Source organism: Zingiber officinale, chromosome 1A (genome assembly GCF_018446385.1).
Source record: "Zingiber officinale cultivar Zhangliang chromosome 1A, Zo_v1.1, whole genome shotgun sequence".
In the NCBI taxonomy this organism is placed as follows: Eukaryota; Viridiplantae; Streptophyta; class Magnoliopsida; order Zingiberales; family Zingiberaceae; genus Zingiber; species Zingiber officinale.
The window spans coordinates 111,083,391-111,227,569 of record NC_055987.1 but is presented as its reverse complement, the minus strand read 5'-3'; the positions used below and the strand labels follow the sequence as shown (position 1 = coordinate 111,227,569).

Genomic DNA, 144,179 nt, shown 5'->3' with positions numbered 1-144,179 from the left:
GTCACCAGACCGATCAGATAACTAGTGACTTGGTTTTTGCCCAAACCAAGTCCCAAGCCTTCCAAACCAACATTCGGTCAACCTCGACCTGTTGGTACTTCATTCCTAGCATCTGGTCACTCCCTTGAATTCCCCACAAGTGTCCGGTCAATCCCTTTGACCTACTTGGACTTTCTCAACACCGGATGTCCGATCATCCCCGATCCATCTGGATTTTCCTCTAGCTTCACTCACCCGGACTTTCACCGCTTCACTCACGGGATTTCCCACGCCTAACATCCCGTTAGGACTTTCTCCGTCAGCTTCACAACCCAGGACTTTCCAACTACCTAACATCCAGTTAGGACTTTCCCACTGCCCGGCTTCACTCACGGGACTTTCCACACCGCCTAACATCCCGTTAGGATTTTCCCACGCCTGCTTCACTCACGGGACTTCCGCCACCTAGCTTCACTCACTAGGATTTTCACCGGCTTCACTCACCAGATTTCCTTCCGGCTTCACTCACGGGACTTCTCCCTTGCTGGCTTCACTCACCAGGACTTTTCCCCGTGCCAAACTCCCTGTTTGGACTTTCCCCGTGCCAAGTCTCCATACTTGGACTTTCCGCGTGCCAAGCTACTTGCTTGGACTTTTCCCCGTGCCAAGTCTCCGTACTTGGACTTTTCCAGTGCCAAGTCTCCATACTTGGACTTTTCGCGTGCCAAGCTCCCTGCTTGGACTTTTCCCGAATCAGGTCAACCAGGTCAACCTTGACCTAAGGTTGCACCTACAATCTCCCAAACACCTATTCTTGTCAAACATCAAGAATACAACTCTCTTCTCGTCAAACATCGTCAAACATCAAAACATAACTCGAGTCAAGTCAACTCGAGTCTGGTCAACCAAGTCAACTTTGACCTAAGGTTGCACCAACAATCTCCCCCTTTTTGATGTTTGACAAAACCCATAAACAAGTTAGGTTAACCCGATAACCTAACTTAGGTTTTCCAAAACATTCTCCCATTCTCCCCCTTGGGACATCTCTCCCCCTTCTTGACACACATCAAAAAGAGGGAATCAAGGTCAAGAGTTTCTTCCCAATAAAAGTCCCATACCTTTCATTGAAACCCTTAATTTTCCCCTTGATACTAAACTCAACACTCAACTTAGTGACAATTCTATATCACTAATCCTCAAAAGTCTTAAGAAGTAAAAACTCCCCCTATTAGGTAAAACTCCCCCTAAAGGCCAACTCCCCCTTTACCATTGCACCAACAATGTCTTGGAGAGTTTCAAACCTTTAGAAACTCGAAACTCAACTCCCACAGCTGAAATTTCAGACCACAGTCGAAATTCAGCAAATCCAGCACGCCTGATCGGTCACCGGACCGATCAGAACCCCTCTGGATCGGTCCCCAGACCGATCCAGCCTTCCCTGGATCGGTCCAGTGACCGATCCAGCCTTGGACAGACTCGAGTTCTGATTTCCTTCTCCCGAAATTCAGAAACTCACAACAAATTTCAGAAAATTCTAAAAATTATAAAATTTTGAGGATATATTCCTCATAACATATACTATCAAGGAAAAATAGTTTTCTATGAAAATAACTTTCATTTTCAAATCTTGATATAAAGTTCGAAGAGTTTTGAAATAGCTCAAAGTTTCAAAAACTTTGTATCACTTTGTTCAATGATGAATACTATCACTAGAAAAGCTTCATCAAGGTTTTTAAAATCAATTTCAAAATGATTTTAAACCTTTTAATTTAGGACCATAATCTTAGGGCTAAATGTACATGACTTGTACATAAGCTTTCCCTATGATCCCCCAATTTTGAATTAGGTTCATCTAGGTACAAGAACTATGCACCTTGATCATAACTCATCATCCTAATATCTCACACACATCTAAGGTGTATCAAACACATTCAAGTCAATTTTGATGTGAGATATGGGTTTAGGTCAACTTAGGCTAAGTTCTCATGCATTTTCTAAACACCAATTTGATCTCAATATCAAAATGTGCTTTTATCCTTAAATCAATTTCATTGATTATTAATGCAAGAGATGATGACATGGCATGAAATAATATCATAAATGAAAACATGTGCCAATGTCATGATGTCATGGCATAAAGTATGAAACTTAACTAAAGCATGACATATAAAGAACCTAAGCTTTATCATGACATATCAAATGATAAAATTAAACATGATGTCATGACATGTGAGGGCAAACAATCATGGCAAGATTTAGCATGAATAAGACATACCTAGATTACCTATCTAAGTATCCTTAGCCTTAGCTAAAACTTAAGCTTTAACCCTTGATTGCCCTAATATGCCAAAATCCTAATTTTGACACTTCTTGAACTCTAGATTCATCCATGCTACTTAAAGATCAAATTTATCCTCAAATCTTGGCATGTTTCATTTTTCCTCAAGAGTTCTCTAGATTTTTCCAAATTGTGCCAATTGAAATTAAAAATGAAATTTCCAATCTTTAGGCACATTTAACTCTTCAAAGGAGTAAATGATAATTCCATTTCATTTTTCAAAAGTTCTCAAAACCTTGAAAATGCTCCTTGAGTGTCAATTTCCTCAAAGTTGGGTTAACTACCCTTCTAATTGGAGTTGACACTCTCTAACCCATCTATGGGGTAGAGAAGATGTTCCTAGGAACCCAATACCTATTAGAGCTCATTGGGTTCACTAAATATTCACTAGGGATAACTTCCCTAGCAACCCTCCTAATGACCCTCTTAGGCTTTAAAGCCTTGGTCATTTGGGACTCATCAAGATCAACTCTAGGGGTGACTCCCCTTGTGACCTTGGTGATGGTCTTCCTAGCCCTAGATTTTGTTCCATAATCGAATGGAACATTATGATAAGTGGGCTTGACCACTTGGGACTTACGTTTGTGACTCAAACATTTCTTGTCCTTGGACATTGGTTTTTGACCCTTAAACCCTAGAGATGACTTCTCCAAGTTCTTAAGAGCCTTTTCCAAAGTATCAAGTCTTGACCTCAAGACTTGATTCTCCTTCTCTAATACCTCAAGTTTTAATTTGTCATTGTTCTTTGAGGCATTCCTAGGCATGTGTCTAGTTGATTTGGGATTCCTACCTAGGTTTTCCTTAGCCTTAGATGAGTTAATTCTAGGGTTGGCTTTCCTAGTGTTATCCTTATCTAGGCTCACATGTTTGGCACCTAAGCACATATATTGATTCCTAAGATTATCATGCTTATCATTCTTGACAATTGCAATAAAACTACTAGCATGAGTCTTATTATTATTGCAAGAATGTGCCTTAAATGTTACCTTAGGGTTTGCCTTAGCTCCCCCTATCGACGTGCTCGGTCTCTTGTCCTTGTGAGATTGCCTCCCCCTCGGACATTGACTCCGATAATGTCCCCTTCGCTTGCATTGAAAGCACACCACGTGCTCTTTGCCTTTGCGTATCGGGACTCCGGCTTTCTTGACCTTTGGTGCTGGTGGAGTCTTTCTAACCCTCTTTGGACACTTACTCTTGTAGTGCCCAAACTTCCTACACTCAAAACACATTATGTGTAATTTACTTGAAATCACAGTGTTTGAGTTACCTAGGGTTGTGGATGTAGATGAGCTTTCTTCTTCATCCCTTCCGGAGGTAGATGCCTCTTCTTGCTCCGATCTTGAACAAGAGCTCTCCTCCTCTTCTTCCTTGGATGTTGAGTAGCCCTCAACTCCCAATTCGCTTCCTCCATGATGTGTGCTACTTGGCTCACTAGGCTCCTCTTCATGGAATTTTGCCAAATTGTTCCACAATTCCTTGGCGTTGTTGTACCTATCTATCTTGCACAAAACATTATTAGGTAAAGCAAATTCAATAATTTTTGTTACCTCGTCATTGATTTTGGATTGTCGGATTTGCTCTTTCGTCCACTCCTTCTTCTTGATAGGTTTTCCTTCCTCATCCATCGGAGGGGAAAACCCTTCTTGTACACAAAACCAATTTAACATATTAGTCCTAAGAAAATACATCATCCTTACCTTCCAATATGTGAAGTTGTCGTGAGACTCGTAGAAGGGTTGAATCGTGACATCTTCTCCATAGAGATCCATCTCTAGCCCGTGCTCCCCCGGGTGTTGATCCGTCGAAGAGCGGTCTCGCTCTGATACCACTTGTTGGGATCGTTCGTACTCGGCTAGAGAGGGGGGGTGTGAATAGCCGCCCCAAATTCTTGCGTTCTTCCTACAGTTAGGGTTAGTCGCAGCGGAAATACAAGGAAGAAACTAAGGAGAAGAAAAAACAAACCGATGTAACGAGGTTCGGAGATGAACTCCTACTCCTCGGCGTGTCCGTAAGGTGGACGAAGCCTACCAATCCGTCGGTGGATGAGTCCCCGGAGAACCGGCTAAATATGAGCTCCTTATGGGTGGAGAAACCTCGCCACAACTACTTCTTGCAACAGCAAGATAAGGAGTACAAATACAAGAGAAGCAAGAAGTAAATACACAGCAAATGTAAACAACCCTTGCCTTCTTGTCAATGTTGAAGAAGCAACAGCTTCTCACGGCAACTCAGTCGGAGTCCCAGCCGAAGGAAGAAGCTCACGCGAAGCTTCAAGTAGAGCTCAACAAAGCTCAAGCACCAGAACAGCAGCTCAGTAGCAGGAAGAAGCTGCAGCACGGAAGATGCCCTCGTCTCCTTTATACCGCGAAGAAAACAGTGAAGAAACTGGCCGTTGCGTTGCAGCGGCTAGAATCTGATCGCGTGGACCGATCAGGCCCTAACGATCGGTCCCCGCATCGATCGGTACGTAACATTACATGCGTTCTCGTCGATGCGTGGACCGATCAGCACACCGGATCGGTCCACGATCGATCCCAACTCTTAACTGAAGCTCTTCCTTCCGCGACATCGTCTCCTAATCGGTCGCCACGACCGATCAGGGAAGCTCCTGATCGGTCCACAGACTGATCAGGCGTCTTTCTCGCGGCTACTGATCACCTTCTGATCGGTCTGCAGACCGATCAGATACCGATCAGTAGCACACTGATCGGTCACCAGATCGATCAGATAACTAGTGACTTGGTTTTTGCCCAAACCAAATCCCAAGCCTTCCAAACCAACATTCGGTCAACCTCGACCTGTTGGTACTTCATTCCTAGCATCTGGTCACTCCCTTGATCTGCTAGAATTCCCCGCCAAGTGTCCGGTCAATCCCTTTAACCTACTTGGACTTTCCTCAACACCAGATGTCCGATCATCCCTGATCCATCTGGATTTTCCCTTACCTGGCTTCACTCACCAGGATTTCCACACTGCCTAACATCCCAGTTAGGACTTTCTCACTGCCTGGCTTCACTCACCAGGACTTTCCAACTGCCTAACATCCCAGTTAGGACTTTCCCACTGCCTGGCTTCACTCACCAGGACTTTCCACACTGCCTAACATCCCAGTTAGGACTTTCCCACTGCCTGGCTTCACTCACCAGGACTTCCACTTTCACCTAGCTTCACTCACTAGGATTTTCACCTGGCTTCACTCACCAGGATTTCCCGACTGCCTGGCTTCACTCACCAGGACTTCTCCGACTGCCTGGCTTCACTCACCAGGACTTTTCCCCGTGCCAAACTCCCTGTTTGGACTTTCCCCGTTCCAAGTCTCCATACTTGGACTTTCCGCGTGCCAAGCTACCTGCTTGGACTTTTCCCCGTGCCAAGTCTCCGCACTTGGACTTTTCCAGTGCCAAGTCTCCATACTTGGACTTTTCGCATGCCAAGCTCCCTGCTTGGACTTTTCCCGAATCAGGTCAACCAGGTCAACCTTGACCTAAGGTTGCACCTACAATCTCCCAAACACCTATTCTTGTCAAACATCAAGAATACAACTCTCTTCTCGTCAAACATCGTCAAACATCAAAACATAACTCGAGTCAAGTCAACTCGAGTCTGGTCAACCAAGTCAACTTTGACCTAAGGTTGATAGGGATCCGAACCTCGGAACGAAACCACTATCCATAATTTGGTAAGCTCCCCGGGCTAAGGTCCCCGGTTCATCACTCGATCCATACATAAATTTGGTAAGCTCCTCGGGCATAGATCCATGGTTCATAACTTAACACATACATAATTTGGTAAGCTCCCCAGGCTTAGGTCCCCGGTTCATAACTCGACCTATACATAAATTTGGTAAGCTCCTCGGCCGTAGATATCCGGTTCATAATTTAACCCATACATAACATAGATTGACCACAGTCAAATCATATTCCTCAAAAATGTTAATATATATATATATATATATATATATATATATATATATATATATATATATATATATATATATATAATATTTTCATAAATTCCTAGTATACATGGTCATTAAAAACATAGCTACTCATAATCCAATAATCAATGTGTTTAGAGTTTATAAAAAAAATGTGCAAGTCATGAATGAGTTTTTCGTGGACCGGTTAATGTCAAAGTAGAAAATTAAATAAGCTAATGACTAATAGTAAAGACTCTGATTTAAAGTATTAATATAAGAATATTGAGAGGTGAGATTAAAGCAGTAAAATAATATATTTATAAATTGAAGTTTGAGGTTTACTGTACAAGGACAAGAATTTCGTATTATACATGGATAAGAGCAAAACCAAAATTTGAGAATGTAGAACAATGAGTAAGTAAAATTAACTTGTCATGAATCACCCCGAGCAAACTTCAAGAAACTTACACGACGTAAACAAAATTAGTTCAATTTTAATTAACAGATATATGCCAGACCATTAAGAATTTTATTTCAAATAAAATTAATTTGATGGTAACGAGAATTGCTATTGATTGGATTCTGAAATCTTCCGTTGCTAGATTACGAGGGGAGACATATGTAAGATAATATAGACATTTGCAAAGATAAACACATTTAACTAGAATTTAAAATTATAGGTGGTAGTGAGAGAATAAAGTAACATGGAGCCTAATTGAAAGAGATCTACGATGGGATCACTTCTTACGGTGTTCCTTGTAGCTCGTTGAACCATGAAACTAATTTCACATCACTTGGATGAAAAAGTATAAAATGTGCATAAAAATTAAATGGACATACAATTTGGTTAAAGTAAAAAAAAATTAAAAAAATAAAGAAGAATTGAATGTGCTCTAACTAAGGCATAAAATAACAAGGAAAAATAATACATAAACATGATACAATAGAGATTCGACATACTACATAATCTATTTAGTGCATTAAAAAAAATGATCAATAGCGGAGAAGAAGCAAAGCCTAACTTTTCTTTTCAACCTAGTGCTCGAATACCCTAACCTATATCTCCATCGAGCAATCAATCAATCTAGAACTATCTCCTTTGCACAACCTATTTTAATAGATTAATTATTGAACTAAGGTGGTGAGAACGTACTCTTTTTTTTTTCTTTTGCGACTAAACTCCACGACACCCGGCAGCTCTTCTCTCCCAACGACGGCTATCTCACCCTCTTCCTCTCTCAGGGTTCTTTTTTTTTATAATTGTTACCTATAACTTGGTCCAACCACTAAACCATTTATTTCCAAATCAAATAATTCATTACCATACTTATTAAATATATTTATGACTCAAAATGCTCATCATGAATTAAATCTACCTTTTATTTATCTCATGAATCAAATAATCTATTACCATATTTATTAAATTTATTTATGGTTCAAAATGTTTATTCACAAATTAAATATTTTATCATCATATGTATACTAATTCTAAACCGTGCACTTCCTTAGCCATGTCATGTATATAATTAAATTGATTGCACTTGCATATATTAATTAAATTCTATTCATGAAATTAATTTGTCATTATATAGGTGTATTCAATTTAAATTAATTTTTTTTATTTACTACCCTACCTTAACTGAATTATTAATCCCTTCCTTATCTATGTCATTAATTATTTTAACTTATAAATAGTGAATGAATTTCAGGTGCTATAGGGAGGGTCATAAGTGGGTTTTGGTCAAAACCCACTGATGGACGTAGACACCTCTGATTGGACTCATTTCAGTTTGAGTTGGATCCTGGAATTGCAAGGAGTCCATCGGTGGTAGCAAGTCCTAAGTTACAGCTCTGTATGCGTGGTAACAATTATTGAAAAAATAAAAAAAATAACCTATGTTGGGCCTGATATAAGACCATATCAGGCCCAATATAGGTCTAATATGATAGCATATCAGACCCAACGTGGGCCTGATATGAGAGCATATCAGGCCCAACGTGGGCCTGATATAAGAGTATATCAGGCTCAACGTGGGCCTGATAGGTTTCATTTAAGAAAACATGATTCAATCTCCCCCTTCTATAAACTCAAAACGTGCTACCATATGGTTTAAGTCTACAGCATTTCACTTACAAAATTGAAAACATGATTCACCATAATGTTAATTTATACAAACAGTAAATCCTTACAAGAATAGTCTATTACAAATTTTCATTTTCTACAGTATAAAGTTTTTGTCAGACATGATTTTATGTCCAAGTCTAAATCTATAAGCTCTCATATCAGCTTGTTTAAAGTCTACAGATCTCTAAAACATCAAACTCTTTGCATAGTGCATCATAAAAAAAGCACAATCCAACCTACAAAACAGAAGTAATATTATAATTGTGAGAGTCTATTATGAGGCAAAGATGATGAAACATACACAAAAACTTACGATTTGCTTTGTGTGGGGCCATTAACTTGAATGGCTTTAAACTCTCTTCCAGAGAAAGGTGCTAATCCTTTATGCCATATGTGATAGTATGACCAGTTTAACTCCTTAGAAAACACCACCTACATATAAAAGACAATAGTAATTAATATATAACCAACGCTTATTGGATATAAGAAATGTGATACTTACAGTTTGATAAAAAACAGTAGTGTAATTTACTGTGATGCTAAGAGAGTTATAATGAATTACACGACCTTCCTCCAGGTCCATGACCAATAGATGTCAATGATCATTTTCATTATTTAGAGGACAGAAAATACATCTAATGGGCTTGTCCTCATCAATTTTTGCAGTTTGTTTCAATGCTTCGACGTGCATCATTCCAAACAATTCCTATGCAAACAATATAGCTAATGAATTGACTGCAACCAATATATAGTAAAAACAATTTAAAATGAGATAAGAGACATACTCGAAATCCAACCCCACAAAGTATGGATGGGTGGTACGGTGAGGTAGAGTTTTTGGCTCAATTAACAAGAATATTCCAATAAACATTAATGCAATCCCCATTGGTGTATTGCGTCCAATCAAAAATTATCATAAAAGATTGCATATCTAAAGAGAAAGTATCATTCGACCATATTGGATGCATCGTCACCCTACACACAAAGATACAAACATTATACATTTAATAAATTAAATGTATAATAAATATTATTAAACTCCAATAATAATCATTTAGGCTACCAACTACCTTACCTTAACTGACTGAGCTTCAATAATGCATCGGTTATCACACCATCTTTACTCTTCTTAAAAAATGTCTTAGCTTGCTGAGATAATTAAAATACTACTGTCATTAAGGATTAAAAAATAACGACTTACCTACTCTCGCCCGTACCTTCAATATTTTGGTCTTGACGTTGTTAAGTTCATCACATTTTATTTCTATATGTGATGAACTTATATCTTCGATCTTTGATAGTGCAGGAGCATCTGGTTGGACATCCTGAACAATCTGTTTGCCTTTTATTTTTGTACCATCTGATTTAAAACTTCTATGAGTGTCACGCCCCAGAGGAGTCCCTGTCCGAGAAAATTTCGACAGCATCTCCCCTGTACGGTGGACAATCTGAAACTTTTCTACATCTCACAAATACCTCAGCCACAGGCGGCTGGAATAATAACAACAAAATAAAACATCGCCACGCAGTTATATATAATCAAACAAAGTAGTAATACTCTGACTCAAAAACCACCCTACTCAACTACACTCGTAAAGCTCAAAACCGACGAACTCACCTCTTCTACCGTCCAGGCAGGCACGTAGTAAAAAAACACATCGAATAAAAATCCATCATCATCACAAAAATCCATACAACAACCAAGTATCCAAACAAACCAAGTCCACACATAATCAATAAATGCAAAACAAAACTAAACGATATATAAACCATCGAGGTCTGCAGAGATCTAGCACTACGTGCTGTGGGGACTAGCGACTGGAACTCCCTCCTGACAGCATCAACCTGAAAATAACGACAATGGAGGCGGGGTGAGTCCAACACTCAGCAGGTACAATTGATATGCAAAGTAAAGAAATAACACCTAGCACTAATCATGCGTACAGTCTCCTGATAAAAATAAAGGTAAATGCAACCGAAGAAGACAGGAGAGAATCTGTACTAACCAGGACCCAGTATAAGGACAAACAGTCCGAAAGGTATAGAAGACCTGTATGCATGTCAAACATAGGTATCCAAACAATATGCAGCATAGAAATGCAACAATCACAAACAATAAATGCATCATGCATATGATGCCAATGTCATGGTCACCCCTGACGCCAGTCAGCCAACTCACAACAAAAGTGGGACCAAGTGGGTAGGGCTGTGACAACCGTGCACTCAGCAACACTACTCCTGATGAGTGATCGAGTGGACGGGATGCTGTCGGAGTACATACATACTCCTACCCCAAATCATAAATGGGGGAGCGCAATGCTCTCATCTCCCGGTACACTATGACGGGGAGGAATCTCTAACGTGCTACACGCTGCGTCACACTACCCCTGAGCGGATCAACGGAGCACCGGAAGAGTCAAACTGACGTGCTACCACGCTGTGTCACGCTACCCCTGAGCGTCACAACGGAGCACCGAATAGTGATGAAAACTGGCAAAGTGCTCGACAATAATGGAGCAATCTATCGCACAGCATGCGATCATGCAAATGGTGCATGTCACTAAGCATGGTAATATACTAAACCAACCTCTGGGCATATAACAATGGCACCATAGTGAATAGATCAAATCAAGACATACTGATCAAAAAGGTATCAAACCTAGGTCCTGAACATGTGAAACATGGTTATATCACTACCCATGAGCATGATAGATCGGGTACAAGATCAATACGAGATGCAAACAAACAATCAATCAAACAGGTAACATGTATTGGGCAGTGATTAACCGAAACAAATAGGAAATACAATTAATGCAACATATTATTTTCATTACTAAGCATATCAAAGACAATAAGTCAAAAGTACCCGCCTCCGAAAATAGAAAGGTCCAATCAGATTCCGAGATACTCGTCTCGCGTCAAAATCCTGTGTCACCAATATACGTACATTTATTTAGCTAGAACTCAAATGCATAGCTAAATAAATTCTTAAGGCTAAATTAGGATAAAACCCTAATCAATCCACAATAATAACCCTAATTCACAATATGTATCACTATCTAGAAATCGAATCACACCATGATCTACAACTAAGATCAATTTCTCTACTCCTTACCTCAATTCAAACCTCTGCTCTTGATCCACCGCCAACTAGAGTTGCTGTCGAAAATTGTTTGCCGGAACTATTGCTGCCACAGATCTGTTGCCGACACTGCAAAGAACTACTACTGTCTATGTGTCAGCATCCCAGTCAAAATCTAATACCAAATATGCCTTACCTGCAACAGAACCAAATTCTTCCTCTCTGCCGGAGATTTAACAGAAGGAGGAACCTAGGGCACGGAAGGAGAAAACTAAGGCTTGGATTCTCTACACTTGGTCGCAGATCAGCCCGTGTAGGGCAGTGTGGCACAAAGGGAATAGTGGCACAGAGAGCCCATGTAGGCAGATTGGTCGACGATCGGAGGAAAAACAAAAAGGAGTGGTTGGCTGCCGGCGCTAGGGCACTCTTCGGAGGGGTAGCCGGCGACGGTGCTAGGGCACGAACGTCGGCTGTAGTGGCGCCGTCGCTCGGCGAAATGGAGGAGCAAGGGTGGCGCCGTCGGGTGGAGAAGGCTCAACCGAGAAGATGGCTAGAGCACAGACGAGAAGAGAAGAAGATCGGCTCGGCGTTGCTCTCTCGTCTGCCGGCATCGGCTGTGGTGATCGGTGGCGCTGAAAAGGGGCAAACCGTGGCTAAGGCGCTGCAAGAAGGAGAAGAAACGAGAATCAGGCGAAGAGGAAGGCTCGGGTGCAAGCTAGGGCAAAGGAAATCGGCGCAGGGATGCTTTGGGTTGGAGAAACCGCCGGGGCGGCAGAGGTTAGGCCAGATCGGATGCGAGGGGAAGAAGGCGCGAGGAACGGCGTCGGCTTAAAACGCAGTGAGGAGAAAAAGAAAAAGGAAAGAAATAAAATAAATAAATAAACATTTCCTCACTTAAATAGAGTAGCCTAAACAGGCTTTTCCGGGCCCCGTTTTTATCCCCGTTAACTCGTCCGTTCGAGCTCCGAAAAATTCCCAAAAAATTTCTAAAAATTCTGGAAAATTACCTCCTTAATATTCGCCTATTTTCCGGTATTTTACAATGAGTTCTCTTTCTTTTGGGGCCTACACAAAAATCAGTTGGAAGTATAGGCAGATTAGGAGCTATGCCTTCTGATGCTCATGGCTCCCCTGATACCTTGCTTTGTATGACTTGTTGGAGCTCTTTAATTTTATTTTCGGCATTGACTATGATTTTGTCCTTGACATTTAAAATTCTGTTATCCACGTCAGAATTGATAGTAGCAGCACTCGTATCTCGTTCCTTACGCAGTTTACTTATTTCTAGATCTTTTTCTTTAAGGATAGAATCCATCTCAACAATTATAATATCCTTTGCTATTAAGAGACTATCCTTTTCATCTATGACCGTTGTCAAGTTTTTATTAGCTTCCTCCAAACTTGTAGTAGCTTTATGTAATTGTTGCTTTAAACTTTCAATTTGTTCTCCTTTTTCCTTGCACTGACTACAATCTACTGTATCTACACACTGCAGTATACCTTCTTCAGTTGGCAGAGCTCAGTTTGGTAGTAAATCCAACTCAGACTCTGCCGGAATTAAATCTACTAAAATTTATCTGCACTTACACAGTCTATCAACTTTTTGACTGTGTCAACATGATAGTTAGGCCAACTCCACCGTAGTATCCTAGGCAATTTATCAGGATGGTCTGGATCAATAATGTTGATGTGCTCACACACCTATACCTACAATATGATTAGAAAAATAAATCATATTCATTACAAATATCGTGATATATGTGTAATCAAACTTACAACCAAAATATTTAGAAATCCCTTGAGCAAGGGGGCCTTCGGCGTTAAATCTGCAACCTGTGGTTTTGGTCTCAATGTAAGCTCCAAGCCAATGGAGTCTAATTGAGGAGCCATGAAACTGTATACTGCATTGCACCAGTTAAACCTAGCTAAGTTGTCAAAATTATCTACACAGTCAATTAGGGAGAGCATGGGTATTTTAAGAACACTACTACTACCACAAAACAGAACCGTTGTAAAAAAATACAGGATATACAGCTGACAATACAGCTTGTCATTTGATCTCGACTTCATAATCAGTTTCTCCAAATGTTTGGTAGAACAAGCCGAATCTTGGAAAAACGTCATGTACAAAGCGCTTGAGGCCTCATTTAAATCGCGATGAACTATCTCTCCATTGTCGGGTAGGCCAAGAATTAGTGTCACATTTGCCTTTGTAAATTTCAGTTTCTTGCCATGGAAGATATTGTTTTGTTCCTCCTGATCCCAGTTATCAAACATATTCTGGACCTGAGTTCTTACAAAAGAACCATTAGGGAGGTCGAGGATCCAAGAAAAAGGTGTGCCTCGAATCTTCTGTTCTTATTCTATAGTCGGTTTAACAGAAGAAATAAATTTTCTAAAGTGACAAATGGTACTTTTCCAGTTCATTCTTTTAGTTCTTCCTCCGTTGATGTAACTTGGATAACTTGGTCGGTCAGCACTCGCACTTGTCAATGCCCCTTTTGAAGTCATTGCAAACCTAGCTACCGTATAACCACACACAGGAAAACTACTCTTAGATTTCGTAATAACGACTATACTGTTATTCTAAGATGCCCATAAAATTAACACAAACCCTAGGCGGAACTGTTATAGAAACAACCACTAAATGAGCAACGGAGCTACGTACGAACCTGATTCTAGCACGCCGGTGATGGTAGAGTCACGCCTCGAAGGGAGCTACGTAGAATGCCTTCGAGAAGAAGATGACGGCCGAAGCAGGAGAGTGTGCGCTTTTCTTTGATTGAAACGTGGGCCTGATATCCCAGATTATTTGTATGATTAATTATTATTAATTTATAATATTAGTCTTTAATATCAGGCCCACGTTGGGCCTGATATGGTATCATATTAGGCCCAACACAGGCAGAATTTTTTGGCGATAGATTAGTACTCATATCTTATCTGAATTTAGGAGAACCAACAACCACCATTTTATTTTTAAGACAAATACTTATTAGAGAATAAGGCCCACGTTGGGCCTGAAGGATCGAAAAGAATTTAGATATTTCCACAATGGCATGATATTATCCACTTTAGGCCTAGACCCTCATGGCTTTGCTCTTGGGCTCTCCCCAAAAGGCCTCAAGCCAATGGAGATATCTTTTCTCTTATAAACCCATGATCTTTCCCATGTGTTTCCAATATGGGACTATGTTTGCAACCTTGCAACCCCAACAATCCCCCCCCTCAAACAAAGGACCATAGGCTTCCCACGTCCGATCCTCGACCCACCAGGTCTTCCTGCCCCTCAGTCCACTCGACCTACTAGGACTTCCTTGTCTAGTTGCAACTAGGACTTCCTGCCTGGTGTCTGGTCCTCTTGATCCGAACATAGGAGCCCCCACTTTCTTTGTTCGAGGTCAATATTATATCCACATGGCTCATTCAGACCATGGCTCTTGTGCACAGTTGGCGGTTAAACCTTCTGGCAGTCCGGGCTCTGATACCAATTGAAGGATCGAAAAGAATTTAGATATCTCCACAATGGCATGATATTGTCCACTTTGGGCCTAGACCCTCATGGCTTTGCTCTTGGGCTCTCCCCAAAAGGCCTCAAGCCAATGGAGATATCTTTTCTTTTATAAACCCATGATCTTTCCCATGTGTTTCCAATATGGGACTATGTTTGCAACCTTGCAACCCCAATAGGGCCTGATATGGTCTCATATCAGGCCCAACATAGGCTATTTTTTTTTATTTTTTCAATACTTGCTACCACGCATACAGAGCTGTAACTCAGGATTTGCTACCACTAATGGAGTCTTTGCAATTCTAGGATCCAACTCGAACTGAAATGGGTCCAATTAGAGGTGTCTAGGTCCATCAGTGGGTTTTGACCAAAATTCACTGATGACCCTCCCCTACTTGGATTTACCTGAAACCACGTTCCCTGGGAAAGTCTGAGTTGGGAGGAGCTATATATGGTATCAAACCTTATTTATACCCCCTGGCTAAGAAGTTCTTGCTCCGTGTTATTTGGCACGCAACGGTGCACCTCTTTTCTTTTTCAATGAATGAGAACTGCTGTCCAATTATATTTTTCAAGGATCACTACAATCCCTTTGTCCGAGTTTTAACTCATTTATATATCAAAACATATTTACATGACTTTGAAATTACAAACCCCTTCCTGTTGAATTGAAATGTAGAGATATAATAAACCTATTATGTTTCTGAATATTCACAACTGATATGGTTAACATTACGGTGAATCATGTTTTCAATTTTGCAAGTGAAATGTTGTAGACTTAAACCATATGGTAGCATGTTTTGAGTTTATAGAAGGGGGAGATTGAATTGTGTTTTCTGAAACGAAACCTATCAGGCCCACGTTGGGCCTGATATGCTCTCATATCAGGCCCAACGTGGGCCTGATAGGTTTCGTTTCAGAAAACATGATTCAATCTCCCCCTTCTATAAACTCAAAACGTGCTACCATATGGTTTAAGTGTACAACATTTCACTTACAAAATTGAAAACATGATTCACCGTAATGTTAACCATATCAGTTGTGAATATTCAGAAATATAATAGGTTTATTATATTCATAAATATTCAGAGCATATCAGGCCCAACAGAGGCTAATTTTTTTCAATACTTGCGACCACGTATACAGAGCTGTAACTCAGGATTTGCTACCATCGATGGTGTCCTTGCAATTCTAGGATCCAACTCGAACTGAAATGGGTTCAATCAGAGGTGTCTAGGTCCATCAGTGGGTTTAAACCAAAACTCACTGATGGCCCTCCCCTACTTGGATTTACCTGGAACCACGTTCCCTCGGAAGGTCTGAGTTGGGAGGAGCTATATATGGTGTCAAACCTTATTTATACCCCCTGGCTAAGAAGTTCTTGCTCCGTGTCATTTGGCACGCAACGGTGCACCTCTTTTCTTTTTCAATGAACGAGAATTGCTGTCCAATTATATTTTTCAAGGAACACTACAATCCCTTTGTCCAAGTTTTAAGCCATTTATATATCAAAACATATTTACATGACTTTGAAATTACAAATCCCTTCCTGTTGAATTGAAATGCAGAGATATAATAAACCTATTATGTTTCTGAATATTCACAACTGATATGGTTAACATTGTGGTGAATCATGTTTTCAATTTTGTAAGTGAAATGTTGTATACTTAAACCATATGGTAGCACATTTTGAGTTTATAGAAGGGGGAGATTGAATCATATTTTCTGAGACGAAACCTATCAAGCCCACGTTGGGCCTGATATGCTCTCATATCAGGCCCAACAGAGGCTGTTTTTTTCCAATACTTGCTACCATGCATACAGAGCTGTAACTCAAGATTTGTTACCACCGATGGAGTCCTTGCAATGGTCCAATCAGAGGTGTCTAGGTCCATTAGTGGGTTTTGATCAAAACCCACTAATGACCCTCCCCTACTTGGATTTACCTAGTGTAACGACCCAATTTTCCTCATTATGAGTTCTAAAAGTTCTTAAAAATATTTAGAAATACTTTAGAAAAATACTAGAGATTTTTAGAGTATTTTTATGTAATTTTTGGAGGTCGTTTGGTATTTTTACTAAACGAAGGAAATTTCGACAAAAAAATGTCCAAGCCGAGAATTGAACCCACGACCTTTGACTCGGTCAAAACCCGGCTGACCAGGTGTGCAAACAGATTTTTCTGTTTAGAAAAGGTAGCGAATTTATTTAAGATATTTAACAGAATATTGGATTATAAAGGGGATAAGTTGATCTTGGATTTGTCTGTTTAGAAAAGGTAGCGAATTTATTTATGATAGTTAATAGAATATTATAAAAGGGATAAGTTGATGTTGGATTTGTCTGTTTAGAAAAGGTAGCGAATTTATTTAAGATAGTTAACAGAATATTGGAATATAAAAGGGATAAGTTGATGTTGGATTTGTCTGTTTAGAAAAGGTAGCGAATTTATTTAAGATAGTTAACAGAATATTGGATTATAAAAAGGGATAAGTTGATGTTGAATTTGTCTGTTTAGAAAAGATAGCGAATTTATTTAAGGAGTTAACAGAAATATTAAGTTATAAAAAGGGATAAGTTGATGCTCTGTTTTCCGGTGACTTAAATCATTCTCTCCTTCTCTTCTGCGTACGATGGCAGAGCTCGGGCAGAAAATGAAAGGGAGTTAGGGCATCATCTCCGGCGGCCGACCAAGGTCCTAGAAGCCCTTTTTGTTCGGTTGTGAGTCCAAGAAGCAAGGTAAGTGCTTCTCACCTGCAGTAGGAGTAGTTTTGGACCTTTGTTCTTCTTGAATTCGAAGCATGAGAAGCGCTTATAGTGCAGATTTTTAATTAAGTCTATAGTGCAGATTTTAATTAAGCTTATAATACAGATTTTAATTAAGCCTATAGTGCAGATTTTAATTAAGCTTATAGTGCAGATTTTTAATTAAGTTTATAGTGCAGTTTTTTATTTAAGCTTATAGTATAGATTTTAATTAAAGCATGTAGTGTAGATTTTTATGTAAGCTTATAGTGCAGATTTTAATTAAGCCTATAGTGCAGATTTTAATTAAGCTTATAGTGCAGATTTTAATTAAGCTTATAGTACAGATTTTAATTAATCTTATAGTGTAGATTTTTATGTAAGCTTATAGTGCATATTTTAATTAAGCTTGTTGTGCAGATTTCTTAAAGCTTAAAATGCAGATTTCTTTAGAGCAGATTTCTTTAGAGCTTGTAGTGCAGATTTCTTAAGAGCTTATGGTGTAGATTTCTTTAAAGTTTATAGTGCAGATTTTTGGTCGAACTTGTAGTGCAGATTTTTGGTGGAATTTATAGTGCAGATTTTTTATGGAACTTGTAGTGCAGATTTTTTGTGGAACTTATAGTGCAGTTTTTAAAGAAAAAGATTATAGTGCAGTTTGGTTAAGTATTATAGTGCAGAATTTATGTTTGTATAGTATGCAGAAATAGTGTAGCATAGAATGCAGAATCTTGATTAGTACAGTATGCAGAATTTTGATTAAGCATAGTATGCAGATTTGTGGTTTAAGCATTTCAAAGTTAGAATTTGCTTAAACATTTCATTTCAATTTTTAAAGAAGCATTCTTTTATTAGAGGTATTAACAAGTATAAGAAAGATAAAGAAAAGAAAGAAAAAGGCCAAAGCCTTAAGTAGATCCCAAAGTCAAGACTTTAGGGATTTTGGCACACAAGATGCTCGTTAAAATGCCAAGGCATTTAAAGAAGAAGTAATTAAGATAAATCAGCTTATGAATCAGTATTTTACTTTTATCAGTGGCACTATGTTGGACTCTTAATTGTCCTTGGGTTGGGCTCCCATAGTCGTCCCTAGGTTTAGATAACCTAGTAAACCCTACTAGATTCGGGACCAGCTATCTCGGGTCTAGTTAGGGATGCGTGCATAGCAAGTACAGTTGCCGGGTCCATCAGTAGTTTGATTATTATTTTTATCTATTATGAAAATAGTTTTCAAAACTTCACAAATCAGTTTTAGATTTGTTTTATTTACATGCATATTCGAGTTTTGTGAGTTAGATAGCGCTTACTAAGCAATTTTGCTTATAGTTGCATTTCATTTTACTGCAGATAAAGGAAAGGAAAAGTTATAGCAAAGGAATGCGACAAGGAGGTGTGGATGGATGTGTGATGCCTGGACTATAGAAGCCTTGGGATTTAGCATAAGAATTTATTAACAAAGAGTTGAGTAGAATGTATTAGATGAGTCATTTAGTCTTCCGCTGCTAGTTAATTGTAAGTTTTGAGTTCTCTGAGAGTTTTAGGACTTACTATCAACATGTGAACAATGATAGTTAAGTAAAGTTAGTAGTCCAGTAGCGCTCCGCCCTCACAGTCCAGTAGTGAGGAGGGTGGGGTGTTACACCTGGAACCACGTTCTCTGTGAAGGTCTGAGTTGGGAGGAGCTATATATGGTGTCAAACCTTATTTATACTCCCTGGATAAGAAGTTCTTGCTCCATGCCATTTGGCACAGAACATGTGAAGATTGGAGTTAATAGGATAACAAATAATTTTTTAGTTTTCAGAAGATAGATATGATGTGCAATATAATGATTTATATAAATTATATAAATTATATCTCTTTTAACTGATAAGCACCGGCATGACAATTTGGATATTGTTATTTTTAGTTCACTAATCACTATGCAATAGTATTATTATTCTTGTGACAATTTAATATACCCTTCTCATATCATACATACAACTGTATTAATCCACATAGACTACATACACAAATATAAAACTACAAATACGGCTGTAAATAGTATCTTTCCATTGCCTACCAACTTTTTGGCTTACAACACTATGACGATTTAATCCAATGTTCTACAAAACTTATCCCTTAAAATTGATACAATTACATCAATTCTAATTTTTTTCATATCTCGTTGCTTGAAGTCCATCTTCATGTCGTACAGAAGACATCGAATGTATTGCATCACAAAAAAGCCACAGTCAAGGCTGTAAATAACATCACCATTTTAATGTTCAATATTTTAAATCAATTTTTTCTGTTCAGACTATTTGCTCAACTTACCTGGCTTCTTGTTGTGGGCATTCTATTGTACGAGACATCCATTGATCGAAGGGATGATGCCTTTCAAATTTTGGATAAATAGCAGCAAGATGATCACAACTAAAGAGTTTTAAATTTGATACCTGTAAGATTGAGGAGGAAATTTAACTTTGACATTAACTAGCATTTAGACTATAAAACAAACATACACATGAATATTGGATGTTCACCGCTGCATCAAATTCATAGTTGTATTTTCTTCCACTTGCTAGAGAATTGTAATGATTGAACGCCAATGAATAGGTGTCGACCGGCAACAAGTGGAAGTGTACATTATCACTACACAATGGTATAAAAATATACCTAACCTCTTCATCATCTGTATCTGTCTTTATCACTTGTTGGAAAGCAACCTTGCTTGAGAATTTTATTAATGACTATAAATAAGCAAATTCATACATATTTAACCATAATAAATTGTATTCAAATATTAACTATTCTCAAATAAATTCCTTACTATGAAGAAGGTTGAACAATAAATAGACTTGTTGTATATCCTACCAGATAAGGATGCCCCCTAAATAGAATCTTACAATACATGTCAATTACCTCCCCATTTGTCAACATCTCTCCATTCACACCAGAAAAGAGGGAATACACATTTAAAGCAAAGGGTGGCTCCTCTCAAACGAATTCTTTTGTAAACCTACAAAGTATAGCAATGATTATAATTCATAGAATTTAAATAGAGAATCATATAATCATCTAAATTAGAAAAGCATATAATTATCTTGGCTTATAAATTAATTAAATCAACTATGTAATTCACATACTTTAGTTTCTCCAACACTTTTAACAAGTATGCCACATCTTGATCTTGTTTTTTTTTCTTCAAAGTCTTAAATTGCTTCTTCACAAACTATGCCCATCAACATAAAAGAATTTTAAATAGTGAATTAAATCAAACTAATAACTATAAATTTTGCAAATATCTACTTACATCAATGGCTTGTTTCCTCATTTAGTTATGTGAGGCAATCCTATCTGCATCATTCTCTGCCTCTTCTTCAGATTTATCTTCCTTCAATTCTACAATCTCTCTTTCTTCTTCCATATCATCCGCATTAATTTTTCCTTTTCCCCTTTTCCAGGACATCATGTTCCTTTAAACTTTTTTCCCCTCTCCTTGTCTTGAAACGTTCTCCGTAGGCTCACATATTTGTATATTTCTCTGCTGCCTCTTAGATAAAATTTGGAGCCACAGTGGACTATCAATTGGAGTATCCCTGTAATCATAGCGACTTCTGTCACGCCCTCTCCTACTTCTAGTTGCAAAAGCTACTGGTTCACATTGAGGATCGTCTACAGACTCACTATATTGAGATTGTATACCTTTATTTTCTAATATTTTAAGTAAGTCTTTCACCCTATAATTCAAATGCATGTTCTCCATTGTTAGCTCCTTAATTTTGTTTGCTTGAATAATGCAATTACAACATCCCTTATTACTTTGTCTTCCTTCTTCCTTTACTTCAAACTATGTCATTGCACGTGTAATGTCATCAACGCCAACAAGGTTCTCAACCAATTGATTCTCATATTGGGTAGGGATTAGGTCAATCAGAACCTGTCAAAATATTAAAACACATGTTTAAAAAATTCCTTTTAACCAAACTTAAGCCACAGTAAAAAAATATACCTCTTCAGATAAGACTCGATCCAACAAATCCCTCACCTTACTAATATGTGAAGGAATATTCCTCCACTTATTTATTCTTGCTCCTTCTATTTTGTATGATTTTTGGATTGGAACATGCTCCAAAAACCATGCCTGATTCACCATCACAAGTGTTAACTATTCATACATGTCCACACATTATTGTTAAATTTACCATCATTTTTAAACTTACTGCCAAAAGACCAGCAAAGCCCTTTAGGTAAGGGGGATTGGTGTTAGGATGTGTTGTCTGAGTTGAAGAAAATATATCCTCAATCTTAGGTAATTATGGAGACATAAATTCATGAATAGCTTCAACTCAGTTGAATCTAGCAAGATTCTCAAAATCATCTACTATATCTATGAGACATAACGGGACCTTATATGTACTAGAAGAAAATAAGACACAACAAACAAATATATACAAAATATAGAATTTGCAAAATAATACAATATCATCTTCTCCTTCAACATGATTGCCATAAAATTTAAGCAACTCCTCAATTCTTGATCTAGTAACTTCTTTTTTGTTTGAAAACTATGTTAAAAAGAGGTCGCCGCATGCTTTATTTGAATTGATCGAAATTGAAGCTCCTCGATCTGCAATATCAAGCAGCAATGAAACGTCTCTTCTTGTGAAGGCAACCGGAACGCCTGCCCAAGTTAAATGATTAGTTGACATCTACAAACATATACATAAGTATTGGCCACACGGTGGGCCTGATACGATATCGTATCAAGCCCACGTTAGGCCTGATACGATATCGTATCAGGCCCACGTTAGGCCTGATACGATATCATTTCAGGCATAAAGTTTGCAATAAGAATCCACTATCAGCCACATTAGCTGACTAAAATATTCACCTTTGTAAAATATTTGATTTTAAAATACAACTACTTTGTAAGAAAATTACATTGTACCTGAGAATATGAAGGTTTGAGTACTTGAATCCCAATTTATAAATATATTAGCCAAGATACCACAAATATGCTGCATATCTTGTATGTCCAAAAACACGCTAAAGGGTGACTATTTGATCACTGCTATGTGTCGATCATGTAAAATCATAGATCCATGATGCATTCCTTTCTTTGTGGATGCTTAAAAAAAACTTTTAAAGTGACCTAAAACACTGTTCCAATGCAGTTTCTGTCCAACATCCACTGAACCCTAAATTTTAAAATTTTAAAATTTTTTAAATCATACTCTTTGAGCTTTTCAAAATCACAGAGTTTTAGATTTACATAGTTTCGAAAGGTAATACCTTTACAAATAATTGAAGTGGAGAGGACGATCCACTTGATCCCCTTCTTTGCGCCATTATGAAAGAATATTATTGACGGAAACCCTAAAAATCTACACCTGAGCCTCACAAACGTTGCTTCGGAAGGTCTAAATGTTAGATGCCACGTGATTAAGGTACGAAGACATTACGTAGGGTTTCACTAGGGGACGATTTCGCCACAATATTGGAGCTGCAATCGGAGACTTACAAAGACCACCAAGGAGACGGAGGGAGAAAAATGATCGCAGCATTATTTTTAAATATAACTAATTCAAATTGTAGTTCGGATGTCTGGAAAATCACAACGAAGAAGGGGAGGTTGGTGGGAGTGTTAAAATTGGAATTCCACATGAATTGACTGTGCCCTTTGGTATAATCCAAACTACGGTATACCTTTTGGTAAATACAATATCCAAATTATGCCTTTTGGTAAATTGTCGAAGTTCAAAATGCGTCCAAATTAATAATTTGTTTAAAAAAATCAAAGTATTTGGTAAGATAACGTAATTTTTTAATTTTAAAGTAAATTATTTTTGAACGATTTAAACGATAAAATTAATTAATTAATTTCATTAATTTATCAAAACGCTCTATAAAATTGCCTGATGGATTGAAATTATCTTTATTAAATTCTTTTTTTCTCTCTTTTCATTCAAACAACAGATGCCAATTAAATTAAATAAGCATTTGTTCCCCCAAAAGGATACAAACATTTGTTTAATTTGTAGATAAATGTATTTCAAAATTTTGAAAACTATAAATTGTTCGATTTTATTCTATCAATTAAATTATTTGTTGAAATATCGAATTAAATTGGTAGATCAAACTATATATCACAAAATAATTTGAAGAAATGATATCAATGATTCTAGTTCATGTAAACTAAAATTGATGTTTGTCGGAAAACTTACCGTAATTGGATCCTAACTTCGCCTTACTTAGCTTGACAAAGTCAAACTTAAGCATCGACACAACCCAATATAAAGACGCTTCAAAGACATGTTACCCTACTTTGTCATAGTTCGTATGAAACCGTCCATTTACAATAAAACTAAGGTGAAAGAGACCTTTACAGTATTTTGTTTTTTGGTTTTTTGCTTCGATGAATCAAATTTTGATCAAAAATAGTTCTTTAGTTGTAGTAATACAGTTCTATTTAATTTTCTTAGCAATGGTTTTAAATTTCAATAGCTTGCAGATAACAATCTATATCTACATTAAGATACAGTCCACAACCGACATCAAGTTAAGCTTTATACATAATAAATGAAATTAAAAAAAAACCATCAACTAAAATTGTTAGTCGAGCTGCTCATTAAGCAGCGAATGCCGCACAACTTGAATCAGGCGCCATGAATCATATGGTTCGTGCATCCGACGGCTGATGACTAATGGCATCGAGGTTCTTCACACAAATTCATATGAAAGAACATAATTTAACCATCGGAAGTAACTTTACTTAAATACGTGGCAAAAAGTGATTTGTTCATCTCTAATATCCTTGTCAATTCATTCCTTAAATTAATACAGAATAGAAAAATTACGAATGACTACTAACTATGAGTATAGGTGGCCAAAATATGAGAGAGACATATTTAGACACGCTAAGTTTCGACGTTAAGACCTCATGTGACAACACCCTATATCTTAACCATTGTACCATTTTAAGATGATAACTTTAATTAACTAGGTAAATTACGGATGACTACTAACTATGAATATAGGTGGCCAAAATATGAGAGAGACATATTTAGACACGCTAAATTTCGACGTTAAGATCTCATGTAATAATACCGTATATCTTAATCATTGTATCATTCTAAGAGGACAACTTTAATTAACATGGTGCCATAGGTATGGGCGGAATTAGGATATTATTTCAATATAGGCAAATTATGACTACGGTTGATTGACACGTTGCGGAGGGTGTTTTCCTTTGTCCATTTTCAATGACGGACCTGACAGTATCGTAGTTGTGCTGCGGTTGAAGCTCTCCGCTCCACAAGTCACAACGAGGTCACAAATTAAATATTTATAATCGAAATTTAACCATTAAATTCAAATTCGAAAGTAGATTTGAAAAGAATGAAGAGGTATTATGAGATAAGAAAAAAAAAATTAGGGAATTAAAATTATCATTGATTGAGCTTTCTTACTTGCTGCATCGGGTAGAGGAAGTAGACGCTTAGCTGAATGTGGAACACAAACTGCGAAGGGCACAGCCAGGACGAGGTGTGTGCATATATGAAGTTTAATTACGATTTTATTTTATTTTTATCTTAGCTATGTATTAAATTTTTTTTTTTTTCTGGGCCAGCCTGTGGCTCCGCCCCTAACCATAGGTGCCTTCACTTGGTACGAAAGACTTCTCAATTTTTGACCGAACTCAATAGATAAATTTTCAAAACATCCAAATAACATATCATAATTTCAAAATTATTAAATTATATACTCATTTCACTCTCACCTTCAAATTAATTTGACTGAAAAAATAAATAAATTGAATCTATTTTATTTTATTTAAAAAATTCGATTGATGAACATAGAGATCTCAGAATGATATGAAATCAATTCCTATATGTCTGTCTAGTTCAAACATCAATTTGACCCAATATATTGAGAACAGTAATTTTTTTGAATATAAATTAGTTTTTCGGATATATTCATATTAAAAAAATCACCGCTCTCAATATATTACATCAAATTAATATTTGATAGTATTTTTACAATTAGAAGAATTAGATGAATACATAAAAATTTATTTCATATCATTTCAATGTCTCTAGGTCTATTAGCTGATTTCGGCCAAAATCGGCTGATGGACCTAGAGACCTTGAAATGACATAAAACCAGTTTCCATGTGTTTGTCTAATTCTCCTGATTGTAAAAATACTATCAAATAATAATTTGACACAATATATTGAGAGTAATGATTTTTTTGAAACTATGGCCAAATGAACCTAAATAAAACCAATGTAGATTCATTCGGTCAAAATCGGCTGATGGATCTTAAGAGCTCGGAATGAAGTGAAATTATATTCTATGAGTTCTTTTAGTTCTTATGATTATATCAATTCTCTCAAACATCAATTTGACCAAATATATTAAGAGCAGTGATTTTTTAATATGAATTAATTTTTTAAATACATTCACATTTAAAAAATCATTGCTCTTAACATATTGGGTCAAATTGATGTTTGATAGCATTTTTACAATCAGGAGAACTAGACAAACACATACGAACTTGTTTCATGTCATTTCGAGATTTCTAAGTCCATCAGTCAATGTCGGTCAAAATCGACGGATAGACATAGAGACCTCGAAATGACATGAAACTAGTTCTTATGTATTCGTCTAGTTCTCCAGATTGTAAAAATACTATCAAATATCAATTTGACCGAATATATTGAAAGTAGTAATTTTTTAAACATGAATTAGTTTTTCAAATATATTCATATTTAAAAAATCAATGCTCTCAATATATTGAGTCAAATTAATATTTGATAGTATTTTTACAATCAGGAGAATTAGACGAACACATATGAACTGATTTCATATCATTTTGAGGTCTCTAGCTCTATTAGTCGGTTTTAACCGAAACTGGCTGATGAATTTTTTTAAACACATAGAAAGAAATCAATTGAAAATTTTTCCAAACGAATTGATTTGAGGATAAGGGTAAAATGGAAAGTGGGTACATGATTTGGTAATTTTTATGATATGTAATTTAGATATTTTAAAAACTTATCTACTAGTTGGTAAAAAGTTGAAGACTTTTTATCAAAATTTTGCTCCTTCTAATATGGATAAAGAAATAAATTGACTAATGACACGTTAGACATAATATTTTATTTTTATTAATGGTCCACGTATTATGATGGCTCATATTCTTCGAATTTACAAAATATTTTATTTTTATTAATGGTCCACGTATTATGATGGCTCATATTCTTTGAATTTATTGTAATTTAATAGCATGATTAAATAGTCACAATTATGATTAGTGACTACATTCATATTTATTAATGAAGGGATAATTCTCTTCATATTCATGCAAATAAATTTAAAAGAAATGAAAAAATTATTCTCACTTCATATAATATGAGAATAAACTTATTACATTAAGAGACAATTGAATGTATACATTGATGGAATGTGTAAATAAAAGGTCACAAAATAGTCTTCCCTCTATCTTATATATAGACCTTTGCTCCATTAAAGAGACTATGAAAGTAGAGAGGTCAAGAAGGAGAAACACAAATGTTTGAGAGATTCTAGTTTCTTCGTACTTGAAGGTCATCATGAGCCAAGGTATGTTTTACTTTTAAGTATCATATTGAGAAAATCATCTAGTTCAAAACATTGGGCATTAAGGAATATGCAATAACTTAATTTACATATGCATATTTATATTCATGAAGATATATGTTAGATTGTTAGGCTTACATGTGGTATCATAGCACAAGTTAAGAACTTATGATTTTTCATTAAAGAACATTTTTCTCTCTTGATCTATTCTGTGTTAGAAATATTTTATGTTTTCTTCCGCTGTAATTTACATGTATAAATATGAACATGTAATTATGAAGGTTTTTGACATGTATGATAACTTTATTTAAGAAAACTTATATGATTGCACATGTTGAGTAATTATGTAAAAAGAATTTTGAAACTAAAAGTTATGTATATTTTGATATCTCAACTTTCTAATGGGCATAATGCATTAAGTATGTTACATTTATTGTGCTTAATTAGATCTTTGTATACTTTCTAATATATTCATTCATTAGAAATAAATGATTATGATCATCACATGTTTGTTTAATATGTGAATCATGAATGTTTGTTTCCTTTCAGTTTGATTATGTTTAGATCTCATTGCACATGATTATTATGTTTACTCATATTTTACGTTTGATGGATCATAAAGTTAAAATGAAAGAAATATAAACTTTTAAATGATTATTGTCATTATTATTGAATTTAATGTCTATATTATGCATAATTTATTAGTAAGCAAAGTGACTAAATTAAAAAGTTTTAGATATTAATTAAATAATGTTAAATTATTCATGAGTATGTGATGCTATAAGATGATATGATGAAAATTCTTAACTCTTATCATGAATAATTTAAAGTTCAATGATTATAAAATAATTAAGAATCATCCAAAAGTTGATTACTTTATTTTATGATCATGGATATAATTATGGTTAATTTATATGGTTTATTAGATATGTTTAGTATATCCAAAGATAATAAACATGTTTTATTAGAGCATACATAATTACCTATTATATGAAATTTTATTTAAGAATCGATTATGTGTGTGTATTGTAGTATCACCAAAGGAGAACTTCAATATGCATTTAAAGTTCATATGAATGCTATCTAAATTTTGTATTATGATTTATGAATCAAAGCATTGAGGTATGAGCATTCTATATAATTTTGCAGCATCAACAACTGTTATTCCTCATTCGCAAGCCTCATTTATTACGAAGTTTAATGAGCTTAATTTTTTTGAATAGAGTGAACAAATCTAGTTCCATTTGATTTTGATTTGACACTTCTTATAGATAAGCTTGCTGCACTTACCAATACTAGCAGTACTGAACAAGTATCTTTTCATAAAGTTTGGAAAAGATTAAATAGACTTAGCTTGATGTTTATGCGAATGACTGTAGCAGACATCATTAAGCCAATAATCTCTAAAATTGATGATGCTAAGAAATTTATGAAGTTTGTAGAAAATTTATCTTAATTTGAGTCTGCTGATAAGTCACTTTGTGGGACATTAATGAGTATGCTGACCACCACGAAGTTTGATGACTTTCATACCATGCATGATCATATCACTCAGATGATGAATATTACAACAAGACTGAATTCCATGGGAATGAAATTGAGTGAGAGCTTTCTTGTGCAGTTTATTATAAACTCCTTACCTCCTGAGTATGGTCAATTCCAAATCAATTATAATACTATAAAGGATAAATGGAATGTGACAAAATTGCAAAGTACGCTTATTCAAGAGGAAGACTTAAGAAACAAGAAGTTCACTCAATTAATTTCATGAGTCATCTTAATACCAGAAAGAAGTTGGGAAAGGAAATTATAAAGGACAATAATGGTCACTTAAAGTTAAATATGTCATATGTTCAAAACCAAAAGAAGGGACAAAAGAATGATAAATGTCATTTTTGTCATAAGCCTGGATACTTTCAGAAAGATTGCCAAAAGCGAAAGGCTTGGTTGGAAAAGAAAGGTAAGCCTAGTGCATTTGTATGTTTTGAATTAAATTTGGCAACAGTTCCTTAAAACACATATGGTGGATTGATTCTGGTTGTACTACTCATGTTTCAAATATGATGCAGGGATTCCTTACAACCCAAACCATAAAGCCAAATGAAAAGTTTGTCTTTATGGGAAATCGAGTTAAAGCACTAGTTAAATCTATTAGAACTTATCGTTTGATTTTAGACACTAGATATTATTTTGATATTTTCAAAATCTTTATGTTCCTTCTGTTAGTAGAAATTTAATTTCTTTATCAAAACTTGATACAGTTGGATACTCATTTAAGTTTGAAAATAAATATTTCAGTTTATTTAAGAATAATCACTCTATTGGTTCCGATATTCTTTATGATGACTTATATAAATTAAAGCTTAATAATTTGTTTGATATGCCTCTATTGACCTTGCATCATAATGTTGGAACAAAACGTGGTCTAGTGGATGAAAACTCAGTTTACTTATGCCATAAACGTTTGGGTCATTTACCTAAAGAACAGTTATAAAGATTAGTAAAGAATGAAATCCTTCATGATTTGGATTTTACTGATCTTGATATCTGTATTAATTGTATTAAGGGGAAACATACAAAACATACAATTAAGAAAATAACTACAAGAAGCACATAACTTTTAGAAATTATACACACCAATATATGTAGACCTTTGATGTTCCATCTTTTGGTGGAGAGAAATATTTCATAACCTTTATCGATGATTAATCATGTTATGATTATCTATTTGTTGCATGAAAAATCTCAATTAGTCAATATTTAGAGGTATTTATTGATGAGGTTGAGAAACAATTAGACAAAAAGATGAAGATTACGAGATGTGATAGGGGTGGTGAATATTCTGGTAAGTATGATAACTCAAGGCAGTGCCCTGGTTCCTTTGCTAAATATTTAGAACAACATGACATTTGTTCTCAATACACAATGTTTGGGATACCACAACTAAATGGTGTTGCAGAAAGGCATAATCGTACTTTAGTGGATATGATTAGGAGTATGTTAAGTTATTCTCCTTTACCCTAATCATTGTGGATGTATGCTTTGGAACCCTCTATATATTTGTTAAATAGGGTTCCTAGGAAGGCAATTCCAAAAACTCTTTTGAACTGTGGACTGGAAGGAAACCTAGTTTAAGGCACCTACATATTGTTGGATCATGAGCACGTGATTTTGGGGAGGGGGGGTGAATCATCTGATTTTGAAATCATTCTTTTCTTTTAAAATACTGAATTTGCAGCAGAAATAAAGCTAAGGAGAAAGAAGGGAGAAAGAAAAAGACAAGCGCTAATACAAATAATTTTTTACTTGGTTCGGAGCCTTTGACGATTTATACTCCAAGGTCCGCACTCGTTGAGTGATTTCATTAGGCAATTCACTAATAATTTGAATATTACAAAATTAAAGTATAAGAACTATAAGGAAAAGTTACCAAAAATAAAGAAAATAAGCAGAACTTGATTGCTAGTTATTGGAGGAGTGTTACAGCGTCGTAGGAGCTTTTTCAGAGCAGCGCACAAGAACAAAAGTCAGAGTACTTGATGTTTTTAAACTGCTAGTCGAAGGCTCCTTTTATAACCCCATCTGCACGCCTAGATCCCCTCCTAGGCACCTGGACTGTGTTGATGTGGCGTGCTCTTGTTGAAACTCTATCCTTGAAGTTTATCCGCCTCTGGGCGCCCGGACCTCCTCCGGGCACCTAGACCACTAACATAGGTCAACCACTCCTCACACTCTAACTCAACTTCTGGATGAACTTTGTTGGTCCGAGCCCCTGGACATGCTTCGGGTGCCTGGATATGCTTCGGATGCCTGGATTGTTCAGGTGCCTGCCTATTCTCCCTCAACGGTATTGACCCGGGCGCCCGAACAAGGTCCGGGCGCTTGGACCTCCTCTTTTCAGCTATTTTGCAGCTTTAATTCCCTACAAAATATGTTAGTCCAAGCAACACAATATATAAAGTATGAGTTTTGACCGCCTTCATACTGTCTGATTCTGACTTTGAGTTTCGCTGAAACTCTTGGTTGGACTGACGCCTACTGTTCCCTCAACCGAAAACACGTCCTCACTGGATCTCTCTTCCAGTTGCTTACATCCACTTACCAATCACAGACTTCCTCCTTGATGTCAGGTCTCATGACCCACCAGGACTTCCTACCAGATCTCAACCAATCTAGATTTCAGCCAGTTGTCAACCCAATTGGACTTCCTTATGATAGATCTCAACTAATCTAGACTTCATGTCATCTATCAACTTAGTTGGGATTTAGCCTGGTGTTTCAGTCCTCTAGACCCATCAAGTCCTGCACACTTGGTGAAATGTTAAACAAACAACGCATCTAACTTTAACCTATTTGTTTTACATTGAAACATGATTATTAGTACAATCTGCACCAACAATCTCTCTTTTTTGAAGTAATGACAACTTGGGTTAAAGTTAGAAAAAAATAAAAGTAAATAAGCATTAACATATAATGTTAAATTAAATTTAAATTTGAGTAAAATGAGTTAATTCATCTAACCTCCTCTTTAGGATACATTAAAAAATAATGCAACACATTAAAATCAAGTAAATGCAATCATGGATATTTCAAAAATAGATCGCATCAATCAAGTAGTTATTCTGTTAACTAATTTGAAGCTAGTTTTTGAAGAACTGTTAAAAAAAATTCCAATTTGAATTGTCCATAAAAGTTGGCAACTTGATAATTTTGAAAATATTAAAACAATGTAACAAAAGTTGCAGATTAGATAAAGTTTTAGTTTTTGATAAAATTTTTGAATAACTTAAATAAAGTTTTAGTAAGATAAATAGATTTTGCAAATCAAATTTTTCAAACAAGTTTTTAAATAATAATTTTTTAAATTATAGTTTGAAAAAAAAAAATTTAAGTGTGGCTTCAAAGTAATGTTTTAAAACAAAATTTTTTTTTTTTAAAGCAAACACTTTTTAAATAGAAAGTGCTATCGTTTTGAAAGAAATTTTACAAGCAGATATTTTGCAAATAAGATAGTTAATATAAGTGTGCCAAACAAAATTTTCAAGTAATATTTTCAAATAAATTTTCAAGTAAATAAATTGTCAAGCTAGGTTTTGAAGCAATCAAATATACTTTTCATGTCATATGACCCCAATGTTATATTTTCATGTATGAACTTAACTCAATTATGTCAATTCCCTTGATTTGAGACTGAAGTCCATCTTCAAACCATTTTAGCACATTTCATGACCTATCTAGACTCTTAAATAATATCCACTTAAGATCCATTAGCCATGAGTCCCAAATTGACTCTTTGAGCTCCCTCTAGAGCTCTTAACCTTAGTCACCTCCCTAGGTGACTCATCTATTGTGGCTAAACCACAACGATACCCCTTAGAAGATTTCCTTATCTTCTTAACCTTGGACACATCATCCTTGCCATAATTATATGTAACTCTAGTATATTTCTTCTCATTGGCCTTGGATGACTCTCCTTTGCCGTTATTAATTGTCACCCTAGCATATGATCTCTTTTTGGCCTTGGAAAAACTAGATCGGTATCATAAACCTGATCTATCATTGTTGGGTCTTTGATTATCCAACACTATACCTAATCGTTTAGATCAAACATTGAATCTCTCTAAGGTTTTCTCTAAATTATCAAGTTTTGTCTTCAAAGCTTGATTCTCCTTTTCTAGACTCCTAGTCCTAGAATTGGCTTATCCACCATGGACATTTCTAGACCTACCCACCTTCTTAGGGATATGTCTCCCCTTCTTGAGATTTTTACCTAGGTTCTCCATTACCTTCTTCTCCTTAGGTAATAAGAATCTAACTTGTTTAGGTTTATCATGCATAGGTTCTGATGCGGTGATAAGGAGGGGCCCCGCCCCGCGAAGGATAGCGACCATGGTGGAGGTCAAAGTCAAGGCGGTCAATGCGCAGATAGCATCGGCCAATCGAGCGAGCATGCCTCGAGGGGAGAAGGTCCCGGTCGGATCTCGCCTTCGCCCAATAGAGTATTAGACGCTAGACGGAGGAGGAGAAGATGTGCAGAAGTCGGGCCGAGCAGCTACCCTGCTCGGCCAGGCAGCAAGACTCGACATTGGCAGAGCGAAACTTCGGTCGGGCGGACGTGACACAAGCACAGGGGAGTTACGGCCGAATGGACAAGACATAGGAACAACAGAGTTACAGCTGAGTGGATGTGACACAAACACAGGGGAGTTGCGACCGAGCGAACGAGACACAGGAATAGCGGAGTTACAGCCGAGCGGGCACATGTGCAGGAGTAGCGAAGTGCCGACCAAGCGGATGGGAGTATACTCCCTTTGATATCCATCGACATCTTTTTGGGAGTTAGTGTCATTCACACCGAGCATGGACAACTAGAAGATCGTACGACGGAAGCTTCCACTGTCACTTCAGAGATATGCCCAGCCTGTTACGATACTATGTCAGAGACACTTTACTAACAGGTCTTTTTAGGGGAAACTTGGGGAAGTGTGCCCGCCTTGGGGAGCGTGCACGCACGCTATAGGAGCTTTATATAAAGGGGGGTCCAAACATCGGCGGAGGTCAGAGCAGAGTCAACAGGTGGTCAGCGGGAGCGCCACATCCCCAACTTTCCATTTCATCGACTTTCGGACAGGATCATATTCGGTGTCGTCTGTGGAAACTTAACCTGCATCCGAGTTGAGAAGATGGAGGACGCTGGATGACTCACCACCGTGACGCTCACCAAAGAGGAGCTCGACATGCTTGTGCAAGCCCGAGCGGCGAAGATGTTCGAGTAGCAGCAACAACAGGCACTAGCCGATCAACGATCAGCTAGTACAACAACCGACGACGTCGACATCATGAGGGCGAGAGGGATTGGAAGACCAACCGGAACCAATTTCCATATGGGGCAGAATAGAGGTCCGACTGGCACGCAGGAAGCGCCGCCCGCGCCCATCTCATTTCATCGCGCCTTGTTCCAGACCCCCTCAAAAATAGCTCAAGCGAACCAGGAAAGGGGGTCATCTTTGGACGACACTCCTGTTCAGGATACTTGAAAAGGAAAGGCGCCTAGAAGTCACGCATCGCCCGAGCGGATCAATCTGCAGTTCTCTCATGTGATCTTGTGTGACCCTCTACCCAGGCACTATACCCCACTGGCGATCGGGGAATACAATGGAACGATCGATCTAGATGATCATCTAGATAAGTTTGATAACGTAGCCATCCTACACCAGTACACAGATAGGGTGAAGTGTCGAGTCTTTCTCACTACTCTCTTTGACTCGGCGCAGTGTTGGTTTCGAAGACTACCGGATAGCTCAATACGTAGTTTCAAGGACTTCCGAGCTGCATTCCAGCACCATTTCGCCAGCAGCCGACGCTATCAGAAGACGAGTGTCAGACTCTTTTCCCTAAAGAGGGGCCCAAGGAAGCGCTCCGAGCGTACATCCGGCGTTTCAATTAAGTAGCCATGGATATCCCCTCGGTTTCATCCGAGATGATGATGAATGTCTTCACTCAAGGGCTGGTTGAAGGAGAGTTCTTCAAATCGCTTATCCGAAAGCCGCCTAGGAACTTCGACCACCTGCTCAGGAAGGCCAATGAATATATAAATGTGGAAGAAGCCCAGGCAGCAAGGAAGAAGGAAATGTCGATCGAGCCTGCGCTGGCGCCCGAGCGACGACCGTCTAGCAACCACCAACCGCCTAAAGGGCCAAGAGCGGAGGGAGTGCGACCACACCAGGAGGCTAGGACACATGTTGTGAAGCATGTGGCCTCCAATCGGCAGAAAACAACAAGAAGCAAGGTATGGATGCCAATGTTCTGCTCTTTTCACCAGTCAGCAATGCACAACACGCGCAATTACTATGATTTGACACCGATCGATAGCCGACCAGCATCGAGAGGATATTGTCGTCGATCTCTAACTCCCGATCGGCGACATAGATAATGATCTGTCGGGCGATGAGAGGATGAAAGAAGAACGCCCGAACGACACAATCGGCACCGGCAGAGGGATAACATTGATCCTGCCCGAGTCTCGGCTGAGCGAAACAGACTCTCCGCTCAGGAAGAAGAAAACAGAAGCAACACCGCCCGAGGATAAATAAGTATGATTGTTGGTGGGTTGGCCGACGATGACTCTAATAGAGCCAGGAAGTCGTACGCTCGGTGATTGGAAATCCACGTAAAAGATGCAGCAGGAAGAAGGCAGAGGGGTCCGAAATCAGCTTCTGCCCCAGCGATTTGGAGGGAGTGGAGATCCCTCATGACGACGCGTTGATCATCCGGAAGGTAATTGCTAATTATACTATTCACTAAACTTTTGTGGATACAGGTAATTCGGTGAATATCATCTTCAAGAAGGCGTTCGATCAATTACAAATTGATCGAAATTAGTTGCTGCCCATATCAACCCCTCTCTACGATTTCATGGGCAATGAGGTACTACCGCTCGGACAAGCCTGACTGGTCATCTCGCTCGGGGAAGAGCCACTGAGGAGAACAAGGACCACAAGCTTCATTGTGGTGGACGTACCATCGGCCTACAACGTCATCTTGGGCCGACCAACCCTCAACAAATTTCGTGTGGTGGTGTCTACCTACTGCCAAAAGATCAAGTTCCTGGTGGACAACCGGGTAGGAGAAGTCAACGGTGATCAGCTGGCAGCTCGGCGATGTTAGTTTAGATGATCAAGTCCGAAGCGAGAAGCGCTCGGAAGAATCCGTGCTTGGAGGTGAATGCTATCACTGAAAATCTTCCTACATTGGTGTACGAAGAAAAGAAGGAGGTTCAGATCCACCCTAGCTGAACAGAAGCAACCACCTTTATAGCCGCTGACCTAGGGGTGGAGGTAGAGTTGGTCGTCTGCCTTAGACAAAATCATGATGTATTCGCCTGGTCAACACACGAGCTTCCCGGTATCTCTTCGAGTGTGACTCAGCATGAGCTTTATGTCCGACCAGACGCTCGGTCAATGAAGCAGAGAAAGAAGGACTTCAGCGCGGAGCACAATTTGATCATCCGAGCAAAGATAGAGAAGTTGTTGGAGGTCGGCCATATTAGGAAAGTTCAATTCCCGAGCTGGCTAGCCAATATCATGTTAGTCTCCAAACCGGGCAATAAATAGTGGGTCTGCATTGACTTCCATGATTTGAACAAGGCATGCCCAAAAGACTTCTATCCATTACCCAGTATAGACCAGATGATGGACTCAACGGTGGGTTGCGAGCTGATCTACATGCTCGATGCATACCAAGGGTATCACCAAGTGCCGCTCACCCGAGAGGACCAGGAGAAGGTCAGCTTCATCACGATCGACGGAACATACTACTACAATGTCATGCTGTTCAGACTCAAGAATGTCGGAGCCACTTACCAGAGGCTGATGAACAAGGTGTTCTGATGGCAGATCGGTCGTAGTATGGAGGTTTATGTCGACGACATATTAATAAAATCCCTCCGAGCTACTGACCTGTGCATAGATATCACGGAGACCTGCCGAACATTTAGGGCTTATGGAATAAAGCTGAACTCGAACAAATGTATGTTTGGCACGAAGAGTGGCTGCTTCCTGGGTTACATCGTCACTGAGCGAAGCATTGAAGTAAATCCAAGCACAGTCAAAGTGTTACAAGACATGTCGCCGCCTTGGAACTTGAAGAAAGCTCAATGACTGACCGGTCGAATCATGGTGCTGTCTAGATTCATATCCAAGTTGTCCAACCGGCGACCGAAGCCTGCCATTCTTCAAGGTGCTTCACCGAGTCACAAAATTCCAGTGGGATGTCGAGTGCGATCGGGCATTAGAAGAGCTTAAGGAATATCTTAACTCCTTGCCTGTATTAGCCAAGCCAATTATCAGTGAGTCGCTCTGGATCTATTTAGCTTCCAACTAGTATGCGGTTGGGTCGGCTCTAGTTAGGCAAAACGACTAAGAACAACAGCCTGTATACTTTTTAATCCATATATTGAAGGATGCAGAGTCTCGCTACACCGGTCTGAAAAAATTAGCTTATGCTTTAATTCTCACCGCTCAGAGGCTTCGTCCATATTTCCTCGCACACTCAATCATCATGCTGACTAACAACTCCTTGGGACGGGTTCTTCTCAACCCCAAGGCATCAGGAAGACTGATCAAATGGATGACCAAACTGAGCGAATTCTATTGGGGTAATTTTCCTAGGTCAAGTTTGACCAATTTGACTAAGCTTGAGTTGAGTCAAGCTTGAGTTGAGTCAAGCTTGAGTCAGGATTTGAGTTTTGATGTTTGACAATATATGGAGATTGCTAGGGTAATCGTCTGTTTGACAATATATGGAGATTGCTAGGGCAATCATCTGTTTGACACTATATAGAGACTGCTAGGGCAGTCGTCCGATTGTGGAGATGGTCAAAGGGTTGACCAGGTTGAGGAGAAGACAAGTCAAGTAGGTCAGGGATGACAGGAAACTTGACTGGGTAAGTCCTAACTGGAGGTTAGGCAGTGGAGAAGTCCTAACTGGAGTTTAGGCAATGGGAAAGTCTTAACTGAAGTTTAGGCAATGGGAAAGTCCTAACTGGAGTTTAGGCAATGGGAAAGTCCTAACTGGAGGTTAGGCAAGAGAAAAGTCAAGTAGGTCAAGGTTGACAGGAGACTTGACTGGGAAAGTCCTAATTGGATATTAGGCAAAGGTAAGTCCAACGGGAAGGTTGGCAAGAGTGAAAAATCTAAGTAAGTCAGTATTGACTAGACTGGGTGGTGAAAGTCCTGATAAGTGAGATCAAGCACTTGGAAAGTCCAAGTGTGATCTTGGCAAAGTGAAAGTCCTGGTGAGGAGCCAGACAATTGAAAAGTCCAAGTGTGATCTTGGCAGAGTGAAAGTCCTGGTAAGGAGCCAGGCAATTGGAAAGTCCAAGTGTGATCTTGGCAAAGTGAAAGTCCTGGTTAGGAGCCAGGCAATTGGAAAGTCCAAGTGTGATCTTGGCAAAGTGAAAGTCCTGGCGAGGAGCCAGGCAATTAGAAAGTCCAAGTGTGATCTTGGTAAAGTGAAAGTCCTGGTTAAGAGCTAGGCAATTGGAAAGTCCAAGTGTGATCTTGGCAAAGTGAAAGTCCTGGTTAGGAGCCAGGCAATTGGAAAGTCCAAGTGTGATCTTGGCAAAGTGAAAGTCCTAGTGAGGAGCCAGGCAATTGGAAAGTCCAAGTGTGATCTTGGCAAAGCAAGTCCTAAGGTGACTTGGCTAAGAGAACCCGACAACTAGGATGAGGCCGATGGAAGCTCCAGAAGGCAAGGCGTGAAGGATGAGAAGATATCCGAGGGACGCAAGGCTGATGGAGGAGGCTAGAAGGCTAGTTCGAGGTTGGTTTGGAGTAGCCAAATGTTAGGCGCGCAAACCCAACAGGTCACGGTTGACCGAGAGTTAGGTTTGGGGAGCTGGACTTGAGTTTGAGCCAAGTCCAGGGTGTTCAATCAATCAGGCGATCGATTGAACATGTTCCAATCGATCAGCCGATCGATTGGAGTGTGATGCGATTATTGTGATGACCCAATCGATCGGCCGATCGATTGGGGTCAGGAAATCGCGAGCACAGAAGCTCTCCCAATCGATCGGGCGATCGATTGGGAGCTTCCAATCGATCGAGCGATCAATTGGGAGCTTCCAATCGATCGGTCGATCGATTGGGGAGGAGAAGCTCTCGCGCGTACGCGAGAGCATAGAATGGTTCTGAATCGATCGGTCGATCGATTCAGATGATCCCAATCGATCGGTCGATCGATTAGGAAGTGACCGTTGGGCAAGAAACGAGCGATGGACAGCTGGGATGAAGTGGTGCTGACGTGGCAATCGATTGGGGATGGACTGGATCGATTGGGAGCACTGTTTAAAGCCTTGGCGGAGCATTTTCTCCGCAGTTCTTTGCGAGCTTCATTTGCGACTTTTCTGCGATTCTTCACGCGAGCTTTCAGATCTTCACTGCCAGTTCTTGAAGGCACTTGGAGGTGTTTCTCCAAGGTTCAAGAGGCAACAACGAGCAACAAGTAAGCAAGAAGAAGTGTATTTCACTTGTATTTCTGTATTCTCTTCTTGTAGTGGTGTTGTGTTATTGTGTGAGTTTGTACGAGGCTTCTCCGCCTCTGGCTGCGATCGAAAAGGAGGTTTGCATAGTGGAGATTGTGTCATGTGTGTGGATCCTTGGATTAGTCACCTCTTCTTGAGGTGGATATCAAGTAAACCGTAGGTGTTAGTGTTGTGAGTATTGTGTTTTGTTTTGTCTTTGTATTCCGCTGCACATTATCAAGACGAAGCAAACGACACAAGGAGCGCGACGAAATGCTATTCACCCCCCCCCCTCTAGCGGACATCAAGGTCCCTACAATTGGTATCAGAGCGAGGTTGCTCTTCTATGGACTAACCGCCAAGAGAGCAAGAAGCTAGAGGAAGAAGATGGACTTGGGAGGTCCACTTGGATGGGACATCCGGATTCCACCTCCGTACGACAAAGAAGAATTCAAATTTTAGAGGAATCGGTTGGAGACTTGGTTCCAAATGGATTGGAACCAATGGGTTGTCTTGGAGGGCCCATTTGAAGCTCCAACAAACAAGAAGGGTAAACGCCTCCGACCTCGACATTGGACCGAGGAACAAAAGGAGCTAGCGGAGGCGGATAAGGAGGTAATGAAAATATTACTTAATTTATTACCTTCTAACATTATATTGAGTGTAGGTGAATACACTAGTTCAAGTGATCTTTGGAAAAAGATCATTGTCTATCATGAGAACCCCACACAATTCCAAGGAGTTGAGGAGCCCAAGGAGAAGGGCTCATTGGTCCAAGAAGAGAAGGACCAATCCGATGTTGACACAAGGTCAACATTCGAGAAGGAGAAGGAAGAAGATGAGAGATCCTCTACATCGTCAAGAGAGGAAGAGGTGGTAGCATCCACGACCTCGAGAGTTGAAGAGGTGGAAGCACCCACACCTCCAAGTAGAGAAGAAGAATTAGAAGATGATGCTACCTCCACAACTCAAGCTACATCAAATGGAGAATCAAGCATCAACCCTATAAGCAAAGGTATAAAGAATTCAATAATGAATAATAAAAATCATATCATTTGCTTTGAATGTAGGGAACATGGATACTATAAGAGCAAGTGTCCAAAATTGACCAAGAAAAAGGGCCAAGTGGCAATCAAGGCTAAGGAGAAGCCTAAAGTGGTTGGTCCCACGGAACACAAGAGTAAGGAGCATATTATATGCTTTTCATGCAATCAAAAAGGACATTACCGAAGTCAATGTCCTAACGGGAAGAAGCCAACCAAGGTTAAAGGAGGAAGCACAAGTCTAGGGAGAGCTTTGAAGAGCAAACCCAAGGTAACCTTTAAGAGTGCAATTCCTCCTAGTCATGATAAAATGCATGCTAGAAATAACTCTCATTTTTTTAATGCTAATTGTCATGACAATATGAAGCATGATAGAATTAATGCAAAATATATACCTCCTCATGCTAGATCTATCATGCCTAAGGTTAGGAAGGTAGATAACTACCTAGGCAACAATTCTAAGGATTTTAGATATAAACCTAAGGCTAGCAATGTTTATGGGAATCAACAAAAATCCAAATCTATGGATGTAGTAAGGGAAAACCAAGTTTTAAGGTCAAGACTTGATAACTTAGAGAGAACCCTAGCAAGAATGGAAAACTTGCTTAAGGGGCAAAATGAGCATCACCAAGGGAGAGCTAGACAAGAGTCATCCAATGGCTATAGAGGTTTGGGATACAAACCTAAAGCCAAGAAGGATGTAACTTCCTTTCATAGAGTTCTATATAGCTATGGAACCAAACCTAGGACTAGTGGTCAAGCTAAAAGTACAAGGGAAGTTGTCCCTAACAGTACTTTTGCAAAGACCAATGTGACTAAGACTTCTAAGAAGTCTAATAATGTCACAAAGAATGTCACAAGGGAGGTCATCCCTAGAGTTGACCTAGTAAAGGTGACTAAGGCTCTAAAAAGGCCAAACAAAGTCATAAATAAGTTTACAAGGGGAGTTAACCCTAAAAGTGACCTAGTGGAAGTGACCAAGGCTTCTAAGAAGCCTAGAAAGGTCCTTAGGAAGGTATCTAGGGAAGTCATTCCTAGTGAGTACCTAGAGTATCCAAGGAGCACCAATAGGTTTTAGATTCCTAGGAGCATATTCTCTACACCCTAGATGGGTTTAGAGAGTGTCAACTTCAAATTGGAAGGGTAGTTAACCCAACCTTGTTAAAGTTGACACTTGAGAGCATTTTCAAGGTTATTGTTAACCTTTTGAAAATGAAAAGAAATGTAGGGTTACTCTTTGAAAGAGTAATATATGTGCCAAAATTTGAGAAGTTGAATTTAATCTAAATTGGCACACTTAAGAGAAGTATAAGAAAAATCAAGTTAGAATTTTGATACTTTCTTAAGGAATTAAGAGAAAACCCATATTTTAATCAAATGTTATTAAGCCTTGAAGAGCAAAAATGTGTCAAAGTTTGAAAAGTTGCACTAATTTAAATTAACACACTTGAGAGAAGTAAAAGTAAAGCCAAATTTGGAATTCGGCATTTTCTTATGGAATTAAGGGAAATGAAAACCTTAATCCAAATTGTTACTCTTGGAAAGAGTAACATGTGCCAAGTCTTGAGGAATTGGACTTAAATTTAAATTGGTACAAATGTAAAAAGAAATACCAAGTTGGAAATTTGGTAGTCTATTGATGGGTTAAGGGAAAATTTAAATCTTAATAGAATTAATTACTCCTTGGAAGAGTAAGTTGTGCCAAACTTTGAGGAATCACACTTAATGTAAGTTGGTACACTTGGAAAAGGGATACGAAATGGCTAGTTAAGATCTTAGTATGCTCTTAAGGAACTAAGAGCAAAACTAAATCTTAAGTCTCAACGTGTAATCCTTAAGAGGAGTAATTTGTGTCAAACAAAAATTTGAGAATTAAATTCTTAATCTCAATTGGCACAAACAAAAAGGGTAGAAGAAATGTCAAGTTGGGGTTTGACACTTTCTTGATAGAAATAGGCAATCTAGGTTAATTTTAAGGTTTAGCTAAGAATTAAGGATACTTAGATAGATTATCTAGGTATATTTTGTTTATGCTAAAATATCATGATTGATTGTTCATCATATGTCATGACATCATATTTATTTTTGCATTCATGATTATTATGAAAAATACCAAAAATACCATGTCATGTCATACATACATCATATAGCTATTGGAAATTTTCTTTTGAAAATTCTTTCTTTTTGATGTATGTCATAACATATCATGCATTAAGTTAATTTCCTTGTAATTAAGGACAAATGTCAACAATTGTGGGCTTATGCCAAGTGACATACATGGTGGATGATCATGATTCTCACAATGCCTAGATAGATATGCATGATCCCTTTATTTAGGGCAAAACCAAATATACATCTCACAAAGAATCATAAGGTGACTTGTATGTGTTTTAGTACACATTAGATACAAGTGAGATGTTAGGATGGTGAACAAAACTCAAGATGTTGATTTAGTGCATCTTGTTGAGTTTTAGGTTCATCAAAACACATAGTTATGTGTCTTCCAATCATTGGGAAAGCTAATGTACAAGTCATGTGCATTGAGCCCAAAGAACATGGTTGAATATTGGTTTTGAAAATCATTCTAAAATGCTTTTGGAAAACCTTGATGAAAACTATCTTTTGATAGTAATCATCATTGGAAAGTTAATCATAAACTAGAAAAAAACATTGAAATTTTCAATAGTTCTCAAGTTTGTGTCAATCTTTGAAAATAAGAATTATTTTCATATAAAACTATTTTTCCTTGATAAAGTATACCCTAAATATTGTCTATATGAATTTTCATGATTTTTAGAATTTTGTAGAATTATTGAGGAGTTTCTGAATTTCGTTGAAATTGAATTTCAGGAAATCAGAAACCCAATCAATCAGCCGATCGATTGGGATGGGTTCAATCGATCAGCCGATTGATTGGGATGGGTTCAATCGATTAGCCGATCAATTGGGAAGTCATTTCCCGCGTACAGAAGGGTATTGAATTGATCAGCCGATCGATTGACCCAGGCTGGATCGATTAGTGGATCGATTCAGAGGGTATTTTTGTGAACAGTAGCTTACAGAATCGATCAATGGATCGATTGGAGTGATTTCAATCGATTGAGTCCCAACTTCAATCGATTGGGAAGTTTGATTTTGGCCTGAAAAGCCTGATTTCAGCATTTCAAGTCACTTCGAGTGCCAATAACCATTCCAAACCCGTTAGAATACATTTGTAGACATTTAGGGGGAGTTTTCATGATGAAAACAAGTATGGATTGGTTAAAAGAAACCAAAGTGAAGTTTATGATAAGGTTTAGTTTCAATTTTGAATTTTGGAATCTTAAAACTTCAAGTTTTGATTTTTCAAGGGTCATTAACCATTCCTAACCCTTTGGCATATACTTGTATCCATTTAGGAGGAGTTTTCATGTTGAAAGCAAGTATTGATTGGTCGTTCGACCAATGGGGCACCGAGGAAATGAAGGCACCCACAGTATCTTGCCCGTTCGACCAATGGGGCATGGATATCATTAGGTCATTCCCCATGGCGACCGGTCAACGGAAATTCCTGTTCATCGTGGTGGACTACTTCTCGAAGTGGGTGGAAGCTGAGCTGCTTGCAAGAATAACCAAGCATATGGTCATTAAGTTTGTTTGACAGAACATCATATGTCAGTTCGACATCCCACGCCAGCTCGTATCAGATAATGGGAGATAGTTCACCGATCAGAGGTTCAGAGAATGGTGTGAGGGCTATGACATCTAACAGGCCTTCACTTCTGTGGCCTACCCCCAGGGTAATGGATAAGCCGAAGTCGCCAATCAAGAGATCCTTAAAATTCTACGTGCTTGGCTCGACCACGTCGGAGGCAGCTAGGTCGACGAGCTCCCCAATATGTTGTGGGCCCTTCACACAACCCCGAAGGAGGCGACCGGTGTAACCCCCTTCCACTTGGTATATGGTAACGAAGCAATCGTCCCCTTGGAGGTCAGAGTAGAATTCGATCGGATACAATACTATGATGAGGGAAACACCGAGCGGAGGCTCATGGACCTCTACTTGGTGGATGAAACGCCGGTGAAAGTAGTTGTTCGGCTAATAGCATACCAGCAAAGGATGAAGAAGAACTACAACTGGAGGGTGATTCCGAGGTCCTTCCAGGTCGGCGATCTTATATGGAAGAAAGTGAAGCTGGTCGACGATGTCACCAAACTCGAAACTCCATGGGCAGGACAATTCAAGATCGTACAAAAACTCCATTCAGGTGCCTGCTACTTGGAGGATAAGGGGGGAAGGAAACTCGAGAGGTCGTGGAGCGCGAATCATCTCTAACCCTACAAGGTCAGATGAGAGGCGCGTGAGTGAATACATATATTTTGTATGTTTCCTGAACGCAGGGCCAAAAATAAATAAAAGCGAAGAATGCCACTCTTGAGATGCATCTTCCCCAATGGTCGAGCGGCGACCTTAAACCCTTGTCGTCATCAACGGTCGAGTTGTGACCTTAAACCCTTGTAGTCATCAACGGTCGAACGATGACCTTAAACTCTGGTCTACATCAAGGGTCAAAGCGGCGACCTTAAACCCTAGTCTTCACCTAGTCTACATCAACGGTCGAGCGACGACCTTAAACCCTTGTCGTCATCAACGATCAAGCGGCGACCTTAAACCCTTGTCATCATGAGCCATCAAGCGGTGACCTTAAACCCTTGTTGTCATCAATGGTCAAGTGGCGACGTTAAACCCTTATCGTCATCAATGGTCGAGCAGTGACCTTAAACCCTAGTCTGCATTAACGGTCGAGCAGCGACCTTAAACCCTAGTCTTCATCAACGGTCTAGTGGCGACCTTAAACCCTAGTCTTCACCAATGGTCGAGCGATGATCTTAAAACCTAGTCTTCACCAACAGTCGAGCGACGACCTTAAACCCTAGTCTTCACCAAGTTTTCATCAACGGTCGAGCGGTGACCTTAAACCCTAGTCTTTGCAGGGTCTACATCAACGGTCGAGCGGTGACCTTAAACCCTTGTCTTCGCCAACGATCGAGTGACGACCTTAAACTCTCGTCTCGACAAGTGGTCAAGCAACGATCTTATAACTCAAGAATGGTGAATGGCTAACCATGAAATACAATGACCATACAAGATTATTCTTCAAAATACTTCCGTCACCCATCGAGAGGTCGCAGAATCATAATGAGTAACTCTAAAAACAAAACGGATTAATCGGCTGGATAGACTAGTCATTGCTGATCGGAGGAGTCATGAGGCCATGAGTTTATGCAAAGTTCGAGAGATAAGTTGAAAAAACAAATAATAGAAGGAGATAAAGCTTAGCCGAACGGGCCAGCATTCATTGAAACTTCAAAATTTTACAAAAGAGGAACTCTCAACCTCACTCAAGGTAATCTAAGGCATCATCGGATAGCGATTTGGTCAGCTTGTCCCGACTAATGACCTTACTTGTCAGAGTGACAAGGAGGTAACCGCCTTCCCTAAGCTGGTTGAGCATCCCGTCAATTGCAAGATCAAACAGGCGAAGAGCTTGATCGACGACCTTGTCATTGAAAGCATTCGAGTAGATGTAGTTCCTCTTCATAACCTTAAATCGACTAGGCTCGGTGTCTTGATAAGTTTTCAAGGCCGCTAGGGAGGCCTCCAGCTCGCCCTTCGCAGTGGCCAGCTCATTATTTTTTACGGAGAGTTGGCCTCAAAGGTCAATTTCTTCGGCTGACCGGCTCTTCCGTTCGGCTAACTAGGAAGTCTTCGACTTCTTTGAGTTTCTTAGCGAGGGCTTAGACCTCTTTATTCTTCAAGTCCAGGTCTTCAATGGCCCAGAGTTTTCTCGCATTGACGATTTGATCTTGGCTTCAAAAGTGGTGACATGCTTATTAAGTCGAGCCAGCAGAGTGGCATGCTTTGTGCTCTTTCCCCGTTCGACCTCGAGCAACGCGGTGCTCTTCGCCAGATCGGCCTTCAGCTTCGCCATCTCAACATTTGTCTACTCTTTTTTTTTTGATGAAAGGTAAATTATATATCATCAAAGAAAAGTGTACAATCTACATGTCCTAGAATATCTAGTCAGATCTGACGAAGTGTCAGATCCGGGTGGCTATATGAGGTGTGGCCTCGAAGAAGCCCCTGTACATGCAATGTACTCTCACTGTACTATCCTCTCAAAATACATCCTGTCACATGTGCGCTCACTATACCATCCACCAAAATACAATCAACGTCTGGCACTCCAATGCACTAAGCTCTGTAGATACCAAGAAGGCGCCAAGATCGTAGTGCTCATCCTCCATATATCTGCCCTCATCAGCCTCAGCACTATGCAATCTCAATCATACGAGGCCCACAAGTCTCTGCATCAAGGGTGTGTCTGGATCGTAGTGCTCATCCTCCATGTATCTGCCCTCATCAGCCTCAGTACTATGCAAAGGTGGCCCAGCACTGGTCGCATCCTGTATCTCAATCATACAAGGCCCACAACTGCACCTCATCCACTGTCCTGCTCCCATCCGTAGCAAACACCCGTAAATGCATCCGTCTGCTATAGTGTGCAGTCCATCTCCTGTAATGACTCTGCAAAGCCCCACAAGGTCACCATACCAAGGATGTCATCCTGCAAAGTGTCGTCGCCCCACTTTTAGCAAGTGGTCAGCTATCAACGGATTTGTCGTGTCTTTACCGCAAGCCATTTGCTGCGGACTAGATAGATCCTTATGGTGGATCTATGTACCCTCTTGGATTTTTTGGCAAAGCCCCAGTCATCAACGAATTTGGTGTTGTCCTTACCGTGAGCCGTTTGCTGCGGACTATATAGGTCTTTATGGTGGACATATTCACCCTCTTGGGCTTTTTGGCAAAGCCCCAGCCATCAACAGATTTGGTGTTGTCCTTACCGCGAGCCATTTGCTGCAGACTAGATAGATCCTTATGGTGGATCTATGTACCCTCTTGGGCTTTTTGGCAAAGCCCCAGCCATCAACGGATTTGGTGTTGTCTTTATCGCGAGCCATTTGCTGCGGACTAGATATATCGTTATGGTGGATCTATTCACCAACCTCACCAAAGCCCCACCCTCGCAATAACCAAAATACACCCTTACCACCCTCACTCTCATTTTCCCCTCTCTGTACAGCTCCCTACATGCCCAAGATGATATCGCTCACACACATACATTATTGGCCTCATCTCACACTCTCACTCTGTGAGGCCCTCACTGACTGCATCTCCCTCTGTGAAGTGGAGAACATCACGTGCTGGAGAATGGAACATCAAGGTGAACTCCAAGTGGTGAAGGGGAAGAGCTTAAGACATCAAGTGGACTCCATGTGATCAATCTTCGAGTGGCATCCATCATGTGGTGGAGAATGGAACTTAGAACCATGTGGTCAATCTTGAAGAGAGGAGCTCAGAACCATGTGTCATTCTTCTGTGGAGGTTCAACCTTCATGTGGTGGAGAATGAAACATCAAGTGGCTCCAAATGGTGGAGAGGAGGAGCTTGCAACCGTCCAATGGTGGAGAGGAGGAGCTTTCAACCGTGAAGCTCAGAATTGCTTGGAATTGGATTTCTTTTCCTCTTTTTTTTTCCTCTCTCTCTCTTTTTTTCCCTTTTTTTTTCCTCACAAAAGGAAACAAGAAGCAGTACAATACTAGCAAGATAGTATAAAATCAAAACAACAAAGAAAACAAAAAAACCAAAAAATAAATAACACCAAAATGTCCTTCACTCCACCTGCTGGCGCTGCTCCCCTAAGACCTCCCTCCAAGTGTGGTAGACATCAAGGTGGCTGATGGAGCACAATATACGAGTGAATATCCAAGGAGCGGTAGATATGGGTTTGGATTCTTCTGAAAACATCCTCCCTAACAAACGACTCCCCCTCAAATCGCAACCGGTTGCGGGCCTGCCAAACATAATGTATCATCGCAGCCATAGCAGCGTGGCGCGCTCGCATCAGTATCCCCGTCCCCTGGTAGCGCCGCACGAACACCCGCAACATCCTCCGATGCGTAGTCATCTCATGTGTCATGTGTAGCCAATCCCTGATACGGTCCCATATCCATCGTATCTGTGGGCATCCGAAAAATATATGATCCTGCATCTCCTCCTCCGAGCCATAGAATAAGCAGATCCTGTCAGCCTTGATAGGTAGAGGATTGGTCGCTCGACGCCTTCAGCTTCTTGACTTCCTCCTCCAAAAATGCAAGCCTCTGGCTCATGACCAAGATCTCTACCCAATACTGTGAATAACCAGGAAAATGTAAGCGCCGGGCGGAGATAAATTACGAAGAACAAACACAACACTTACCCCCAGTCGACATCTGGGTATGGTTATTCGCGAGCACCCCCGGAGGCATCATCGTTGCACGGGCTCGGACATTAGCCCAGATCTGTGCAAGCGTCCCCTGGATAATTAATTGGTGCTTGAGGGCTCAGGATTCAGCGCTAGCCGACTCGCGCCATTCTTTAGTTGGTATATGAAGAACCGTCGTTATATGGCGTTGGCTGCTCAGGGCTGATTGGGCCGATGTCGCTCGTTCGGACGGCCGAGATGAGGACGCCGGACGGATGCTCAATTTCTTAATCTTCGATGGTGGGGGCATGAAGGTCATTGGCAGTGCGCAGATAGTCCCTTGCAGTAGACTGGATAATGATGGCGTTCGATCAGATGATATGGGGGCCTCATTCTCTTGAACTAGTGTGGGGCTCGACGTTTCAACTCATTTGGTGGACCACATCACCGAGGATGCGGAGCATGATGAAGGCTCCGCCCTCGTGCCTCTTACGCCTGATCAGCGGCTCTCCTGAGGAGGCCGAGGCCGACGCCCCCCTAACTTGAACGACCAGATGCCATTCGGAGGGAGGTTGCAATCCACCAACCGCTCCCCCACTAGGCGTCTGGTTTGCTGTCCCTCTACTCACCAGGACTAGAGCCGCTTCGCTCTCGTCTTGGGGGTCTTCTTGAGAGTCGACCGACTGTAGACCATGGCTCTCTAACTCCTCCACAACCATCGTATTGATCGTGGCATCCGCAAGTTTAGCCTTGCCGACCAGACACGCATGTAGCATGACTTTGGCTGCAAAAGAGGAAGAAAAATCAGTTAGAATCAAAGGAAGGAGTGAAGAAGTTGCATACCTAGGCTGGATGGAAGCCGGGTGCGGATCGGACTCAGACCAAAAATGTAGAGGACACCCTCTAACAGCAACTTGTGGATGTCATACTTCTGATCGACCAACATTGAAGCTGAGTTGAGGTAGTCCGATCGGCTCTTGTACTGCTTCAAGGGAGGCTAGCTCGCCACTTCGAGCTGCCAATGGGTCGGGAAGTTTAGTCACTCGGGAAGGCGTACAAAAAAAAAAGTATTCCCTCTAATGCTTGTTGGAGGTCGACATTTTGTTAAAGAAAACTAAACCCACTCGAGCTTGGAAAAGAAAAGTCCCCAGCTTGGACAATTTTGGATAATAAAAATAGTGAAAAATCTAAGGAGTGAGAGGAATGTCGTGCAGGCGGAACAGAACAACTACCCCGCACAGCAGTCGAAAGGAGTTCAATACTAATTATAAAGGGAGATACAAAAGTATTTAAAAACGGCAGGAAATAAGGGATGAATAGGAAATCCAGACCGACGGTCAATTGATCCCTAAAGAAGGTAAGACAACTGGGTGGCAGAGAGTTTAGCCGATCAAAAGGAGAAGGAAGAACAACTTTATACCCAGAAGGAAACTCAAAAGCGGCTATCAAACTCTCAACGTCGCCAGCGTCAAACCTAGACTCAGTAGATGTGTACCAAAGCCCAGGGACACCGACAGGCGGCTATGAGGAATTTGTCATCGCAGAGAAACAAAGGCAGCGAAAAAACACTAAAAAACTCGAAGACAGGGGAGTGTAGAGGAAGAGGGAGCTTACTGGAAAAAGGTCGTCGGAGGAGCGGGAAAGGAGGAACATCGCTGGAGCACAGACTGAGTTATCGCCGAAGAGCTCGAAGATGAAGATGCGGAGGAGGAGGAGGCGACGCACATGGGCTTATAAGCCTCGGGGCCGGCTGACCAGAGCTATCCGATCTAGGTCGCGGAAACCCAGGCAGAGATTGGGCCATTGAATTTGAAGCGTCAAACATCACATCGCCAGTGGATATCTGCCTGTCACGTCAAGCGTGCGGCGTCAGCGGACGGGACATGTGTCGCCTCGCCACAGGTCGACATTTAATGAAGGCAATTAAGGAGGCATGGGATCACACTCAGCCATTATGAGCCAGGATTTGCATGGTCTCCCAGAAATATGGCTGACGTAAGCCCCAATCGTACTCACCCAAAGAAGCCCAAGATTTCCAAATATGGATGTTCATTATGTCGATCAGCTTAAGGGAGCAGATCTATGGCCGAACGACAATCTTCAATAGGCTGACCGGCGAAGAGCGGTCACATAGCCGACCATTGAGCCACGTTAGTCCATCAGAAACCAAGGAGTGTCGAAGCCGATCGGGTGGAAAACTTCACAGACAATTTGGTCCAATTAGTTAGACTTGCAGCCTCCTTCGACTAGACTTGAGGGGGAGGCATGTGATGCAGTGATAAGGAGGGGCCCTACCCCGCGGAGGATAGCGGGCACGGTGGAGGTCAAAGTCAAGGCGTTCAACGCGCAGATAACATTGATCGGTCAGGCGAGCATGCCCCGACCGGGGGGAGAAGGTCCCGGTCCAATCCCGCCTTGGACACGGGGAGGTGTCAAATGGCCGATGCTCAATGGAGTATTGGACCCTGGACGAAGGAGGAGAAGATGTGTAGAAGCCGGGCCGAGCGACTACCCCGCTCGGCCAGGCAGCAGGACTCGACATTAGTAGAGCGGAACTTTGGCCGAGCGAACGTGACACAAGCACAAGAGAGTTACAGTCGAGTAGACGAGACACAGGAACAACGGAGTTATGGCCAAGTGGATGTGACACAAACCTAGGGGAGTTACGGCTTAGCAGACGAGACACAGGAACAGCGGAGTTACGACCGAGCGAACACACGTACAGGAGTAGTGAAGTGCAGGTCAAGCGGACGAGATATAGGAGTAGCGAAATTTTGACCGAGTGGCCAACCCGCTCGGCCTAGCAGTATACTCCCTATGATATCCATCGACATATTTTTAGGAGTTAGTGCCACTGACACTGGGTATGAACAACCAGAAGATCGTATGGTGGAAGCTTCCACTGTCACTTTAGAGATATGCCCGACCTGTTAAGGTATTGTGTAAGGGACACTTTACTGGCAGGTCTTTTCAGGGAAAACTTGGGGAAGCATGCCCACCTTAGGGAGCATGCATGCGCGCTACAGGAGTTTTATATAAAGGGGGGTTCAAGCATCGGTGAAGGTCAGAGCAGAGTCTACAGGCGGTCAGCGGGAGCACCACATCCCCAACTTTCCATCTCATCGACTTTCGGACTGGATCAGGTACCTTAGGGTTAAGTCCAAAATTTACCTTACGTCTATCATGATACTTAAAGCCAAAATTATGTATGGGCATACAATGATTAACAAAATCATTTATCCTACCATACATGGGAAAACAATAATTTGAATTACATTTCAAATTAGAGTATACCTCCCTTACCCTTGAAGCTCCCCCTCGACTTGAACTTCTCTTCTTCTCTCATTTCTTCAAATGCGTTAACTTTTTGATCTCCCTCTTCTTAGGGCATTTGGTGTGGTAGTGCCCTTTCTCCCAACATGTAAAGCATACAATGTGTTTTCTATTCTTCTTGGCTTCTTCATTCCTAGAACTCACATTAGTATCTAAATCAACTTCAATGAGTTTATGATTTACCTTTTTCTTACCATTTGGACATCTACTCTTGTAGTGTCCCTTCTCATTGCACCCGAAGCAAATAATGTGGTCCTTTGACTTCACTTCGGTAGAGGTGCTAGCTAAGTTGACTACTTCCAAGACTTCTTGTTCATCCATCTTGGCTTCTTCTTCAACCTTTGATGACATTTCCTCATCCACACTTGTGATGTTATTTCCTCATCCTTCTCCTCCTCGGATGTTGAACATGAGTAAACTTTTGGTTGCTCCACCTCCACTTGAGCCATTATGCCCCTTTCTTCGGACTTTTCTTCTTCTTGTATAGGCTTAGATTCTTTGCCTAGAACCATATTTACATTGCTCCACAACTCATGAGTATTCTCATACTCACCTACACTTTTTATTACATCATTCAGCAAAATATCACTTATTATTGATATTACCTTTGAATTTACCTTTGAGCGTGAGGTTTGCTCCTCCATCCAATAGCGTGGTCAAAGTCTCTTCCCTTTCTTATCTCATGGAATTTCAAATGGCTCCTCAACTACCATCATGGCGTTCCAATCCATCTCGAAAAAGTTCTTCATTTTCACCATCCAAAAGGTGATATCCTATAGACTTCCTCCTTCATACTTCGGCGGAACCATCAAGTTGGCTATCCTTAAAAGTTGCTCTTCTCGGCAGTTAGTCCGGTGAAGTATGATCTCACTTTGATACCACTTGCTGAGGATCTTAGGCCGACTAGAAGAGAGGTTGAATAGCTCGTTATCCCAAATTGCTTTCCTATATATTCGTTAGCACAGTATAATACAAACAATACAAATACGAATATGAAAGCTAGACTACAAAGACAAGAACAAGAAAGCAAACCAATACACATCAATTTATGTGATTTAGAGATAACTTGCTTCTACTTCATGGTTGCCCATAAGGTAGATGATCTCTCTCTATCGGTGGATTAGCCCCTGGTAAACTTTGGCTTCAAGTCTCCTTGTGAATAGAGAAACCTCACCACAACTTTAACCAATAATACTTGGAATACAAAAAGAACTTGAGAACTCAATGACTACTAAGTAGAGTTAACCACCACTAATTTCGTCAAACAAGGCTAGCCACCCCAAGCTCCATTATATAGAGCTTGGGAAAATCAGTAAGCTCAACTAACTAGTGCTGGCCAATGACCCTCTGCAGAACCCACGATTCTGCTAACGACTCTTTACCAGTCGACTGGTGTCATCACCAGTCAACTGATCCCTTCAACCGTCGAGCATAGAAGCATTCTGTGCCCTATCTCAGTCACTAGTCCAGATGTCAGTTGACTGGTAAAACTCTAAACCTAGGGTTTCCCTTCCCAAATGCATTTCTCTCACACTCAGACTCTCACGACTTACTTGACGCTTCTTTGTAGTCTTGATCTCTTACCTTCAAGCCACTTTCCTTTGGCTCTCATCCCTTGAATGCATTCAAGTCCATGATTGGTCTCAATATCATCCTTCGCATATCCCTCGAAGTGCGCTTCCTTCAGCTTGTTCTTGCTGCCTTATTCACGGTCCCTCAAATGTTCTATCATTCACCAGAGCCAAAGCCATCAAGTTAAGTTATATATATATCCTGCAAACCTGCACAACTCAAATACACATATCAAATGCAAGGGTAAACCTGACTTAAGTCCTTTGCCCAAACATTAAAACTCATGGTCACACCGGACCCTCGAGATTGCATCCAACACTCGGGATTTGTGGATCCATGGTATTCTCCGATAGTAGGCGATCGATAATGACGAGGTAGAGGATCTTCTAGGATATCAGTGCTAAAAGGTGAAACAGTTAAGTTTCCCTATCGTTGTCGCCTTCAACTGAGCGACGTTGCGCGGAGGAGTATTCCCATCCGATGACTCTACTGATTGGGTGCCCCGAGCTGCCAGACTGGACATATTCCCAAGCCACCATTCAGCCTTGATGTCGGTCAAGATAAGTGGGGTTGCTCCACTTGCGTGGGAGATTCACTCGCTCCTAAGGCACTGTTGCTTGTGGTTGTTGCATTTGATTTACTTGTTGTTGTTGTACCTGATTTACTTGATGTTGCCCTAAGACATCTTTCACAACATCCTCTACAATTTTTGCTAGCTCCGCTTGCGTCAGAGTAACATGTCCGGTGTCCTCCATGAGTATCTCAGTTCAGGTATAGAATTCCCACAGATGACGCTAATTTGATCCTGCTATGAGATCCTCAAGGTTGACTCATCGGTGAATTGACAAGGGAGTAGACTACTATAGCGACTACCCTTGGAGATGCATAGATGGTAGAGTTTTGAAGGAAGAAAACATAAAAAGTATATGGACTTCCTCCCTTTTTCTATTACTATCATTTTATACATTTCCTCCCGGACCTTTCACCTTCTTTTCATTTAATGATATTGTATTTATCACAAGAGACCTTCATTTTGTCTTCCTCCGAGCTTTTAATGAAGCTATTAATGAAACCATGACAAAATGAGAAAGACTATCATTTTGTTTCTTCCAACTATTCTTCTTTTCACGCATTTAAGGCCAAATTATGAGGTTTTAATATAGGCGGCGCTAAGCATTTAATGTAGGTGACGTCGGTCTATTTTCCTTGGCCAAGTAAGTTTTTAAATTTTTTATATGCCCGAGCGATGGCTCAACTACCCGGCACACTAAAACAAAATAAGAGATCAATCAGATACACTCGTCCGATCAACTCATTGTACTCGGTCGGGAAACTTTCCTTCATGTTGACTTTGACTGTGATTGTCATTTTACCCTGTTATACGCCCTTCTTTATACTATATGACACCCTCTGCGAACCATTGCATCACAATGTGACACCTTCTACGGACCACCACATCCGTACTTATAAAAAAAATTCAAATATATCTATATAAAATTTTCAACATTCATTCAATAATCAATTTTTTTTACTGATATAAAAATGTTTAAATAAAAAATCAATTTTAATTAATTTTATATCTTATTAATATTTATACAATTATTTTATATATCATATGTAATCTTTTAATAAAATAAATAACACAAATCATTTAAAATATAATTAATACAGTTACTTTATCATTAAAATATATTTGGTAAATTAGTGAGCTCAAGTTTCCGTATGCAAGTTTCAAATCACACATTTAATTTCATTTTTACTCCTACGAATCGCTACAATATAATAAATGATTCACATAGTGTTCATCAATATTATAATATTACGACTAAATTGTTATAATATAGTAATTGATTAGAAAAATATCTAAATCATATTTTAAAAAACTTTATTTTTAATATGACGTATGAAAATAATATTTAAAAGTTTTACAATCATGAGGACGATACAAACTTATAGAAACTTGTTTTATAAAATTTTGATATCTCTAGGTTCATATCTAAACCTTCTAATTTTTTTTCTTTTTTTTTTAAATTTTTTTAAATTCTAGGACGAATCCAGGATTCGTCCCAGATTTAGAGATGAATCCATATATTCGTCCCAAAATTTTGGGACGAATCGTGTATTCATCCCCAAATCTGGGGTGAATCCTGGATTCATCCCCAAATCTGAGACCAATCCTAGATTCGCCCCAAAATTAAAAAAAAAATTAAAAAAGAAAAAAATCAGAAGGCTTAGATATGAACCTAGAGACATCAGAATTTCATGAAACAAGTTTCTATAACTTTGTATCGTTCTCATGATCGTAAATATGTCATCATCCATAATTTTGAAGTAATATTTTGAGTGTAGCGATTTTTTAAGTCAAATTAGGTCAAATTTGAATTAAAAATTCCCAACATTCAATATATTAGGTCAAAATTACTTATAAGGACATTATTATGATTAGGAGAACGATATGAACATATAGTGTTGGTGCGAGAAGCATCCGATGATTGAACTCAGGTTTTGATAATGTCAAAGGGATTCAAAGTTAAGTTTAATTGTTATCTAATGTGTATGATTGGGTGTTTCAGGAAAGTCCTAACTGTGGTTAGGCAAGGGGAAAACCCTAGGGGGTGGTAACCCTATGTCATAGGGGGTGGTAACCCTATGCAGAAAGTCTTGACGGGTCGGAGCTTCGGGCAAAAATCCTATGGGGTGGTAATCCTAGGTTAAAATCCTGGTGTCGCGAACCGGGTAGAAGTCTGGATGGGTCGAGGACCGGACATCCAACATGAAGAACGGAAGCATCGGACACCGAGCAAAAGTCCAGTCGATCTGGAGGATCGCACTGGCAACAGGTAAATCTCCTTAGAGGAGTAGGTGAGGACGCGTTCCTCGTAGAGGGAACAGTAGGCGTCGGGTCGACCTAGAGTTTCCGGTAGGAAATCCAAAGTCAGACTCGGACAGTCCGGAGACTGTCAAATATTCATTCATCATATTTATTATGTGCTAACTTTGTGCTGCAGGGTATTTTTGGGACTAATGTATCTTGCAGGGACCAAAGTGCATTTTACACCTCGGATGAACAGTACCCGAGGTGCCTCCATGGAGCTTGGAGCCGCCTCAGGTACAAGGCTGAAGTTGGCTGCGAAGTGAATTTGGAGGCGCCTTCATGGAGACTGAAGGCGTCTTGGACTGCTTCATGGAGGCGCCTTGGACTAGTGATGAAGGCGCCTTGAGTCAGGTAAGAGGCAGCGACCAGAAGATTATCACAGCGTTAATGACGGGATAAAATCTTATGGTTTGAGGCGCCTTAAACACCCTTTACAAGGATGTCTCGAGGCAACAGTAAAGTATTCATCTTCCAAGCAACCTTTAAGCACCGAGCTGCTAACGAGACGTTCCGGACAAGCTACGACAAGCTCCCGACAACCCGGCACTCCGATCTCCTTAATTTTTGTTGTCGATATTACTTAAAATTCTGTTGTACTTAATTCATATCTGTACTTTACGATTTGATAGTGAATTGCCCAAAGTAATCGCTCAACGAGCGAGGGCCTTAGAGTAGGAGTCGCCCAAGGCTCCGAACCAAGTAAAAACACTTAGGTCTTTTCTGTGCATGTTCTAATTCCGCTGCGATTTCTCTATTGTTTTACAAATCCGAAACGAGTGAAAGCCACGAGCGTTATTCACCCCCCCTCTAGCGTTTCTCGATCCAACAATTGGTATCAGAGCGGGGTTGCTCTGAATTGGTACAACTACCGTTCGAGCTTTTTTTTTGTCGCTTTCTCATTCTTATAGGGTAAAAATAAAACCTTACGCCTTTCACTTTTTCCCTCCAAAATTAATTTCGAAAAATTCATTGTCATCTTTTCACCATTGGTCCATATTAGCAAAATATCGCGGTTTCAAAATTTGAAATAATATTATATATATATATATATATATATATATATATATATATATAATATTTTATTATTATTATTTTTCCAAAATTAGTTACTTGTTATCTTTATCCCTCTCTCGCACTACTAATCCAGGATCAAGTCTTGGGACCAGTTGTTTTTCTCTCTTTTTTTTGTGTAGGATTTTCAAATGGCCCTCCAAGAAGGCTTTAGCACAGTCTGCCCGCCACTCTTCTCCGGCGAGGACTTTGCCTATTGGAAGAACCGGATGGAATACCACCTCAAGACGTAAGTCGAGATGTGGATCATTATCCAGACCGGTCTCGAGCTTCCACGCGACGACACCGGAGAACTCGTCTCATGCATCAACTGGGATGCTAGCATAAAGAAGAAGGTGGAAGCTGATGCCAAAGCAACCTGCATGCTACAATGCGGCCTTTCAAAAGAAGAACTCAACAGAGTTGGATCATTCTCAAGTGCAAAAGAGTTGTGGAACAAACTAATCGAGTTGCACGAGGGCACCTCCGATGCTAAAGTAAGTAAGCGCGACTTAATTTTCAATAAATTATACAATATTAAAATGCAGGAAGGTGAGATGGCCAGCTAGCTCCATGCACACATCCAGGACCTACTTAACGAGCTTCATGCGATCGACTAAAAGGTGGAGAACAGGGACGTCATAAGGTATGCCTTAAATGCCTTTCCAAGGAATATCTTATGGGCATCCATGGTAGATGCTTACAAGGTTTCCAAGGATCTTTCTTCTATTAAATTAGACGAAATGTTTTCTGAATTCAAGTTGCATGAGCAGATTAATGCACGCCCGATCGAAAAGGGTATAGCTTTTGTTGTAGGTACTAGCAGAACGCGCAAACCGACATCAAGGTGCAAAACCAAACCAGAGTCCAAAGATGAATCAGACACAGAGGACAAAGACGAAGTTACTTCCGAACTGATAAAGTTCGTACATAAGATATGCAAGTCGAAAAAGGTGACTCAAACCAACACAAAGGACAAGACTAGAGTCACATGCTACGGCTGTAACCAGAAGGGGCACTATAAGCCAGACTGTCCAAATCGAAAGCAACGAAGGAAGAAGGTGTTGCAGACAACTTGGTCCGAGTCATCAGATGAATCCGGGTGCGACGAAGAAGAACCGACAAGCTTCCTCGCGTTGCTAGTATAAGTAAACCTTGACGAAACTGAGAGTGAGTTAGACACCGAGTCCGAGTGAAGCCACGGATACACATCCGTTTCCAAAGGACCGAACCTCACTGTAAGTGCCCTACTCGTCGAAACTGATTTAGATGAATTGCAAGAATTAGTATCTTGTTAAAAAATTAGGCAAAATCCAACATCCGGGTCAAGTCGCTCCAAAAGGAGGTAACAACCCTTAAGGAAGCAACTGACTCAAGTTCTTTAACTAAGCAAGTTCAAATTGGAAGTTCAACTCAAGTCCAATAACTTGAGGAAGAAAATTTTAATTTGAAAACTCAAATTAAAGAACTCAAGGACACGTTGGAACGGTTCACCATGGGTTCCAAGAATCTAGATCTGATTCTTGGAAACAGCGAGCCGTTTACAACAAGTCCGGACTTGGATTCAAAACCAAAAGTAAGTATAAATCATATCTATCTCTAGTAAATAGAAATAATAGAAACATAATTCAAGCATGGGTCCCTAAGTCAAATTTGGTTAATCAAGTTGGACCTGGTCACTATTGGGTCCCCAAGGATCAAATCCATTCCTTGATAGACCATATCAAGGCTATGATCCAGGGGGAGCTAATAGAAAAACTATCTCAATAATTAGATAAAATTGATTGATGCTTGTTTATTTATTTTCCTTGCAATATATATGCTTAGACTAGGATAGCTTAAGAATCTAGGCGTAATTTACACTTGCTAGTTAAATCTAGGAGTTTCAAAAAGAAAATTAAATATATATTTCTTTGAGCGATTCTGTCTAGGAAGGGGTGGATGATCCCATACCCAAGAAGGCCTAGAGCTTCGCCCTGATCTGGGAATCAATCATGGAAAGACATATTTAATTGACTAATTGGAAAATCTAAGTTTAACTCATATGTAAATTAATCCTTAGAAATAACCTAAATTAAAGATAACCATCTCACAAAATTACTTAAGAATACCTGATTGATAATTTAGAATCGGGTGAGATGGATCTAAGTTCAAATGGTTCAAAATTTAAGCAAATTTAATTAAAATCAACTAAACCCAATCAACCTTTATCTTAAAAATTATTTTAAAAATCATTTGAAAAATAATTTTTAAAAAACTATTTGAAAAATCTTTTAAAAATCATTTGAAAAATATTTTAAAAATCATTTGAAAAATCTTTTAAAAGATCTTTAAAAAATCACTTGAAAAATCTTTTAAAAATCATTTGAAAAATCTTTTAAAAATCAGTTGCAAAATCTTTTAAAACATAATTTCAAAACTATTTGATTTTTTTTTAAAAAAAAATCATTTGAAAAATCTTTTAAAAATTAGTTGAAAAATCTTTTAAAATTTAATTTCAAAACTATTTGAAAAATCTTTTAAAAATTCTTTAAAAATAAAAAAATATTTTTAAAATCATTTTAAAAATTATTTAAAAAATTATTTGAAAAATTATTTGAAAAATCTTTTGAAAATTATTTTAAAAACTTATTTTAAAATCTTTTGAAAAATTATTTCAAAAACTTATTTTAAAATCCTTTGAAAATTATTTCTAAAACTTTTTGAAAAATTAGTTCAAAAACTTATTTAAAAAATTTCACTTAAATCTTTCAAAATACTTTGAAAAATCATTTGAAAAATCTTTTAAAAGCATACTTTGGAAATTATTTAAAAATTTAAAAATTACTTCTCAAACTTAAATTTTAAAATCTTTCAAAAAATTATGGTTCCAAACTTATGACAAATTTTTTAACTTAGCTAAATATTTACAAGAAAATTTATTTTAAAAGAGCTAAGTGTTTATGTCTATACTCATTTTACTCTCTTATTTGTTTTGATATATGACAAGGGGGAGAGTATAGGGAAATTCAAAAGAAATTAAAGAAAATTTAAAATAAAAAGAAATTATTTTAAGGGGGAGTTTTAATTTGCTTATGTTTTATTTATGCTTGTGTTAATTTATGCTTATCTTTATTGCATTTTTTTCTTAACTTTGAATTTCGGTTGTCATAATCAAAAAGAGGGAGATTGTTGGTGCGGAAAGCATCTGACGATCGAACTCAAGTTTTGATAATGACAAAATGATTCAAAGTTAAGTTTAATTGTTATCTAATGTGTATGATTGAGTGTTTCAGGAAAAGTCCTAGCTGTGGTTAGGCATGGGGAAAATCCTAGGGGGTGGTAACCCTATGCGGAAAGTCTTGGCGGGTCGGAGCTTCGGGCAAAAATCCTAGGGGGTGGTAACCCTAGGTTAAAATCCGGATGTCGCGAACCGGGTAAAAGTCTGGATGGGTAGAGGACCGGACATCCAGCATGAAGACCGGAAGCATCGGACACCGAGCAAAAGTCCAGTCGATATGGAGGATCGCACTGGCAACAGGTAAATCTCCTTAGAGGAGTAGGTGAGTACGCGTTCCCTGTAGAGGGAACAGTAGGCGTCGGGTCGACCTAGGATTTCCGGTAGGAAATCCAAAGTCAGACTCGGACAGTCCGGAGACTGAATATTCATTCATCATATTTATTATGTGCTAACTTTGTGCTGCAGGGTATTTTTGGGACTAACGTATCTTGCAAGGACCAAAGTACATTTTACACCTCGGATGAACAGTACCCGAGGTGCCTCCATGGAGCTTGGAGCCGCCTCAGGTACAAGGTTGAAGCTGGCTGCGAAGTGAAGTTGGAGGCGCCTTCATGGAGACTGAAGGCACCTTGGATTGCTTTATGGAGGCGCCTTGGACTAGTGATGAAGGCACCTTGAGTCGGATAAGAGGCAGCGACCAGAAGATTATCACAGCGTTAATGACGGGATAAAATCTTATGGTTTGAGGCGCCTTGAACACCCTTTATAAGGATGTCTCGAGGCAGCAGTAAAGTATTCATCTTCCAAGCAACCTTTAATCACCGAGCTGCTAACGAGACGTTCCGGACAAGCTACGACAAGCTCCCGACAACTCGGCACTCCGATCTTCTTAATTTTTATTGTCGGTATTACTTAAAATTTTGTTGTACTTAATTCATATCTGTACTTTACGATTTGATAGTGAATTGCCCAAAGTAATCGCTCAACGAGCAAGACCCTTGGAGTAGGAGTCGCCCATGACTCTGAACCAAGTAAAAACACTTGGGTCTTTTCTGTGCATGTTCTAATTTCACTGCGATTTCTCTATTGTTTTACGAATCCGAAACGAGTGAAAACCATGAGCGCTATTCACCCCCTCTAGCGCTTCTCGATCCAACATATAGAAACTTTTTAATAAAATTCCAATGTCTCTAGGTCAATATTTAAGCCTTTCGATTTTTTTTTAATTTTTAATTCTGGTATGAATCCTGGATTCGTCCTAGATTTAGGGACGAATCCAGGATTCATCCCAGATTCGGGGGATTAATCCATATATTCGTTTCAAAATTTTGGGACGAATCCGGGATTCATCCCAGAATTAAAAATTTAAAAAAAATGGAAAAAAATCGGAAGGATGAGATATGGACCTAGAGACATCGCAATTTCATGAAACAAGTTTCTATAAATTTGTATCATTCTCTTGATTGTAAATATTTCATCATCCATAATTTTGAAGTAATATTTCGAGTGTGGCAATTTTTAACTCGAATTAGGTCAAATTTAGATTAAAAATTCCTAACATCCAATGTATTTGGTCAAAATTATTTATGAGGATATTATTATGATTAGGAGAACGATTACTACAATATAATAACGGATTTAGATACTATTCATCAATATTATAATATTATGACTAAATTGTTATAATATAGTAATTGATTAAAAAAAAATTAAATATATTTAAAAAAACTCTATTTTTAATATGACGTATGAAAATAATATTTAAAGTTAAGAATATAATCAAGAGAATTAGACGAGCGCATTACATATGATTACATGTCATTTCAAACTTTTTAAGTCTGTCAGTTAATTTCAATCGATTTTAGCCCTTAAATATCAGTTTGACATATTATATCGAGAATGATAATTTTTTTAAGTAATTTTTTATCAAGAGTTAAATTCTAGCAACAAATGTCACTTTAACATTTGATTGGTGTAATGTTACACGGCCGTAAAATTATTCTTAATCGTTTGATAAATTGGTACACTATAGCAATTGATAGATAAATTTATCCATCCATTAGGAACAGAAATAAAATAAAAATAAATGAGTATTGGATACCTAATTCCGTGAGTATTCTTGAAAATCAACGATATGATTTAGTAATGTGCCTAAATATATTGATAATCTCTTCACGTCCGTAGCGCCGGTTCACTTGGGTTAAACCGAACCGTCTTTTGTTTCAGTAACTCTGAATTCGTCCGCATGAAACCTGGAGCAGCGTCCAAACCCTAACCACTTCTCGTCAGCACTTCGCTTTTCAATTTATCTAGCTTCCTATGAATCGTTCTCCCTCCAACTAGCGGCGGCGAACGGCAACTCCGGTCGGCGTCAGGGAATAGTCTCTTTTTCGCGTGGATCTCCATCGCCAGTGTGCTCTCATGTTGATGCTCTTTCAGCTTATGACCGCTGTTTGTCTATGATCTTCATGTGCCACTCGTCGAGGAGCACAGATGCAGGCAGCTGTGAGACGACTCGCCCTCTCTTCTTCCCAAGCCTCCTCTTTCTCTTCCTCGAAAAGGGGTATTGAAGTAGTCCTCTTCTTTCACCTGATTATCGGTAGCTTTGCTTTGGCAATTTTAAGGCACTCATTCCGTACTAGCAACCTGAACATTAAGAACAAGATATCTAATCCTTATATCGGAAATTTTAAGTTTTTGAAGAAACAATGTGTAGTTCGTATCTCATTTAATCGACAAATCTTCTCTGTTTCTTACCTATTATCTTGGTATTGGTTCCCAATGTCTGTATCAATGCTCTGTTATACTTAGAATTCTATGTTTCTGTTGCATGAAAAAGGAAGATAATTTAGATTTTCAGGTTGAGTATGCAAGTAGGAATATTCTTTTAATCCAAAGCATTTCTGCAATTTTATTTTACTTTCACATATAAAACAATGAAGCTTGTTGACTACTACTTCAATCTCTAAATAACTATAAATGCAGGCTGCTTCAAATTCCTTCTGTTGCAGCTTCTTCATTATTAATCTATTTGTGAGCAAAAAGGAGTATATTTCATGAAAACATAACGATTTTGTCTTCATGTTCACATGTAATTCCTTTCTTGTTTGCTGGTGAAAATGATTGTTTTTCTCAAATAATTGCAGTTTCCATCGGCTCATCTAGTGCATTAAACCAGACAAGTCCCACTAGTCAGGAAAAATCATCTGCTGCATCAGTTCCTTCTATTTCCTGTAAATCACAAAGAGGAAGGAGGATATCTAAAGAAGAAAGGCGTGCTCTAGTGGAGTCTTTCGTTGGAAAGTAAGATAACCATTCAAATGAAGTCTTATAATGTTCATTCTATCTCCACGTCCAATTTCATTCAGTTCTGGATTCTCTTTTATTCTTTTATAAATCAAAGTTGCGTAGAACCATTGGTTTGTGATTGTTTTCTAAGAATCACCTAAATCTAAGTCTGATGGAACTAGATCATATTGTTTTCAATTAAACAATATAGAGATAAGACTGGATAGGCTAAACATAGACATATATCACGGGCTTGATTGTAGCACCACTCACTTGTGTGACACATAAACAACTTATCCCCACAAAGTTTCAAGTGAGCCTAACTTACTAGAGACTTACATGAGGGAAACTAAAAGTGATTGAGAGAGCTTGAGAGGGTAGCATGTAAAGAGGGCTCAAAAATACTATTCTTGGGCATGATTATACATAAAGGGAAAAGATATTCATAAGTATCTTCCTCCCCAACAAGCGGGTGTACATTATGTGGAAATTCCTATAATATATCTAGATATTTTCATGAAAGGAAGATTCTAGTGAAATATCTAAAATCATCTTAAGGAAGAAGGTAGAAGATAGATCATGGGCTAACAGGGTGGGCTAAAGAGTGGATTAAGAACCTATCTTAAGCTTGAAAATTGGTGAACCATGACATTTCCCCCCACCTAAGCTCACTACTTTCTCTACGCATTCTCTTCTTTATAGTGCTTGATATGCTTGGTGAATAATCACAAGGCGTCCTCTCATTCCTAACTCACCTTATTATATGATGGATTCTAGTTTGGAACCCCTCTTATTTGAATGACCTTTCTGCAACAATGTAGTCCACATCTTTATTGAAGGACATGGCAGTGGCTCTTCTTAGGCCCTCTTGGTTTTTGTGATAAGGTTTGAGAATGCTCACATAGAAGATGAGATGAATTTTGAGCTTTAGTGGAAGATGGGCTTGGTAAGATACCTAACACCACAGATTTGATGTTGTAATGGGTAAGGGACCTTCACATTTTCTCATTAGCCCTCTTGGCCACTTTCTTCAAGGACTTGAGGATTGGAGTTTCACAAATATCATGTCGTGTTGCTCGAACTCTACATATTGCCTCTTTGTATTTACTTTTTTTTGGTGGCTATGTCTAGATAAAACCTTAAAATATCTCTTTGGCTAGCATATGAGTTGTTGCGCTCTTCCCTTTATAAGAAGAGGTGACGATATTTGGTGCCATAGGCTGTTGCATGATCATTGTCTCAAATGAATTTTTACTTGTCGCCTCAATTCACTGTAGGTTATAGGAGAATTGAATCACATCTAGCAACTTCACCCAATCTCGCTGATGAATGCTCTCATAATGCCTCAAGTAAAGTTAAAAGTAGCCCATTAATGCACTCAATTTGCCTGTCACTTTGAAGATGAAAGCTTGTAAAGAAATTTAAATCCATCCCCAATAACTTAAAAAGGTCGATCCAAAATTTGTAGTCACTATCACTTACTATTTTTTGCAGATGTCCTTAAAGATTCACCACAATCTGATGAGATAGGTATGGAAGTGACATACTTCCTGAGCCAATCAATATTACCATGATGCCTCTATACCCTTCGGACTTAGATAAGGCCATAATGAAATCCGTTGAGATTCTTCTTTTTAAATAAGACTAGGGAGCTAAATGGAGTGTCGGATGGGCTAATGCAACCTAAGTTGTCTTTCAGTTATTTACACAATTCAACTAACTTAGGAGGTGCCATGTGATAAGGTGCCACAACAGATGGCTTAGTATTTGGCTCTAGGTTGATCAGATGATCTACCTCACGCGTTGGTGGAAGCTTCTTTGGATGCTCTTGCGACATTATATCCTTGGACGCTTCAAGCACCACTTGTATCACCTCCAATACTATCTCTTTGGAGCTAGCAAGATCCTCCCCATCATTCAACTCTCGGATAGTGGCAAGGTAGCTTCAATCCACCGTCAATTCCCGTTTGAATTGTTAGCTTATAACCAATAATGGACTTTATCTTAAAGATATCTTCCTCCAAACTATCATCATTACCCTCTTTTATGGTGGAATACACATTGGAGATAGCTTGCTCCAAGGTAATAACTTGAGCTTCAATAGCCTCCATTGTCTTTATCCTTTTTGTGTCTGCCTTTTGTGCTGCTCCTCTACTTCACAAGCTTGATTTCCAATGTCTGACACCATTGCTCCAAAGCACAATACATAGACGTTGGACGGTGGGAACTTTATTATCATGAGCTTGACTTTGGCACGACTTACCCAACGACACTTAACTTTTCTGTAAAGTTGTAAGTTGAGTTTGAGATGGTCTAAGGGATTATAAGTAAAGAGGGGTTACTATTCTTGGGAATGATTATAAATTAAGCGAAATGAACTATTTATAGGCATCCTCCTCCCAAATATATGGCTAGGATCAGTTTAATCCAGCGGTGTACATTATGTGTTTTGAAAGTGATATTTCATGATAGCAATAGTCTAGGGAAATATTTAGAATTATCCTAAGAAGGTAGAAGAAGAGCTAAGACCATGAGCTAAGAGGGTGAGCCAAAGAGTAACTTGCTAGAGACATAAACAACAAAAGTTAAGAGATTGAGAGGGTCTGGATGATAAGTCAAGAAAGCGAATTATTCTTAAGAATGATTACAAATAAAGGAAAGGAGCATCCTTCTCTTGAATAGATGGATGTGATCAATTCAATCGGACGGTGTACATTATATGATTAGAAAATTCTTCAAAGAGGAACATTGTAGGGAAATATTTAGAATCGTTTTAAGGAAGAAGCTAAAAGATGGGTTTTGAGCCAAGACCATGAGTTAATAGTGTCAACTAAAGAGTGAATCAAGATCCTCTAGGGCTTGAAAATTACTGGGTCATGACACATACCTCTTTACTCATATCAATTCACCCCGAAGTAATATTTTCTACTTATAAGATTCTTTTGACAAACATGACAGTGTATAAATTTACAGCTTTAGCAAGCTTGCTTGTTATCATTTGAGCAAGGTTTAAAATCTCAACCCGTGCCGAAATTTCAGTCTCAGACCGGAACGATAAAGTTTTGGTATCGTATCGTGTCGATACGGTTTTGGTATTTTTTATTTATATATAGTAATTATTAGATAAATATGTTTATGGTGTATAATTTAAAAATAAATTGTATATTAATTTTATATAAGTTCTCAATTATTGAACAAGTATTGTTAAAAATTAATTAAATATATTTTTCTTTAAAGAAAATTGATCTATCAATAACTCGAATTAAAATTGATATATTATGTTACCTGACGGAAGCATTGGTTATTCAAATTAAATAATCATAATTATACAAATTAATACAAAAATTCTATTTTATATATAATAATTATATAAATTAACTATTTATTTATTTAATTAATTATTAATTTAAATAATATATTTTTAAAATAGTAAAAAATCAGAATATCAATTAAATATTAAAACAGTAATAAATAAATAAAATAAATAAAAATTATTAAAATATAAATTTGATTTATTATATTTTTTAGAATTTTTAAATAAAATTTAAAACAATAAAAAAATAGAATATCAATTAATAAAAATTATTATTATTTTTTATTAAATTTTAAATATTTTTTTTATATTTTATTGGGATAATTAAGTTAGGGCTCCTGAAAGCCTCTTTGAATTATCACACTTAAGTTGAGAATTGTTTTAATTAATTAAATCTAAGGTTTAAAATTTCGATCCGTGCCAAGATTCAGTCTTAGATCAGAATGATACATTTTCAGTATCGTATCATGTCATGTTTTCAGTATTTTTTATTTATATATAGTAATTATAAGATAAATATGTTTATGGTGTATATAAAAATAAGTTGTATATTGATTTTATATAAGTTCTCAATTACTGAATAACTTAATATTGTTAGAAAAATAATTAAATATAATTTTCTTTAAAGAAAATTGATCTATTAATAACTCGAATTAAAATTGATCTATCTATAATAATAAATATATAAATTAATATAAAGAAATTACTTTATATATAATAATTATATAAATTAACTATTTATTCATTTAATTAATTATTAATTAAATAATCTATATTTTAAATAGTAAAAAAATATAAAATAATAAAAAAATTATCAGAATATAAATTTAATTTATTAGATTTTTTTAAAATCTTTAAAGAATTTTTTAAAAATTTAAAATAATGCAAAATAAAAATATTAGAATATAAATCAGAATTATTAGATTTTTTAAAATTTTTAAATGAAATTTAAAAGATTAAAAAACAAATTTTAAGAATATTAATTAATAAAATTTATTAAATTTATTTTAATTTTAAATATATTTTTTTATATGTGTTATTAGATAATTTAATTAGGGTTTATAAAAGCCTGTTCGAAAAATCTTTAAAGAATCTTTTAAAATTTTAAAATAATGCAAAATAAAAATATTAGAATATAAATCAGAATTATTAGATTTTTTAAAAATTTTTAAATGAAATTTAAAAGATTAAAAAACAAATTTTAAGAATATTAATTAATAAAATTTATTAAATTTATTTTAATTTTAAATATATTTTTTTATATGTTTTATTAGGATAATTTAATTAGGGTTTATAAAAGCCTGTTCGAAATATCACATATATCTTAGGAATTGTTTTAAGTTAAATAGAAAATTTAATTTCGATCGGGACAAGAAATGCCGCGGAGTACGATGGGGAATCGTGGGGAGATGGGTGGGGTCGTCGGACGCTTCTGGCGATGGGCGTCGAAGGCGTAGCGCGACTCTTCCAGCGCCGTTGGAAACGCCCCACGACTCCTCCGGTGCCGCCTGCGATGCATCAGAGACGAGGATGCCTCCGGTGCCGGTTTTGCCAGTCCGGTGGAACGATAAAAACCGTCCGTGCCGGACAGCACAGAACAACATTTCATTCGTTGATTAAATTTGTTTTTAATTTTTGGCGAACATCTCGTGCGGGACGCCTCGGGTGGCGTTGGAGGCATCCTGCGATTCCTCTGGCGTCGCTAGAAGCATCACGGGATGCTTCTGCAGAAGTGTTTTGTGAAGCTTCTAGCGCCGCCTGAAGCGTTTTGCGATGCTTCTAGCGCCGCTAGAAGTGTCCCATGACGCTTCCAGCGGCACCAGAGGTGTCCTGCGACTGGCGTTGACGTTCTTTTGGCGTGCAACACGTGTGCGTGATGCACGTGATGGCGCATGATGGAATTGTTGTACGTACTATGCTGGTTTCGCTCCGCCATCAGAACGGTAAAAAGCTTCCGTGCCGCCCGGCACGGAATGCCATTTCAATCACTGCATTTGAGAATAGTGATCGTCAACAAATTAGTTTTTTTCACTTTCGGCAAACATTAAAGTTGCATCATGTTCTAGTAGCAACTTTGTGAAATAATTGATATCTTCATTATCACTTGGTTGATATGACAGGTATAGAGCCCAGAATGCTGGAATTTTTCCTTCTGTTTCAAAGGTCCAAATGGAGGTTGGTGGGTCTTATTATGTAATCCGAGAGATGGTTCAAGAATTGGAGTATAATGCTAAGTTGGCTTCTTTCAACAAAGTGATTAGGCAGCCAGGAAAATTAGAAGGCAGTGCTCAAATTTCAGATGCAGCAATGTCATCTGCGATTGTCGCAGATGAAATATTGAAATCAAGTACTATGATCAAAGTAAGTTTTACCTGAAAATCTCTACTGTATACTTTTTTTCAGGTCTGAAGAATGGCGTGTGACAGCTTATATTTTTAGTGAGTTTGACATATTGGATATGTTTCTGACATCATAGCAACCTTATCATGTGAATTCTGTTCTCTGTGTTTTCTGCTTACTGCCTGACTGGTCATTTACATTATTTCATATATATATATATATATAGAGAGAGAGAGAGAGAGAGAGAGAGAGAGAGATGTCCAACATCAGTTTTATACATTTTTCCCTATATATGATTATTTTGGGTCATTTGTTTCTTTTTCCTGTCCTTTTCTTAGGATTAAGGGTGGCTGTCAGGTTTGTGTTAAAGTGATTGATATAATTTTCCTTGACCAAGGATGATCTGCAATATCAATCTTTAAATTGGTAATTCTTGTAGTGTTCTTCATTCTTACAAGGATCCCTTCTTGTTTTCATAACTGCGTTTTCACAAATAAATCTTAGTTAGTCAGCGCATCACATTGGCAGACTAGTAATGTAAAGATTTTCTCTGTCGTTATTTAGGGGTGTGCAGTCAGTACAAAAGTGAAGGGAATATAACTGAACTGAAATTTTATTGGAAGTGAAATTGGTTAGCTTTGGATGGAACTGAGTAACAACAAATATGCCATTTGGTTACTTATTATTAGGTTTTGATTAACATAAAATATATAAAAAATAAATCTAGATATTGAATCTCTTTTTTAGTTATCTTCAGTGTCACTCATCAAAATTGGAGCTGGAATGAAATGAAATTTCATATTTTACGAACTGAGCCAATCCAAATTTTATTAGCAAATTTTAATCCGAAATGAAAATTTTTGCTGTTGCAATTTAACCTTGTCACTTTAATTTAGTAGGGGAGAGTGGAGACCTCCAATTTAAGCATAAGTTAATAAGCACCAACTGACGTTATTAGTTCAAAATCACATTAGCATGAACTGAACTCAAATCAACATGAAGTTTTAACATGGCTTTAGTTCACAGTTCATCCCGATAGATTATATAAAAAAAGTTACCTTAATAATTATTATTTCTAAATCTCAACATAACTTTTAATGACAACTAGTATTATTTTAATCATTCATGGTCAAAATATTTCATTTTGGTTGATACTGGTAATCTCTCCTATGTCATTTGTGCTCATGAGTATTGTGTTGTGCTGACACTTTGCACGCCTTGTTCTCTATTCAACATGTTAAGATCAATTCAACTATTGCTTATTATTGTTATTATCATTATTTTAGTTTATTTCTCTAAAAGTTTAATTCAATTGATTATTTAATTACTATGTTTTTTATATGTAAATAAGTTAAGAAGAAGAATATAATAGAAGTCAAACTTATATTAATTCATCTCAGCACATATTAAAGTGAAAAATAAGTAAAATCCTTTTTAATTCAAGTACTAATAGTCTTATTAAGTTACACTATGTAAGGATATATGAACCATGCCACATAAGGCCCTTACTCTTGCAAGCAGAGTGACTCACCTATATGCATGCTAGAGTTGGATTTGAATGTTACTTGTATTCTGTTTCTCATCTCGTGTTCTAACGATTCAGTATCTTCTTTGTTGGAACTTAGGTGATATTATATTATCTTGTGCCTGCAAGTGTGTGCAGATAAATATGTTTGTTGTCCTATCCTTGGAATAGCTTCTAACCTGGTTCCTTTATGTGTTTGTTTTGTTGCAAAATGTTTCTTGTTTGTTTTTTGTCTGTTGTGTTTCTATTAAATAATTAGAATATTTTGTCAATAAAACCTCTACGAAATATTAAGAAGTTATTATCGTGAGTAATTTATATTACCTTTCATACCAAAAGTTCAAAGAAATCTCTCACTTGACAGTTTATGTACTTTTTTCATTACTTGTTTGTAGGACGAGCCATCAGTGGTTATTGAAGCAGATGCTTCGCAGATTCCTCCAGGAGAGCCTGTAGGCTGCCAAACAGAGATTAGCACTATTGAGGAAAATGTTCTGGTAATGTTTACTAGTGTTATTTGCATAGGATATAATCAACAACCTATCCTGATAACATTGCCATGCCACATAAGGCCCTTACTCTTGCAAGTAGAGTCACTCACCGATATGCATGCTAGAATTGGATTTGAAAGTTACTTATATTTTGTTTCTCATCTTGTATTCTAACGATTCAGTATCTTCTTTGTTGGAACTTAGGTGATATTATATTATCTTGTGCCTTCAAGTGTGTGCAGATAAATATGTTTGCTGTCCTATACTTGGAATAGCTTCTAACTTGGTCCCTTTATGTGTTTGTTTTGCTGCAAAAAGTTCCTTGTTTTTTTTTGTATTAAATAATTAGAATATTTTGTCAATAAAACCTCTACAAGATATTAAGAAGTTATTAGTGTGAGTAATTTATATTACCTTTTCATACCAAAAGTTCAAAGAAATCTCACTTGACAGTTTATGTACTTTTTTCATTACTTGTTTGTAGGATGAGCCATCAGTGGTTATTGAAGCAGATGCTTCGCAGATTCCTCCAGAAGAGCCTGTAGGCTGCCAAACAGAGATTAGCACTATTGAGGACGATGTCCTGGTAATGTTTCCTATTGTTATTTACATAGGATATAATCAACAATCTATCCTGATAACGTTGCCATGCCACATAAGGCTCTTACTCTTGCAAGCAGAGTGACTCACCTATATGCATGCTAGAGTTGGGTTTGAAAGTTACTTGTATTCTGATTCTCATCTTGTATTCTAACGATTCAGTATCTTCTTTGTTGGAACTAAGGTGATATTATATTATCTTGTGCCTGCAAGTGTGTGCAGATAAATATGTTTGTTGTCCTATACTTGGAATAGCTTCTAACTTGGGTCCTTTATGTGTTTGTTTTGTTGCAAAATGTTCCTTGTTTGTTTTTTGTCTGTTGTGTTTCTATTAAATAATTAGAATATTTTGTCAATAAAACCTCTACGAAATATTAAGAAGTTATTATCGTGAGTAATTTATATTACCTTTCATACCAAAAGTTCAAAGAAATCTCTCACTTGACAGTTTTGTACTTTTTTCATTACTTGTTTGTAGGACGAGCCATCAGTGGTTATTGAAGCAGATGCTTCGCAGATTCCTCCAGGAGAGCCTGTAGGCTGCGAAACAGAGATTAACACTATTGACTCTTCAGCAGACGTACCTGACCAAAAAGTAGTTAAACATGCAAGGTCCAATACAACTCTGGGGACATATATGGAGGATTCGCAACCTATGTAAGCTTACCTTTTGCTCTTTTGTTCATGATACTATATCAAGAATTAAATATTTTATGTCCTCATTATAATTGCCAGGACAATGAGGGATCAAACTTTCTGCATTAACCTTCCTATCTGTGATTTTGGCTCTGACCAGTTCAGATTGGGTTCATTAGGGTTAGCCACTACTTGATGGTCATCTAATGGTGGGGGGAAACACAATTATTAATACATGTTGAATTTAACCGGGATAGGCTGAAGGAGATTTTGAAACAGGACAAAAACCTGATTGTTTCTTGCCAGTTCTATCAAAATGAACTGAGTACCTAAATGGATTTGTTTACCCTTGCATCCTGTAGGTAATAGACATTAAGTGTATTTGCAGACACTGACAACTGTAGGATAATAAACTATATATATCCCGATACCTTGATGAATTTGTGTTGAAATATTCAGAATTTCATTCAAATATAAGCCAGAGAAATAGGATGACACATATGAGTACTCAAACCCAACTTCACCTTGATAAACAAATGATATCATTCATGACCCAACCCAGCTGACTCAACATACCTTTGCTGCTGTCTTCTTTTTCATTTTTCTATAACTGCTTATTGTTACTCTCTATCTTTTCTTTTAACTAGCGATCGTGTACACACGTTGTGTGAGTTAGGCCCTTTATACCGAGTGAGATAATATAAGAAGAGATCCGAGGGAAGAAGCATTGACATGTAGAAAATAATTTTAATTTTTTAACACTGCCCCTACTTTTATTTTTTTAATGGGACAAAACTTTTTTTTTTAATTGTATACATCTTTAGGAGTATTTACAAAAAATTGAGGTGGGGGCAATTGTCCCACCAAAACTATATGTAGCTTCGTCCTTGGTTGCGTGTGTAATATAATATATAGACACGTGCGAATAGTGGACTCTATTTCATAAAAAAATTAATTTAATTCTTTATATCAGGTATTAAACTGGTAAAAACAAATACTACACTTAATCTTAGCTAAAAAATAGCCTAACAATAAGCTACTATAATAGACTTCTCCTTATAAAAAATTGATTAATGAAAAAAATTATCGATAATATGCAGCTAAGTCTAGAATTTTAGATCCTTAATTGATTAATGAGAAAATTTTTCAATGATACACCACAGCGGAGTCTCGAACTCTAGATTGATTAATGAGAAAATTTCCAATAATATACCCAACTGAGTTTTGAACTCTAGATCCCTGATTAATATGTTTGTAAAAATTATTAATAAATCTTAAAATTATTTTCGATGTGAAAAAAGGATATTAACGTAATTTTATTTTGGGCTTCACCAAAATTAGTTAATAAAAAAAATATATTCTTAATAAAATAACTAGTGATCGTGCACACGTGTCGCGTGTGTAATATAATACATTGAAATCACATTAACCCTTTATAATGAAATTATATTAATTAAAGTATTTTAACATTAAAATACTAAAGTAGAGTGTTACCCTTACGACTTCCTATGAAAAAATTTAGTTTAATTTAATATTATACTTATCTTAGTAAAAAAAAACTAAGAAAAGTATATTTTTTTACATTGTCAAACTAAAATATTTATAGAAACTTCTTTGATCATAGTGTTGTCAATTTTAAAATGTGGGACTAAAGATAATTATATTTTTTTATATAAAACAACAACCATAGAAAATTAATGATGAGAAAAATTTATAATAATATGCCGCAACTGAGTCTCGAACTCTAGATCACTGATTGTTTCTCTTGTGAAATTACTACTAAACCTTGGAATTATTTTTAGTGTGAATGGAAAAAGGATATTAACGTAAATTCATTTTAGGCTTCACCAAAGTTAGTTAGTAAAGGGGGGAGATTTTTAATAACATAGTAAGATATGAATATATCCTTGATGTGAGTGAGTAGACATAGGCCTATCTGGTGTTGCAGTAGCGCACGCTTGAAACTTCCTCATCCTCAAATATACATCATACCCAATATATTTTCATGTTGATAATTCTGAAGAAAAAAAATGTTGAGCTGGTGTATATCAAATAGCAGGTCTACAGAATATCCGCCCTATCCACTTCAAAGTTGCATAAACTGCTGCTTTATTAGCTGGTTTGTCAGGCACCATGCAGTTGTATTGTATTATCTAATTTGCTAGGTACAATGCCATGTTACTAATAGACTATGGTCTGTTAGTTTGCTAGTTGTAGTTAAAGTTTCTGTGTAACTCCAACTAAACTGTCTACTACTATTCCCTAAAAGATTAATCATTAATTTTCTCTATAATATGCCAGATATATTCAGACTAATAGTTGCTGAATGCAATCTCATTAATTTTCTTTTCTGTAGTGAAAACATCAGGAGTTCAAATCTTGGAGATTCACCAAGGGCAACAAACTTATGGAGCAACTTGAGATCATTGGCAGAAGGGATCTTTAGCTTTTGGAAGAAAAAGTAGGTCTTCATCTGCTGCTTGACAAAAAAGTAGATCTTCATTTGCTGCTCGACAGATAGCTATGCAGGATTCAGTTGCCTTTTATCGTGGCTCAATGTCTATTTAGCTTCTCCTGGAGGGTTGCTATTTTGTTTTGCTTAGTTTCTTGAAAATAATTTCTCCAACAATCATGGATTAACCGACGACTCATGATTAATGTGAGGTTTCTTCTCTGTTAACCTTTTGATCTGTTACATTTTGATATGCCCATTTAGATCCAAGTTGATTGTCTTATTTGTTGAATCTGAGAAATATGACAGCGAAGCGAGTTGCATAATTTCAGTCTTATTTTTTGAGAGAAAGGAGGGTGCAAAAGTTGGATAGTTTGTTTTGGATAGTCAACTGCCGGTGTCTATTTGTTCGTGAATCTCGATCAACTATGAAGCATAATCTCGTGAGGGATTTCCATCTTCAGGAGGTATGAATGCAAGCTCACTGCCATCTTCTGCAGTTGTGGAATATGTTTCGATGTTTTAGTATCTTATGTCTCAGTGAAGGCATAAGATATCAATTTGAACTTGGGAAAGAATTTGAATTCGAATTGTTTGTTTGTGGTTGATTTTCCTTAAATTTAAAATGTTCGATGTAAAATTGTGGAGTTAATAGAATCGTTATGAGTAGGGTGCAAATGAATGAAATCGAGTTGAATAATGAAAAAAATATTAATATTAAGTTTGAGTTCAAGATGGGTGATATTTGAATTCTATGTTGAAGTTCATAAATATAAATATTTTTAATTTGAGTTCGGTTCAAAATGAAATTTGATTTGGGTAGTTTGAATTTTGATTTGAGTAGGATTGAATTATAGCTCAAAATAAAAAGAGATAAAATTCAAATTAAGTGTGGTTCGTGAACGATTAAAATATTATGGGTTTAAATTTAGCTTGTTAAATATTTTTGGGCTGGCAAAAAACCACTCGTGAGCTCGCTCGAAGTTGTGTTGAAGTTTTAAAATACGTGGAAAAAAATAAAAAATTGAAAGTAACGAAAAAGTGAAATATTTAATATCATTATAAATTTTCTAAAATGCAAGGGGAAAAATGAAAACTTGAAAAGTAAGGGTTACGTTTGGGGGGGATTGGAAAATTCAAAAACTTTTGCAGGAAAATCTCGCGGCCCGCGGGCGAAGCGAAGTCCAATAAAAAGAATTAAAGTTTCAAAAATTGCGGTGAGCGTGGATCGAACACGCGACCTTCAGATCTTCAGTCTGACGCTCTCCCAACTGAGCTATCCCCGCGATGTTGTGAAAGTAATGAAAACGTGAAATATTTAATATCACTATAAATTATCTAAAATACAAGGGGAAAAAATGAAAACTTGAACAAGTTACGTTTGGAGGGGATTGGTAAAGTTCCCAAAAATTGCGGTGAGCGTGGATCGAACACGCGACCTTCAGATCTTCAGTCTGACGCTCTCCCAACTGAGCTATCCCCGCGATGTTTTAAAAGTAACGAAAAAGTGAAGTATTTAATATCACTATAAATTTTCTAAAATACAAGGGAAAAAAATGAAAACTTGAACAGTTACGTTTGGAGGGGATTGGTAAAGTTCCAAAAATTGCGGTGAGCGTGGATCGAACACGCGACCTTCAGATCTTCAGTCTGACGCTCTCCCAACTGAGCTATCCCTGCAATGTTTTGAAAGTAACGAAAAAGTAAAGTATTTAATATCACTATAAATTTTCTAAAATACAAAGGGAAATAAAATGAAAACTTGAACAGTCACGTTTGGAGGGGATTGGTAAAGTTCCAAAAATTACGATGAACATGGATCAAACACGCGACCTTCAAATCTTCAGTCTGACGCTCTCCCAACTCTCCCAACTGAGCTATCCCTGCGATGTTATACTGTTTGTATTTCATATATTTAAATTAAGAGTTGTGATACTCATCTAGAAAATTCATCTAGAAAATTCATCTAGATAGACACATAAATGATTGGACCCACCATTTCACTTTTTGTGGGTCCATCATTTATGTGTCTATCTAGATGAATTTTCTAGATGAAAATTCTAGATAAATATCATTTCTCTTAAATTAATATTATAAAGTAGGTCTTCTATTCCATGCGGGTACAAACTATGTACCAGGAAATAGAGGAGGAAGATGTTTAATTTTATTGATTTCTTTAAATTTCATTTCGTTTCATATCTAATAAAAATGAAATTTGTAGGATTAATGAAATTACTAGTGTATTCAATTTAACAATGACAATTTAAAATTAATATATTAATAAAACATGGTCTAGTTCAAGGAAAAATGTTTTAGCATATCAACATTATTAAATTATAAAAATTAAAAATAATTCAATAAGAGATATTTTTAAATTGATAATAGCAATAACAACAACAGAAATACCACATTTAGTTTTTAACAATATAAATGTATTCTATGGATAAACATATATTTACATTTTTCGATTAAAAAAAAAAGAAAAACAATTGCAATACAATATAGTTTCAATTAAATTTTAAAAATTGAATCTTATAAAAAAAACTCCAATTAAAATATTAATCGGACCATATATCTCTCAAATTTAGAGGAATAAAAGAAAGGAAGAAAGTGTTTTTAAAAAAAATGAAATGATTGTTTTCTGTTTTTTATAAGCTCCCTGAGGGGGCGTTTGGTTCTTTGTTAGAAATAGGAATCGAAATGAGAATCATTGTATTGTGAAATGAGAATGAGTATGAGCATGAATATCACTCTTAAAAGTAATGTTTGGTTAGTTGCATATTTCCTATCGGAATAAATCAAAATTTTCTTTTTTACCCTTAAAGAAAAATAAGAGAAAAAATTAGATGTGAGAGAAAGATAAATGTGAGAGAAAAATATGATGAAAGAGAATGATGAGAGAGAAAGTATGATGAGAGAGAATGAAGAGGGAGAAAGTGTGATGTGAAAGAATGAAGAGAGAGAAAGTGTGAAGAGAGAAAATGAGAAAAGAGAGTGTGATAGGAGAGAGCATGATGAGAGAAGATGAAAGAGAAAATATGATGTGAGAGAAAATACAATGGGAGAGGATGAAGAGAGAGAAAATGTAATGAGAAAAATGAGGAGAGAGAGTGTGATGAGAGACATTGAGGAGAGAGAAAGTATGGTGAGAGATAAAGTATGTGTTGGTGCGGTTAGCACTAACGATTTAACCCAGGTTTTGATAAATGACAAATCAGGTTAAGTTAGTTTGTTATTGTCTGACACTTTGATCAAGTGTGCAGGAGAAGCCCAGACAGGTCGACGGATTGACCGGATGTCTGGCACGAAGTCCAGCTAGGTCGACGGGCTGACCGGATAGCTGGCGAGAAGTCCAAGCGGGTCGACGGGCTGACCGGACGCTTGGCGAGAAGTCCAGCTAGGTCGACGGGCTGACCGGATAGCTGGCGAGAAGTCCAAGCGGGTCAACGGGCTGACCGGACGCTTGGCGAGAAGTCCAGACGGGTCGACGGGCTGACCGGACGTCTGGCAGGTAAGTGAGGTAAGTCACTGGAGGGGAGTGACTGTGAGGACGCGTTCCCGGGAAGGGGACATTAGGCGTCGATCCGGCTTAGATCCATTTCGGATGTCTAAGTCGAGATCGTGACTAGATTCCGGTCTCGGAAAGACGGAATCTAAGTCATACTCTCTTTATCTATCTGTTGAACTTTAACTGTGCTAACCATTTGTTTTACAGGATATATATTTACCTCGGACTAACCTTGTTTTGCAGGAAAAAGGAGTCTTTCTGGAACAAGGTGGTCCGGGCGCCCGGAGGTCCGGGCGCCCGGAAGGGATCCGGGCGCCCGGAAGGCGAATTTTATCCAGACACCTCGTCGCTACGTGGAGCATCTTGATTTGAGCAGTTACGTCACACTCCAGGCGCCCGGAAGGGATCCAGGCGCCCGGAACAGCATATAAAAGAAGCCCCAGACAGGAGCTTCAGAATCAACTTTGACTGAGAACTCTTCTGCTGATCTTGCTGCTCGACGTTCAAGTGCGACGCCAACAACGCTCTGACAAAAGTGCTCTTCCGGTTTTTGTTTAATTTTCTTTTTGTCAGTATTGCTTTATTATTACTAGCATCTCCTGTACTTTTTCTGTAATCATATTTCAACTTGCTAGTGATTGCCCAACGAAAGTGGTCAAGGACCACGGGCCTTCGAGTAGGAGTCGTCACAGGCTCCGAACGAAGTAAAAATATTTGTGTCTACTTTATCTTTTTCCGCTGCGCTTAAACTCTTGTTTTTTCGAATCGATATTCACCCCACCTCTATCGAATCTAACAGTCCTACAAGTGGTATCAGAGCAGGTACCGCTCTGATTTGGTGCAACCACCAATCAGACAAAGAGGGGGTCTTTTTAAAGAAAAATTATATATCGTTCGTTTTTAAAATAAAACCTTACGCCTTTCGTTTTTTCCCTCCAAAACTGGTTTTGAAAAATACATCGTCATCTTTTCACTATTATTTAGTATCGACAAAATATTACATTTTCAAAAATTTGAGATAATATTTTTTATTAATATTTTAATAATATTTTATTATTTAAAAAAAAATTTAGTGAAATATTATTTTTTTTTCCAGCACTGCTAATCCAAGACCAAGTCTTGGGATTTTGTCTTTGTTTCATTGTGTGCAAGAACAATGTCTTTTCAAGAAGGATGGAACCCCAATGAACCACCACCGTACGATGAAGATTTCAACTACTGGAGGCGAAGAATGGAATGCTTCTTAGGAAGCGTAGATATCGATTATATGCTAATATTGAAAAAACCTTCTCAGAACTCGGAGCTGAATAAAAACGTAAGTAAAATTATTTATAATATTTTACCTAACAATATTATATGCAGACTAGAAAAATACAAGAATGCATATGAGCTATGGACCCAGTTGATCAAGCTTCACGAGACGCCAATGGAGCTAGAAGATCAAGTTAAAGTCGAATCCGGACTCGAGTCAAATCCAACGGAGAAGCCTGCTGAATTAGGGGTTGCGCTCAAGGTTAGTAATAATTACCAAAACACCCTTGCTAGTAGTAGTTTAAAATATGTGCATGTTAATTTGGATATGTCTGAAAGTATATGTGAAAATAGTATACATGACAATACTTGCGAAAATACTCCTAGGATATTTTCTGATAAAATAAATATAATTAATTTAGAAAATACAGAAAATCTAAAAATAATCAATAAATCTAAAAATTCGAATTTAAACCTAAACAAATTTGAAAATTCGAACAAAAAGGATGACAAGGTCAATATTAATCTAGACATAATTAATAAATTATTTAATAATCTAGACAATATCAATCTGGAAAATTCTATCCAAACCCAAGATAATTTAATTAACAAAAAATTAAATTTTAATGATAAGACTTATTTAATAAATTCCACTAATTATATCAACTTAAAAGGTAAAGAAAATATAAGGATAAAATCAAACACTTTGATAAAATCAAAACGAAAGTTAACAAACTTAAAATTAAATGTTAAAGATAACAAATTAAACAAAAATAATCTAGAAATTTCAAAATTAACAATTAATAAAAAGCTAAAAGATAAACCGTTAAGAAAATATAATTCAAACAGTTTAGTTAATTCAAATTTAAAAATAAATAAAAACTTAAACTTTAAAAATAAGCTATTAAAGAAGGATAATTTAATTAACTCAATAAAATTGAAATTGAAAGAAAATTCAAATATTAAATACACTCTCTTAAAGAAAGATAATTTGACCAATTTAATTAATTCAAAATTAAAAACTTAAATTTAAATTACAAACTAAACATTAAAACTTAACTAAAACCAACTCTAATTATACAAAAATATTAAATTAATGGCCAATAATTCAGGGGGAGACTCCAGAATAGCTGGTACCTCCAAAACTAACTTACCCGACAGGGTAACCCAAACAAACTAACCCGACAGGGTAATTAGGATTAGTTAAAAAGAGACCAAGTTTAACATGAATCATGGTACTGGTGAAGTTTTTGGATGATAGTACGTTAGGGAAGCTTGAGCATCGCATGTCTAGAAAGATATGGCTTCGATCTGGTGCATTTGGCCAAGTGGAACTGACCGAAGCTACCCTTAAATGGATCCTAACTAGTTAGACCAAGGTTTAATATTAAGCTCCGTGGATAGGACTATTCGGAAAACCTCGAAAGGTTGGCTACTTCTAATGACGTCCAAGTGACTCACCAAGCTTAGAAGTTTATCCGAAGAATGCCTATTTGTTGAGACCAAAGCTAAACCTGAATCTAACAAAAGTTAAAACAAACTCTGTAATTAAATCTAATTCATCTCACAAAATTATAGGATTCCCTGATTGATAATCTAGATCGGGTGAGATGAATAAGGATCAAATTAATTTTCAAATTAAATTAAAATTAATTAAAATTAAATTTCAAATTTCAAATTGAATTTCAAATTAAAATTAAAATTTCAAATTTCAAATTTCAAATTGAATTTTAAATTAAAATTAATTAAAATTAAATTTTGAATTTCAAATTAAAATTAAATTTTGAATTAATTAAAAATTAAATTTCGAATTAAAACTAAATTAATTTTAAAATATATATATATATATATATATTAAATTAACTTTAAAAATTATTTTAAAAATTAAATTAACTTCAAAAAATTATTTAAAACAAAAATCAACTTTAAAAAAAAATAATTTTAAATTTAACTTTAAAAATTTTATATTTAACTTAAAAATTTTATTCTAAACTTAAAAATTATTTTAAAATTATTTCCAAATTTTAAAAAAAAAAACTATTTTAAAAACTTTAAAAAATTCTTTTAAAAATTCTTTTAAAACATTTTAAAAATTATTTTAAAAACTATTTTAAAAATTATTTTAAAAACTATTTTAAAAATTATTTAAAAAAAAAACTATTTTAAAAATCATTTTAAAAACTTTAAAAAATTCTTTTAAAACATTTTAAAAATTATTTTAAAAAAACTATTTTAAAAATTATTTTAAAAACTATTTTAAAAATCATTTTCAAAAACTTTAAAAAATTCTTTTAAAACCTTTTCAAAATTATTGTTATTTTAAAAATTATTTTAATATAAAAATTATATTTTTAAATTATTTTAACTTAAAAATTATTTCAAAAATTATTTTAAAAAACTTTTAAAAATCATTTAAAACTAGTTTAAAAATTATGTATCATTTTGAAAAATTCTTCTTATTTTTTCACTATAATAAAATTCTTTTAACTTAAAAAAATAGTAATAATAATAAATTATTTCTATAGACTATTTTCACTTTAAAAATTATTATTTTGACTTTAAACTCATTTTTAATCTTAAACATCATTTTAACCTTAAAATTATTTTTTAATTTAACCTAACTGAAAATTAAAACTTAAAAATTTAACTTAAACTTAAAACTTAAAGCTAAATTAATCATTGATATTAATTTTAATCTAAAATCAAAACTGAATTGAACGTATATTAATTGTCATTAAATTCCTGTTAGAAATCCCTTAAAAATAATAATTATTATAATTCTTTTAAAACTTAGACACCTAACTTAAAAACTTAAATTCCGTTAACTTCAACTTTAAACTTAATTATGTAATTAATAAGTAGAACTTAACTATTTAAGTTTAACTTTATTTGAGAACTAATCTTGATTTGATTAGAACCTAGGTTTAACCTTAGTAAAAATATTAAAATTACTCTAAGTCATTTTTCTTAATCAACCTTTAAAATATTAATTATTTTTATTAAAACATAATTAAAGTTTGACTTAAATTGAACCTTACTTAACCTTGTTTAATAACGAGTTTAACTTCAAATTACCACCAACTTTAAACTAAGTCAATCCAACTTAAAAGGAAGTAAATGAAAAGTTAAATTATAACTAACACCTTCATCAATTAATACAAAATTTAGATTATAGCAAAATTTAATCAATAAATTATTAATATTGATCAATTATTGAATTAATAACAACTTATCTTACTTAACATTACACTAAAGGTTAATTTATTTCAACTTAATCTAACATTAATTACAGTTAGTCAAATTTAAATGAACAATTTTATAAAGATAATTATACAATCGTCTAAAACACTTAGGTACAAAAATATGTTACGATTGTAAAATTGTATATTAAGGGGAAGTAATAAATAAGGAGGATTAATAAATTAAAGGAGTATCAAATTAAGGGGGAGGTTTATTGTTTAATTATCTCCTGAAGTGTTATTTTTTTAATCTTCTCTTTAAAATCTCTCTAGAAAATTCTACCTCAATTTAAAAAATAAATATATATCTACTTTGAATATTTTTAGCAAATATTTTCAAATTTTATGTCAGGTTCAGGGGGAGGAATTAATTAAAAATTTTTTCCTTTATATAAAATATTTTAAATTTTGTTTGAAAAATATTTTCTTAAAAATTTCTTAAACCTACTTTTGAAAACTAACTCTTATAAAACTAAGTTGTTTTTAAGAATTGGGTTTTACATTTTATTGAAAATTGATTTTGAAAATTAGATTTAACTTAGTTTTGAAAATTGTGGAAATTAGATTTTTCAAAACTTAAGTTTACAAACTAAGCTTCTCAAAATCATTTTCCTTAATTTTGAAAATCAAAGTTTAAAAATCAATTTTCAAAATCAACTTGCTTAAAATTGTGATTTTTTTTAAAATCAACTCAAAATTGTTTGTTTTAAATCACAAACTTTTTATCCTTTTTACTTAGTACTTAAAAACTGAACTTTTCTAGTATTTTAAACCATGATTTTGAAACTAGTACTTTTCTAGTATTCTAGAAAACTGAATTTTTCTAGTATTTTTCAATCAGTTTTGAAAAATAAAATTTTCAAACTTAGTTTTGGAATTTTGATTTTGAAAACTTATGTTTGAAAAGCGTTTCAAAGTTGAAACTTGTTTTGAAAATTTAAACTTGATCTTGAAATTTAGACCTTATACACATATGTTTGAAAATTAGACTATCTAAACTTAGCAATTTTTCTAAAAGCTAAAAGCTAATGCTTTAAACAAGTTTTCAAAACTTTAAACTCCCCCAAGTCAACTTGACTATTTTTTTTACTTGGTGTTAAAAATTGTACTTTTATCGTTCAAATTTTGAACCAAACTTAGATATCTTTCAAAATTTGATTACCTGTTACAGTAACTCTTCACTATGATTATTTACCTTTGTTCATTTTTTTTGATGAATGCCAAAGGGGGAGGAGGGTTAGGTGGTTAAGTTAGCTAAACTAATTTGAAAATACTAACTAACTTAAAAACCACATAAATGCATGTTGTACTTGCATATGTTTTCACTAACTTAACCAGGTTGTCATTCCATCAAAAAGGGGGAGATTGTTGGTGCGGTTAGTACTAACGATTTAACCCAGGTTTTGATGAATGACAAATCAGGTTAAGTTAGTTTGTTATTGTCTGACACTTTGATCAAGTGTGCAGGAGAAGCCCAGACAGGTCGACGGGTTGACCGGATGTCTGGCACGAAGTCCAGCTAGGTCGACGGGCTGACCGGATAGCTGGCGAGAAGTCCAAGCGGGTCGACGGGCTGACCGGACGCTTGGCGAGAAGTCCAGCTAGGTCGACGGGCTGACCGGATAGCTGGCGAGAAGTCCAAGCGGGTCAACGGGCTGACCGGACGCTTGGAGTCGACGGGCTGACCGGACGTCTGGCAGGTAAGTGAGGTAAGTCACTGGAGGGGAGTGACTGTGAGGAAGCGTTCCCGGGAAGGGGACATTAGGCGTCGATCCGGCTTAGATCCATTTCAGATGTCTAAGTCGAGATCGTGACTAGATTCCGATCTCGGAAAGACGGAATCTAAGTCATACTCTCTTTATCTATCTGTTGAACTTTAACTGTACACTTTGTTTTGTATGATATATATTTACCTCGGACTAACCTTGTTTTGCGGGAAAAGGAGACTCTGGAACAAGGTGGTCCGGGCGCCCGGAGGATCCGGGAGGCGAATTTTATCCGGACACCTCGTCGCTACGTGGAGCATCTTGATTTGAGCGATTCGTCAGCGCCGGAAGGGATCCAGCGCCGAACAAGATATAAAGAAGCCCCGCAGGAGCTTGAATCAACTTTGATCGAGAACTCTTCTGCGATCTTGCCGCCGACGTTCAAGTGCGACGCCAACAACGCTCTGACAAAAGTGCTCTTCCGGTTTTTGTTTAATTTTCTTTTTGTCAGTATTGCTTTATTATTACTAGCATCTCCTGTACTTTTTCTGTAATCATATTTCGACTTGCTAGTGATTGCCCAACGAAAGTGGTCAAGGACCACGGGCCTTCGAGTAGGAGTCGTCACAGGCTCCGAACGAAGTAAAAATATTTGTGTCTACTTTATCTTTTTCCGCTGCGCTTAAACTCTTGTTTTTTCGAATCGATATTCACCCCCCCTCTATCGAATCTAACGGTTCTACAGTATGATGAGAGAGAAAGTGTGATGAAAAAAGGAGAACATTGAGTGTGATGGGAGAGATTGAGGAGAGAGAAAGTATGATGAGGGAGAAAGTATGGTGAGAGAGAAAGTGTGTTGAGGAAAAAAAGGAGGGAGTGTGACAAGAGAGATTGAGAAGAGAGAAAGTGTGATGAGAGTGAAAGTGTAATGAGAAAAAAAGAGAAAAGGGAGTGTGATGGGAGAGATTGAGGAGAGAGAGAGTATGATGAGAGAGAAAGTATGATGAGAAAAAAAAGAAAGAAGAGAGTACGATGGAAGAGATTGAGGAGAGAGAAAGTATGATGAGAGAGAAAGTGTAATGAGAAAAAAAGGAAAGAGAGTGTGATAGGAGAGAGAAAGTGTGTGATAAAATGATGAGAGAGAAAATATGATGAGAGAGAACAAGGAGAGAGAAGTGATATGAAAAAAAAATAAATAAATATATTTTGATATTTGATATTAAGAAAGAAAATTTTAGTTTTAGCTCAAGGGTATTTTTGGAATAAGGGAATATTTTGATTGATGAAAATAGGGTAATGGCTCATTGAAGGGGAAGTACATGGGAATGAGTTATTACCCAATTTCAAAGATTCATTCCCTTATTTGCATTCCTATTTCTATAATCCAAACATTAATAATGACAATCAATGATTCTCATTTTCATTCCCCACTCCTATTCCCCTAAACCAAACACCCCCTCAAATCTTTCTTCAGATGCCCAGACTTGATTCGAATGAATCGTGAAACTCACTTGTAAAGTGTAATAAGATGTTCAAACTCGTTATGTGGCGGGAATAATAGAATCACGTGATAGGCCTAGGACTTGATTAATGCACTCAGATTGTGATAGTCAACTCATGGTTAAACTCGGGTCAAATCAACTGACTCACAATCGAGCTCGACTCGATTCAGTCTGAATCACATCCAAGATCCACTAGTCAAATTTAGGATTGGGCTCAGAGCAAATCACTCTCACGCTCGAATACGATATAGTGATTATAATGATGCCAGTTATAGAAGGGCACACCCTTTGGTGTAGAAGGAAGGGGTACGCCCTTTGAAAATCTTAATGATGGCAACATCGTGCATGAGATTTTATCATTTTTACTTCTTTGCTATTTTCTCTCACAAACACTCTTTTAAAATTTGATTTGAGTGTTTGAGAAATTTTGTTAAGGTTCTCTTTAGCCTCTCTTCTAACCCTTTTAAGTTCTTTCAATTCCCTTTTCCAAGTCGTCATCACAAGAGACTTTCGCTAGGGTCCTTAATTGATCCAAAGGGAGGGATACCTATTACTAACTTAAAAAAAAAAATTAACTATGTTACTCTTCCAAATTATTAGAAATATTTTAATAAATGGAAATATTAAAAACATTTTGATAATAAATATTGGGTGAATTTTGAAAAGTACCCCTGAAATTATTGAATGCGCATATAATTTTCGTTGGCTAAATTAGAAACCATGCAGTGCGCATTTGCCCCGCATCAAGAGGATTCCCATCGGTTCCGGGGTGCGCCTTTTCAATGCGCTCCTCGTTTTTTTTCCTCCATCCTTCTTCCGCCTCTGCGCTCTCGTCGATCCCCTTTTGCTCGATTGCGTCTCTGCCATGATCCCAACGGGGGATTCCACGCCTGAAACCGACGGGGCGACCGAACGGAGGAAGAAGTCCAAGAAACCCAATTGTAAGTCTCCCTTTTGTTTCCTTTTTACACGGTTTGGATCGATTACATCTCATTTGGGACCATAAGCAATGTGCGTTAAGAAGGATTGGACTGACCCTAGGGATCGATGTGTTTAGGGTTAAAAGGTCGACTTTTTGGAGAATAAATTGGAAGAACTTGTTGTAATGCCGTACATATCACCTAGACATGCATTTTGATTCCTATTGCTCATCTTTACCATATTCTAGAAGCCTATTATAAACTTTACCCCCCAACATATTGCTATCTGAAATTCTGAATAGAAAAATAAATCTAAAAGCAGCTAATGTTCTTCATAGAGTTTTTCTTGTTATTTTTTGTGTTGTAGGCTGCATTAGAGGTTTTTGTGGCATTACTTTTTTGTTTTTGTCTTTATTTTTTGTTATTGAATTTAGTCGTTCGGCATTGCATTGATTTTCAAGAAGTGCATTGAATAAATACATTTCAAGCTAAAATGCATCATGATAAAATTAGTAGCATTGTGATAAAACCACCCCCTTTGCCTTTATTTAAATTGCCTTGTCTCTCATGTTTAATTGACATTGAATGCTTTCAAAATCTTAGATTCACGATTTACACAACAGGAGCTTCCTGCTTGCAAACCTCTATTAACCCCGACAATTGTAAGTAAATGTGAGGATTCCTTTAAATTTAAACAGAAAGGTTGAGTTGTCATTCTGAGTATCTAGATTTTTCATTTTTCATGTTGCAGGTAATATCAACATTTATTCTCATTGGCGTTCTCTTCATCCCAATTGGACTCGCTTCTTTGTCTGCATCTGGCAATGTAGGTTAATTATGTTTTCTTCCTTCAAAGAAACTGGAGTTAATGGTGCTTATTTAAATACAGGTGGTTGAAATAGTTTATAGATATGACATAGACTGCATCCCACAGCAGTCACAGGATGACAAACTTGCATTCATCCAAAGCAGTGTGACTAACAAAACTTGCACAACAACTTTTAACGTGAGTGGATCAATTGTGACGTAATTTTTTTTTTTTTTGGGCAAGAATTTTGTACTAAAGATTAGCAATTCATATTTCAGGTGCCTAAAAATATGAAGGCTCCTGTTCATATTTACTATGAGCTTGACAACTTCTATCAGAATCATCGCAGGTTTAAACATCTTTTAGGTCCCTCTCGATTAGATTTTTCTCTACACTGAGTTAACTTTTTCTAAGATTGTTAACATAGAATGGTTTATTATGTTCCATTTTTTAAAAATAAATGGCTTTTTTCCTTTTGGTTCAAAAGTCACTATTTTTTCCTCATTTTAATTTGTTTAAAGCCTCCAACTTCTGATAAATAACTAACAAGTTATACCTGATGCATCAAACCAAGCATTGTGAAACTCATTGTATCACTAAACTTGTTTTCGACATTGTTATTTCTATTATGAGTATAGCATTAACCGGGGCGTTAGTGTTTGTATTTCTCATAAAAACATATTTATATTTATGTATAAAGGGAATATAATTTGCGTCATAATTACAATCATATGGTAATTTAAGGTATGTTAAGAGCCGAAATGATAAGCAACTAAGAAGCAAGGCATATGAGCTAGAGACAACTAATTGTGCACCTGAAGCCACAACTCCCGATGGGTCTCCTATTGTTCCATGTGGACTCATTGCTTGGAGCTTGTTCAATGACACATACTCATTTGCAACACAAAGCAAAGTCATCGAGGTGAACAAGAAAAACATCGCCTGGCAAAGTGACAAAGATCACAAATTTGGCAGTGATGTCTACCCTAAAAACTTCCAGCAGGGAGGTCTCATAGGAGGTGCCAAGCTCAATGAAAGCATACCTGTAAGTGTTTCTCTGTCTTTGATTTCTGTATCATTTGCTGTATTCAAGTTGGTAGCAGTCATTGTAATAAAATTTGCAGTTGAGCGAGCAAGAAGATCTCATTGTTTGGATGAGGACAGCTGCCTTGCCACAGTTTAGAAAACTCTATGGGAGAATTGAGAGAGACCTCGCAGCCAATGAACAAATCTCAGTGACAATAGAGAACAACTACAACACTTACAGTTTTGAAGGGGAGAAGAGGTTGGTACTTTCTACTACCTCATGGATAGGTGGGAAGAATGGTTTCCTTGGTGTTGCATATCTTACAATTGGCAGCCTCTGCATATTTCTTGCGGTAGCCTTCATAGTTCTTTATCTGCTCAAGCCCAGGTAAGTATCTTGCTCGTCATTAGCATTTATGGTAAGCAGTACAATGAATACATTTTCTTTAGTTGACAAGCAAAAATCAGGTTAACAAGGTTTGACTCGGAACTAATAGATCTGTTACTCCGATTGATTTCAAGTTCAATGTTACCTAGCGACTCATGCAAGTCGATTCACTTGTTATTGCAGGACCCTTGGAGATCCATCGTACTTATCTTGGAACAGAAACCCCGATGGACATTAGTGGAACTTTAAGCTCAAGTTGGATTCAGAAGTTGGTAAAGTTACACATCCGCAGTTGCTCTAAATCATGTGCAAACGGTTTTCTTTGTGAATTCTGTAATCTGTAACTTCAATGGAGCCCAAAGGAAATACAATGTTAGATCTCTGTGCAAATTGAACAGTCACTTCTTGTGGAAATGTTCTGGATCGCCTAGTAAACTTGATTTTTCAGGCTCAAGGGAGTGCAACAAAGCACAAGCATTCCTGCATTTTGCCTTTTTGTAAGGGAAGAATATTATCATCAATAAATTTGTACTCCTACGGTTTGCAGTAAGTTGGTACTTGACCGTTTAATGAGAAACCTGGTGGAAGTGCACTAGCAACACGTGTACTAGCCCGTGGGCGGTGCGGTGATAAAAACATGCGGTGTTATCACATTACTTAACAACAATCAAGCACCCTCTAAATAGTCATTTGTAATGATGTTCAAGCGATAAATAAAAATTATGACCTTTTGTCCATAAATTCTTAGGGTATATTTGGTTCAAGTTATCATGTATAATCTTGGTTGTAATCACATAACCAAGATTATGAAGAATAAAACATAACCAAATATTGTTTGATTCAACCTAGATAATGTAACAAAAATTTATTTGTTTGAACGTTTTAATAAATACCTTAGTTTAATATTTTATCGTATTACCCTCAGTTACAAAATCAACTATACATATTATTATTATTATTTATTTTTTTTATATTTTTTTACTTTTCTTTTTCTTGTATATTTTTTTTACTTTTTTATGTGTTTTTTATTTTTTTAGTGTTTTTATATTTTTTATATTAGTTATATTTATATTTTTTTATTTTTTTACATTTTTAAATTTTAATTTTTATTTATTTATTTTATTTTTAAATTTTTATAAAATTTTTATTTTTTATATTTTTTAATTTTTAAAATTTTTAATTTTTTAAAATTTTTTAAATTTTTTATTTTTAAAATTTATATATTTTTAAAAATTTTTATTTTTTAAAATTATTTATTTTAAAAAATTTTAAACATTTTTTAATATTTTTTTTTACATTTTTTCTCTTTTTTCTATATTTTTTCTTATCGGAGGGTATTTTTGATAAAAAAATTTATTAATCCCGGAATCAAGGTGTTTGTTGATAACCTTAAATGGATAACCAAGATTATCAAGAATAATCCTGAACCAAATGCATCCTTAGGTTTTTTGTCACTTGATGCCTGTCAAGCATCCTTCTACTGTGTAAAATGCAATCTTTAGCTCGCCTTAGAGGTAAGGTGTTTGGTGGATTATCACGGTTTGAAACCTAACTAGGGTAATTAAAAGTTGGAAGCATGAATTTGATGTTGTTTATTGCTTCTTATAGTCTAAAATTAAAAGTTGACATTTATGTTCTTAATAAATTATTCATTTTATATAATTATCATCCCATTTTTTACTTTAATAATTTAATCATTTTACATAATTACCACGACATTTATTTTTTAAATAATATTTTATATTTTTATATAATTTATATTTTAGAATTTTTATACATATTTTTATGTATTTGTAAATTTTTTGTCATTTTTATTTTTATTAATTATATATATATAATTTTTATTATAAAAAATTAATTTTGATACAATATTTAAATAAAAAAATTATATAAATAAATAGCATATCAAAATTATATTTAGATAATTAAATTTATCTAGTTTAAAAATATTATCATTTAACTAAAAATTAAATTTAAAAGTAAGCATTCATCAATTTTACCATATATTAATTTTTTGACTGCCATTCTCAAATACTTCAAAATACTTTGTACTTTAGCTCTAGTTAACTTTAAAATATTTTTTTTTAAAAAATTAAAAATTATTCTTACAAAAACTCAGGCCGGAGCTCGGAAGGCGCCAGAATTGCCTGCAACTGCGATTAATCGTGGAATAGTAAAATAAGTAACAGCTCCCAGCGAGGATCGAACTCGCGACCTTTCGCTTACGAAGCGAACGCACTACCACTATGCTATGGAAGCGGATGTAATGTTCCTTTTTATTAACATATTTATTTCTATTATATAAAAACCATCCAAAAACTAGACATAAACAACGGAAATCTTTTCTTTTCAGAAAGATTTTTTTTTAACTAAACGTAATTTTTTGATCGACTAAGAAACGGCTACACATGTGTCAAATATTATAATAAATTCGGTGTATATTGTAGTTAAAAATATTATCTTTTTCTGGTAACAGACAGCTCGGCCTCGTAGTAATATTGATTCCACAACCTTACATTTAAAATTGTCAAGACCTGAAAAAAAAAGTGAAATTTAATAACTAAAATTATCATATATATATATATATATATAAAATAAAACAATATCACCGAATGTGTTTTAGAATGTGTAAAATTTACTTTTAAAAGGAAAAGACATCACCTATTATTTCAAAATAAAATCAAATACGTCTGAAACCTTTGAGCGAAATCCAAAAAATTCGTGCTACATCTGTCCCAAAACTAACATGATTGTATCATTTGTCATCACTAATTTTCCATCAAAATGGTTCACTTATTAGTCCATTCTCCATCAATATGAACCGATCCCTCGTTCGCCATCTAAATTATATCATCTTCAGCCAGCAAGAAGTGGAAGCACATTTAGTTTTGTAGAAGGCTAACAATTTGAGAGTATATCCTGTCTTTCATGGCATCTCTATTTCCTGGATCCAATGTGAAAATAGTCGCTCCAGGATGATTCCTCAATCTTGCAACTGCACATCACAAAAGCAGCAAACAGATCTAAAAAATATGACAAAATTCAGCCAAAATTCATTTAGCAACACCAAGAAGAAGATGAACTTTAAGCTGCAATTGAAAAGCTACATTGTACCTCCAGGAATGTCTCGGCCGAACTTGGGTATGGGTATCGAAGCCAAGAAAGGGACGTTGGAATCAAGAATTCTCAAAACAGCAGGGAAAAAGGAAGAACTATATAGCTCCATTTTGCCAACTTCATCAATTATGAAGAGGTTGGTTCCTTCTTTGACCTGTAGGTGTATGCCATAACATAAGCACTATCGATGCCCGAATCGCAATTCGCAAGTGTTAATCTCGACTAACCTGCATCTGAGGCAACGCTAAGGACTCAAATGATTCAACATCCACTTTGTATTTTCCAACAGTAGGCCATCTAAGGGACTCTGTGCTACAATTACAAATATAAGTTAATTATGCCCAAAGAAACTACAACAACATGGAATGACTAGGGTAAAATACAGAATCATAAAAAGAAAAATATCATCTATGTAATTACAAACACAGAGAGGTAGAAGCAACAAAAAAAAAGTGTTAAATAAAGTGGTAGGTAAATTTATGTTGAAAGTGCTTTTACTCGAAACACCGCATTCCTAGAGTGTCATTTTTTCAATGTAGATGGAAGAAATGGATAGATCATAAAGAATTGTTTTAAATAAATTATATAATTCATTGTTTAATAGCATAAGATTTGATGAGTTAAAGAATATTTTTGATAAGTAAATACTACCAGTATAATTAATATAATTAAATATTAAAGTTATTATTCTATTAAATAACAATATTTTTTATATGTTATAAGACATATTCAATTAATAATTAAGTACTTTTTTTTTTCAGATAATTGAACCAAAAACATTATAAGTATATATACTAGCTGAACCAAAAATTGCTATTTTAAAGATAATTAGCACAAGACCGTGGTATCCAACATTGAAGGCTGTTAATTATGAAGATAAACCAAAAGGGGGCAATTTCAAGTCCCAACATTAGAATTTTTAGGTTAAGGACTTCTTCCTACGAACTCTTATAGAGAACATCACTAGCAGCAAATTCAATATTTATCTCGCCCAATAGAATGATCAGCTAGATCATGAATCAAAAACACTGTTAAGCAAATTCCCAATCAGATTGGAAAAAACAGCCATAACCAGAATGAACAACGGATATTGGATCACTCCCTCTGGAATGTCTACAACAGTACCCATTAGTGCCATTTTCCCATGATGTGCAAAAACAAGAGGTTGTGAGTCTTAACTAATTGGTGCTAGTAATATGGATCTAAGTAAGGTTGTAGATGAGCTAAGCTAAGCTAAGCACAGCTTTCTTCAAGCATGTTTGTTAAACCAAAAAATGAAATCAATCTATCAAGCTTGTTTATTAACATAATATATAGAGTGCTTTCAATTGAAATGCTAGTATGCTTTTTCCAAACTTGCAAAGGAAATGATATCACTTAGTGTGTTCCATGTGCAATAGCTATTCTTATATGTATTATTGTATATCATTTTACTTCATTAAGAATTAAGCAAACTCATTCGCACCATCACTATCTCAAACCACTTGTAACACCAATGCAACAGCAAATGAGCAAAAAACATGAGGCCAAACAAACCTTGAGATCTTGGAGGAAGCCAGAGGGCCGCGCATCCCGTCCAAGGTGACGACTTCAAATCCGACCCGGTCGGAGCCCTCTCTCACCTCGCCTGCATCACATGAAAACCAAATGAAAACTTAAAACACAAACAAAAGCAACAAAAAAAGAAGGGTAAGAGAGAGGGCAAGGAGATGGAAGATGGAGGAGGAAAGAGATGAGTACGGGTATAGAATCCCTGTATTGTGATCTGAGGATGGGAAGCTCGCAGAGCTTCAAAAACCCGCGTTATCAAGGTCGTCTTCCCCACGCCCTGCGAATCTAGAAACCGTGAGATCAACAGAAAGTAGAGAAATAACAGATTTGGAGAAAAAAATTACGGGAGGACCGGTGACAAGGAAGCATTTGCTGGCGGAAGGAGTAGCCGCCATGGATGCTGTCGAAGTATGGTTTCCTCTGCGCTCTGCTATCGGAAGAGGCCTCTCGACGATTTTCTAATTGGGCCGTTCTCAATCAATTGGGCCTTTTCAGGCATCACATCTTATTGGGCCACGTTCAAATTTCAGCGTATTTTGGACGGTGTTGAATTATAAGTGGAATTTTGAGTTGACGAGCGAATTCCTATTATTATTATTATTATTATTATTATTATTATTATTATTATTTGATAATTGAGGTATTTAGCTTAGTCAACGTTCCAAGATTGCCAAAAATTAATTTCAATTGTGTAAATATCTGATTAATTATATACAGTTGCACCGTGGGGACGAATTACATTGTTTACTTAGAATAGAATTTTTTTTTTTGCTTAACTGGTCAATTTAGTCCAATGATACTTATTTTTAATAACTGCAATTGTTTGGAGATTTTGACTTTTCTCATGTTACGTGCTTATCAGCCTATACAAATTTACGGCCGACCGACTATGATAAAGACTCTTCGATAATTAAAACTTTAGATTTGGAAGTAGTTCAAGTAGTCGCGACTGGGGCATCCTAAATTTTCATCGGGGTCGGCTTCTTCATACCTAGGTTTTCAAAGCGAACTTTTCATCGGGGATCGGGGAAAGTGAGTCCCCTATGTTTCTCTTTGTAATTCAGGTTCTCGAATGGTTGAATCAGGAAGAAATGGAGATTCTTAATTATTTCTGAACGATTTGTCCACCGGGTTCCCCAATTTCTGTCAGTCCTGTGCCTTAGTTCTGGTAAGAGGAACTACATACTTGTCACTCGTTGTATTCAGCTTCCTCCCTTCTTCTAATTTACTCTTGCAACTTCCCAACTATCTGTTTATCTATTGACATGCAGATGCTTCATTTAATAAATAAGAAAAATATTTTTTTTTTTCAGTTGATACTAATCTTGAGTGACCGGTAGGGTCTCATGGAAATTTTCTACCAATCACTAGGATAAATTGGAGCTCTAGTGGCGGCCCATCATCCTAGCTAACTTTGGTCAACTGCCCATTAAGAGAAATTCATCCGTTAACTTGATACTTAGATGTTTGAAAAAGTAAGAAGATACTTACCACTGCATCATTACATCAAAGACTTTCCTATTATACTTCAAAACAACAAAAGGTAGATGTTTGGTAAACGTAAATTTTACTCTAATTTAGTGTGGCTTTATTTTGAGCATATCAAATCATTTAGTATATTTATATGTATGTTGTAGGATCGAAAAAGTGCGATAGAGAGGGGGGGGGATATCGCGCTTTTAAAAACTTTTCTTTTACTCATTTAAATCAAAGTCGTGTAGCGAAAAATAAAGAACAGGTTCGGTTACTTGGTTCGAAGCCTAGGTCAACTCCTACTCCAAGGCCCGCAATCCTTGATCGCACCGTTGGACAATCCACTAAAACTCTTTTCTCCAAAAACCTCGGAGAGAAGTAGATCGTACAATGAAATGAGTAAGATAGTAGTAATAACTTACTATCTTACTTTAGATTAAGTACAAAACAAGCTAAATAGATATACCGATTACTTAGATAGAAGATGCAGCTCGATCGATACTTCTTGGATGTTACAGCAGCTTACTTGATGGATGCGTAGAAGAGTAGTAGCACGAGCAACAACTTGCACAGAGATGAACTTTTAACAAATCTGATTTCATTATCCAGCCTCGGACCTCGAGCTCACTTTTATAAGAGTCGTCGACGTTCGATCGACTGATCCTTCGGTTCGGTCGACCGAACCAGCTCCCTTCCATCTTCGCTGAGATCTGATGCTGATTCGATTTTCGATATTTAATGACAATTAAGTGTTCGGTCGACCGATCCTATTGTTCAGTTGACCGAGCAGAGATCCTTCCTTGTCCGTCGAGATCTAGAATTAATGAGCCATTAAGTGATGATTGTTCGGTCGACCGATCCCTGGTTCGGTCGACCAATCAGTCACTCTTTCTTCTTTGCTTCTGCTCGATTTGAACTGTGCTTAGTCATCAGGGTTTGGTTGACCAATCCTCTAGTTCGGTCGACCGATCAAGCTTTGATCGGACCCTGCTATGTTTTGGTTTGAATTGATATCTGCTCTGAGTTGGCCTTGTTCGGTCAACCGATCATCTGGTTCGGTCGACCGATCAGGCCGAACCTGCAAAACAGTGTTAGACAATAATCCTGCAAAACAGATATTAGCACAATAATAATATATCTAATGCACGAGTAATAATAATAGACAGTTTAATTGTCTAGATCTCAACTTGGAAACCTTCCCGATTTTTTCAGTTGGATCTACCTTGGGTTGTTCCTTTTAGGAACACGACCTCACTGTCACTTCTCTAGTTGCTTACCTCAACTTACCCGCCAAACATTGGTCCTCCAGACCTGTTTGGACTTTGCCTGCTCAGTGTCTGATCGCCTTATCCACTAAGACTTTTGCTGCAATACTACATTAGCCAACAACAATAATACTAATATAGAATACTTTGGTAAACCTAAACTTAAATTTATCGAGATCCGCTGGTTCGGTCGACCGTTCGATCTACCTTTCTTGGAGTTCACTCCTCCAAGACTTCTCACTACCTAAGGTTATCTCCCCTAGGATTTTCACCATCTGACTTCACTCACCAGAACCTAAGGTTACCACCCCTAGGGTTTTTCCACCTGGCTTCACTCACCAAGACTCAGTATTCGGCTACCCATGAATCAGGTCCTCAATCCACCTGGCTTCCACGATTTACCCAGATTTCTCTTGCCTCAGTATTCGACTACCTAGAGATCAGGTCCTCCAGACCTATCCAATCCACCTAGCTTCCACGATCTATTTGTAGGACCGTTAGATTCGATAGAGGGGGGGGGGTGAATATCGATTCGAAAATATCGAGTATAAGCGCAGCGGAAAAGTAAAGTAGACACAGGGTGTTTTTACTTCGTTCGGAGCCTGTGACGACTCCTATTCGAAGGCCCGTACTCCTTGAGTACTTTCGTTGGGCAATTCACTAGCAATTCGGATAATTACAATTTAAGTATAAAAAGATGCTAATAAAAAAAAACTGTACCGACAGACAAGGAATTTAAAAGAGCGGGAGCGTGTCGTCGGAGCTTTGTAAGCGTCGTTGGAGCGCAGAGCAGCATAGCGAGTAATCTCAGAGTTCTCAGATGTGAAAGATGATTCTGAAGCTCTTGCCTGGGGCTTCTTTTATATGTTGCTCCGGGCGCCTGGATTCCTTCCAGGCGCCTGGAATGTGACGTAGCTGCTCAAGCTGAGATGCTCCACGTGGTGACGACTTGGCTTGGATATAATTTGTTTTCCGAGCGCCGGGATCCCTTCCGGGCGCCCGGACCACCTTGTTCCAGAAAACTCCCTTTTTCTGCAAAACAAAGTTAGTCCGAGGCAATATATATCCTACAAAATAGATTGTTAGCACATTTATGAATTAGCACAAATAGTATGACTTAGATTCCGTCTTTCCGAGACCGGAATCTAGCCACGATCTCGACTTAGACATCCGAAATGGATTTAAGCCGGATCGACGCCTAATGTTCCCTTCTTGGGAACGCGTCCTCGCAGTCACTCCCCTCCAGTGACTTACCTTACTTACCTGCTAGACGTCCGGTCAGCCCTTCGACCCGTCTGGACTTCTCGCCAGCTATCCGGTCAGCCCGTCGACCTAGCTGGACTTCTTGCCAAGCGTCTGGTCAGCCTGTCGACCCGCTTGGACTTCTTGCCAACTATCCGGTCAGCCCGTCGACCTAGCTGGACTTCGTGCCAGATATTCGGTCAGCCCGTCGACCTGTCTGGACTTATCCTGCACACTCGATCAAAGTGTCAGACAACAACAAAACTAACTTAACCTGTTTGTCATTCATCAAAACCTAGGTTAGACCGTTAGTGCTACCCGCACCAACAATCTCCCCCTTTTTGATGGAATGACAACCTGGTTAAGTTAGTGAAATGAATAAAACAGGTACATGGTAGTTAGTTTTAGTGTTTTCAATTTGGTTTAGCTAACTTAACCACCTAACCCTCCCCCTTTGGCATTCGTCAAAAATAGGCAAGGATAAACAAGCATAGTGTAGAGTTACTGTAAAAATTTAAGAAACAGCTAAATTTGGAGAATATCTAAGTCTGATTCAAAATTTAAAGATACTGATAAACGCACAATTTAAAACAAAAAAAAATGGTCAAGTTGACTTGGGGGAGTCAAGTTTTAAATTTTGAAAAAGTATAAGTTTAAAATTTGGTTTTTCAAAACAAAGCAACAAGTAAAATTAATTTTTCAAGAAGTAAAAGTTTAGCCAAAATGATTTTGTTAAGGCTAATTTGATAAAAGCTAAGTTTGGAAAGTTTAATTTTCAAGCATATGTTACAAAACTGAATAAGTTTAAATTTGCAATATTCAACTTTTAAAATCAGGTTTAAAAATTAGGTGGGATTAAACTTCCAAGTTTTTCAAACACTTAGTTAATTTTAACTTTTTGAAAACTGGTGTTTAAAAATAAGTTAGTTTTTAAATAAATGTACAAAAGCATTTTTAAACACACAAAATTTTAATTAATTTCTCCCCTTGAACTTGATACTTAAAAATTAAACAGCTGTCTAACCAATTAGGTACTAACTGACTATCAGAAGATAGTAGCATTCACTTGGTTAGTCAGATTAAGGTAATTATAAGCAGTCAGTGTTTGACTTGACTGATGATCTTAATCTGATTACTGTCTGATTTGTATTTAACGTCCAGACTTATGCTGATGCACTGACATAAGCATCTTAAGTCTAGACAGTTGGCCTATGCATCTCACCCCTTTCTATATTTGTCAAACACAAGCAAGGTAAACCTAAGGTGTTGGTGAGATGCTCAAAAGCTAGTCCTATGGGTACATGCTTTCTAAGGATTCAAACTAGTCTAAGGCCAAAACTGTTTTTAAAAATCTAAAAATGGAAGGTTTTGAAAACAAATAAGTTTAACTTATAATTTGATAAAAACATGTTTGAAAATATTTTTGAAAAATCCTAATCTACCAAGATTGAACATAATCAATGCAAGTCTGAAATATCACTAGATAGATCCAAAATATTTTACAGGTAGTGTAGCTACAGAAGTCAGTCATAACAAGAGCTACTGAGATGATGAAGGGGGTGGTCCAGATCCCAAGGATCGGAGAAGCGCCATCAGATCAGTGTGTCTGGTCTCCCCGGCAGCTCGTAACTCGGCAACCTCTCGCCGTATGTCCCGATGAAAACCAGAGTTCTCCTGCTGGAGACTCGCCATAGCTCTCTCTAGTCCGGTTATACGGTCGGCTAGAGTGCGGGGAGCGTGACGTGGTGCTCGAGCTGGTGGTGGAGGTGGAACAGCCTCCTCCGGAAACAGTGCAAGCATGAACTCATCCACCTGTCTCTCTGGATCAGGCTGGTGCTGTGCCCCCCTTCGCCAAGACATAGTCCCGTCATCCCTATCTACGTGGATACCAGCTAGGGAGAAGTTCCTAGCTGCTATAACATCGAACTCGGTCATATAGGCAATGTCTCCTCTAGTGACATCAATGTGCAACGAGGACATATATGCTGTCAGAATGTGACAGTACGACATGTGAACTCGTCTATCAGTCACATATCCAGCTGAGTAGATAATGGTGGAGAAGATATGTAGGCTGATGTCAATATCTAACCTATGACTCAGAGCATAGAGTAAAAATGAATGGAATGGGTGCATCACGGCGATGTCCCGAGTAGTCAGTGGTAAAATGCAACAGACTAAGACCCTATAAAGAGCGTAGTCCCGGACTCAAAGTTCTACTGACCTAAACTGGGTCACAGTGGGGTCTCGCTCTCCCCAAAAAAAATACGAATAAATCGTATCGAGGGTAATATATAAGTAGGGATCTCCGAATGGTAGATCCCTGGGAGGATAGCACAAGAAAGGACAATCAGACGGACGTAACTCTAAAAACTCTCGGATGGTCGTAGGGGAGAACGTGATATCAGTACCCGCTGCCCTAGTGGTATAGGTGAGATCGTCTACTTTCACTAGGTTATTGCAAAATTCAGCACACAGACTTATGTTTACTGGACTGGTACATTCGACTAGGTTCCTTAAGTTATAGTGGTTTATCACCTCTATAACGGAGGCACACGAATTTAGAAAGAACGATCTATCTATACATTTAGTCCTAATGACTTTATAAATGGTTGACTCAAACTTAAGCCTTAGTTCTTCTGTGGGAAACCTAGGGTCAGTGCTAGCATTAGAGGGTCCAGCACCAGTATTTGTCGTTTCCTACTGTATATAAAACAATGTTCTAAGAAAGAATTAAAGGACAAATTCAAATAAATTTTCAGATAGGTGAAGAAGATTTACCGAGGAGCCATTGACAAATATAGATCTGACGACCTCGGTTGAATCGCAGCAGCGTCTTCACCGCAAGAAAATTTTGATTTAAAATACTTTCGCACTGAGGTTTGGAGTGAACCTTGGCAAAAGTGAAGGAGTTTGTGGCAAGTGTTGGGGCGCCTGTTGCCCCCTATTTATAGGGAGCTCCGAGCGCCCGGGGTTGATTTTGGGCGGGGCGCCCGCCCCCGGTTTTTTTTTTTTTTTTTTTTTTTGTGGAGATTAGGTTTGAACTTAAGTTTTAAAAGTAAAATTTTGAAATTAATTTTTAAGTTTAAAATTAAAATTTTGAAATTAATTTTTAAGTTTCAAATTAAAGTTTTGAAATTAATTTTTAAGTTTAAAACTAAAATTTTGAAATTTTTAAGTTTAAAATTAAAGTTTTGAAATTAATTTTTAAGTTTAAATTAAAATTTTGAAACTAATTTTTAAGTTTAAAATTAAAGTTTTGAAATTAATTTTTAAGTTTCAAAATTAAACTTTTTGAAATTAATTTTTAAGTTTCAAAATTAAACTTTTTGAAATTAATTTTTAAGTTTTAAGATTAAAGTTTTGAAATTAAAATTTTTAAGTTTAAAATTAAAATTTTGAAACTAATTTTTAAGTTTTAAAATTTTGAAATTAATTTTTAAGTTTAAAATTAAAATTTTGAAATTAATTTTTAAGTTTAAAATTACAATTTAATTTAAGTTAAAAATTAAAATTTTGAAATTAATTTTTGAGTTTAAAATTAAAATTTTGAAATTAATTTTTGAGTTTAAAATTAAAATTAATTTTTAAGTTTAAAATTAAAATTTTGAAATTAATTTTTAAGTTTAAAATTAAAATTTTGAAATTAATTTTTTAAGTTTAAAATTAAAATTTTGAAGCCTTATTCATCTCACCCGATCTATATTATCAATCAGGGAATCCTATGATTTTGTGAGATGAAATTAGATTTCTAATTATGGAGTTTTGGTTTAACTTGTGTTAGATTCAGATTTAGCTTTGGTCTCCACAAATATGCAATCTTCGGATAAACTTCTAAGCTTGGTGAGTCACATGGACATCATTAGAAGTAACCAACCTTTCGAGGTTTTCCGAATAGTCCTATCCACGGAGCTTAGTACTAAATCTTGGTCTAACTGGTTAGGATTCATTTAAGGGTAGCTTCGGTCAGTTCCACTTGGCCAAATGCACCAGATCGAAACCATATCTTTCTAGACATGCGATGCCCAAGTTTCCCTAACGTACTATCATCCAAAAACTTCACCAGTACCATGATTCAAGCTAAACTTGGTCTCTAATCCTAATTCCCCAGCCGGGTTAGTTTGTTTTAGGTTACCCTGTCGAGTAAGTTAGTTTTGGAGCCTCCCGCTGAATTATTGGCCATTAATTTAAATTTTGGATTTAGGTTTGTGTCGATTCCTTTTATAGTTATGGTTAACTTGATGATAATTTTGTTGATTTTTAAAGTGTTTAAATTTTGAATTTGATTTAGGTTTGTATTTTGGATTTTGGTTTGGTTTATTCGATTTTATATAATGTATTTTTTCTTTAGGTATATAATATTGATTAAGTCCTATTTGCGTGGTTAAGCACGCTTTCGGAACCCAAGCTAGATTGGTTGATTTGTATTGGGTTATTAATGATTTGAAGGTTTTATTTGAATTCGACTTATATCCTAGTCCGGTTTTATTATAGCATGCCTTTTGATTATTTAGGATTAAGTCTTAGATTTTTTGATCTTGTTGTGAATTTTTCTAACATTTCTTTTAAATTGTTAATCTCATTTTTTAATGATAAATTCTCCTCTTCAAGTGTTAGATCTTGAGTTGGATTTGTATTTTCTTTTTGTTCCTTGAGGTTTTGATTTTCCTCAAGAAGTGATTTGTTTTCATTTTCTAGTTTAATCAATTTACTATTTAAACATGAAATAATTCTAAAAATTTTTTTGTTTAAATTAAAATCTACCTCATTCGGGCCTTCGGAAACGAGTACGGACTCGTGGCTTGTTTCGGGTTCAGATCTGTCTTCATCTTCCGACTCGTCTTGGCCATCAGTGCGAGGTGGCTCTGATGTTTCTGCTCTTCTTCCTCCGATTCGTCCGAGGAGTCGTCCCACGTTGCTTTGAGGGCCTTCTTTTTGGTTGACTTCGGTTTGTCGAACTTCAGTTTTGGGCATTCTTTCTTGTAGTGTCCCTTTTTGTTGCAGCCGTAGCAAGTCACGTTCTTTTGTTCTGAGGGAGAACTGATCTTTTGAAGGTCCTTTTTGCTGAAGCTCCTTTTTCTCCTGGTGAACATTTTTCTTACCAAGTTCACCAGGTGTTCTTCGTCTTCGGAGTCTTGGTCGGAATCTTCTTCAAATTCAGGCTTGCTCTTCTTTTCTTTGGAGGAACCTGCAAATAAAGCTATACCTTTCTCGGCTCCAGCATTAGTTTGTTCATGTAATTCTAATTCACAGAAGAGCTCGTCTAATTTTAACTTAGAAAGATTTTTAGAGATTTTGTAGGCATCTACGATTGATGCCCACAAACTATTACGTGGAAAAGCATTTAATGCGTACCTTATTAAGTCTCTATTTTCCATCTGGTGGCCTATCGCATGAAGCCCGTTGAGGATGTCCTTGATCCTCGCATGGAGCTGATTCGCCGTTTCACCTTCCTGCATTTTTATATTAAAAATTTTGTTTAAAAGCAGGTCTCGTTTTGTTACCTTGGCGTCGCTCGTTCCTTCGTGCAGCTCGATCAATTTGTCCCACAGCTCTTTAGCGTTTTTGTGAGGACCGACTCTGTTTAGTTCTTCTCTTGTTAATCCGCACTGTAGAGTGTTGATCGCTTTATTTTCTGTTGATGCTTTTTTCTTCAAATCTGCTGTCCAGTCTTCAGGATCAAGTATATTCCCAGAGTTGTCCGCTGGAATTTTATAGGGTCTCGTGACGCTCATCCACTGGTCGAAGTCTGTTTTGAGGTAAACCTCCATTCGCTTCTTCCAGTACGGAAAATCGTCCCCGTTGAAGAGTGGAGGTCGTACTGTGCTGAAGCCTTCTTGTTGGGACATCCTGTACTCAAGTAAATAGCCAAAAAAAAAAATATCCCAAGACTTGGTCTTGGATTAGTAGTGCGGGAAAAAAATCTAGATTGGTGTTGCACCAATTTATATTTTAAAAAATAAACCAGTTTGGAATAAAGTGTAAAAGTGAAGACCAAAAAAAAAATAAAAGGTTTCACCCCCAGTCTGATTGGTGGTTGCACCAAATCAGAGCGGTACTGGCTCTGATACCACTTGTAGGACCGTTAGATTCGATAGGGGGGGGGTGAATATCGATTCGAAAATATCGAGTATAAGCGCAGCGGAAAAGTAAAGTAGACACAGGGTGTTTTTACTTCGTTCGGAGCCTGTGACGACTCCTACTCGAAGGCCCGTACTCCTTGAGTACTTTCGTTGGGCAATTCACTAGTAATTCGGATAATTACAATTTAAGTACAAAAAGATGCTAATAAAAAAAAACTGTACCGACAGACAAGGAATTTAAAAGAGCGGGAAGGTGTCGTCGGAGCTTTGTGAGCGTCGTTGGAGCGCAGAGCGAGTAATCTCAGAGTTCTCAGATGTGAAAGATGATTCTGAAGCTCCTGCCTAGGGCTTCTTTTATATGTTGCTCCGGGCGCCTGGAATGTGACGTAGCTGCTCAAGCCGAGATGCTCCACGTGGTGACGACTTGGCCTGGATATAATTTGCTTTCCGGACGCCCGGATCCCCTCCGGGCGCCCGGACCACCTCCGGGCGCCCGGACCACCTCCGGGCGCCCGGACCACCTTGTTCCAGAAAACTCCCTTTTCCTGCAAAACAAAGTTAGTCCGAGGCAATATATATCCTGCAAAATAGATTGTTAGCACATTTATGAATTAGCACAAATAGTATGACTTAGATTCCGTCTTTCCGAGACCGGAATCTAGTCACGATCTCGACTTAGACATCCGAAATGGATCTAAGCCGGATCGACGCCTAATGTTCCCTTCCTGGGAACGCGTCCTCGCAGTCACTCCCCTCCAGTGACTTACCTTACTTACTTGCCAGACGTCCGGTCAGCCCTTCGACCCGTCTGGACTTCTCGCCAGCTATCCGGTCAGCCCGTCGACCTAGCTGGACTTCTTGCCAAGCGTCCGGTCAGCCCGTCGACCTAGCTGGACTTCTTGCCAGACATCCGGTCAGCCCGTCGACCTAGCTGGACTTCGTGCCAGACATCCGGTCAGCCCGTCGACCTGTCTGGACTTATCCTGCACACTCGATCAAAGTGTCAGACAACAACAAAACTAACTTAACCTGTTTGTCATTCATCAAAACCTAGGTTAGACCGTTAGTGCTACCCGCACTAACACTGCCAAGATTTCCCTTGCCTAGCTTGCAACTAGGACTTCCCTTGTCTAACCGCAGTTAGGATAGTCACTCGGTTGACTTCCCACCTTTGCATAGCCATGACTAGGACTTCCCATGATCAGGCTCCATTAAACATACTTAAACATATTTGTCGAACATTAAAACCTTGGAGGTCGATTGCACCAACATATGTATGCACTCATCAGGATGTTGTCGGCCCATCTTGGATATGTTGACTTTTAAATCAGTATTAGGGGTTTTAAACAGGCATTAGTTCAACCCATGGCTGATGCACTATTTGTTGATTTATTTTTGAAAGCAGAGAAGGGAGAATCATAGTTCACCCTATTGAGATTTACTTAGTGAGTAGGAAACAGTGTTAAAAAAGAGTTAATATAAAATTACCATGTAATCAGCAGGGTATCAAAATCCTGCTGATTGGGGGAAATCAGAAGGTCTACAATGCTTCCCAACCAAAAAAAGAAATACAATTTGATATGTTTGGGGGGAATCCTGCAGTCCGACAAACCACAGTTGTAGAAAGTGTTGCTAATGAGCTTAGACATCCTCTAGAACTGCCTTCTTTTTTCAGAATATCATCATTTATCTTAGCCAGATGGAGCTTATCCAAGCTTGTGTGCATGTGTTGAAGGCTCATAATGAAGCATGTTCCAATATACAGAATAAGTCAGCCCAACAATCAAAATCTGGCTTGCTCTGACTGAAAGAGCTGCTGGAAAACATTTGAATGAATCAACCATCCCTGTGTATCTAAGTCACAATGGTAAATCAGGTGAGTGAGAGATTCATTAAAGCCAATATAACATATGACACACTCCATGCCAGGCTCCACTAAACCTTTCCTCCATAACACTATATTCAACTTTTCATGTGCAAGATCAGCATGTGATGATTTGCACCATTTGGGGTGTATATGACTTCCAGACCAGATGAGTAAAGCAAGTGTTTGTGCTGATAGCCATTGAAGGATGAGAGGAGTAGGTTGATCTAATGGAGAAACTGTGCTATCATCAGTATTGCTAGTGATTAGGGAAGCTGATTATAAAAGACCTTGAAATGAGAGAAAATTCCATTGGGTGGTGGTAGGAGAGACCAAGTAGGAAACTGTTAGAGGAGATGCTCCAAATCATGACACCCTTGCTAGAACAAGCTAAATGCAATTCAAGAAAGGTAAACTGTAGGTAGCAGCACTGGAACCATTTACCATGCCAGGATGAAAAACTATGCTCATTACTGATTTGATTTGGCCTTAAAGCACAAATGCATATGACCTCAAAGATGCCCTTCCATAAGGCAGACCACCAGTAGTGATCTGCACCAGCATCCAACCTGTACAATTATGTAGAAGATGCTTAATCACTGCTTTCCTAAGAAGGGGTGAGAATAGGAGCTTCCACCACCATTTTCAGGAGGATAGATTGGGACAAATTCAGAATACCCACCTCTCCAAGAATGAGGAAGGTATACCTGATCCCAATAAGCAAGAAATCTGGCTGCCAACAGCTTCACCTGCCCATGCTGCCAGAAGAAGTTCTTACAAAGCTCCCAATCCACTCGATTGAGGACCTAGGAAGCAGTAGGGACACCAAAATCTGGTAAGTCAGCATGGAGGTGAGTAAATTATTAACAAGCGTCAACCTTCATCCAAGTGATAAGAAAGCCCTTTGCCACGGGGCTTGTTTGCAAGCTATCTACCAATTAGCAGGCCTCAGCAGGATCTCCCTGGTTTATTCAGACCCAACTAGTAAGTGGTAACCCAAGTCAGAAAGCTGAACAATTTGTTTTGGCTGTGAATTCACTTCTTCAGGTTTTCCTCTTTACAACACATGCCTAATTCCTTGGTGCTGCTTTGTTTTATTCAGCATACTTGGAAGCTCAACTTTTAAAACTTATGTTTCAGATTTTATGTGCAGGCAATGGCGTTATCAGGCCTTGGGGATGCAGCTAATGTTGCACAGCTGACTGGCTTAGATGCTGTCAGCCTCATCCGCATGATAGTAAAGGCTGCCTCAACCGCACGCAGCCACAAGAAAAATTGCCAGAAATTTGCACAGCAGCTGAAGTTGATTGGTAACCTGTTGGAGCAGATCAGAATAACAGAACTCAAGAAGCATCCTTCTACTAGAGAACCATTGGAGCTCTTGGAGGATGCACTGAGGAGGTCTTACATTCTTGTACACAGTTGCCACAACTGCAATTATCTGTATCTGTTGGCCATGGGATGGAAAATTATTAAGCAATTCAGGACTGCACACTCTGAGATTACTGAATACTTGAACCTGATTCCACTCATAACTCTTGTGGATATTCAGAGAAACCGAGTATGGATTTTTTGCTTTAGTTACTTTCTAAAATTTTCTAAATTTTACTTAAGGTATGGTAAGCACATTTTGTGAAGGTGATGGGAGAAAGTGAATTTGTTTGTGTAAAATTGATCCTTCTGCCTGTAGAGTTTGATTCTAGTCAACTTCAAAAAATGGAATATAAATATAAAACAAATGCTTGAAACTCTACTAGATGTATGAATTGTATTCTGAAAAATGTTTGAAACATGTCAGTCTAATGCAATGATTTGTTATTTCATTAAATACCTTAAAATCTTAAATTGTCAATTTATTCCTTTGTCATTTTCTTGTTTTTCATTAGCTCTCATATTTTAATTTCTCAGGAACAAACAAAAAATATCAAGCTGGAACAATGTGTCAATAAATCGGATGAATTAGACAAGAAGGTGCAAGATGCTTTATTTAATTCAGGTGATTTTTGTATGAAGCAACCGTACTTGAAAATTTTCTTTTATACTATGTAGTTGAACAAGCATTTGAAGTATTTCAAGGCAAGCAGTGTTGTTTAGCAATTGCTGTGAAATAGTTGGAAATTTGTATCTTGTAGGTGTTTTTTTTCCTGGGGTTTTGGTAGTGAAAAATCATTTAACCACATTAAATATTGGGCCTAAATAAAATGGCTGCAAGAGACACAAAACAAGCTGTTCTAAGTTGATTTTGAAATGTAAAAAAAATGACATATAGCTACTTGTGTGGGTTAGAAAAAATCACTAGCTAGTAAATTTTATGTTTCAGTTTAATATAGTGTCATTTTAAAATAGACGTAAATCAAATAACCAATATCAACTAGTATGAGTAAGGTCAATGAGGATGTTTATCATGCAAATTGGGTATAGTTTGAGTTACTGATTCAGAAATGTCCAATTCATTATGAGGGTGGCTGAGCAAGTGGTGGTAGAGCTCCAAAATCTAAATTCGGTCCACATATTTGCCGGTGCTTCGATACTTTGTTAACTTTTCATCAATTGAGAGACAAAATCCATGTAACGGATCAAAATAGGTGGGACAAATATGGTTTGATGATGGTGTGGGAACTCGTTTGAAGAGATCCATGGACAAGAGAAACTTTCTTAGTTTAAGTTTATTGGTTCAATGAGCTTAGATTTTGCTATTTTTTTCAAACCTATCTTCATTCTCACCTATGACCCTGGTGCAACAATTTTCCTCATGGTCGGATAAATGAGGAGGATTGTGTTAGGTTGCCAACCAACGTTAAATTAGGGCAAATGTTCAATGAATAGATCTATTAAACTATTGTGCAAAAGCTAAATTATTTCTGGAAGGAACGTGTTGTAGGGTTCGACTGTAACGTATCGGTAAGGACCGCTACATCTCCATGAGAACTCGAGTGTAGTGTAAAATACGTAAGAGTTCTCACACATAGTTTGGATAAGAACAAATATTATAAGAAAATTAATAGTTTAAGATTTGGAACATGGAAGAACTTCACTAGCCAAGTAATGGAGGTAGCAAATACGATGATTATAAGAAGAATTAATATTTTGTTTGTACAAGAGATAAAATGGGTAGGCTAAAAGGCAAAGATGATAAAGAACTCAATTTTTAAGTTGTGGTACACGAGAAAAAGTAAAATAAAAAAATGTAGTAGTATTGTTGTAGATAGTTCATTAAAGGGTGAAGTTGTAGGAGTAGTTAGAAAGGGAATAGAATTATAGTTCTCAAGATAGTAGTAACAAATGAAACTATTAACATATATGCACCTAAGTAGGATTATATGAAGATACCAAATCAAGATTTTGAGATGACCTAGATAAAGTATTATAAAGTATTCTGCCAAATGAAATGATTTTAATAGGATGTGATCTAAATGGATATGTTTGAGTGAAAAATGAGGAATATGAGAGGGTGCATGAGGTTATGAGTTTGGAACAAGAAATGAATAAGGAAAAATTATATTAAATTTTGCGATAGCATATGACCTTATACTAGCTAATATATTTTTTATGAAAAAAAAAACACTTGGTTATGTTCAAAAGTGAGAATAATAAATCGCAAATTAACTTTCTTATGGTTAGGAAGAGGGACAGAAAGATTTATAAATATTACAATGTCATCCGGGAGAAAGCTTAATTACTCAACATAGGTTAGTAGTATCAGATATATGCCTCAATCATAGGATCAATAGAAGGAAAATATATATGACTCCTAAAATTAAGTAGTGAAAATTATATGATAGGAAGCAAAATATATTTAAGGAGAAGGTAGGAGTACAAACATTAGGTGAAATATACGATAACTCTAATACGACATACGATAAGATGATATCAAAGTTGAAAGTAGTAGCCAAGAGTGTACTCGGTGAGTCAAAGGAATATGCACTACCAAGAAATGAATCTTGGTGGTGGAATAAAAAAGTACAAGAGAAATTAAAAGAAAAAACGAACAACTTATAAAGAATTATATATTTGTAAAAACGAGGAAAATTTTAAAAAATATAAAATAGTAAAAAAAAGATGCTTAAAAAGTGGATGAAACAAAAAAATGAAACTTTTGAACAGTTATATCAAAAATTGGATACAAAATAAGGGGAAAGAGACATTTATAGAATAACTAAAGTGAGAGAGAACAAGAAAAGAGATTTTATCCAAATAAGATGTATTAGAGATGAATGCAATAGGGTACTAGTAAATGATGAAGAAATAAAAGAGCAGTGACAATGACATTTTCATCAATTTTTTAATGAAAGTTTAGATGACCAATTTAGGTAATTTAGGTAGGTGAAATAACTGTAAAAATTTAAATTTTTATCATAGAATTCAAACTCTATGATAAAGTTTGAGGTAGGTTGAGGCATTGGAGGTGCCCCAGAAGGATAAAGTTCTAAGTTTTTGAATCAGATTAGCTTAAATGAAGGTGCTCTGGGTTGTTAGAAGCGCCTCTAATGTAGTATGAAGGGGGTGGTGATTTCGGCCACAACTCTTTACACAATTCTCTACAAGCTTTCAAGCTCATTCTGCTACATTGTCTTCCTACTATTGCTGTGCTATGACTCTGTTATGCCTAACTACTATAGTCAGAACGACACTGACCTCGAGCTACGATCTTCAATTACTACAAGTGTTAGTAAAAGTTAAAATATTGTTAATTATTTATTACTGCATAAAGAAAGTGTAGATTATTATATTTTTTTCATTATTGTATTTGTTATATTTGTCTGAAGGTTCTTCAGAAGATGGTTTAGTGGATTGCGCAACGGAAACGTCTTAAGGGGGCAGGAACCTTGGAGTAGTAGTCGCTGGACTATGAACCACATAATCAATTGCGTACTGTGTTTTTGTTTTACGTTACTTAGTTTTCTTCCGCTGCATACTTGAGTTTTAAAAATCGAAAAATAAAATTTTTTAAATACATGTGATTCACCCTCCCAGTGGAATTAGAGCAAAAGGTCCACAATTTTTGTGCAACCATAAATTTGAGCAAAGAGTTTTCTTTTTCTTGTTTTTTCTTTATCTTTATACTGCACTACTTACCCCTAGACTAAGTTTTGGAAATTTCTCTTGTCGTTCTTTTTTTGGTTTGCAAGAACCAAAATGACTAAAGTGAAGGATACAATACCGCTCGCTCTCCACTCTTTAACGGAGATGACTTTTCATACTGGAAGAGGAGAATGGAGGTTTACTTGAAGATTGACATCTACTAATGGTTCAACATTCGACGAGGGTACACAACTCTGATAGATGATGCAACCAGTGTGCTCCTCGACCCAGAAAAATGAAACCCAGAAATGAAGAGGAAGGCCCAAGTTGACTCGAAAGCACTGAATACCCTCTAATGTGGGCCGACCAAGGAGGAACTCAACCGAGTCGGACCTTTTGACAATTCAAAGGAATTTGGGACAAACTGATTGAGCTATACGAAGGTACAAAAGATTCCAAGGTAACTAAACGAAACTTATTACTTAATAGTTTATTTAACATAAAACTGCAGGATGGAGAAACCATAAGCCAACTTCACGCAAGAATTAAGGACATCCTCAACGGACTTCACCTGATTGGTCATGAGCTAGACAACAGAGACATAATAAGGTATGCCTTAAACTCGTTTCCTCGAAACACACCGTGTAGATGCCTATAAAGTTTCGAGGCAAATTAATTCAAAACAAGTTGAGAAAGGTATAACTTTCCTTGCAGGTTCTACTAAAGAGGTAAAGACAAAAACCTGAACCAAACTCAAGTAAGAAGACGAGTCTGACTTAGAATCAGATGAAGAACAACTAGTGAACATGGTAAGGAAGATGTTCGCTAGAAGGAAGGAAAACTTCACCTAGAAAGATCTACAAAAGATGATCAAGTCTACATCCAACAACACAAAGGTGAACATCACTTGCTTTGGATGCAACAAGAAGTAGGGGTGAACAAAAATTCGGTAAAACCGAATTAACCGATCCAAACCGACGGAATTTAGAAATTCGATTCGGTTAATTCGATTTTCATTTTTTTTTTAAATTTAGTTCGGTTTTTGGTTAATTCGATTCAATTTCGGTTTTAAAATTTATAATTCTATTAAACCGACTAAATCGAATAAACCGAACAAAGATATTAATTTAATTATTTTTTATTTAAAATATATAATTAATTAAATAAAATCTAAATTTGATTAATTTGGTTTTAAAATTTTGATATTACGCTGTTATTAGAGTAGAGTAGGAGGTCAGGGTTTAAATCCTATTTGCATAAAAAAAAAATACTAAGCTGGGGATTTTAGGAATAGTGATTACCTAATAAACATGTTTTGGGAATAGTTATTAGCTAATCAACATTAGCAATCCTCACTACTTTGTTTGCCTTACTTAGGGTAAGACACATATATGGCCATGCCAATCATGCAACATATTAATGCTCACTAAAAACATCTGCCTACACTACCAAACCTTGTGTTTGGGATTTCAACTTTGTTTTATGGAGATCTGTGTTTGCACAGATGAATCAAGGCTAATATATTAGAAAGATGTTTTAGTTGTTTCCATTTGGATCCTGTCTGATAAGGCATATATAAAGCACGCCATCTGCCACAATTTGATGTATTGAATCATTGGGCTGTGAGTTCACTCAATTCATTGGATCTGATATCATTTAAATCATGTTGTAGTTGATTCAATTCAAGACTGGATTCTGATATGAATGATCCGTTGATTTGTATACATGCTTACAAGAACTTACTTTTCTGCGTGCGCATTCAACCACTTGATTTGCATCTTGGGTGAGCAGAACAAGCATTGATACCATTTAGTAGCTTGCTGGGAAGATCCTGTACACTATGTATAACTGAAGTGGTTATTCAAATATGAATACAACAGTTATTTGACCTAACATTTCAGTTCTTTCTCATGCAGGATTTTTACTTGCAACTACAAATAAACTTGCCATCGGTCATGCATTTCTTCGGAAATTCAAGTTCAAGGAATTGAGGAGTGCCACTATGAATTTCAGTAACATTAACTTTCTTGGATGTGGAGGATATGTGATGGTCTACAAGGGTTTGATTGACCATAGTTCCTTGAAAGGAGAGAGTTGTGGATCTTATTTCCTCAAGAAAAGAGCAAGTAAGGCATCTAAGATGACTGTTGCTGTCCAGAGACGAGTTTATACCTTTAAACATGGATCACAGCAGTTTGAGGTAGTTGCTGATACCTATTTTAGTGAATAGATTCTTTTTTCACTTTAAGTGGATTTAGATACTATTTTGATTTAATTTGTTTTATTTAAGAATGTAGCTCTGTAGACTCATCATTTTATTCATTGGACTGACTGCGGTATTGCAAATGCAACAAATTCTTCTGTTAGTTACTTAGCATACTTGTCACAATTCACAAGAAGTTCAAACATGTACCTATTATTCAGATTCCATTGTATACAAATGTTCCATCTTATAATTTTTATCTAGTATATTCTACTTTACAAAGTGTTAAGTTATTTATATACTGATGAATTCGTGCATTCCAACAGTAGAATTGGAAAATCAAATAGAATAATTTCCAGAGTGTTTGGGGACAAATTTAAGTTGTTATTTTCAATGATCCTGCTGAATTTGTGCATCCCAACAGTAGAGATTGGAAAATCAAACTATGTTTCATAGTTTTTTGGAGACAAATTTCCGTCGGTATTTTATCAAGTGCTGCCACATATTGATTCTTATTTAATTTTGATCTTCAAAAGTGAGTTCTTTACTGTAATTTAGCATCAACTCTGGAAGCTAATCACATAATGGAGTATAGCTTTCATACTTCATATGCCTGATTGTTACTATCCATTGTTACATTCACTGCCTAAAATATTTAAACGAGTTTTTTCCCTTCATGTTTCTTTTGCAGGCTAAGTTAAACTATCGAGGGTGCTTGTTACACCCTAATGTTGTCAAACTGTTGGGCTATTGCAAGGAAGAAAATATTATTGTTTGTGAGTTCATTCCTAAAGGGAGCTTAAAAGATCACCTATTTCAGAGTATCTTTGTTGAGATCCTTGATCCATTATATGTTATCTTTAACTAGATGAGGGAAACCAATGTTGTGGCTTAATGCAAATAATTATGTTCTTTCAGTTTTTGATAATTTTTCTGTGCCATGACATTAGAGATGCCAAATTTATATCTCTTGTCCTTGTCAATTTCGATGACAAGTCACAACCTTTTCTACATGAGCAGGAACACGTTTCCAGCCACTTCCTTGGAAGCTGAGAGTAAAGATAGCAGTTGGCATCGCTCGAGGTCTCGCATACTTACACACAGCACATGTCATTCATAGGGATATAAAGGCTGCCAACATCCTTCTTGACTCTGTATGTATATAATTCTTTCTTGGACTTCTTGGATCCAATTCATTTTGGATAATGCTTATTTCTGATGCATTTCCCCCCAAAGGAATTCAATCCAAAGCTAGCAGATTTCGGGTTGGCTATGTATGGTCCGACTGAGAGGCAATCCTTTCTCTCACAAGATGTATGTGACACCTATGGATATCTTGCTCCTGAATATCTTGCCGATGGTAATAATCATGATTATGATTATTGAAAAAGCCACTCCGTCCCATTGTCTTCCATATTCTCTCATGCCAATGACATTATTTATTCCTCCACTCTTGTTTATTAGGCTTTATACCAGTGCTGTCTCTTCATGCAGAATAAAACTTATGACTAATCACATTGTATACATTTGTTCTTATTGTACTCCAGGCAAAGTGAATGAGAAGATTGATGTGTATGGATTTGGAATCCTGTTGCTGGAATTGCTCTCCGGTAAGCAGGCATATGAAATCCTCACAATCAAAAAGAGCTTCAAAGATGAATGTGAAACAAGTCAACATTTCTCAACAGAAGAATGCGGAACAAGCAAAGAGGTCATAGAAGATTTAAGCACAACTAAACAACAATGGTCAGAAAGTGTACTCCAAACAACTTTGCCCAACTATGAAGAAGTTGCTGATTCATGTCTCTTAGATTATAAAACTCTGACTAGATTGATGGAGCCAGATCTCCATGGACAATACCCATTAAAAGCAGCAGTTCTTGCAGTGCAGCTTGCCAAAAGCTGTGTTACCTGGGATCCTACTAGCCGGCCTGCCATGCAAAAAGTTATAGAGACGCTTGAGCAGATTCAAACTATTGACAAGCCTCCAGTCAATTTGGGTTCTGAAAAAATTTCTGATCCTTGTTCTTCCTTTTACGGTGTTGATTTTTCAGTTTCTACCACAGTGGTATATGAGCCAGCTACTTTTGATGCGGATACGGAGTTATCCTTCTCGGCATTGAAATGACAATATTTTTTTCAAAACTTAGATTTGGTGTTCTGAAAAATGTTTCGGCACGTAGGAGATAAAATCTTAAATATATGTGTTCACTATTACTTCGTTGACATGGTATAAATGTAGGCTAATTTTTTACATTTGCAGAACTGTTATACAAAAGAATTTGCCTGCTGAGCTTTCGACTTATAATGAGGAATGGTTGCAGTACTTGATTAGTCAGTCTCCGCCATTTCCATTTTTGCGCGCCTGGAATTTAATTAGTTAGGTGCCCGTACAAATTAATTAAATCGTGAAGCACTATTAACACTGAGAGCAATGATATGCTCAAGAAAAAGTTTAAGAATAGATAAATAAAGTCATGATTCACTATTTCATTTTTTGTGGGCTCTATCATTTTATGTGTTTATTTTTAAATTTTTCCTTGAATTTTTTTCTTAAGCATATCATTTTTCTAACACTAATAAGACAGATCCGTTCACTGCGGTCTCTTTGCTTGACGTCCTCTGATCAACAAAAAGTGGTAGAGGATTCTTGCTCCGCAAGAGAATGAATCCACCTTTTATGAACTGGGATTACAATTAATTATAGTCGAATTATGATTACGATTCGATTTTAATTATATTAGGGATATGAATTTTCTAGTATACCACGATATACAATTTCGGTATCGGCGTAACTAGCTACCCTAACCTCGTCCACAGCTCCATTTTTGACCCTCTTCTCGGACTCCTCCCCCACCCGAGAAGAAAGGGAATTGAAGGAATAAAAAGTTTGCATATAAAGAATGTAAAACAAGTCAACATTTCTCAACAATGGTCAGAAAGTGTACTCCAAACAATTTTGCCCAACTACACAGAGGTCACGGAAGATTTAAGCACAACTATATTGTAAATAAAGTTAAAGCAATATAAACAACAGTATTATATTGACACAAAAATTAACATGCAATAGACAGTTTAATAAAGGAGTAGGGTTTAGAATATAGTTATCCGGTTGAAGCGTCGGCACACCGACTGTCCTTAGAGAATTTATTGCCGCCTCACGGTGCAAAGGCTCCCCGGCAAAATTCCCCCAAGATCCGACAACCGCTCGTCTTGCCCGTAGGTGCACTCCAAAACGGACGCGACACTAATGTTGTAAATAAAGTTAAAGCAATATAAACAGCAGTATTATATTGATACAAAAACTAGCATGCAATAGACAGCTTAATAAAGGAGTAGAGTTTAGAATATAGTTATCCGGTTGAAGCGTCGGCACACCGACTATCCTTAGAGAATTTATTGCCGCCTCACGGTGCAAAGGCTCCCCGGCAAAATTCCCCCAAGATCCGACAACCGCTCGTCTCGCCCGTAGGTGCACTCCAAAACGGACGCGACACTCGGACCCAACCTCAGATCGCCGAAAAGACCGAGCCTCAGGACAGGAAAGAAAGACTCAACGAAAAGAAAGCAGAACAGTGCAGACGTGACGCCCGGTTTATGGATTTCCGTCTCGAACCCCCCAAATCCACTCGATTTGGGTTTGGCCCCGCGCATGCGTGTAGGTCCCCTTATCATTGCTTAGCAAGGATGGAAGGGCTTCCTATATAAGCCCTTCCAAGCTTCTCCACTTAGCAATGTGGGACTAAAAACACTACCAAAAAACAATATTTTGAATTTAAAACAAAATTCAACAATCCCCCACAAATTCAAATCATTTCGGAAAAAAAATAAAAATAAAAATAAAAAATATATATGTGTCCTGAGGCTAGGTTGCAATGAGCTTTTAGTGAAAATACATTCCGGTTTGAATTTTCACCTAAGTACACCAATCTTATTCACATAGGTTTGAAGTTAACTAGGTCTTGAACTTAAACCTTTTTATATGTGAAGTCAATTGGTAACAACTCATCACGGGCGACGGTTGAATCCTTCTGGATTGGTGCATTACGGCCATGCCACCGAATCTTGTTTCATAAGTGCTAAGGGGAGTTGCCTAGACCCCCCACACTGCGGCCACACAGTTACACTTACATAGGTGAGTTCTCCAAGGATGTACTGCAAGCATCCTGTCATTAAGACCTTGAACTCATTAAGAGCTCCTAAGCTCATCCTTACTAGCAGTCAAGCATCTATCCAGGGAAGAGACTATGAAATTACATCTCAATCAATTTGATGCTTACGTTTCACCCTTATAGCTTGTTTGTACCACATTGAACCTACTTTTTGGGATCTCCAATCAGATAGGTTGGGTTGCCGCTATAGATGAAACCAGGACAGGCCTCAGTCCCATTCCCTTACTGGATCTCTTGATTTTCTCAGAATCAAGTCCTTTAGTGAGTGGGTCAGCAATATTGTCTTTTGAACTTACAAAGTCCAATGACACCACTCCAAGAGACACTAGCTCACGAATAGACTTTAATCTTATTCGTACATGTCTCTTCTGTTTCTGGTTATACTTGGAGCTTCTAATCTGAGCTAATGTTGTTTGATTATCACAGTGTACTGAAATAGAAGGTATTGGCTTTACCATCAAGGGAATTTCTGAAAGAAGACCCTTAAGCCAATCGGTTTCAGTTACTGTGGTATCTAAAGCACACAATTCTGCCTCAGATGTAGAACGAGATATAATCGTCTGTTTAACAGACCTCCAAGCAACTGCACCGCCTCCAAGTGTAAAGACATAACCAGTAACACCTTTACACTCAGCAGTGTCTGCTATCCAACTAGCATCACTATATCCCTCCAGGACTGCAGGGAATCTCCCATACCACAAGCCCAAGGATATAGTACCTTTCAGGTATTTGAGTACTTTGTCTAATGCATCCCAATGCGTTCTGTCCAGATAGCTGGTAAACCTGCTCAATTTCAATATAACAAAAGAAATATCAGGTCTAGAACAATTAGCTAAATACATTAGACTACCTATTATTTGTGAGTATCTTAATTGAGACACTGCCACACCACTATTATTCTTGTGGAGAGTTTTTGTAAAATACCGGAAAATAGGCGAATATTAATAAGGGAATTTTTCGGAATTTTTGGAGATTTTTCGGGAATTTTTCGGAGCTCGTATGGACGAGTTAACGGGGATCAAGATGGGGCCGGAAAAGCCTGTTTAGACTACCCCGTCTAAACGAGGAAATGTTTATATTTACATTTCCTTTTCTTTTATTTCTTTTTATTTTCTTTATTTTCTCATTATCGCCGTTTACCCTTTTCTCTCGAGCACATCTCCACGCGCCGACGCCAAGCTTTTCTCTCCCGATTCTTGCCCTAACCGCCTCTTCCCCGGCCGGTACAAACCCCCCGAGCCCGATGCCATCTCTTTCCTCTTCTCCTTTGCCGACGCTGGCGACCCAACCTCTGCCCTAGTCGAGAGCCACCGTCGACCACCCGGAGCCCTAGCCCTTGCCGTGGAGTTCCTAGCGTCGGCTGCTACTTTTTGTGCCCTAACCCGACGCCAGCCACTCGAGAAGCGCCGACCACCCCGATTCCGGCACCCGCGTACCACTGTTGGTTCCACTGTGCCCTAGCTTCTGCCGCCGACGACGAGAGTCACTGCCGAGTCCTTCCCGGTGCTCTAGCCGACACTTGCTCCCGAGCCACTCCGACCACCGCCGACTGTTGATCGAGCAGCACTGCTGCAAATCCTTTCCGGCACCTCTATCCTTCCGAGCAGTGCAGAGCTTGGATATTCTTCTCTGTTATTGATCAATCCGTCTTTGTGGTGGATCAACAAACACGACTGAAGGAGAGTTAGAGGTAAAATTTATGGTTTTGATCTTTGTGGTAGATTATTGCTAGATGTATTAGCAATAATTATTGATGTAGGTTTAGAAGTTATATAACGGTGTAATTGGGGTTAATGAAACCAACCCTAATTGGGGTTAATGAAACCAACCCTAACTGGTCGGTGGATTTGAAATTAGTTTAGCTATTTGGGTTATAATTAAATTTAGCTAAACTATACGGTTTATTACAAGACTTTGATTCGAGACGAACATCTCGACGCCCGAGTTGGACCATTTCGATTGGAGGCGGGTACTTTGACTTATGTCTTTTGATATGCATGATAAAGTGTCTAACATATAGCAAGAATTGTGTTTCCATTTGATTCGGTTGGTCACTACATGATCTGTTACATGTTTTTTGTTTATTTATTATGCACTGCATGTTATTATTGACTTGACCATACATGCTTTCGGTAGTGACCCAACCATATGATACATCATGTTCAGGACCTAGGGTTTATATGATATCCTATCTGTTTGTGTACCTTCCATCCGATACATTGACTTGTGGTACACCTTTTATTTATGTATGGATTTTGCTATGCTATTCATGAGATTGCCATGCTTAGTATCATGCATCATGTTTGCATGCTGTGCGATTGTCGGCTCCACTATGGTTGAGCCCATCGCCAGTTACATGTACTGCACACACCACCACCACCCATGGATTAGTGGTATATCAGGCAGGTGTGTGGCGGTTCTGCTGTTTGGCTCCGTTGGTCTGAGGACTCAGCGTGGTAGCCGGCAGTCAGTTCCGCTCTGCTCCGTTGGCATTTAGTGTAGCGTGGTAGCCGGCAGATGGTGGACTCTGTTTGGCTCCGTTGGTCAGGAGACTCAGCGTGGTAGCCGGCAGAGATATCCTCCCCGTCATGGTGTACCGGGAGATGAGAGCATTGAGCTCCCCCATTTATGATTTGGGGACAGAGGACAGGAGTACTCCGACAGCATTCCGTCCACTCAGTCATTGTCAGGAGCAGTGATGTTCGAGTGCACGGTCACCATATGCATTTATTGCATTTTATTGTTTGTGATTGCTGCACTTATATGCTGCATTTGTATGGATGCATTTGATTGACATGCATACAGGATTATGATTTCTTCGGTCTAACGACCTGTTGCCTTTGTACCTTGATCCCGGTTAGTACAGTTATCTCCTGATTTTGTTTCAGTTGCATTTATTCCTTCTCGTATTCAGGAGACTGCACGCATGATTAGTGTTGTCTGTTATTTGTTTTATTATGCATATCAGTTGTACCTGCTGAGTGTTGGACTCACCCCGCCTCCATTGTTGATATTTTCAGGTTGAGGCTGTCCGGAGCAGTTCCAGTCGCTGGCCCCCCATCTGCACGTAGAGCCAGTTCTCTACTAGTTCGTTATTTGTTTTTATTTGGCCTTTTTCTATATCAGACTTTGTTTTAGTATTGCCTTTGGATTTTTTTTTCCTATGGATATTGTATGGAGTGATACCTTTTGATGGATTTTTGATATGATATTGGATTTCATTCTACTACGTGCCTGTCTGGACGGCAGAAGAGGTGAGTTCGTTGGATTTAAGCTTTACGAGTGTAGTGGAATAGGGTGGATTTTGAGTCAGAGTCCTATTGTTATTGATTACTATTATTAACTGCGTGGTTGTGACAGCCAGAGGCTGAATATCTTTATAAACCGCGTGGTGTTTGTTTTAATTTGTGTTATTATTCCAGCCGCATGTGACTGAGGTGTATAGTGCTTGTAGAAAAGTTTCAGATTGTCCGTCGTACAGGGGAGATGCTGCCGAAATTTCTTCGGACAGAGACTCCTCCGGGGCGTGACAGTTTTTGAAGGGTCATATGGTGTGACAACAGATTTAACTTGGCTATAACCATATTTCTCTAATACTCTCTCAACATAGAGTGACTGAGAAATTGTTATTCCATCAGTTGAACGAGTCAACTTCAGCCCTAAAATCATATCAGCACAACTCATATCTTTCATATCAAACTTACCACTTAAGAGGGCCTTTGTCTCATTAATAATAGAAAGGTTAGTTCCAAATAGTAGAATATCATCTACATATAAACATAGGATAATACAATTATCACCTTTCATTTTAGCATACACACATTTATCAGAGTCATTTACTTCAAAGCCAAACGATAGCATAGCTCTATCAAATTTTTCGTACCACTGCTTTGGGGCTTGCTTCAAACCATAAAGAGATTTGACTAACCTACAGACTTTATTCTCATTTCCAGATACTACATATCCCTCAGGCTAATCCATATATATCTCTTCTTCTAAATCTCTATTTAGGAATGCCGTTTTGACATCCATTTGATGGACCTCAAGATGATATATGGATGCTAATGCGATTAACACTCGGATTGTAGTAATTCTGGTAACAGGAGAATAAGTGTCAAAATAGTCAATCCCTTCTTTTTGTTTGAATCCCTTAGCAACTAGGCGGGCTTTAAATTTATCTACTGACCCATCAGGCTTTAGTTTTCTCTTAAACACTCATTTACATCCTATAGTGGTACACCCAGGAGGTAAATCTACCAACTCCCAAGTGACATTAGAGATAATAGAGTCCATTTCACTTTTAATGACCTCTTTCCAGTGCTTAGCTTCAGGAGAAGCCATAGCATCTCTATATGTCACAGGGTCACCTTCTATATTATAGGTGATAAAGTCCTGGCCTAAATCCGTAGACACACGTTGCCTCTTGCTCCTTCTCGGTTCTGTACACTCACTAGATTCATCTAGTCTAGAGTGACTTGAGGAAGGTGTACCCACTACGGATAATGGGACCTCTACAGAAGAAGGCTCATTTCTAGTAGGAATACTAGATTGAGGTGTTTTCGTCTTCATAGGAAATATATCCTCAAAAAATGTAGCATCGCGAAGTTCTACAATAGTATTTGCATCTATTCCAGGAATTTCTTATTTAATAATCAGGAACCTATATGCAATACTATTTTGAGCATAACCCAAGAAAATACCATCTACGGTCTTTGGACCAAGTTTTTTCCTTCTGTGTTCAGGTACTAGTACCTTTGCAAGGCACCCCCACACTTTAAGGTATTTCAAACTTGTCCTTTGGCCTTTCCAAAGCTCATATGGGGTTTTATCCCTTGACTTCATTGGGATTCTATTTAGCACATGACATGCAGTGTATAGAGCCTCCCCCCACATAAAGTTGGGTAACCTAGAACTGCCTAACATGGAATTAATCATATCTTCAAGGGTTCGATTTTTTCGTTCTGCTATACCGTTGGATTGAGGACTATATGGAGCAGTTACCTCATGGATTATACCTGTATCTTGACAAAAATTTTGAAACAGGTTCGAGGTAAATTCTCCACCCCTATCAGATCTTAACCTCTTAATAGTTTTATCGGTTTGATTCTCAGCTTCAGATTTAAAAATCATAAATTTATCTAAAGCTTCATCCTTGGTTTTTAGCAAATAAACATAACAATAACGAGAGTGGTCATCAATGAAGGTAATAAAATACCTTTTATGGTCTCTCGTTATTACACCGTTAAACTCACAACAGTCAGTATGAATCAATTCTAAAATATCAGAATTTCTATCAACTGATTTGAAGGGTTTACGGGGTTGTTTATATTGCACACAAATTTCACATTTTTTCTTATCATTTATAGCATGCTTAGGGATCATGTCAAGATTCATCATCCTTTTTACGGTATTAAAATTGACATGTCCTAATCTGTCATGCCACATATCATAAGACTCAATGTTATATGAACAACCAATATTAGAAGTTTTATTTAAAGTAGCATTTTCTACATTGAGTTTAAATAAACCTTCATTAAGGTAACCTTTTCCAATAAAGGTTCCTAAATGTAATATTACAACTTTATTACATTTGAAGTTCAACTCATAACCAGCACGAACTAACTTTGATCCGCTAATCAAATTTCGACGAACCGCTGGAACATGATGCACCTCATGCAGTGACAGGACTTTTCCAGAGGTGAACCTCAGGTCAACTTGTCCTATCCCAAACACCCTGGCTGCAGAATGGTTCCCCATGGTCACGGAAGTGCCTTCAATTACCTAATAAGTAAGGAAGGCAGATCGATCAGCACAACAGTGTACATTAGCACCTGTATCAACTAACCATTCATTGGGTTGATAGATCAAGTTTAGTTCGGGTTTGTAGGTAACAAACCTATCGCTGGTGTCGTCACTAGCAGTCACGACATTTACTTGTGCCTTGGTGTTGGACGTATTGCTTTGGTTCTTGTCCTTTCGCTTAGGGCAGAATTTGGCATAATGTCCAACCCGTCCACATGCCCAGCAAGACTTAGGTTTAGTTCCAGTTTTCTTTTGAACCTTTGGGTTGTGTTTCATCTTGTTCTTCATTTTCTGATTTTTGAATTTCTTCTTGTCAGATGAGACTACTACATTTGCCTTTGGAATAAAATCCATAGGCATTCTTGTATCATCATTTTTATGTTGCTTCCGATGTTCTTCTTCGATATTTAAGGCAATCATCAAATCTTCTAGAGAGATTTTACCTCTCCGATATTTAAGAGTCATGCCAAAATCTTCCCAACTCGGAGGCAATTTTTCGATGATAGACAAGACCTGAAATTTTTCAGGTAATGGCATATCTCCTTCAGCAAGACCATGAATTTGAACTTGGAATTCATGTGTCTGCTCAACTACAGATTTGCCTTCAACCATTTTGAAGTTCAGGAATTTTGCCACAGTATACTTTTCTAAACCAGAATCTTCGGAGTTATATTTTTTATCCAAAGATTTCCACAGCTCTTTAGCTGAAGAGGTTGAGCAGTATACATCAAATAGTGCGTCTGAGAGGGCAGACAGGATTATCCCATGGCAGAGATAATCCCTTTGCTTAAACCTCTCTAAGGCAGTACTACGGGCAGGTTCCTTTTCAGTAGGTGAAGGAGGGTCTGTTTCTATAACGGAGAATAGCCCTAGGGTAGTAAGCCAAAATTTCATCCGTTGTTGCCAACGTCTGAAGTTTTGCCCGTAAAATTTCTCGGGTCTAGCACTAGCCTCATCAGATCCTATTACCCTATTATTCATCATGTCTATTGATACAAGCAATAAATTCTCTAAGAATGTTGTAAATAAAGTTAAAGCAATATAAACAGCAGTATTATATTGACACAAAAACTAGCATGCAATAGAAAGCTTAATAAAGGAGTAGGGTTTAGAATATAGTTATCCGGTTGAAGCGTCGGCACACCGACTGTCCTTAGAGAATTTATTGCCGCCTCACGGTGCAAAGGCTCCCCGACAAAATTCCCCCAAGATCCGACAACCGCTCGTCTCGTCCGTAGGTGCACTCCAAAACGGACGCGACACTCGGACCCAACTTCAGATTGCCGAAAAGACCGAGCCTCAGGACAGGAAAGAAAGACTCAACGAAAAGAAAGCAGAACAGTGCAGAAGAAATCGCACAGAAGGGAGAAAGGAGAAAGCTCAAGGCTTGAGTGCGAAGAAAAGAGGCGCTGTAAGTCCCATTTTATTCACCCTGAGGAGGTACGAAGCACTGCTTCGCTAGCGAGGAAACGCGCCTCAATGTCGCGTCTCGCGTCCCTTCCTCACGCGCGCGGAACACGGAACAAAACCGAAAACCAGAGTCTAGTTTGGTTTTGGTTCAGACCTAACCGAAACCAAACTGATTTGGTTCAGACTGAACCAAACCAGCAAAAACAGACTGGGCCGCCTGTGAGCGCAAGACCCACGGGCTGGGGATTTGCACCCCCCCCTGCGCGCGTTAATCACGTACGTGACGCCCGGTTTATGGATTTCCGGCTCGAACCCCCCAAATCTACTCGATTTGGGTTTGGCCCACGCATGCGTGTAGGTCCCCTTATCATTGCTTAGCAAGGATTGAAGGGCTTCCTATATAAGCCCTTCCAAGCTTCTCCACTTAGCAATGTGGGACTAAAAACACTACCAAAAAATAATGTTTTGAATTTAAAACAAAATTCAACAAACTACACAACAATGGTCAGAAATTGTAACCCAAACAACTTTAAAGAGCTGCAAAGATGAAAGCGAAACATGTCGACATTTCTCAACAAAAGAACGTGGAACAAGCAAAGAGGTCACGAAAGATTTAAGCACAACTAAACAACAATGGTCAAAAAGTGTATCCCAAACATCTTTGCCGAATTTTGAATGGTTAGAATTATAATACATCAATAATGAACAAAAGAATATATCTACAATAGGATCTAGCTATCATCAATCTTTAAACCAATATCGAAAATCAAAATAACAGCTAGCGAATAGCTGACCTAAATCTATTGCAAATGACTATTGCTTCTTACTTGTTGCCAAAGCTAAGATCCTGCAAATGCAGTGAGAGTTTTCCACAAGATTGACCCGACAACTGAAGGTCCTTCTCAAAGAGGGAAAAGAATCAAGAGAAAGAGAGCGCGATTCAATAAGCTCTAAAATGAATCACATCTCTTCTTTTATATACTCGGCCCAACCTATGAGGATAATCCATCATAAAATCCATCCCTCATTAATAATTCATCAATGTTAATTAACTGGATTAATGAATCTACACATTAAATCCACATCCATTTAATGCAAACTCCCTTTATATACAATAAGCACTAGATCACTTAATTGAGGTTTAGTTTCTTTAATGACAATTAGTTGTGTGTGGATTAATCAAGTGTAAGCCCATTTTATGGAGATTTAGACCACTCACGTGGACTTAATTTTATTTAGTCCATTCATGTAGACTTAATTTTACAATCTTCCACTTAGGCTATACTTGATTCCTTATACACCACACAACCTCTTAGTTGAGCTCAACATGTCAAGCTTTATGGGTTAAATACCTATTTAAACAATCTGGTCTATTAAATCAATTAATACAAGACTAAAGAAATCATACCTACTATAATTGCAATAAGATCCAACGGTAATCATAGTACTAATATCACTAATGACAAATATTAAATGTGGATGTGTAGTATAAGAATGGTACGAAATGTGATCTATAAGTATCTATTCTCAATAATTCCTCTTTTTGACTCAAACCGGGTCCAAATCTTATGCTAACCCGCAATGGTAAATCATGATTCAACCTTATGACTCGAAATAGAGTCCACATCATATTTATAAAAACTAAATGGAAAACTATAATAGTAAATATGATATTCGTATGCTAGAGAAAGTTAAAATCATGCACACATATAGAAAATCTACAGTATATTCAATAAGTCAAAATATGTGTTCATGAATATAGAGCATCACACAAAATACATATTCCTACATAATAGATACTTCATCAAAAGGAAGAACCCCCATATTCACATGTTGATGAAATACCTTGGGTGACAAGCCATTGGTAAGTGGATCCGTTAACATGGAATCTGTCCTTATATGCTCTATTATTATTTGACGATTCTGAACTTTTTCTTTTCTTGGTTAGTCCTAGGAAAATCGTACCGGTTCCACTATACAAAAATTTTGTGCAAGTGTAAAACCTTTCCTTAAATAACCTATTGTGTTCTTTAGAAGTTAAATTAGGAATCGCAGACGGAACTTAACATCATTGATTCCAAATTTAACTTATCTGTTCTTAATGATTTAGATTTGAATCACAAGCGGAACTTAACACTATTGATTCAAATCCACCTACGTTATAAATTTCATTAAATATTAATTTCCAAAATTGGCTTCCAAGACTACATGGCGAGGCACATGACCTTCTTGGATATGGGAGCAACCACCACCGCCTAGACAAAGCTTTTTAAGGAAAGCTAATATTTAATTTCCTTAAATAACTCTAGGTTTAACCAAAAGGAACAATTGAATAACAAATTCGAAAAACAAAGAAAACACAAACTCAAAAAATAAATTTGAAAAACTAGATCATATTTTTGGACCGATCATAAATTCGAAAAACTAGACCAGGTGGAAGTCTGGATGGGTCATGGAGTGGACGTTCAACATGAAGTCCTGAATTCTTGGACGCTAAACAAAAGTCTAGACGATCTGGAGGACCGATCTGGCAAAAGATAATTTCCCCTGAGAGGAGTAGGTAAGGACGCATTCCCTGAAGAGGGAACAATAGATGTCGGTCCGACCTAGAGTTTCTGTGAAACTCAAAGTCAGAATTGAACAGTCAGAGGCTGTCAAATTCATATTATATATATTGTTTATTGCCTGGACTAATTTTATTTTATAGAAAATGAAGTGGCTAGACTCCGGACGCCCGGAGTTGGTCCGGGCTCCTGGAGCTAGTTCGGGCTCCTAGGATACCTTCACCGAGCAGCAACCCCGACGTGGGCTAGACGCCCTTGCGGTCTGGGCTCCCGAAGCTAGTACAGGCGCCCAGAACGACAAATTTTATCTTGTCGCAAGCTGGAGCACGCTGATTGGACAGACCTACGTCATGGTCCAGGCACCCGGAAGGAATCCAAGTACCCAAAATAGCCTACAAAAGTAGCATTCGACCAAAGGCTAAAAAAACAACATTTTAAGCAACTTCCACTTTTGTGCACTGTTTCGATAAAGCCTCTATGACACCCAAAAGCTTCGACGACGACTCTACTGAAGATTTCATCATACAAACTCGTCGTAATTCTTTACTTTTCAAATTACTTGTAATCATTTAAGACTGTAGTTGTACTCTTTATGATTGATTACTGATTACCCATCGAAAACACTCTCACATGCAGGCCTTGGAGTAGGAGTCGTCATAGACTCTGAACCAAGTAAATCCTACTTATATTTGTGATTGTTTTTCTTTATTCCGCTGTCTTTACTCTTTTTTATTATTTTAAAACCAACGTAAAAGCCATGAGCGCTATTCATATCCTCTAGCGCACATTGATCCTACAGTGAAAGCGTAGCTTTAAAGAGATGGTTTGAAGCTATTGTCCAAAGACCTTTTCAAAGGTGATTTCAGGTGCCTGGATTAGCCCGAACACCTCTAGGATGGCTTATCCGATCCACCTTTATCAGTGAGTTATCCAATTCCAGGTGACTGGATCCTTTTCGGGTACTTGGACCGTTGACATGACTGCATTTAGATGAAACTCTATTCGTGTTAACTTTATCGCTTTTCGGGTGCCTGGATTCCTTCCGCGTGCCTGGAAGTTAACGTGCATCGCCCAATCACAGCGTGCCACCTCATCTAGATATGATCTAGACTTTGAGCAATCCAGGCACTTGGACCAACTTAGGCCGTTTCAACTTAGGCCGTTTGGACCCACAATTGCCCCCAGAGTTTTCTTTTTCGGCTAGCTCCCATTTTTAACTTCCTACATCACAGAGTTAGCATAGACATAATTATAGTATGATTAACAACTTTCTCGACCTAGGGTTTCCTGTCCAATATCCTTGATTTGCCAAGACTTATTGCTGAGTCTCATCGACCAGGACTTCCTTACCCAGTCCCACCGACCGACATAGTCTCAACTAGAATTTTCCTGCAAACTTGTTAAGCATATTAAAACTTAAATAGACTTAATTTTTAATCTTTTATCAACATCAAAACTTATATTCAATTATATATTATTTTTTACACCATTTTTTACACCAATAGGCTGCTCACATACCAAATTAATTAGGTAGTTAAAATCTGAATACCTGAATTAAAAATGTATAAATTGTCACTGAATTTTCTTTTAAATTTTTATAAAATTAATAATATATAACTTGAATTTACTAAAAAAAGCCTTAAATGATTGAATTTACAATAGAAATTTAGAAAAAATTTGTTGCAAATTAATTTTTTTTTAATTATTTATTTCATCCTCCCTAATTTTTTAAGACAATCCCCTTTATTAGTCCGGTTAAATTCTGTCGTCATTATTCATTAGTCTCTTTTAACCACTTCAATTTCTGTCTCCGCCTGGATCGGAGCCCTCTCTCACCTCACCTGGGCCACATCCCACATGAAAACCAAATGAAAACAGAGAGAGGGCAAGGGGATGGAAGATTGAGGAGGAACTAAAACCCGCGTTATCAAGGTTGTCTTCCCCACGCCCTGCGAATCTAGAAACCGTGAGATCAACAGAAAATAGAGAAACAACAGATTTGGTGAAACAATTACGGGAGGACCGGTGACAAGGAAGCATTTGCTGGCGGAATGAGTAGCCGCCATGGATGCTGCTGTCGCTTCCTCTGCGCTCCGCTATCGGAAGAGTCCTCTCAACGATTTTCTTATTGGACCATTGTTTACTTAGAATAGAAATTTTTTTGTTTGAATGGTCAATTTAGTCCAATGACACCTATTTTTAATAACTGCAATTGTTTGGAGATTTTGCCTTTCTCACTTTACATCCTTATCCGCCTATACAAATTTAAAATTGAGTTTGACTGCTGACTATGATCAAGACTCTCTTCGACAATCAAAAATTGAGATTTGGAAGTACGTCTGGCAGTCGCGACTAAATCGTCGCGAGTCTGGAGCCGTGTACTTTTTGGATTTATTTAGTGGACGAGGATTAGTCGGGTGGCAACTGGAAGAACCTTGAAAAAAAAAACATTGCAGATATTGACTTCATCTGGGTCGGCTTGTTCATCCCTATCAAGCTTGATCGGGGAAAGTGAATCCCCTACATTTCTCTTTGTTGTTCAGGTTCTCGAATGGTTGAATCAGATAGAAACGGCGATTCTTAATTACTTCTGAACGACTTGTCCACCGGGTTCCCCAAGTTCTGTCAGTCCTGTGCCCTAGTTCAGGTATGAGGAACTACATACTTGTCACTAGTTTTATTCAGCTTTCCCCCTTCTAATTCATTCTTGCAACTTCCGAACTATCGGTTTATCTATTGACATGCAGATGCTTCATCTAATAAATAAGAAAAATAAGTTTTTTTTTTCAGAAAAAAAAAACCTTTCCTATAATACTTCGAAACAACAGGAGGTAGATGTGCTTGGTAAAATTCAATTTTACTCTAATTTAGTTTGGCTTTATCTCGAGCATATCAAATCACTTAGTATATTCATCAGGATGTTGTCGGCCCATCTTGGATCATAAGATGATATTGACTTTTAAATCAGTATTAGGGGTTTTTTAACAGGCATTAGTTGAACCCATGGCTGATGTACTATTTGTTGATTTATTTTTGAAAACAGAAAAGGGTGAATCATAGTTCACCCTATTGAGATTTAGTTAGGGAGTAGGGAACAGTATTCAAACAGAGTTAATATAAAATTGCCATGTAATCAATATCCTGCTGATTGGGGGAAATCAAAAGGTCTACAATGCTTCCCAACAAAAAACCAATACAATTTGATATGTTTTGAGGGAATCCTGCAGTCCGACAAACCACAGGTGTAGAAAATGTTGCTAATGAGCTCAGACATCCTCTAGAACTGCCTTCTTTTTTCTAAAGATCATCATTTATTTTAGCCAGATGGAGCTTATCCAAGCTTGTGTGCATGTGTTGAAGGCTCATAACGAAGCATGTTCCAATATACAGAATAAGTCAGCCCAAAAATCAAAATCCAGCTTACTCTGACTGAAAGAGTTGGGAAACATTTGAATGAATCAACCATCCCTGTGTATCAAAGTCACAATGGTAATCAGGTGAGTGAGAGATTCATTAAAGCCAATATAACATAAGACACACTCCATGCCAAGCTCCACTAAACCTTTTCTCTATAACACTATATTCGACTTTTCATGTGTGAGATCATCTATGTGATGATTCACACCATTTTGGGTGTATATGACTTCCAGACCGGATGAGTAAAGAAAGTGCTTGTGCTGATAGCCTTTGAAGGACAAGAGGAATAGGTTGATCTAATGAAGAAACTGTGCTATCATCTGTATTGCTAGTGAATAGGGAAGCTGATTATAAGAGACCTTGAAATGAGGGAAAATTCCATTGGGTGGTGGTAGGAGAGGCCAAGTAGGAAACTATTAGAGGAGATGTTCCAAATCGTGACACTCTTGCTAGAACAAGCTAAATACAATTCAAGAAAGGTATAATGCAGCTTGCAGCACTGGAACCTGATATGGTCCCGAGTATAGGATCGAGTCACAGGTCGAGATCCGGATCCATACTTGGTCATGCAACACGTAAGGGGGGATGGGAGGAGGAAAAAGACTCGTCCTAGACAGAGTCCAAATCACTCAAGGGGGAAAACTCGTCCTAGACAGAGTCCTAATTGCTCAATTTTTCTCCTTTCCTTTATTAATAATGACACTCCTTATATAAGGAGTCAAACATGACAAGATTAGGAAATACCAACCATAAAAGAAAATAAGGAATCAAAAATAGAAAAGCTAATTAGACCATTATTTGTTTTCTACTATAGCAGTAGTTAAATTAAGCCATTATTTATTTTCTACTAATTAGGCAATAGCTAATTTATTTCTAATAGCTAATTATGTTGTAATTAATTCGCTTCCAACTATAGCGATGTTCAACAAAGGCATCCACCTCGGCGTCCACATCATCACTCCCCTCCTCGATATTGAGCTTGTCCTTAAGCTCGAAAGCGGGGTATAACGCCACTAATAGCATAAAGAGAAATTTCTGAATTCACTTCCCCCTCTTCCTCATCTTCCCTGTCATCATCAAGTACTTCAATCCAAAACAGGCGTTTACACTTGTGACCCGTGGAGTAGGATTCATCACAGTTAAAACAAAAGCCCTTGGCTCTCCGTTTTGCCATCTCAGCGCGAGTCAGACGCTTGAAAAATGAAACAGGTGGAGTTTCCTTGCTGATGTCCGGGGTCCTGGTCTTCGCCAAAGGAGGGCCTCCACTGCTGGTGTTGAGCTTGGTTGTGGTCCCGCCCCAATTCGTGCGCAGCAGCCCCCCCACCTTGATAGAAGCACTGCTTCTGTTCTAGTGCTCTGGCCATATTCATTGCAATGCCTAGGTTTTCAGGCTTCTGCAATTCGGTGTCGATACGAAGATCTTCGACTAGCCCTGCAGTGAATAAGTCAACTTGTTGTTGTGGTCGGAGGTCCGAGGTCCGAGTGAGGTGAGATTGAAATTGGCGCTGGTAGTCTTCTACAGAGCCTGTCTGCTTCAGATTTGCTAGCTCTCCCAAAGGGTTATTGCTTAGGGGCGAGCCAAAGCGGATATGACAGTGGTCTCTGAACTACTTTCAAGTCATCTCTAGCTCTTCTTGCTCTACCTGATCAAATCAAAGTTAGGCTTCCCCTACCAAGTGGAAGGCAGCAAGGCCAACCTTGTCAGCCTCTATTGTCCTTTGGCTGGTAAAGAATTTTTTGCACCTTTTAACCCAGCTCAGCGGATCCCCTTCTCTAGAATAGGTGGGGAACTCCATCTTTGAGTATCGCGGAATCATGGTGCCACTAGTTGGCAGTTCAGGTCTGACCTCTGAGCCGCTAGAAGGGCCATACTCTGCGCTGGTAGGGTTGTCTGTGTGCAAAGGTTGTCGTCTAGCATCTTGAACAGTACAAGAAATCTCAGCAATCTACTCCTCTAGTCCTTGCTGGCGGGAAGTGATTTGCTCTATAAAAACTTGTTGTTGTGACATCAATCTTTCCATGAAGGCCTCGAGTTTGGATGTGATAGGATCCGTGTCACCCATGACCGGCTTTGATACCAAGTTGATATGATCCCGAGTATAGGATCGAGTCACAGGTCGAGATCCGGATCCGTACTTGGTCATGCAACACGTAAGGGGGGAAGGGAGGAGGAAAAAAACTCGTCCTAAACAGAGTCCAAATCACTCAAGGGGGCAGACTCGTCCTAGACAAAGTTCTAATTGCTCAATTTTTCTCCCTTCCTTTATTAATAATGACACTCCTTATATAAGGAGTCAAACATGACAAGATTAGGAAAGACCAACCATAAAGGAAAACAAGGAATCAAAAATAGAAAAGCTAATTTGGCCATTATTTGTTTCCTACTATAGCAGTAGTTAAATTAAGTCATTATTTATTTTCTACTAATTAGGCAATAGCTAATTTATTTCTAATTGCTAATTAGGTAGTAATTACTTCGCTTCCAACTATAGCGATGTCCACCTCGGCGTCCACCTCGGCGTCCACCTCAGCGTCCACATCAGAACCATCTACCATGTCAGGATGCAAAACTATGTTCATTACTGATTCGATTTGGCCTTAAAGCACAGATGTTATGACCTGAAAGATGCCCCTCCATAAGACAGACCATCGGTAGTAATCTGCACCAGCGTTCAACATGTACAATTAAGTAGAAGATGCTTCATCACTGCTTTCCTAAGAAGGGGTGAGAATAGGAGCTTCCACCACCATTTTCAGGAGGATAGATTGGGACAAATTCAGAATTCCCTAACCTCTCCAAGAATGAGGAAGGTATACCTGATCCCAAGAAGCAAGAAATCTGGCTGCCGACAGCTTCACCTGCCCATGCTGCCAGTAGTTCTTGCAAAGCTCCAATCCACTCAATCGAGGATCTAGGAAGCAGTAGGGGCACCTAAGCCTTGTAAGTCAGCATGGAGGTGAGTAAACTATCAACAAGCATCAACCTTCATCCAAGCGATAAGAAAGCCCTTTGCCATGGGGCAGGTTTGCAAGCTATCTAACTGATAATCAGGCCCCAGTAGGCTCTCCCTGGTTTATTCAGACCCAACTGGTAAGTGGTAACACACACACACACACCACACACACACGCACGCACGCACGCCTAATTCCTTGGTGCTGCTTTGTTTTATTCAACATGCTTGGAAGCTCAACTTTTCAGAAGACATGCCTAATTCCTTGGTGCTGCTTTGTTTTATTCAACATGCTTGGAAGCTCAACTTTTATAGCTTATGTTTGAGATTTTATGTGCAGGCAATGGCGTTATCGGGGCTTGGGGATGCAGCTAATGTTGCACAGCTGACTGGCTTAGATGCTGTCAGCCTCATCCGCATGATAGCAAAGGCTGCCTCAACCGCGCGCAGCCACAAGAAAAATTGCCAGAAATTTGCACAGAAGCTGAAGTTGATTGGTAACCTATTGGAGCAGATCAGAATAACAGAGCTCAAGAAGCATCCTTCTACTAGAGAACCATTGGAGCTTTTGGAGGATGCACTGAGGAGGTCTTACATTCTTGTGCACAGTTGCCACGACTGCAATTATCTGTATCTGTTGGCCATGGGATGGAAAATTATTAAACAATTCAGGACTGCACAGTCTGAGATTACTGAATACTTGAACCTTATTCCACTCATAACTCTTGTGGATATCCAGAGAAGCCGAGTATGGATTTTCTACTTTAGTTACTTTCTAAAATTTTCTAAATTTTACTCACCTAAGGTATGGTAAGCACATTTCGTGAAGTGACAGGAGAAAGTGAATTTGTTTGTGTAAAATTGATCCTTCTACCTGTAGAGTTTGATTTTTTTCCCAACTTCAAAAAATGGAACATCAATATAAAACAAATGCTTGAAACTTTACTAGATGTATGAACTGTATTGTGAAAAATGCTTGAAACATGTAAGTCTAATGCAATGATTTGTTATTTCATTAAATACCACATAATCTTAAATTGTCAATTTATTCCTTTGTCATTTTCTTGTTTTTCATTAGCTCTCATATTTTAGTTTCTCAGGAACAAACAAAAAGCATCAAGCTGGAACAATGTGTCAATAAATCGGATGAAGTAGACAAGAAGGTGCAAGATGCTTTATTTAATTCAGGTGATTTATGTATGAAGCAACCATACTTAAAAATTTTCTTTTATAATTTGTAGTTGAACAAGCATTTGAAGTATTTCAAGGCAAGCAATGTTATTTATCAATTGCTGTGAGATAGTTGGAAATTCATATTATGTAGGAGTTTTTTCCCTTGGGTTTTGGTAGTGAAAAGTTATTTAACCACCTCAAATATTGGGCCTAAATAAAAAGGCTGCAAGAGACACATAAAATGATGTTCTATGTTGATTTTGAAAAGTATAAAAAATGACATTTAACCTAATTGAGTTTGTACTCTGTAGCTACTTGTGTGGACTAGAAAAAATCACTAGCTAGTAAGTTTTATGTTTCAGTTTAATATAGGGACTAGGGTCATTCTTAAAGAAACGTAAACCAAATTACCAATATCAACTAGTATTAGTAAGGTCAATGAGGATGTTTATCAAGCAAATTGGGTATAGTTGAGTAGCTCATTTAGAAATATCCAATTCATTATGAGGGTGGCTGAGCAAGTGGTGGCAGAGCTACAAAATCCAAATTTGGACTACATATTTGCCAATGTGGACTTCAGCACTATCTTTGTTAACTTTGCATCAATTGCGAAACAAAATCCATGTAATTGATCCAAATAGGTGGGATAAATACAGTTTGATGATGATGTAGGAACTAGTTTGAGATTTAGAGATCCATGAATGAGAGAAAGTTTCTTAGTTCAAGTTTATTGGTTCAATGAGCTTTGATCTTGCTAGTTTTTTTCAAACCCATCTTCATTCTCACCTATGACCCTGTGCAACAATTTTCCTCAACACCTACTAAGTCAAAATCAACTACGGCATAAAAGATCCATATACAAGAATGTCAAATTGAATATTTTTAAATTTCCCATAATCATAAACCAATAATATTACAAGCATAATTTAATTTGAGTTTACGTGATAACATTAATTCAATATTAATATATATGATAACAATCTGATATCATGGATAGTATGATTATCTATTATTTGCAATTAATCTATTTGATCAATTTATATTAAAAAAATGCTTATATTAATAATAATTTGGTATTTAATGATACATAATATCATTTTAAAGAATTTATTTTATTATCTTTTCTAATCTCAGACTAAATTACTTGCATTAATCTTTCTCTTTTTAATATGTTTTCTGCCCATTCTGATTTCACTAATCTTATTGATGTGATAGAATCAGTAAGATATTTTTGCCATTCAATCTCGACAATGATTTTGAAACCATAACCTTCTCAATATTATTATATTGACTGGAGCACCTATATTCAACTTTAGTTCTTATATGTGGGAAGAAAGGTGATATTTTCAGGATCTATTATTCATATTATTATTATTATTTTAATATCTTGAGTGGATAGAATGAATGAAGTGGTGAGGGATCCTTTTGAAGATGACTAACTCCAAATCTATTTATTTTATCACTAGTACAAAACCCATGTATAGAAGGTGACATCAACTGATGATATTGAATCCATGTTATTTTCTTTTGGAAATCCTTTTTCTTGAAGTTTTCCCCCTCTCCTATTAGCTACCTCCACTATTCTTGTTTTCATGTCCTCTTTCATGTCTCCTCTTCCTCCTCTAACCTCATCTATATTTTATCCTTGTTAATAATATAATATAAAAGTTTCCCTTTTTTAACAACTTGAACTTTTGGGAATAGTAGTTAGCCAATCAATATTAAGCTGTTATCAGAGTAGAGTAGGAGGTCAAGGTTTAAATCCTATTTGTGTAAAAAAAAAAAAACTAAGCTGGAGATTTGGGGAATAGTGATTAGATAATAAACATGTTTTGGAAATAATTACTAGCAAATCAACATTAACAGTCGTGCAGTACTTTTTGTTTGTCTTACTTAGGGTAAGACAGAAACATATGGCCACGTCAATCATGCAACATATTAATGCTCACTAAAAACATCTACCTACACTGCCAAACCTTGGGTTTGGGATTTCAGTTTTTGTTTTATGGAGATCTATGTTTGCACAGATGAATCAAGACTAATATATTGGAAAGATGGTTCTAGCTTTTCAATTAAGGATCCTATTGATAAGGCACATAGAAAACACCACTCATCTGCAACAATTTGATTGTATTGAATCATTGGGTTGTAAGTTAACTCAATTCGTTGGATCAGATATCATTTAAGACTGGATTCTGATATGAATCATCCATTGATTTGTATACATGCTTACAAGAACTTACTTTTAGGTGTGCACGTTCAACCACTTAATTTGCCATCCTGGGCGAGCAAAACAAGCATTGATACCATTTAGTAGCTCGCGGGGCAAATCCTATCCACTATTTATGCCTCAAGTGGTTATTCAAATATGAATTACAATAGTTCTTTGACCTAACATTTCAGTTCCCATGCAGGACTTTTACTTGCAACAACAGATAGACTTGCCATCGGTAATGCATTTCTTCGGAAATTCAAGTTCAAGGAATTGAGGAGTGCCACTATGAATTTCAGTGATGTTAACATTCTTGGATCTGGAGGATATGGGATTGTCTATAAGGGTTTGATTGATGATAGTTCCTTGAAAGGAGAGAGTTGTGGATCTTTATTCCTTAAGAAAAGAGCAAGTAATGCGTCTAAGATTACTGTTGCTGTCAAGAGACGAGTTGATACCTTTAAACATGGATCACGGCAGTTTGAGGTAGTTGCTGATACCTATTTTAGTGAATATATTTTTTTTTACTTTAACTGGATTTAGATACTATTTTGATTTAATTTGTTTTATTTAAGACTCTAGCTCTGTAGATCAACATTTGATTCATTGGACTGACTGGTATTGCAAATGCAACAAATTCTTCTGTTAGCTACTTGCTTATATCACAATTGACAAGTAGTTCAAACATGTACCTATTATTCAGATTCACAATTCACAAATGTTCATCTTATAAGCTTCATATAGTATATTCTACTTTACAAAGTGTTAAGTTATTTATATACTGATGAATTCGTGCATTCCAATTCCAACAATAGAATTGGAAAATCAAACAGAATAATATCCACAGTTTTATATTCAATGATCCTGCTGAATTAGTGTGTCCCAACAGTAGAGATTGTAAAATCCAACTATATTTCATAGTTTTTTCGGGACAAATTTCCATCTATATTTTATCAAGTTTTGCCACATATTGATTCTTATTTAATTTGATCTTCAACAATGAGTTCTTTACTGTAATCAGTGTCAACTCTAGAAGTTAGATCACTTAATGGAGTATAGCTTTCATACTTCGTATGCTCTGTTGTTACTATCCATTGTTACATTCACTGCCTAAAATTTTTAAACGAGTTCTTTCCCCTCATGTTTCTTTTGCAGGCCGAGTTAAACTATCTAGGGCGCTTGCTACACCCTAATGTTGTCAAACTGTTGGGCTATTGCAAGGAGGAAAATAGTATTGTTTATGAGTTCATTCCTAAAGGGAGCTTAAAAGATCACCTATTTCAGAGTATCTTTTTTGAGATCCTTGATGCATTATATGCTATCTTTAACTAGATGAAGGAAACCAATGTTGTGGCTTAATGCAAATAATTACCTTCTTTCAGTTTTTGATAATTTTTCTGTGCCACGACATTAGAGATGCCAAATTTATATCTCTTGTCCTCGTCAGTTTCAATGACAAGTCACAACCTTTTCTACATGAGCAGGAACACGTTTCCAACCACTTCCTTGGAAGCTGAGAGTAAAGATAGCAGTTGGTGTCGCTCGAGGTCTCGCATACTTACACACAACTCATGTCATTCATAGGGATATTAAGGCTGCCAACATCCTTCTTGACTCTGTATGTATATATTTCTTTCTTGTACTTCTTGGATCCAATTCATTTTGGGTAATGCTTATTTCTGATGCATTTCCCCCAAAGGACTTCAATCCAAAGCTATCAGATTTCGGGTTGGCTATGTATGGTCCGACTGAGAGGGAATCCTATCTCTCACAAGATGTATGTGGCACCTATGGATATCTTGCTCCTGAATATCTTGCCGACGGTAATAATCATGATTATTGAAAAAGCCACTCCTCCCCATTGTCTTCCATGTTCTCTCATGCCAATAGCATATTATTTATTCCTCCACTCTTGTTTATTGGGCTTTATACCAGTGCTCTGTATCTTCATGCAGAATACAACTTATGACTGATTACATTAGATACTTATCATTCTTATTGTACTTCAGGAAAAATGAACGAGAAGGTTGATGTGTATGGATTTGGAATCCTGTTGCTGGAATTGCTCTCCGGTAAGCAGGCGTATGAAATCCTCACAATCAAAAAGAGCTCCAAAGATGAATGTGAAACAAGTCGACATTTCTCAACACAAGAATGTGGAACAAGCAAAGAGATCACGGAAGATTTAAGCACAACTAAACAACAATGGTCTGAAAGTGTACTCAAAACAGCTTCGCCCAACTATGAAGAAGTTGTTGATTCATGTCTCTTAGATTATAAAACTCTGACTAGATTGATGGAGCCAGAACTCCGTGGACAATACCCATTAAAAGCAGCAGTTCTTGCAGTGCAGCTTGCCAAAAGCTGTGTTACCTGGGATCCTACTAGCCGACCTGCCATGCAACAAGTTATAGAGACGCTTGAGCAGATTCAAACTATCGACAACCTTCCAGTCAATTTGGGTTCTGAAAAAAATTCTGATCCTTGTTCTTCCTTTTACGATGTTGATTTTTCGGTTTCTAGCACAGTGGTGCATGAGCCAGCTACTTTTGATGCGGATACAGAGTTATCCTTCTCGTCGTTGAAATGACAATGTTCTGTCAAAACTGAGATTTGGTGATCTGAAAAACATTTCGGCACATAGGAGATAGATCTTAAATATATGCCTGTTTGCTGTTACCTTTGTATAAATGTAGGCTAATTTATTACATTTGAAGAACTGTTGTACAAAGAATTTGTCTGCTGAGCTTTTGACTTGTGATCATAATGACTAATCGTTACAGTGGCTTATTTAGGTGTAGTTTGTAGTAATTACAAGATCAGCATGGCGTACCAATTCGGACATTTCTTTTAATACTCCTTATTTGTTCTTTTAACTTAACTCTAGGAATATTTGTTTTGGTAGATTATAAATTCATCTTTGGAAAGTAAGTTTTAGTGAGTGAGATATTTTAGTATTTCTTATTTATCATTCACATAACTCATACAAATAAAAATGGAGCATTCATTGTATTCTCCATAAATCAAATTTTCTATGTGCTAAAAAATTGATATCGCTCCCTCTAAATGGTTCAGTATCGTCGCCTTCATGATTAAATATAAATAAATCATGAAAAATTTTGTCTAATTTCACGCCCGTTGAATCAAACCTTGCTCACACGTAAAAGCTCAATTGAATTCGTGAAAACAGATCTTCCCTTTAATTAATTTTTTCATATAAAATATTTAAAACTATAAATCTAAGTTGTTGGATTATTCACTCTAACGTCATTTCCATTTTGTGCACCTGAAATTTAATTAGTTAATTATGACCCTTATCGGCCCAAATTAATTAAATTATGGAACTCTGTTAAACTAATTAGAGAAAAGGTGAAAGCTAGTGGCCCTATTCTCTTTGAAAGGAGAAAAATCATGAAAGTATTTTTTTCTAGCACACTAATCCTTTATTCGGGGAAGGTCAAATGTCCAGTAAGATTTTTTAGCTCACTAACAATTACATATTAGAGCAATCATCCATATAAATATCCAATTAATTAATTTGATTGGTTAATTCTTATAAAAAATTTTTATTGATCATCGAAATAAATCAAGAAACGTAATTAAATATGATGGACTGATCAACTTCACAAATAATTTAAACTTCTCAAATATAATATATCATAGAAGAGATTGAAATCCTCATCTATCCAATCATTTACTATAGCAACGTAACTTTATTTATGATATGTCAGTCGATGCATCCAAATCAATTTCTTATCGGGTTTCTAGTTCAAAACACGTCCAAATTAATAATTAAAAAAATCAAATTATTTGGTAAGATAACATAATTTTTTTTAATTTAAAAATAAGTTGTTTTTGAAGGATTTAAACGATAAAATTAATTAATTTCATTAATTTATCAAAATGCTCTATAAAATTGCTTGATGGATTGAAATTATCTTTATTAAATTCTTTTTTTCTCTCTTTTCATTCAAACAACATGTACCAATTAAATTAAATAAGCATTTGTTCCCCCAAAAGGATCAAACATTTGTTTAATTTGTAGATAAATGTATTTCAAAATTTTGAAAACTATAAATTGTTCGATTTAATTCTATCAATTAAATTATTTGTTGAAATATCGAATTAAATTGGTAGTCTTGTATTACAAAAAACAAAACAAAAATGGATCAAACTATATATCACAAAATAATTTGAAGAAATGATATCAATGATTCTAATTCATGTAAACTAAATTTGATATTTGTGGCAAAACTAACGGTAATTGGATCCCAACTTCCCCTTACCTAGCTTGACAAAGTAAAACTTAAGCATCAACACAACCCAATATAATGCTTAGACATGTTACCCTCGACATAAAAATAAAAACGATAAATTTAGTTAGTTTTATTGACTAATTCTGGGATGATCAATTTGACCATGAGAGTAAATTAGAAAGTATTCATGGCGGATAGTGGAGAAGCCCAATATTCTTTACTTGCGCGTCCCATTTAAAGGAAAAATTCCTGTAAATACACTATAATTGGGATTGAATTATAGATATTTAGGTGACAATTTAAATATCTTATCATAATATCATAGTCACGGGACTACCCTACTTCGACATAGTTCATTTGGAAGCTGTCCATTTACAAATAAAACTTAAGTGAAAAAGATCTTTATCGTTAGTTTTCTTTTTCTTTTTTTTCTTCGATGAATCATTTTGATCAAAAATATTTCTTTAATTGTCGTAAAGTTCTATTTAATTTTCTTAGCAATGGTTTTAAATCTCAATAGTTGATAGATAACGTATGATCATTACGCTAGGGGGTGAATAGCGCTCAAGATTTTTTATATTTTTTAAGAAAATAATTTATCATAATAAATATGCAGTGGAAATAGAAAGTAAAAGCAAATAAAACTATAACAAAATCAAGTTTTACTTGGTTCATAGCCTATAATGACTTCTATTTCAAGACCCGCACGTGAGAGTATTTTCGTTGGACAATCACTAATCAATTGGAAAGTTACAGATGCAATTTGAATATGAGTACAGTGTTTGGGTAACTTGAACAATAAAAAATACTGACTACTTAGAAGATGACATCTTGAGCGTAGTCATCGTCGAAACAATGTTTGGGCTTCGTAGAGTCGTCAATTGAGCAGCGCGCAGGAGATAAACTTATTCGGATTGATGTGTTTGAGTTGCTCGTCAAAGCCTCCTTTTATAGCCTTGTCCGGGCTCCTGGATCCCCTCCTGGGCGGCTGGAGTGTGCTGACGTAGCGAGCTCTCATTGAAACTTCATTCTTGAAGTTTATCCATGTTCGGGCGTTTGGATCACCTCCGGGTGCCCGGACCTTCTTCGAGCACTTGGACCATTGACATGGATTGGCCAGTCAACGCGCTTCAACTTATCTTGTGGATGACTTTTGCTAGTCTGGACGCCTGGAGCAACTCCGGGTGCTTGGACTTTTCGAGTGCCTGCCTGGTGCTCCCTCGAAGGCCTTGACCCAGATGCCTAGAGCACGTGCGGGTACCTGGACCTGGTCCAGTGCTTGGACGAGCCTTTTCCAACATCTTCTTTCCTGCATGAGTGTTAGCATAAAAGTAAAAATGGAAATAAAAATAGCAACTTATTTTATAGTATTCGGATTGTCCGATCTTGACTTTAAGTTTTACTGAAATTTTAGGTCGGACTGATGTCTACTGTTCCCTCTATCGGGAATGCATTCTCACCTACTCATCTCAAGAGAGTTTACCTTTTATCAGATCGGTCCTCCAGACCGTCTGTACTTTTGCTTAGTATCCGAGACCTCAAGACTTTCAGCTGGACGTTCGAATTCCGACCCGTCCAATCTTCCGCCTAGTGTTTGCGACCCCTAGGACTTCCACCTAGTGCCCACTACCCTAGGATTTTATCCGACGTCCTTGATCTGTCAAGATTTTACTCAATTCCCAAGACCCAGATTTCATTACCTTATCATAAGTAAGACTTTTCACTTACCTAATATCCACTAAGATTTCTTTATCTAGCTTTAACTAAAATTTTCATCTTATCTAAGATCATTTATTACTTTTCTTATATACTCAGTTAAATTTATTAGAATATAACATAATTTAATTTTACTAAATATCAAAACACAAAAGACTGATTAGGTGCTTTGAGCACCAACAGATAACAATCTACATCTCCATTAAGATTACTAAATTAAGCTTGATACATAATAAATGAAATTTAAAAAAGTCATCAAATATGTACCAACTAAAATTGTTAGTCGAGCTGCTCATTAAGCGAATGCCGCACAACTTGAATCAGGCGCCATCAATCATATGGTTCGTGCATCCGACGGCTGATGAGTAATGACATCAAGGTTCTTCACACAAATTCATATGAAAGAACATAATTTAACCATTGGAAATTACTTGTTGGACACAAATAATATGTTATCGGAGATATATAATATATTAGTCGAATTTAAATATTCGAATTAAATTCAATTTATAACTGAGATGACCTGAGTTGATAATCTCAAGCTGCCAGCAGGGGCTGGTTTCTACCAAATGATGAAGGCAGTCTGCACAATGTTGATAGATCGGGATGATCGGCCGAGCAGCACGAGCGGGCACAGTAGATCAGAAAGGTCGATCGAGCAGGCAGACAGACTGACCGAGCGGGCAGACAGGCCTGATGAGAGGCAGGCCACGTGATCTGGTGTCGAGTGGACAGACAGGTCTGGCGAAAGACAGACTAGCCGAGTAGACAAGTCTGGACAGGCAGGTCAGGCGAGGCAGACCGCCCGAGCAGACAAGTCGGGCTGTCCAGTCTCTGACTAGCCGACCGGAGCGAGCTGACAGACCGGGCGAAGATCTCAAGCTGACAGAGAAGTCTGTCGGTCGGACAAAGAGACCGACCGGGTGAGCTAACCGGGGCCTGCGAGTCGTAGTTTCCATGAAACAGATTCGCTCACCTCCGGCTATGC

At 37.4% G+C, this 144,179-nt stretch overlaps 5 protein-coding genes, 4 non-coding genes and 1 pseudogene across 17 annotated transcripts; 4 read left to right on the top strand and 6 right to left on the bottom strand.

Annotated features, from left to right (window-relative positions):
* The first annotated feature begins 62,923 nt into the window (after positions 1-62,923).
* On the top strand, positions 62,924-76,037 carry LOC122028567. Of its 2 annotated transcripts, XR_006124863.1 has the most exons (8): positions 62,924-63,271; positions 63,855-64,011; positions 69,430-69,670; positions 71,570-71,671; positions 72,150-72,251; positions 72,744-72,922; positions 75,258-75,560; positions 75,663-76,037. XR_006124863.1 is itself a non-coding variant. In XM_042587412.1 (7 exons), the coding sequence occupies exons 1-7, from the start codon at positions 63,202-63,204 to the stop codon at positions 75,364-75,366; spliced, it is 960 nt and encodes a 319-aa protein (XP_042443346.1). In that variant the 5' UTR covers positions 62,924-63,201; the 3' UTR covers positions 75,367-75,636. The 2 variants fall into 2 exon arrangements, 1 of the variants encoding a protein (XP_042443346.1); XM_042587412.1 differs by lacking the exon at positions 75,663-76,037 and having other exon boundaries at positions 75,258-75,636.
* Positions 73,788-73,937, bottom strand: LOC122039407 (annotated as a pseudogene).
* Positions 76,038-76,566: 529 nt separating the features above from the next.
* On the bottom strand, positions 76,567-76,639 carry TRNAF-GAA. Its single transcript has one exon. It is a non-coding gene; the product is annotated as a tRNA-Phe (tRNA).
* Positions 76,640-76,764: 125 nt separating this feature from the next.
* TRNAF-GAA lies at positions 76,765-76,837 on the bottom strand. The gene has a single exon. It is a non-coding gene; the product is annotated as a tRNA-Phe (tRNA).
* A 123-nt stretch (positions 76,838-76,960) lies between these two features.
* Positions 76,961-77,033, bottom strand: TRNAF-GAA. Its single transcript has one exon. It is a non-coding gene; the product is annotated as a tRNA-Phe (tRNA).
* Positions 77,034-87,285: 10,252 nt separating this feature from the next.
* LOC122028557 (putative ALA-interacting subunit 4) lies at positions 87,286-90,251 on the top strand. Its single transcript, XM_042587402.1, has 8 exons — positions 87,286-87,500; positions 88,083-88,141; positions 88,231-88,305; positions 88,369-88,485; positions 88,566-88,636; positions 89,032-89,332; positions 89,412-89,701; positions 89,885-90,251. The coding sequence occupies exons 1-8, from the start codon at positions 87,425-87,427 to the stop codon at positions 89,937-89,939; spliced, it is 1,044 nt and encodes a 347-aa protein (XP_042443336.1). The 5' UTR covers positions 87,286-87,424; the 3' UTR covers positions 89,940-90,251.
* A 1,637-nt stretch (positions 90,252-91,888) lies between these two features.
* TRNAT-CGU lies at positions 91,889-91,960 on the bottom strand. The gene has a single exon. It is a non-coding gene; the product is annotated as a tRNA-Thr (tRNA).
* Positions 91,961-92,335: 375 nt separating this feature from the next.
* Positions 92,336-94,792, bottom strand: LOC122009187 (cancer-related nucleoside-triphosphatase homolog). Its single transcript, XM_042565247.1, has 6 exons — positions 94,714-94,792; positions 94,559-94,646; positions 94,355-94,445; positions 93,046-93,130; positions 92,816-92,972; positions 92,336-92,696 (listed from the first exon to the last, which is right to left on the bottom strand). The coding sequence occupies exons 1-6, from the start codon at positions 94,762-94,764 to the stop codon at positions 92,584-92,586; spliced, it is 585 nt and encodes a 194-aa protein (XP_042421181.1). The 5' UTR covers positions 94,765-94,792; the 3' UTR covers positions 92,336-92,583.
* Positions 94,793-95,266: 474 nt separating this feature from the next.
* On the top strand, positions 95,267-115,774 carry LOC122028531 (probable serine/threonine-protein kinase PBL18). Of its 4 annotated transcripts, none has more exons than XM_042587395.1 (8): positions 95,267-95,537; positions 107,447-107,854; positions 108,202-108,289; positions 113,232-113,515; positions 114,210-114,339; positions 114,539-114,672; positions 114,755-114,832; positions 115,066-115,147. In XM_042587395.1, exons 2-8 carry the CDS (start codon positions 107,450-107,452, stop codon positions 115,072-115,074), a joined length of 1,128 nt encoding a protein of 375 aa, XP_042443329.1. In that variant the 5' UTR covers positions 95,267-95,537; positions 107,447-107,449; the 3' UTR covers positions 115,075-115,147. The 4 variants fall into 4 exon arrangements, with proteins under 4 accessions (XP_042443329.1, XP_042443323.1, XP_042443309.1 ...); XM_042587389.1 differs by having other exon boundaries at positions 95,268-95,537; positions 107,434-107,854; positions 114,755-114,878; positions 115,066-115,774; XM_042587375.1 differs by having other exon boundaries at positions 95,269-95,537; positions 114,755-114,878; positions 115,066-115,774.
* Positions 115,775-129,378: 13,604 nt separating this feature from the next.
* LOC122028495 (probable serine/threonine-protein kinase PBL11) lies at positions 129,379-140,009 on the top strand. 5 transcript variants are annotated; one of them, XM_042587351.1, is made up of 9 exons: positions 129,379-130,113; positions 133,352-133,840; positions 134,175-134,582; positions 134,935-135,022; positions 137,422-137,705; positions 138,375-138,504; positions 138,704-138,837; positions 138,919-139,042; positions 139,229-140,009. In XM_042587351.1, the coding sequence occupies exons 2-9, from the start codon at positions 133,835-133,837 to the stop codon at positions 139,807-139,809; spliced, it is 1,755 nt and encodes a 584-aa protein (XP_042443285.1). In that variant the 5' UTR covers positions 129,379-130,113; positions 133,352-133,834; the 3' UTR covers positions 139,810-140,009. The 5 variants fall into 5 exon arrangements, with proteins under 5 accessions (XP_042443285.1, XP_042443277.1, XP_042443294.1 ...); XM_042587343.1 differs by having other exon boundaries at positions 133,348-133,840; XM_042587360.1 differs by lacking the exon at positions 133,352-133,840.
* Positions 140,010-144,179: the final 4,170 nt, after the last annotated feature.

Excerpts from the sequence above, each read along its gene's own strand:
- LOC122028567 (XM_042587412.1), top strand. The coding sequence starts at position 63,202 with ATGCAGGCAGCTGTGAGACGACTCGCCCTCTCTTCTTCCCAAGCCTCC. Across the intron at positions 72,252-72,743 it reads CTATTGAGGACGATGTCCTG|GACGAGCCATCAGTGGTTAT; the intron begins GTAATGTTTCCT and ends ACTTGTTTGTAG. Across the intron at positions 72,923-75,257 it reads ATGGAGGATTCGCAACCTAT|TGAAAACATCAGGAGTTCAA; the intron begins GTAAGCTTACCT and ends TCTTTTCTGTAG.
- LOC122028557 (XM_042587402.1), top strand. The coding sequence starts at position 87,425 with ATGATCCCAACGGGGGATTCCACGCCTGAAACCGACGGGGCGACCGAA. Across the intron at positions 87,501-88,082 it reads GAAGTCCAAGAAACCCAATT|ATTCACGATTTACACAACAG; the intron begins GTAAGTCTCCCT and ends TCAAAATCTTAG. Across the intron at positions 88,306-88,368 it reads CTTTGTCTGCATCTGGCAAT|GTGGTTGAAATAGTTTATAG; the intron begins GTAGGTTAATTA and ends ATTTAAATACAG.
- LOC122009187 (XM_042565247.1), bottom strand. The coding sequence starts at position 94,764 with ATGGCGGCTACTCCTTCCGCCAGCAAATGCTTCCTTGTCACCGGTCCT. Across the intron at positions 92,973-93,045 it reads TAGCGTTGCCTCAGATGCAG|GTCAAAGAAGGAACCAACCT; the intron begins GTTAGTCGAGAT and ends ATACACCTACAG. Across the intron at positions 92,697-92,815 it reads CGGCCGAGACATTCCTGGAG|TTGCAAGATTGAGGAATCAT; the intron begins GTACAATGTAGC and ends TGTGATGTGCAG.
- LOC122028531 (XM_042587389.1), top strand. The coding sequence starts at position 107,450 with ATGGCGTTATCAGGCCTTGGGGATGCAGCTAATGTTGCACAGCTGACT. Across the intron at positions 108,290-113,231 it reads AGATGCTTTATTTAATTCAG|GATTTTTACTTGCAACTACA; the intron begins GTGATTTTTGTA and ends TTTCTCATGCAG. Across the intron at positions 113,516-114,209 it reads ATGGATCACAGCAGTTTGAG|GCTAAGTTAAACTATCGAGG; the intron begins GTAGTTGCTGAT and ends TTTCTTTTGCAG.
- LOC122028495 (XM_042587340.1), top strand. Across the intron at positions 134,583-134,934 it reads TGGATATCCAGAGAAGCCGA|GAACAAACAAAAAGCATCAA; the intron begins GTATGGATTTTC and ends TTAGTTTCTCAG. Across the intron at positions 135,023-137,421 it reads AGATGCTTTATTTAATTCAG|GACTTTTACTTGCAACAACA; the intron begins GTGATTTATGTA and ends GTTCCCATGCAG.